General features: G+C 38.8%; 1 protein-coding gene across 1 annotated transcript in view; it reads left to right on the top strand.

Annotated features, from left to right (window-relative positions):
• Positions 1-135,082: 135,082 nt before the first annotated feature.
• Positions 135,083-144,179, top strand: part of NRG1 (neuregulin 1) — a gene marked incomplete at both ends in the record, with an annotated part of 1,029,698 nt that continues 1,020,601 nt past the window's right edge. The window contains one exon of the mRNA XM_079726571.1: positions 135,083-135,791. Coding sequence (XP_079582697.1) covers positions 135,083-135,791 — 709 coding nt within the window. The remainder of the gene's footprint in view (positions 135,792-144,179) is intronic.

The raw sequence follows: 144,179 nt of genomic DNA, 5'->3' as shown, positions 1-144,179 counted from the left end.
TATTGTAGCCTAACTCCTAAGGTGTGGACTTTCTGGAGTCTCTGTGAATGCTCCAGGTGTTCAACAGTATCTTTCACTGTAGATTGTGAGAACTTAAATACCTCCTGTACTACATTAGGGAGTTGTTTAGTTTCCCAGTGCTTGTTGTTTTCCTGGAAGCTGTCCTTTGCCCAGCCTCCTGGGGTCTTCCCCTATGCATCATAGCTTACTATGAAGTCAAGGACTCAAGGAAGCTCCTCTGCAGGGTTCTGCAGCTCCTTCCCTGTGTAATTCCTTCCTCTTCGCGATTTTACACCACAAATATCTGCTGCCCCAATCTCCTTGAACTCTGATCTCTATTTCCTCTGCTCAGAGAGACTATAGGTCTCTGCTTGGCTTTCCTTTCCCTATTCCAGGGTCTAATTAATGTCTCAGTTGGAAAGCTGGAGCAATCGTAGGGCTCACCTTGTTTGTTTCCCTTCCCTCAGAGATCACAGTACTGCGCTGATTGTTTTCTAATGTCTGAAAATAGCTGTTACATATATTTTGTTTAGATTTCTAGATGTTTATGGTGGGAAGCCTAGTCTAATATCAGTAGTTCATCATTCCTGGAAGCAAAAGTCTTTAGTATTTTCAAGGGGTATTTTAAAATTAATTTTTCTACCTAATTTTTTTTTTTTTTTTTTTTTTTTTTTTTTTTTTTTGCATTACGTGGGCTTCTCACTGCTGTGGCCTCTCCCGTTGCGGAGCACAGGCTCTGGACGCGCAGGCCCAGCAGCCATGGCTCACGGGCCTAGCCGCTCCGCGGCATGTGGGATCTTCCCAGACCGGGGCACGAACCCGTGTCCCCTGCATCGGCAGGCGGACTCTCAACCACTGCGCCACCAGGGAAGCCCTCTACCTAATTATTTTAAAATGAGAAGAATGGACCCATTCCTGGTATTTTCTTAGAGTCCAGGTGAGTGGTTTGCTGTGGTATTACTCTTTGTCCTTTTGGAAAATGGTTGAAACTTCTTTTCATGTGTATAGCTAGACAGCAAATTGATTTCACCATTCTTAGTGAAATTCTCAGTGATTACTTGTTTTTCAGCCACTGTTGAACATGGGATATCAGAATCCACAGGGCTTAGATCTTTGGATATTATGCTGTATTTAATCAACATTTTATGAAGGGCATTTACTTGTTTCTATTTTTTTCATTCAAATAATGACTTGCCATGTATATTTTAATATATTATATAAAATATAAAAGTATATATTTACGTATTATATTTATATATTTTAGAGACTCTCCCTAGTTATTTCTTTAGAAAAATTCCTAGGAACAGAAAATCTGGAACCAGTGGCTAGTGTGTTTTAATATTAAGTTGAATATTACAAAGTTGCCCTCCAGAAAATATGTATCAATTTATACTTCCAGCAGGAGTGTATCTTCCTTGATATTTTAGTACAGAATTTGGGAAGCATTGCCATTTAAACTAGAAATTCCTTTCATTAATTTTTAGTACAGATTTTTTTCTGTCTGTAGTCACTTCATTTCTTGGTTGTAGGTTTTTCTCCTTCATCACTTTAAATATGTCCTGCCACTCCCTTCTGGCTTGCAGAGTTTCTGCTGAGAGATCAGCTGTTAACCTTATGGGGATTCCCTTGTGTGTTATTTGTTGTTTTCCCCTTGCTGCTTTTAATATTTTTTCTTTGTATTTAATTTTTGATAGTTTGATTAATATGTGTCTTGGCATGTTTCTCCTTGGACTTATCCTGTATGGGACTTGCTGTGCTTCCTGGACTTGACTGACTATTTCCTTTCCCATATTAGGGAAGTTTTCAACTATAATCTCTTCAGATATTTTCTCAGTCCCTTTCTTTTTCTCTTCTTCTTCTGGGACCCCTATAATTCAAATGTTGGTGCATTTAATGTTGTCCCAGAGGCCTCTGAGACTGTCCTCAATTCTTTTCCTTCTTTTTTCTTTATTCTGCTCTGCAGTAGTTATTTCCACTATTTTATCTTCCAGGTCACTTATCTGTTCTGCCTCAGTTATTCTGCTATTGATCCCTTCTAGAGTATTTTTAATTTCATTTATTGTGTTGTTCATCGTTGCTTGTTTCCTCTTTAGTTCTTCTAGGTCCTTGTTAAATGTTTCTTGCATTTTCTCTATTCTATTTCCAATATTTTGGATCATCTTTACCATCATTATTATGAATTCTTTTTCAGGTAGACTGCCTATTTCCTCTTCATTTGTTAGGTCTGGTGGGTTTTTATCTTGCTCCTTCATCTGCTGTGTGTTTTTCTGTCTTCTCCTTTTGTTTATCTTACTGTGTTTGGGGTCTCCTTTTTGCAGGCTGCAGGTTCGTAGTTCCCGTTGGTGTCTGTCCCCAGTGGCTAAAGTTGGTTCAGTGGGTTGTGTAGGCTTCCTGGTGGAGGGGACTAGTGCCTGTGTTCTGGTGGATGAGGCTGGATCTTGTCTTTCTGGTGGGCAGGTCCACGTCTGGTGGTGTGTTTTGGGGTGTCTGTGGCCTTATTATGATTTTAGGCAGCCTCTCTGCTAATGGGTGGGTTTGTGTTCCTGTCTTGCTAATTGTTTGGCATAGGGTGTCCAGCACTGTAGCTTGCTGGTCGTTGAGTGAAGCTGGGTCTTGGTGTTGAGATGGAGGTCTCTGGGAGATTTTCACCGTTTGATATTACATGGAGCTGGGAGGTCTCTTGTGGACCAGTGTCCTGAAGTCGGCTCTCCCACCTCAGAGGCACAGCATGGCTGGAGCACCAAGAGCCTTTCATCCACACAGCTCAGAATAAAAGGGAGAAAAAGTAGAAAGAAAGAAAGAGGATAAAATAAAATAAAATAAAGATAAAATAAAGTTATTAAAATAAAAAATAATTATTAAGAAAAAAAAATTTTTTTAAGTAAAAAAAAAAAAAAAAAAAGACGGACAGAACCCTAGGACAAATGGTGAAAGCAAAGCTATACAGACAAAATCTCACACAGAAGCACACACATACACACTCACAAAAAGAGGAAAAGGGGAAAAAATAATATATCTTGCTCCCAAAGTCCACTTCCTCAATTTGGGGTGATTCGTTGTCTATTCAGGTATTCCACAGATGCAGGGTACATCAAGTTGATTGTGGAGATTTAATCCGCTGCTCCTGAGGCTGCTGGGAGAGATTCCCCTTTCTCTTCTTTGTTCTCACAGCTCCCGGGGTTCAGCTTTGGATTTGGCCCCGCCTCTGCGTGTAGGTCGCCGGAGGGCGTCTGTTCTTCACTCAGACAGGACGGGGTTAAAGGAGCCGCTGATTCGGGGGCTCTGGCTCACTCAGGCCGCGGGGAGGGAGGGGTACGGATGCGGGGCGAGCCTGCGGCGGCAGAGGCCGGCGTGACGTTGCACCAGCCTGAGGCGCGCCGTGCGTTCTCCCGGGGAAGTTGTCCCTGGATCACGGGACCCTGGCAGTGGCGGGCTGCACAGGCTCCCGGGAGGGCAGGTGTGGAGAGTGACCTGTGCTTGCTCACAGGCTTCTTGGTGGCGGCAGCAGCAGCTCCAGCGTCCCACGCCCGTCTCTGGGGCCCGCGCTTTCAGCCGCGGCTCGCGCCCGTCTCTGGAGCTCCTTTAAGCAGCGCTCTGAATTCCCTCACCTCGCGCACCAGGAAACAAAGAGGGAACAAAAAGTCTCTTGCCTCTTCGGCAGGTCCAGACTTTTTCCCGGGCTCCCTCCCGGCCAGCCGTGGCGCGCTAACCCCTTCAGGCTGTGTTCACGCCGCCAACCCCAGTCCTCTCCCTGCGCTCCGACCGAAGCCCGAGCCTCAGCTCCCAGCCCCGCCCGCCCCGGCGGGCAAGCAGACAAGCCTCTCGGGCTGGTGAGTGCCGGTCGGTACTGATCCGCTGTGCGAGAATCTCTCCGCTTTGCCCTCTGCACCCCTGTGGCTGCACTCTCCTCCGTGGCTCTGAAGCTTCCTCCCTCCACCACCCGCAGTCTCCGCCCGCAAAGGGGCTTCTAGTGTGTGGAAACCTTTCCTCCTTCACGACTCCCTCCCACTGGTGCAGGTCCCGTCCCTATTCTTTTGTCTCTGTTTTTTCTTTTTTTTTTTTTGCCCTACCCAGGTACGTGGGGGAGTTTCTTGCCTTTTGGGATGTCTGAGGTCTTCTGCCAGCGTTCAGTAGGCGTTCTGTAGGAGTTGTTCCATGTGTAGATGTATTTCTGATGTATCTGTGGGGAGGAAGGTAATCTGGAAGGAAGATCCGCCATCTTCCTCAACTCCCACTTCATTTCTTAAGGTGATCTGTCCTTACATTTTTCTTCCCTTGGATAGTATGTATTAGAATTCTGTATTTTTAACATATATTTTGAGTTTTAAAGGGTTAGTCTGTGAACTTGCCATGGGTTTAAGGTTTTTTCCCTGAGATCTTGAGAACTCAGTAAAATTTTCATTTGACAGGGCCTTTAGTGAGTGAGGTAATTACTTAGATATTGTGGGTAAAAATGCTATTAGAAAGTTACAGAAAGGGTTTGGGGCTGGAATCCCTTAATTTGACAATTTACTTTGATCTCATTAACTAGTTTTCTGTTTTCTTCTCATTTTTCTTAAGCCTAGATATCACAGTGACATTTAAACTCATCTTCATAAAGAAAAGCCACTTAATAAGTCCAGTATAGTTTATATTATTATTAAGGGCAATGATGTGGTTTAACTTAAGAGAGTTTCACTGACATTCATTCTGTTTTCACAGACATATTGCCCTATAAGGACTTCTCTTTCATACCTGGAGTGAAGTTGGCTCCATGAAACACAGTTTTAAAAACGAATAACTGTGATCACAGTATTGGTTCCTTACTTATACTAACAATTCCCCCTCCAGACTATTTATGGATTACTTAATATTTTCATCTTCATCTTTAGCTGTTAGTGAAGAACCAACATAAATGAAGGTAACTGCAAAGTTGATATTGATTTTGCCTTTTTCCTTCCCTGTCTTTATAGATTGTTTTCTGCACATTTCTCACATCTCTTCTCCCGATTTATTTGAGGCACTTTTTCTTGCTCTAGGCCTCTCACTGTTTTGAAACATGAAAGGGAAAGTCAGAGACTTTCCTCGGGTGAGTTTTGGATCTAACTGTACATTGACAGTGTTGAGGGGCTCAGTGTGATACCCAGCTTGTGAGTTCTGCTCAGCAATGCCCTTTATTTGTCTGTACTGATAACAACATCTCATCCCTGCTTGAATCTTAGATGATCATTACTGAGTGACTTTAGAGTCATCTTTGGAGTCAGAAAATAACAGAAAGTATCTTTTCTTGGGGCATTTTATTCTATTTCTTGAAAACATTCAGAACACACACACTTTTCTGGGTATAAGATGCCTAGGGATGTAGATCATACTGGGAAAATTGAAATAAATAGTAGAAAGATCCAATCACATTGTCCTTTGCACTATAAAATTATATCTCAGGTTATTTTGTTAAGGTTAAGAAGTAAGCTCATCAAAATGTATTTCTCAGTGTCCCAAAGATGGACTTCTAAAAATTCATATACTGTAATCAGATATCTAGCTTCAGAAGGTGTTGTTTACATCACAGTCAATTCAACTATTACTTATATTGTATGTATTTAATGTTTTTAGGAAAAAAAGTTCTGTAGTAATTTGTCTTGTAAATGATTCAAAACTAGCCAAGTCCTGATATCTTTACAAGATAAGGTCTAAATTAAAAACAAACAAAAACAAGAGGTCTTTGTGTTTGAACTCCCTGCAAGGGAGTATTCCCAGGTGATACTGCCCATTTACTACCATTCCTTATAAAGACTAAAAGTTTTTTCTGCTTATAACTTGCTGTTTATATTTTCATGCCTGCAGAATTAGGGAAGTAGCCCACAACGCTCTCCTCACTTCTGACATACACTGTAAGTTTGGGGGTCCCCAAGACCACTCTCAGGTTGGATAATTTGCTAGAAGGATTCACAGAACTCACTGAAAGCTATTATATTCATGGTTACAGTTTATTACAGCAAAAGGAAACATACTGAAGTCACCCACAGGAAGAGACACATGGGGCAGAACACAGGAGACCTCAAAACACGGAGCTTGCAGTGGTTTTCTCCCAGCAGAGTCAGGGACTGCATTAACTCCACTGGGATGATGAGTAACAATATGCACATATTGGTATTGTTAACTGGGTGTATATTGTCACATGTTGCTCTGTAACATGGAGCCTTGGTGTCCAGGGTTTTTATTGGTGCTTGGTTATGTAGACATGGTTGGCTAACTTCAGTCTCCAGCTCCTTTGGTTGTTGAGCTGATGCCACATGACCCAAAGGCTCTACTGTAAATCTCAGTGCTGGAATATCTGGCCTGGTCCAAGGTCCTCAGGTAAACAAAGATGCTCTTACCAGACAGGACATTCCAAGGGCTTAGAGCTTGCGTTCCAGGAGCCGAGGGCAAAGGCAAGACCTCTCTTTGGGCAAGGTTAAATTCTTTACTATGCGGTATCGAAGTTAGCAGCTGCCTTTTGATGCCTGTGAACGGATAGTAGGGAATGTTTCCCATATATTTTGGGTAGGAGCAGTGATCTGTCATTTCGGGAAGGTCGCAGGGGTGTGGATTTATGTGTAGGTTAGGATGTTGGGACCTGTAGTTAGTTTTGCCGAGACCGCTAACAGGAAGCATTTATCCTTTAGCCAGTATTACGGTGGTTAGCATCAACAGCACACGACATGCATTCTCTAAAAGACAAAAAAAAAAAAACCCCAACTTTCTGAAGGCATTTAAGAGGACAGTAATTCTATGGATGGAGAAGTATATTTGCTTAGGGATTAAGAAAAAAAATCTATGTTGATTTTGTATTTCACTTAAGTTCATTTCCATTTGTCTAAGAAAACACATCCTTTATTCAGTTTAGAATCAACTGTTTGAGTGAGCAGTGAAGGAGAAGATAGACAAGTGTCTATCAGAGAGCTTTTATGGATAGAATTCTACAATAGAGGCTTATTTGTTCCTAGCTGTCTCTTCCAGTTGTGTGAGGATTCTTTATCATCTCTCTCAGAGTTTCCCCCTTATCTCTCCTGTTAGATGAGAAGATGTGCACCCTGCCATCTCCTGCAGTCTTCCCCATCTTGGTTATTCACAGCTCCATCCTTCCAGTTGCTCAGACCAAGAACATTATGGATATCTGTATTATTGCTACATAACAAATTATCACAGACTTAGTGAATGAAAACAAGACCCATCTATTAGCTCACAATTCTGTAGGTCAGAAATCTGGGCATGGTATAACTGGGCTCTCTGCTTAGGGTCTCACAAGGCCAAGACCAAGGTGTCGGCCAGCTGCATTCTTATCCAGAGCTTGGGTTTTCTTCCAAGCTCATCCAGGTCGTTGGCAGAATTTAGTTGCTTGTGGTTGTACAACTGAAGTCACCATTTTCTTGCTGGATGTCTGCCAGTGTTTACTCTTAGGTAATTTCAGTCCTAGCCATGTGATCCTCTCACAACATGGCAGCTTACTTCTCTGAGCTAGCTAGATGATTTTTTCCAGTTTGCTAAGACGGACTTTTATATAACATCACATAATCACTGGAGTGATTATCCCATTACCTTTGTCACTTAATGCAACCTAATCAAAGGAGTGATCCCATTGTATTCGCAACTCCTGCCCACACTCAAGAGGAGGGGATTACACAGGGCACATACACCATGGGTTGGGAATCTGGAAGTCATCTTAGAATTCTGCTTACTACCACATCTTTGGATTGTATTATATTATTTAATAAAATAATCATATACTGCTTTTATAATCTGAAGGAAAACTTTGAGTGAATAAAATTTAGAAAGGAAAATAAAATAAATCAGAGACTTTAAATATCCAAATAAGTGAAAATAATAAGAAAATAAAAGAAAAATAAAAAGTTCAGCACATCCAAAAAGTTAGGAAAGGAGAAAAAGATAAATTAATTACGTAGTTAAAAAATGTAAAATGGTAGAAATAAATCCAAATTTATCAATCATATCACAAATGTTCGTTATTAAACTTGCTATCAGTCAGAAGAACGTCTTAGGTTGGATTAAGAAATACAGTCCAGCTCCATGTGATTGAAAAAGTGCCTCTGAAATATAGTGATACAGAAAGGTTTATCCACTAATTCATTCAACTATTGTTTGTACCAGACAGTTTCTAAAGACTTTCTGTGAGCAAATCAAAGTCCTCACCCTCATGAAGCTCACATTATAGTGTGTGTGTGGGGGGTGTTGACAGTAAATAAATAAGCCATGTAATATGTTGGAAAATGACAAGTGCTACTAAGGATGAAGCAGGATAAAGGGCTATAGAGTAGTTTGGAGGGTGAGAGGGTGCTGATCTTTTAGATGGGCTGCTCAGGGATGTTACCCTGAGAAAAGGAGATCTGAAGGGATTGAGAGGAAGAGCTACACGGGTGTCTGCAAGCAGAGTAAGTGCAATGACCCTGAGGTGGGGTTGTACTTGGTGAGTTTGAGTAGCAGCAAGTTGGCAGATGTGGCTGAAGCAAGAGTGGGCAGAGGAGGAGTTGTGCAGGGAGAGAGTGTCAGGGGACAGATCATGCTGGGTTTTTCAATTAAAAATAAATGGAGGGCTTCCCTGGTGGTGCAGTGGTTAAGAATCCACCTGCCAGTGCAGGGGACCACAGGTTTGAGCCCTGGTCCGGGAAGATCCCGCATGCCGCGGAGCAACTAAGCCTGTGTGCCACAACTACTGCAGCCTGTGCTCTAGAGCCCACGAGCCACAACTACTGAGCCCCTGTGCCACAACTACTGAAGCCCGTGTGCCTAGAGCCTGTGCTCCACAACAAGAGAAGCCAATGCAGTGATAAGCCCATGCACTGCAATGAAGAGTAGCCCCCGCTCTCCGCAAGAGAAAGCCCACGTGCAGCAACAAAGACCCAACACAGCCAAAAAATAAAATAAATAATAAAATAAATTAAAAAAAATAAATGGATAGGGAAAGATATTTATTGAGCACCTATGTTGTACCACACTTGGTGCTTAGTTTTGGAAATACAAAGTGGACAAGGCAGGCATGGGTCTTGCTCCCTTGGATCTTTTGCTGAATCTTCTAATATGAAAGATTGCTCACAGTCACAAAACATAAACAACAGCAACAACTTGCCTTCTTTGGAAATGAGGGGTTTGCCCGAGCTCACATAGTTTCATGAAAACAACTAATTTCATTATTTCCCTTCCCTCCATCTTCTTTAAAAGCTATGATATTCAGTTTGCTCTTTCAAGAGTTAAATGTAGAATATTACATGGCTAGGCAATTTTTGGTCTGTGTTTTGGTGATGAATCATTGACCGTTCGATCAGACAACTTCTGGCTGGGGTTGTGTTAACCAGCGGCAGGTTTGCCAAATAGCACTTTGCGTGACAAACCACATTTTATCTGTAGGCATCTGAGCTTTCCAAATAATCTTTGCAAAGCATTTATTTATATCAAAGTTTCCAAATGTTTGCATCAGTTGTTGAAGTGAAAAGTTTCGGTTCCAGGGCAGTAGAATTGGTTGTTTTCCCTACCCATTTTGTACATATTTCACTCCATTAAGTCTAGGCTTGTGACATTTAGAAAAGGATTTACTTGTCACAATTCAACTGCAGATAGGACACTCCCTTGTGAGTGTTTTTGAAAATGTATGGCAATCCCTTCAATGCTTCATTTGACTGTGTAGAGATTGCCAAAACCCATAGCTCTTGGATTATTGCTGAATGCAGCCAGGAGAACGCCTCCTTTTTATTACTGAGCATTTAAAACTCATGAGAAAAAACAGAAAGCCCTGGGGGGGAGCTTCTATGCAGGTGTGGAGAGAGGGCCCCAGAGAGCTGTAAGATTAGCTCTCCCAATTTTGGGTCAAAACGAGTGACAACTAACAAGACAGAAAGCATATTTATGCTTGCTACCCTAATGTTTGGTCTATCTCGTTAGATATATTGAATCATGTTTGCAAACAGGCGGAGAAAATTCAAGCTGTGTGTGTTTATTTTCTTAGAGGTAGCTTTGTAGCAGGGGATTTTTCTCATTCTTCCTATTAGTAACTGGTAGAGGGAAATGCTGCTTCTCCGATTCTGAAGCTGGTTTTTCGGTTTGTTTGTTTTCGTGTAAAGGGGGTTCAGTTAGGTTAACTCTGCCCCTTACTCCATTCTGTTCTGGTGATACATGGAATAGCATCTGATTAGCAAATTAGATCAATCCTAGTTAGTAATTAGATTAATTCTGTATAGTCTTTTCAGCTTGTTTTCCTCTTGGGAGAGGGGCTGCCCCGGGAGGGCAGATGTTCCCCTCTGCTCTTCCTGTCCACGACGCTGGGCCTGCCCTTTTGTCCACCACTCCCTGGGACCCAGGCAGATGTGTGCCTGATGCTGGGATTCAGTGAACATGTCTTCCTGCCCAGCTGTATCCTTATAAATGTTGATGTTTTAGCCTCCATCTGTAGTCTTTTATTTTTATTTTTCAAATTGTTCAGATCCCTGTTTGGGACGAAGGATGCTATTTATTGGTGCCCCTCAGAGACTTCAACTGCAAATCAAAGAGTGGTCCTTTGAATTAGAATACAGAAATCCAGTTATCCACCATCACTACAGGAGAGAGACCCAAGTTCAAGGCAGTCGCCTAAAATGGCAAATTGCAATAATAGTTTATCCCTTAAAATAATCTCTGCATAAAGAGCCTGGCAATACTAATTTAATCAATAGAAAAGCTGGTCAGCATTAAACCTACAGAAAGAGGTCTGAGCAGAAGAAACCTGTGTGTCAATAATAGGAAACTGTGATCTCCTTCTGAGAAAAAAAGTTGCTAATACATGTCTTCATTTCAAATGAGTTGCTATCACATTGTCCCAGCAGTGAGCAGTTCTATGTAACAACTGCTCACTTAGCTTCACCTTCCAGAACAGCAGTTTCAACCATTAAGCCTTACTCTTAAGCGTTAGTCTGCATGCTGAGTTTTAGCCTGGGTCAGTGCTATAATGGGTAGATGCTGGGACCCATGTGGTGGAGTTCTTATGATATAGGTGTATGTGCATCAGAAACTGTTTTTTCACCAATGTGTAGATGGCATGATGTTACATGTAGAAAATCCTAGGAGAGTCATGAAAACTACAAGTGAGTTCAGCAAGGTCATAGGGTAGAGAATCAATATAAAAAAATCAATTGTATTTTTATACACTTGCAGTGAACAAACTGAAAATGAAATTAAGAAAACAATTCCAATTCACAATAGCACCAAAAATAATAACATACTTAGGGATAAATTTAACAAAAGAAGTGCAGAATGTATACCCTGAAACTATAAATCATTGTTGAAATAAAGAGGGTCTAACTAAATGGAAAAAACATCTTATGTTCATGGATCAGAGGACTTAACATTGGTAAGATGGTAATATTCTCCAGACTGATCTACAGATTCAGCACAATCCCAATCAGAGTCCTAGGTGACTATTTTGTAGTAATTGACAAGCTGATTCCAAACTTCATACGAACTGCAAGGGACTCAGAATAGCTAAAGCAATTCTGAAAAAGAACAAAGTAGGAGGATTCACACCTCCTGATTTCAAAACTTACTACAAAGTGACAGTAATCAAGACATTGTGGTACTGACCTAAGGATACAAATATAGATCACTGGAAGAGAGTTGGTATTGGCACAAGGATAGACTTATAGATCAATGAGTGGAACTGAGAGTTCAGACATAAACCCATACATCTATGGTCATCTGATTTAGGACAAAGGTGCCAAGATGACTTAATGGGGAAAGAATAGTCTTTTCAACAAATGGTGCTGGGGGCAACTGGATAGCCACATGCAAAACAGTGAAGTTGAGCCCTTGCCTCACATCATTTACAGAAATTAATTCTGAAACTATAAGACTCTTAGAAGAGAACATAGGAGTAAATCTTCATTACCTTGGTTTTAGCAAAGGATTCTTAGATATGACCAAAAGCATGAGCAACAAAAGAAAAATTAGATGAATTGAACTGCATCAAAAACGTTTGTGTTTCAAAGGACACCATCAAAGTAAAAAGACAACCCACAGAATGGGAGAAAATATTTGAATGTCATATATCTGATAAGGGGCTTATATCTAGAAATATAAAGAACTTATAACAATAACAAAGAGAAAAATAACCCAGTTTAAAAATGGGCAAAGAATCTGAATAGACATTTCTCCAAAGAAAATATGCAAATGGCGAATAAATACATGAAAAGATGCTCAACATCATCAGTCATCAGGGAAGTCCAAACTAATACCACAATGAGGAACCACTTCATATGCGTTGAGATGGCTAGAATAAAAAAGTTAGATAATAACAAGTGTTGGCACGAATGTGGACAAATTGGAGCCCTTATACATCGCTAGTGGGAGTGTAAAATGGTGTAGCCTCTCTGTAAATAGTATATGGCACTTTCTCAAATGATTAAACATAGAATTACCATATGACCTACCAATTCCACTTCTAGATATATACATAAGAGAAATGAAAACATGTCTACACAAAACTTGTATGTGACTGTTCATCGCAGCATTCTTTCTAATAGCCAATTCCTCAAATAAACCATGGAAAAAACCCAAATGTCTGTCAGTGGATGAATAGGTAAACAAAATGTGGTGTATCCATAAAATGGAATATTATTCAGCCATGAAAAGTCACTGAAGTATTGAAAAATGCTACAACAGGGATGAACTTGGAAGCATTATGTTAAGTGAAAAATCCAGTCACAAAATTCCACATATAATTTGATTCCAGTTATATACAGCATCCAGAAAAGGGAAATGCACAGAGACAGAAGTAGATTAGTGGTTGCTTCAGAAAGAGGGGGATGGAGGGATAGGAGAGCAATAGCTAAAGGTTGTGTAGTTTCTTTTTGAGGGGATGAAAATGTCCTAAAAATTGACTGTGGTGATAGTTGCATGTACCTGTGAGTGTACTAGAAACTATTCAGTTTAACACTTTGAGTGAATTGTATAATATGTGAATTATGTCTTGATAACCTTTTTTTTTAAATAAAAAATGATTAAGACAACTTTGGCTCCAACCAGCAGTGTGAGAATGCTGTTGCTCCACATCTTTGCCATCATTTCATAACATGAGACTTAAATTTTTGCCTTTCTGATGGGTATGAAATATTATTTCTTTTGTACATCTCTGATTATTATTAAGGTCGAGCATCTTTTCATGTTTATATGAGTTTTTCTCTTAGGTTAATTTTCTGTTTGTATCTTTTAATCATTTCTGTTTGTGGGTCTTTTATCTTTTTCTATTTGATTTATTGGAGTGTTGGATAACACAACGTAGGTACTAGGGGTACTCATACCTCCCTGGCTGTCCTTGTTCTAGGCCTTTTTGTGAACAAAACTAGAGTTTATACTGATGCTCCAAATTTAAACTCAGGGCTAGAGTTTTTTTTTAACATAAACATGTTAAACCTACATTTCCAACTCCTTTCCGTCATACACATAGTTGTTTCAGAATAACAATATCATATGTACAGTAGTCCCCCCTTATCCATGGTTTTGCTTTTTGTGGTTTCAACTACCTGAGGTCAACCATGGTCTGAAAATATTAAATGGAAAATTCTAGAAATAAACAATGTGTAAGTTTTAAATTGTGCACGCCGTTCAGAGCATGAGATTTCATGATGAAATCTCACGCTGTCCAGCTTCATCCTGCTCAGGACATGAATCATCTCTTTGTCTAACGTAGCCAGGCCATTAGTCACTTGGTAGTCCTCTTGGTTATCAGACCGTCTGTCACAGTATCATAGTGCTTGTTTTCATGTGATCTGTATTTTACTTAATAATGGCCCCAAAGCACAACACTAGTGATGCTGGCAATTAAGATACGCCAAAGAGCAGCCATACAATGCTTTCTTTTCTTTTTTTTAAAAAATAAATTTATTTGTTTTATTTATTTATTATTTTTGGCTGCATTGGGTCTTCTTTGCTGTGTGCGGGCTTTCTCTAATTGCGGCGAGCGGGGGCTGCTCTTCATTGCGGTGCACGGGCTTCTCACTGTGGTGGCTTCTCTTGTTGCGGAGCACAGGCTCCAGGCACACGGGCTGCAGTAGTTGTGGCTTGCGGGCTCTAGAGTGCAGGCTCAGTAGTTGTGGAGCACAGGCTTAGTTGCTGATGTGGGATCCTCCTGGACCAGGGCTTGAACCTGAGTCCCCTGCATTGGCAGGCGGATTCTTAACCACTGTGCCACCAGGGAAGCCCATAAAATGCTTTCTTTGAGTGAAAAGGTTCTCGACATAATAAGGAAAGAGAAAAAAATCATATGCTGAGGTTGCTAAGATCCATGGTAAGAAAGAATCTTCTATCTGTGAAATTGTGAAGAAGGAAAACGAAATTTGTGCTAGTTTTGCTGTTGCACCTCAAACTGCAAAAGTTATAGTCACAGTGAATAAGTGCTTAGTTGAGATAGAAAAGGCATAAATTTGTACAATAAGATATTTTTTTGAGAGGGAAAGACTACATTCACCTAACTTTTATTCCAGTATATTATTATTGTTCTATTTCATTACTAGTTAATCTTATTGTGCCTAATTTATAAATTGAACTCTATCATAGGTATGTATATGTAGTAAAAAATATAGTATATTTAGGGTTCAGTACTATCCATGGTTTTAAGCAACCACTGGGGATCTTGGAACGTCTCCCATGGATCAGGGGGAATACTGTACTACCAGCGACATGAGAAGTGAAAATTATTTAAGAGCTTTTGTTCTGTACATTAAAAAAAATTATTTTCCTAATTCTAAAGGAAATGCATATTTAATATGGAAGAGTTGTAAAATAGAAAAATCACAAAGAACAGCCCCATACATTATCAACGTGAACATTTTGGAATGTTTGCCATTAAAAAAAAATGATTTACATAGTAAATATTTTAATACTAGGAGCTCTTATCCCAGTATTTTAAGTAATAATATGTTCCTAGCCCATACGAAAGCTCCAACCACTTCCTCAAATATGGCTAAAATATTCTTAAACATCTACAGAGAAATAGACCAGAATTTTAAAGTATTTAAAGCCTCAACTTATTTAATTAACACTTGATAAAATCACAAGCGGGTATGTTTGTATGTTTTATGAAACAAGGCTGAAAAATGTTGGATAGAAATTAAATATTTCTCCTATATTGCAAAGAACGTGTACTATAATGTAAACCAGACAATTAAATACGTTAGTGATACATAGGAATGCAGATAATATTTAGCAAAATGAAATTAACCAACAAGGCAACGTTTTGTAAATTATTTAATTGCCAGTTGAGTAGCTGCCTGAACGAGGTTGAGTGGTGAACAGAGATGGAGGCCATAGTCACTGTTGCTGCTTGTGGGGGTGAAAGGTGGGTTGGTGATGGGTTAAGGGGTGTGTGAGTGAACCAGAGATAAGGTGAGTAACATAGTAAGTATATGAGGTTTGTTCTGTTTTAATTTTTTCGGGCCGTGCGGCATGGCATGTGGAATCTTAGCTCCCGACCAGGGATCGAACCTGCATCCCCTGCATTGGAAGTGCAGAGTCTTAACCACTGGACCACCAGGGAAGTCTCTGTGAGGTTTGTTCTTATCTAAATTCAAGAAACTTAGTGTTCAGTCTTCTCTTGTTGCCCTTTAGACACCAGAAATTGGTCTGTTTTCCACAATTCATTGAAGAAGAATGCTGCAACCTCACTCTTAGATTTGTAGTATCTTTTTTCCAGAGAATTCTGTTCCTTTGATTGAGGCACATATTTACGATTTCTCTCTTGTTTAGTCTATGAAATTAGGGTCAGCCAGATGGTCAGCATGACCGATTTTATTTCTTATACAAGTAGCATTAATGGAAATGAATGCCTGGCCTTGCAGTTTATTCAGTACAGATGTTGGCTTGCCTATAAATCATATTTTATCCATAAACTCCAGTGTATTCTATTTAGAACCACACAGTAAGAAACTAATAAATACAGTTAAACTCTTACTCCGAGGAGGTCTCAGTTTGTAGCTTGATTTTGTATTCTCTCTCTCTCTCCCTCTCTCAATGCTTATAGTAAAGTTATACAAAATAAATGGATACAGATCCAAGCTGTGTGGTTTAATATTCTAATTCCTACTTAACTATTGGATTGGGGTCCTATTGAATTTTGAAGTGTTAGCGGGGAAAGGGTATTGATGTAGCTTGGAATGAAAAAGTGCAGCAAGTTTTCATAGGATGGATTTCTGTCCTTATTTTTACAGAAACATACCCTCAGGAAAAGGGGTTGGGGTCCTTTAGTCTAATCACCATGTCCACATTGTGAGAAAAAAATAGGCTGTTATTTTTAATTTTTTTTCCACAATGATTAGTTTAAGCTCTCATGCTCGGGGCTTCTGAGATCCATTGTCTGTTTCCATGGGAACAGCAGTGGCAGGCAGCCCCTGAGTTGTCAGGCGCTTCTAATAATCTGGGAGAGCTCCTGTCTGAGGCCAAGTGCTTCCCCCAGCATCTTTGGTCATTTAGTCACAAGTGGCTTCTGAGCCTATAGAAACACCTTGAGATACAAGTAGTTGAAATATTTAAGTTATATTAAGATGAGTGTGTGTATATTTACCCATCTGTATAATGCATATGTCATGTATGCAAATGTTAAATATGTGTATGTTAAATATGTACATATTATAATTTATACATTATAATGCATAATGTATAATTTTTTACGGGAGTAAGAAGTGATTTGAAAAAATAAAGTGATTTCAGGAAGGCCATGTAGTGTAAAAGCTCTCCTGCCCTCAAGAAACTTTATTTCAGTAGTCAAGTCCCTTATATTCCATACTCAAAACAAAGATCTTAAAACACTCTAAAGGGAACGTGCCAACCACACGCACTTTGTTCATTCCTCACTTGAGCTTCTGCACTGAATCCTTGCCTCTTTTTCTCGACTGTGAACTTTGAGGTGTAAACAAGAAAGAAATTTAGATATCCCTGTTTTTAAGTCCTTGTGTGTCTCAACACGCAACTCATTATACAATAACAGGCTACTATAAGTATTATGAGATTTCTGTGAAAAAGAATTAGGGGCGAGACCTAATTTATATTGGGGTAGGATTCTTATTACTTTTTTTTTTTTTTTTTCGGTACGCGGGCCTCTCACTGTTGTGGCCTCTCCCGTTGTGGAGCACAGGCTCCGGACGTGCAAGCTCAGCGGCCATGGCTCACGGGCCCAGCCGCTCCGCGGCATGTGGGATCTTCCTGGACCGGGGCACGAACCCACATCTCCTGCATTGACAGGCAGACTCTCAACCACTGCGCCACCAGGGAAGCCCTGGGGTAGGATTCTTAGAAGTTAACTTTCTGTACTCTACATACAAGTACTGAGTCTGAAATATGTGGGGTGGGACAGACGGGAGAGGATGTCACCTGGGTTGGGACCTTTTCCCGACTTCTCTCATCTCTTTCTGCCTTTGCTGTCACTTGTATTGAGCATCTTTATGGTAGTCGGTTAGTGCTCTTTCATCAGTTTTTGTCTTTAATTGCATAATAGATTCCTCTTTGAGGAAAAGGAGGTTAGCCGGGAGGGCTTGGGAGCAGCGATATAGGCGCTTAGCAGTGAAATAACAACCCGGGGACATCTATACATCAAAAGAACAATGCAGACAGCAAGCGTACCTGAGGTCAGGGGTCTGAGGCGGCTAAGGAGGGCTTCATGGGGAGGGAAGGGCTTGAGCTGGGCTGAGAAATTTCTTCTGCACCCAGCCTCATGCTCTGAGGCAGCGGCTTCCAAGTCCAGACCTCTTCTCTCCCACGTGGCAGGGCAAGTGTGGTCTTGGGGGTGGCCTGGCTGCAGGTCACTGACTGAGAGCTCATCTGATGACCCCTGGCAGGTACATGGCGATGTAATACACTCAGTCACATTGCACAGTGGTCAGTCATTGCACGTGCTGCAGGAAAGGATTAGCTCAACCTGGGACATGGCCAGTATCTCTCCCCTTGTCCAGACGGATCAGTGATTTATGCTGGGTGAGTAGAAATTAATTTTGACCTCATTCACTTTATGACTTCTGAAATCATGGCAGTGACAGTAGACTTTTAGTTTAAACGTTTATATTGTCAGGTTTTTTTTATTGTTTTGTTTTCATAAAGCTGCATTTAATGAACAGGCACATTTCAAGTACTAGCATATAGTCATTAGTGAATTATCAATTCTATGTCTCTAAAAGTCAGATTTCTGTTAAAATTAGCTATGTAAGGCACATGACTTATGAATCCACGTGTTCAATGTCACAACTCGGGAAACTGGCATTTCCCCTGTGCTGAGGATCCAAGTCGGGAAGAAGTCTTCCTTTCTGCCTTCTACACATTCATTTATTCAACATCATGTGTCCTAATATATGCCAGGATGCCTGAAGGACCTTGAAGGATCCTGGCATAAAGTACTTCATATGTATATATAATTATTTATATATAACACATTATATATCTATATATTATATATAGTTATATATTATAATATACATATATTATATGGAATGATATATAGATATATATCGCTACTTATCTATTTATCTATATCTGTCTATCTCAATGCACAAAAGAGCAAGAAAGGTGATATTGAGGAAGCCCAGAATTAGAAATTGCAGCCTTTAAGGCTGGCATAAAAGAGTGAAGTAAGATACAGTCTGGAATATGCAAAGTGAGGGCTGCAGTTGTGGAGCGACCCACTTGGTCCTGATGTATTATCCATTTCATACATCACTGGCTTCACTGTGCTAATAATTTACAGAGGATTTTTCATTGATATTCACCAGGGCTGTTAGCTTGTAATTTTCTTTTCTTGTCAGATTTTGTATCAGGTTAAGCTGTTTTCATGGAATGAGTTGGGAAGTGTTTTTGGAAACAGTATGTAGGAATGGTGTTATTTCTTCCTTAAATGTATGACAGAATTTGTCAGTGAAGTCATCTGGTCCTAGGGTTTTCTTTGTGGGAATGTTTTTGATTACTAACTTAGTTTTTTTTAATAGATATTGAACTAATAGATTTCCTATTACTTCTTGGGTAAGTTTTAGTAAATAGTGTTTTTTCAGAGAGTTTGCCCATTTAATCTATGTTGTCAAATTTATTAGCAGGAGGTTGCTCCTAATATTCCCTTATTATGTTTTTAATGTCTAAGATTCGTACTAAAGTCTCTTCTATTCTTCCTAATATTGGTAATATGTATTCTCTCTCTTTTTCCTAAATTGATCTTGCTAGGTAGTTACTTTCATTAATCTTTTCAAAGACGCAACTTTTGGCTTTGTGGTGTGTCTTTTTCTCTGTTGTATGTCTACTTTCGATTTATTGATTTTTGCTTTTATTTGTACTATTTGCTTCCTCTACTTCCTTTAGATTTAATATTGCTATTCCTTAACTAGATTCTTGAGCTAGAAGCTTAGATCCATCATTTACAATATTTTTCCTAAAATATCCATTTAAAGATAAAAATTTTCTCCTAAGCACTGCTATAGCTGCATGGCACCTGCTACTGTTGCTCTTACGTCATTTTCATTCAGTTTAATTCCCATGTGATTAGAAATATATTTTGCATGATTGGTTCTTTGAAATTTGTTGAGACTTACTTTATGATCCAGTATCTATTTTGGTAAATGCTCACATGCATTCGAAAAGTATTCATTCCTTTCTTTTCCAGTTTTATTGAGATGTAACTGACAAACAACATTGTGTAAGTTGGTGTACAACTTGCTGATTTGATACACTTATATATTGCGAAAATGGTGACCACCATAGTGTTGGCTAACACCTCCATCATGTCACATAATTACAACTTCTTTTTTTGTGGTGAGAACATTTAAAATCTAGTCTCATCAAATTTCGTATATATAATGGAGTAGTATTAACAATAATCACCATGCTGTATATTAGAACCTCAGAACTTATTCATCTTAAAAGTGGAAGTTAGCAACCTTTTACTAACCCTTTGATCTCCCCATTTCCATCTACCACCTCCCCACCCCTGCCAGCTCCTGATAACCACCGTTCTACTATCTGTTTCTATGAGTTTGGCTTTTTCAGATTACACAGTTAAGTTAGGTTATACAGTATTTGTCTTTCTTTGTCTAACTTCACTTAGTATAATGCCCTCAAGGTACATCCATGTTATCACAAACCACAGAATTTCCTTCTTTGTCATGGCTGAATGATATTCCATTGTGTATATACCACATTTTCTTTATCCATTCATCTGTCGACAGACACAGATTGTTTCTGTATCTTGGCTATTGTGACTAATGCTGCAGTGAACATGGGAGTAGAGATATATCTTCGAGATCCTGTTTTCATTTCCTTTGGATACATACTCAGATATGGGACTGCCAGATCTTATGGTACTTCTATTTAGAAAAATTTGAGGAACCTCCATACTGTTTCTATAGTGGCTGCCTCAATTTACATTCCCTTCAGTACATTAGAATTTTCTTTTCTTCACATTATTGTCAACACCTGTTGATGACAGTGCTTGATGCCAGCCATTCTAACAGGTGTGAGATAATATCTCATTGTGGTTTTGATTTGCATTTCCCTGATGGTTAGTGATGTTGAGTGCCTTTTCATGTGCCTGTTGGTCATTTGTATGTCTTTTTTGGAAAAATATCTGTTCAGTTCCTCTGACCATTTTTAATTGGATTTTTTTTCTTATTGAGTTATATGAGCTGTTTACATATATTTGAATATTAATTCCTTATCTGAAATATGGTTTACAAGTACTCTCTTTCCATAGGTTGCGTTTACATTTTGTTGACTGCTGCATAAAAGTTTTTTTTTAGTCTTTTTTAAATGTGATATATGTTGTGGTGTAGTATCTGAATTGTCTTCTTATGTTTTTTCTTTTGATCAGTTACACTTTTCTCACTCTTCATGTACATAGCAACTTTTTATATTATGACAGACAATGTGAATAAAAGAACCTTGAATCCTCTAGACGATGCTATTTTCTATTAAAGAAGGTTCTCACTTTTTTTCAGTTTGAAGGGCATGTTACTTCAATCTAGTCATGGAAGATCTGTGTTGGGACTGGGTTAGAGTTTTTCTGAGATCTTGCTTACCTCTGGTTCATCGCTGGGCTAAGTTCTTTGTGGTCTCTGTCTCCTTGGCACTGCTATACTAGAGGATTCGACTCTGACCACTAGAGGTTTAGAACGTAGCTCTTGAGGTTCTTGCCCCGCCTAGCTTCAGAATCTGGTAAGTGTCTTAAGGGCAACAATATAAATCAGAAAATACCCTCTTGTGGTATTTTTTATCCTAAGAACCGTGAAACTGTGGAAGATTTTACTCTGCCTTCCCAGCTTACCCCCCCACCGGTCTCCCATGCTGCCCCAGAACCCAAGAACTAACCCATGGCCAAAACTGATCTTGAATCTAGGGCTTCTCTAGTTTCTAATACAGGTCAGCAGCTGTGACGTTTCTAAATTCACAACTTCTTTCTCTCCTCCCCAGTAGAGTCCCTCTGCAAGGGCCAACTTCAAGCCTCATGCCTATTTCAGAATTGTTCAGTGACCCCAGGAATGAAAATGGCTGGTGATTTTCAACTCTCCTGGGAAAGACTCTTTTGATTCTGAAATTTTAGTTCTTCTAGCCCTCATCGACTCCACAGCTTTCTCATATCTTGAAACACATGATTTTTGTAATTTATGTGTTTTCTTCCCCTAGTTGCCAGGAGGAACATTGACCTGCCACAGTCTACTACATCTTTCCCAGAAGCGAAGTTCATTTTCTGTTAAAGAGAAAAAGAGAAGTGAATTCCGTGATCTATAAACCAGTAAGTTTGTTTTAGATACCAAGCCAAATTCTAGAATTCAATGTTTATAAGGCAAATGGAGAGTTATAAAGGGTCACAGTAAACTAAATCTAATAGAGGATCATTGAGAATATATTATCCTGGATAGAATTAGCTCCAGTTCTTTCTTTCTTTATCTTTTCCTTTCTTTCTATCTATCAAGGTTATAGAAAAAATAGATATAGTCTATCTGAAATTTAAGAAGACATTTGACAAAAATTTTCATATCCTTATCAAGGTGAAGAAATATGAGGTTGGTGCTAATGCATTTAGATGGAGTTTCAGTGGTCAAAGGATCTTAACCTATGACTCTGGAGGACTTTTTGAAGAGATCAGTGTGAGTTTGAAGAAATGTTTCTGTGAGTAAAGCAGAAATCTTGTTATCCAGACCACCTGGTAGATTTTAATCAATGAATTTGATGAAGACAAAGATAGCACACAGGGCATATAAGGTCAGAGTGGATTCCAGTAAACTGAAAGAATCAAGAATTAAAATATCTTCAGCAGGCTGCAACAAATAAAACTTAGTGGGTACAAATGTAATACTCTGCATTTGGATAGAATAAAAACTGTAAAAATGCAAGCTGAGAAAGACATGGCTTAACAGAAATACATATTTAAAAAAACCACTTGGGAATTATTGTTGGCATGAGCTCAGAACAAGTCAACAGTGTGATAGGGCTGCTAAAAAGGTCAGTATGATTTAGAGCAGCATTTAGTAGAGTATAAGATACAGAATGAGGTAGCTGGTGAACCCATTGTACTGAATACACCTTGGACATATGTTGTTGCAATATGCTCTAAGCATCATACTTTCAGGTGGGGTGGACCATATGTGAAGCTCACCTGGAGGATAGTAACCAGAATATAAAGGTGGGGAACAGCACAGGGAACTCGATACTCAATACTCTGTAATGGCCTATATGGGAAAAGAATCTAAAAGAGTGGATACATGTATATATATAACTGATTCACTTTGCCATACACCTGAAACTAATACAACACTGTAAATCAACTATACTCCAATAAAAATTAAAATAAAAAATAAAATAAAGGTAGGGAACATAAAGGCAGAAAGAGTTGAAAGATATAAGAGTGTCTAACTTGGGAAAGAGAAGCTTCTAAGAGATGTGAGAGTTGTCTTCAAATGCATGCAGAATTGCTTTGCCTTTGAGGTTAGAACCAGAACAGAAATAGAGGAAAAAAACTTTCACTTCGAACTTTAAGAAGAACTTGTTCAGAGCAGTAACACAGGTATCTGAATCTTGGATGAGGCCACTTGGTGTCATTGTGAAGATCTAGGATTTCTGAATCAGGAAGAATTTAACACCAGACTCCTGTCATTCATAAGCTCTGTGATTTTACCTAATCTTTCAGACTCTGAGTTTCTTTATTTCTCAAATGGAGACAATAATAGTACAATTTTTATAGTAGTTATAAAGATTAAGGGAAATAATTCAGATAAATCACTTGCCATGGTGTGTGGCACATTTTATATGCCCAATATATGTGAACTATTTTTAAGGTACTGAGATGTGATAAGAAAAGCACCTGCCCCTTACACTGGCCATAGTTTTTCTTTAGTAGGTAGGAAACCAAGCCTCAACTCAGAATTTAGACTTAATGCATGAAACATAGGTGCCAGTGGAGCGCACTTAATCTGATGTTACGATGAGGGGTCTACAGACCGTGAAAGGTAATTCTAGAAGACTCTTCTGGTGTCATTATTACATAGATCTTCTGCTTGGACGAACTCATACTGTGAGTTGAGGAAACATCAGTTTATTTATTCCTCTAGGTGGACAGTTTTTACAAAATGACGCATATGTATACAAACATGCATCCTAGATTTTGAGAGTACACCCAGTTTCAAATCGTTTACTGTGTTTTCACTTAAAGTACATTATTACACATATATGTAAGATGTGGTTGGAAAATACAAGCTGAGTTTATGTATGTCACATAGTTGTACTGAGACAGTCAAAATCATTTTCTTTTAAGAAGCGTGGTTTCAGAAATACTGTGAGGCACCATTTTACACTCATCAACAAAGATTAATATAATACATGGAAAGAATAAAGAGCAGTGGTAAACTGTTGGTGTGAGTGTGAATTAATATAACCATTCCAGATGCCAACTTGGTAATATCTATTAAAATCGTAGATGAACACACTCTTTGACTCCACAAGTCCATTTCTGTGTGTCTACCAGAGAATCTCTTGCACAGGTGCAAAAGGAGAAACATATAGAATGTGCCTCGTAACACTCAGTGTGAATGCTCACCAAGTAGAGAGATAATACATAAGTTATGGTTCAGTCATCTGAATTAATTTTATGCCACAATTAAGATGAATAAACTAAAGGTACATCTGTAATTGTGGACACATTTTAAAAACTTAGTACTGAATGAAAATACTCTTTGTGGAATGATGTATACAGTGCTTCCACTGATATAGAGATTTGACTATAAAACAATAATAAATAATGTCTATGGTTATAAATATGGAGCAAATATATAGAACCATTCATGACTGAGCACTTGTTTGGAGGAAAGTAAGGAGAAGAATGGGGAGTTGTAAATGGGGAGGCTTAATTCTATCTGTAATATTTTATTTTCTAAAAAAGGTAATTCTCTGGGCTTCCCTGGTGGCGCAGTGGTTGAGAGTCCGCCTGCCGATGCAGGGGACACGGGTTCATGCCCCGGTCCGGGAAGATCCCACATGCCGCGGAGCGGCTGGGCCCATGAGCCATGGCCGCTGAGCCTGCGCGTCCGGAGCCTGTGCTCCGCAACGGGAGAGGCCACAACAGTGAGAGGCCCGTGTACCGCAAAAAAAAAAAAAGTAATTCTGAAGCAAATGTGGACTAATGTTAATATTTGATAAAGCAGGATATTAGGTACATAGGATTTCATTATATTATTCTTTTCTTACCTGTGTGTTTAATATATTTCACAATACTTTTTTTCCCCTTTTTTAAGAAAGAAGGGTGCTCTTTTCTATGTGCTTGCTCACTTTTTTCTGGAAATGGATACAGTAAGACCCAGGGGTGGGTCTGAAGAAAGAGGAGAGTTTGCCTCTAGTTTGGCCTATAGCTTAAGAGGCAAAGGGCATTCTCAAAGTCTCCTATTTGGTTCAGCCTGTTCACCGGGTTTGGAGATCATTACAGAAATTGAGGTCAAGGTGCTAACTAGCAGTAAAAAATATTCAAGGATCCCTTATAAGTCTAGTGTGCTTTTAAGTAGTACAGTGAGCTCAGGTATCCAAAGATCCAGAACCCCTGAAACTGTTCCCATCGAGAGATTTAAGTAGAAATAAGTTTCTGTTGGAGACGGGGCGGAGGGGTGTGGAGGGGTGGGTGAGGGCTTAGGAAGAGGAAGGGAAGGGGCAAAGGTCTTAGTGCAGGGGGAGGCGAGCTCTTTGAGGAGAGCCCTGGCCAGTGAGGGTTGGCGTGGAGACCCTGTACACTTGGGGAAAGGATGAAGGTGGCATGAAAGAAGGAATTGCAGATGGAAGGCCTAGAGGCCCAATTTGGCAACTTCATACTTTTTTTTTTTTTTTTGCGGTACGCGGGCCTCTCACTGTCATGGCCTCTCCCGTTGCGGAGCACAGGCTCCGGACGCGCAGGCTCAGTGGCCATGGCTCATGGGCCCAGCCGCTCCGCGGCATGTGGGTTCTTCCTGGACCGGGGCACGAACGCATGTCCCCTGCATCGGCAGGCGGACTCTCAACCACTGCACCACCAGGGAAGCCCAACTTCATACTTTGCCGGCGTATTCTGGTATTAACTCCCCCAGACAATCCAATCACCCAGAGGAGAATGCTTGGAAGTGTGGCTGAATGATTAATGAAGCTCGTGCTACTTTGCTGAGTGGAAGGCTTGTACTTGCCTAAATGTCCAGATGGCAAGTTGTTCTTTCTCTCCAGTGTGCTGCACAACACAGAGGGACTCCTGCTCCGTCCCCTCATGTGGCGGGTGGAGTGACTGGATTCCCAGCATGCCAGAGGCCGAGGTCTCATTAGAATCCTCCTTCTGGCTTTTAGTGAGCAGCCTTCAGCCACTTCTTAGTGTCCTTAGGGAAGAGCGTTCCATATTCCGCAGGACGTAGCTCTCTTTTAGATGCATGAAATGTTTCTGTATTTGAGCAATGAGCAAGTGGCCTTGAGGACTCATGGTAAGTATATCTTGTCGTAGAAAAGGCTCTTCAAAAATGCTATCTAAAAAGGAAACTTGCTGGAGATAGGAGTTTGGGAGTTTAAGGCAGGATTAGGAAACGTTTTAATTTAGATGTTTTTCTGGTTTATATATTGTGTGTATTTTAATGTTTAAGGAGGAGTGGAGGAGATAGTAGAAGGAGAAAATAAAGAGAGCTGCAGAGGTGAGGGAGAGTGAATATGTGCTGTAGGTGATGACAGTGTTGGAGAAGGTTCCTTTGTTCCCCGACGTGGACAGGGTTTATGCTATAAACGATCTCCATCAGGTTATTTCTCTTTCCCTTTAATAAAAATGGAAAGCTTTTGTTGTTTAGCCTCTACTGCCTTCTCCTGGTTGGTCTTGGATTAGCAGCTAAGACATAAAAGTAAACGTCGTATGAATGAATCCACATGTAACACAGACTTTATGTGCTAGATTATGCTGCATGCTCATTGCCCTTGACCACAACGCTGGTAATATATCCAGGTATTGAGGGGCTGGCGTAGAACTGTTATGGTCCTGTTATGTGACCCTTACCACTGTGACCCCATGTATATATTAATAAAACGTCTGAGTAGAACACTTCAGCTCTTCCAAAACTGAGGAAGGCAGTGTGCACACTGAGGTATCTGTAAGGTGCTTACTTCTAAATGACAGAAGTTGTACAAAATATTAAGCTTATGAAGGGACATTTCTTGCACACCTCCAGAGTTGACTTTAATTTTTCTTCTGTGACCTGGCAGGAGTGTAGTGGACAGATTAAAACTATAGTCTCCAGAATCACAGACAAACTTCAGTCCAGAGAAAAGGTAATTGGTCCTTTCTTAGTGAAAAGAATTCTCCTCTTTATTAGACAGATTTTGAGATTCTGAGAATTATACCTGTAAAGTGAAAGAAAAGGAAGAGACTGGGAAATAGGAAGCAGAAATACAAAATTATTGATTTTTGAGTAGGTAAAGCCAAAGCTTTATACACACACACACACACAAATTGTGTGCATGCGCACGCGCGCGCGTGTGTGTAATCTGAAAATTGTACCTGGAAATTGCACAATGTATAGAGAGTCTGTGAGTAACTTCAGGTTGAAAAGGAATGAGAAATGTTGATATAAAAGGAAAATGTTGAAAGTGAGGAGCATGGCTGAGACCCTGTTTCCAGCCTCTGTTAGAGTATCCGTGCATGTGAAAGTGCTGGGAGTGGGGAGACGTTTATGTCTAAATGGTGAAAGCTTGGGAGGTTGAACTGAGTGAAGAATTAAAAACAGGCTATGGCCAACTATACACACTGAGACAGAATTGGAACTAAGTGAAAACAAGGAAAAACAGAAGTAGGAATCAGAAAGCCAGTGTACTGTCATGTTGGGAAAAATCCAGTGGAGAAAGAGGGAAATCATTCTGGGTCAAATCCCAAAGAACCATAAAGTCACATTGAAAGCCAAAAGTGCATACACTGAGCTGAGACAGAATTTACCTTCATAGTTTCTTGTCTTTTCAAATGACTGTTAGTTCCTGGTTCCTCCATGCACAGAGGTTCTACTCCTGGAGAGTCTAAGGCAGCAAGTGGCTTCTAAGGAATATTGTTGGAAGGACATTAGCTATCCTACTTAAGAGAGATTAGTGATGAATATGTGTATATTAGACTGCATTTTGTGTGTGTGTGTGTGTGTGTGTGTGTGTGTGTGTGTGTGTGTATAAAATCATTGGATCACTGTTGTTTGTTTTGGTTCTTCTTAGCTAATTATTTTGTCTTTAAAGTCTCAGAGAAGAACTCCATTCATGTACCTTTAAGCCAGAAATAAAGGTTGACTGAAGTAAACTTGGAGAAAACAATAAAGACATAATCAGATAAGGTCCTCTTGGATCAAACCTCAAACCTGCTGGCCCACCACTCAGATCTTTGCTATTGAATTGATTTAGGATTAGGGACTGTTTCCACCTTGTAAATGATAAGGACAAAAAAATTACAAAGCACTATAAAGTAATCTGATTATCCGTTGTTCTTTAGAATAGAAAGATATGGGAGAGCCTTGTCTGTTTTTTGTTATAACAGAGCCTAAAATTCAATAAATATTAACTGACAATGATAACATGAAAATCTTCTTGACTGCTCCAGAGATGACAAACTAAACCTCATAGCCTCTTCCAGGGACCCAATAAAAGCTCAAATAGCTAATTAGGAAAATGAATGAAAACCAAGCTAAACCACAAGGAGACAATTCAAGGTAACATACATAACCAGGCAGGTGACTTCAGTTCCAGTAGGAATATTTTGATAACTGGGAGCAAGATGAAAATGGAGTATTAGTAATTGTCATTTTCCTTCATAGTTAAGATATTAGAAACCAAAGAGATATTCCATAGCTTGTGAAGACAGAGCCTCTAATTCTAAGAGCCAATTTATTTTATTCTAATTGGAGAGGTTGGCAAGACTTTCGAGATTGTTATTTTAAATGGCTCTTGCTACTAAACTGTGGTTAGGAAATCCTCTCAGCCAAAATGATGCTAAAAGAACATTAAGTTTCTGAGTCACAAAAGCCAGAATGATTCCAATTAGTTCCCTGCAGTTCAGCACAATAGAAGTCCTTGATAACCAATGGGACACTGCTTTAAACTGGAAACAAGACAGGAGATCAGAATCTTGGCTTCTCTCCTCATCTTGGTAATTGACCAAGGAAAGTTTAGGTGAGCTGTTGTGCTGATTCACTTGAAAGATTCCTGTTCTGACGAAAGGGGTTAACAGGCACATTTGGGTCTGGTGGGGCACAGAGCAGTTTATTGTGTCTCTTCAGAGTGAAGTCTTTTAAACACATGGAGCAGGCATGGAAGGCACTGTAGGTCTGACTCCTTCTCAGGCCCTTAGATTCAACTTTCTCTCTTCCCGCTCTGTGTCCCCCTCTCCTTGGACCCCTTTTCTTTCTGTTATTATTATTGTTTTTTTTCTTTCATTTTTACCTTTCAAGTTCATCTACAAAGTTCAGTTTCACCTGATTCCATCTACTCCCCATATTCTGAGCAGGAAATGGCAAGTCAGGCTATGGGAAGGGTCATACCTTAATTGGATTAATTGGCACAAATAAAATACCAACACAATTGGATTTCTGGGAGCTCTGGAGGTTCTTGACAGTCTGTATTCTCAAGGGTTTTCAGCTTTTTCTGTCCCATGTATTATTCCACAAGGCTCATAAATGCTTAATGAGATGCATCACTCAGATGTCAAAGATTATCTGGGTAATAGGCCAATGAATCTTAAATACAAAGTATTGTTTAACAGAAAATTTAACAGGGAAAATGCAAAAAACTTTCTTAGATCTGTGTCATCAGAGCGGAAGAAAGAGAGACCAATGGAATTTCTGACATGCTTTTTGCCTCAACTGTAAAGGCAATATATGTTCATTTTAGGAAATTTGTAAAAGGCAAAGCAGTACAAAAAAGCAAAAAAGAAAACTGTAATCTCACAATCAAGAGACAACTGGTCTTGGTTCTGTGTTGTGTTTCCTCCCAGTCACTTTTACACATTTTCAAATTGTTTGGTATCTTTTGTCAGATAGCAAACATTTCCCCAGCTATTAAATTTCTTAGAAAATTTTATTTTTAGAGGTAATATAATTCCACCATGTGGATGGATCATAATTTACTTAACCATTTTCTTTTCTAAAAATTTAAAAATTTTTTTGAGGAGACCTTCAAGATGGCAGAGTAGTAAGATGTGGAGATCACCTTCCTCCCCACAAATAAATCAGAAATACATCTACATGTGGAACAACTCCTACAGAACACCTACTGAACGCTGGCAGAATACCTCAGACTTCCCAAAAGCCGTGTGGCTGACAGGATCTTGGTGCTTTGGCCGGGTGTCAGGCCTGTGCCTGTGGGAGAGCCGAGTTCAGGACATTGATCCACCAGAGACCTCCTGGCTCCATGTAATATTAAATGGCGAAAGCTCTCCCAGAGATCTCCATCTCAGTGCTAAGACGCAGCTCCACTAAACAACCAGCAAGCTCCAGTGCTGGACACCCCATGCCAAACAACTAGTAAGACAGGAAAACAACCCTACCTATTAGCAGAGAGGCTGCCTAAAATCATAATAATGTCACAGACACCCCAAAACACACCACTGGATGTGGTCCTGCCCACCAGAAAGACAAGATCCAGCCTCATCCAACAGAACACAGGCACCAGTCCCCTCTACCAGGAAGCCTACACAACCCACTGAACCAACTTTAGCCACTGGAGGCACCAAAAACAATGGGAATTACGAACCTGCAGCTTGCGAAAAGGAGACCCCAAAAACAGTAAGTTAAGCAAAATGAGAAGTCAGAGAAACACACAGCAATGAAGGAGCAAGATAAAAACCCACCAAACCTAACAAATGAAAAGGAAATAGGCAGTCTACCTGAAAAGGAACTTGGAGTAATGATAGTAAAGATGATCCAAGATCTTGGAAATAGAATGGAGAAAACACAAGGAACGTTTAAGAAGGACCTAGAAGAACTAAAGAGCAAACAAACAATTATGAACAGCACAATAAATGAAATTAAAAATTCTCTAGAAGGAATCAATAGCAGAATAACTGAGGCAGAAGAATGGATAAGTGACCTGGAAGATAAAATAGTGGAAATAACTACTGTGGAGCAGAATAAAGAAAAAAGAAGGAAAAGAATTGAGGACAGTCTCAGAGACCTCTGGGACAACATTGAATGCACCAACATTCGAATTATAGGGGTCCCAGAAGAAGTAGAGAAAAAGAAAGGGACTGAGAAAATATTTGAAGAGATTATAGTTGAAAACTTCCCTAATATGGGAAAGGAAATAGTCAATCAAGTCCAGGAAGCACAGAGAGTCCCATACAGGATAAATGCAAGGAGAAACACGCCAAGACACATATTAATCAAACTATCAAAAATTAAATACAAAGAAAAAATATTAAAAGCAGCAAGGGGAAAACAACAAATAACATAAAACGGAATCCCCATAAGGTTAACAGCTGATCTCTCAGCAGAAACTCTGCAAGCCAGAAGGAGTGGCAGGACATATTTAAAGTGATGAAAGAGAAAAACCTACAACCAAGCTTACTCTACCCAGCAAGGGTCTCATTCAGATTCAGTGGAGAAATTAATACCTTTACAGACAAGCAGAAGCTAAGAGAATTCAGCACCACCAAACCAGCTTTACAACAAATCCTAAAGGAATTTTTCTAGGCAGGAAACACAAGAGAAGGAAAAGACCTACAATAACAAACCTGAAACAATTAAGAAAATGGTAATAGGAATGTACATATTGATAATTACCTTAAATGTAAATGGATTAAATGCTCCAACCAAAAGACCTAGACTGGCTGAATGGATACAAAAACAAGACCCGTATATATGCTGTCTACAAGACATCCACTTCAGACCTAGGAACACATACAGACTGAAAGTGAGGGGTTGGAAAAAGATATTCCGTGCAAATGGAAAGCAAAAGAAAGCTGGAGTAGCAATTCTCATATCAGACAAAATAAAGACTATTACAAGAGACAAAGAAGGACACTACATAATGATCAAGGGATCAATCCAAGAAGAAGATATAACAATTGTAAATATTTACTCACCCAACATAGGAGCACCTCAATACTTAAGGCAAATGCTAACAGCCATAAAAGGGGAAATCGACAGTAACATAATCATAGTAGGGGACTTTAACACCCCACTTTCACCAATGGACAGATCATCCAAAATGAAAATAAATAAGGAAACACAAGCTTTAAGTGTTACATTAAACAAGATGGACTTAATTGATATTTATAGGACATGCCATCCAAAAACAATAGAATACACTTTCTTTTCAAGTGCTCATGGAACATTCTCCAGGATAGATCATATCCTGGGTCACAAATCAAGCCTTGGTAAGTTTAAGAAAATTGAAATCATATCAAGTATCTTTTCCGACCACAACTCTATGAGACTAGATATCAATTACAGGAAAAAATCTCTAAAAAATACAAACACATGGAGGATAAACAATATGCTACTAAATAACAAAGAGATCACTGAAGAAGTCAAAGGGGAAATCAAAAAATACCTAGAAACAAATGACAATGAAAACAGGATGACGCAAAACCTATGGATGCAGCAAAAGCAGTTCTAAGAGGGACGTTTATAACAATACAATCTTACCTCAAGAAACAGGAAACATCTGAAATAAACAACCTAACCTTACACCTAAAGCAGTTAGAGAAAGAAGAACAAAAAACCCCAAAGTTAGCAGAAGGAAGAAATCATAAAGATCATATCAGAAATAAATGAAAAAGAAATGAAGGAAACAATAGCAAAGATCAATAAAACTAAAAGCTGGTTCTTTGAGAAGATAAATAAAATTGATAAAAGATTAGCCAGACTCATCAAGAAAAAAAGGGAGAAGACTCAAATCAATAGAATTAGAAATGAAAAAGGAGAAGTAACAAGTGACACTGCAGAAATACAAAGGATCATGAGAGATTACTACAAGCAACTATATGGCAATAAAATGGACAACCTGGAAGAAATGGACAAATTCTTAGAAAAGCACAGCCTCCCGAGACTGAACCAGGAAGAAATAGAAAATATAAACAGACCAATCACAAGCACTGAAATTGACACTGTGATTAAAAATCTTGCAAATAACAAAAGCCCAGGACCAGATGGCTTCACAGGTGAATTCTATCAAACATTTAGAGAAGAGCTAACACCTATCCTTCTCAAACTCTTCCAAAATATAACAGAGGGAGGAACACTCCCAAACTCATTCTACGAGGCCACCATCACCCTGCTACCAAAACCAGACAAAGATGTCACAAAGAAAGAAAACTACAGGCCAGTATCTCTGATGAACACAGATGCAAAAATCCTCAACAAAATACCAGCTAACAGAATCCAACAGCACATTAAAAGGATCATACACCATGATCAAGTGGGGTTTATCCCAGGAATGCAAGGATTCTTCAATATACCCAAATCAATGTGATACACCATATTAACAAATTGAAGGAGAAAAACCATATAATCATCTCAATCGATGCAGAGAAAGCTTTTGACAAAATTCAACACCCATTTATGATAAAAACCCTGCAGAAAGTAGGCATAGAGGGAACTTTCCTCAACATAATAAAGGCCATATATGACAAACCCACAGCCAACATCGTCCTCAATGGTGAAAAACTGAAACCATTTCCACTAAGATTAGGAACAAGACAAGGTTGCCCACTCTCACCACTGTTATTCAACATAGTTTTGGAAGTTTTAGCCACAGCAATCAGAGAAGAAAAAGAAATAAAAGGAATACAAATCGGACAAGAAGAAGTAAAGCTGTCACTGTTTGCAGATGACATGATACTATACATAGAGAATCCTAAAGATGCCACCAGAAAACTACTAGAGCTAATCAATGAATTTGGTAAGGTAGCAGGATACAAAATTAATGCACAGAAATCTCTGGCATTCCTATACACTAATGATGAAAAATCTGAAAGTGAAATTAAGAAAACCCTCCCATTTACCACTGCAACAAAGAGAGTAAAATATCTAGGAATAAACCTACCTAAGGAGACAAAAGACCTGTATGCAGAAAATTATAAGACACTGATGAAAGAAATTAAAGATGATACAAATAGATGGAGAGATATACCATGCTTCTGGATTGGAAGAATCAACATTGTGAAAATGACTCTACTACCCAAAGCAATATACAGATTTAATTCAATCTCTATCAAACTACCATTGGCATTTTTCACAGAACTAGAACAAAAAATTTCACAATTTGTGTGGAAATGCAAAAGACCCCAAATAGCCAAAGCAATCTTGAGAACGAAAAACGGAGCTGGAGGAATCAGGCTCTCTGCCTTCAGACTATACTACAAAGCTACAGTAATCAAGACAGTATGGTACTGACACAAAAACAAATATAGATCAATGGAACAGGATAGAAAGCCCAGAGATAAACCCATGCACATGTGGTCACCTTATCTTTGATAAAGGAGGCAAGAATATACAATGGAGAAAAGACAGCCTCTTCAATAAGTGGTGCTGGGAAAACTGGACAGGTACATGTAAAAGTATGAAACTAGAACACTCCCTAACACCATACACAAAAATAAACTGAAAATGGATTAAAGACCTAAATGTAAGGCCAGACACTATCAAACTTTTAGAGGAAAACATAGGCAGAGCACTCTATGACATAAATCAGAGGAAGATCCTTTTTGACCCACCTCCTAGAGAAATGGAGATAAAAACAAAAATAAACAAATGGGACCTAATGAAACTGAAAAGCTTTTGCACAGCAAAGGAAACCATAAATAAGACCAAAAGACAACCCTCAGAATGGGAGAAAATATTTGCAAATGAAGCAACTGACAAAGGATTAATCTCCAAAATTTACAAGCAGCTCATGCAGCTCAATATCAAAAAAACAAACAACCCAATCCAAAAATGGGCAGAAGTCCTAAATAGACATTTCTCCAAAGAAGATATACAGATTGCCAACAAACACATGAAGGAATGCTCAACATCATCAATCATTAGAGAAATGCAAATCAAAACTACAATGAGATATCATCTCACACCAGTCAGAATGGCCATCATCAAAAAATCTACAAAGAATAAATGCTGGAGAGGGTGTGGAGAAAAGGGAACCCTCTTGCACTGTTGGTGGGAATGTAAATTGATACAGCCACTATGGAGAACAGTATGGAGGTTCCTTAAAAAACTAAAAATAAAACTACCATATGACCCAGCAATCCCACTACTGGGCATGTACCCTGAGAAAACCATAATTCAAAAGAGTCATGTACCAAAATGTTCATTGCAGCTCTATTTACAATAGCCAGGACATGGAAGCAACCTAAGTGTCCATCGACAGATGAATGGATAAAGAAGATGTGGCACATATATACAATTGAATATTACTCAGCCATAAAAAGAAATGAAATTGAGTTATTTGTAGTGAGGTGGATGGACTTAGAGTCTGTCATACAGAGTGAAGTAAGTCAGAAAGAGAAAAACAAATACCCTATGCTAACACATATATATGGAATCTAAAAAAAAAAAAGGTTCTGAAGAACCTAGGGGCAGGGCAAGAATAAAGACACAGACATAGAAAATGGACTTGCGGACACAGGGAGGGGGAAGGGTAAGCTGTGACAAAGTGAGAGAGTGGCATGGACATATATACACTACCACATGTAAAGTAGATAGCTAGAGGGAAGCCGCTGCATAGCACAGGGAGATCAGCTCCTTGCTTTGTGACCACCTAGAAGGGTGGGATCGGGAGGGTGGAGGGAGACGCAAGAGGGAGAAGATATGGGGATATATGTATAGCTGATTCACTTTGTTATAAAGCAGAAACTAACACACCATTGTAAAGCAATTATACTCCAATAAAGATGTTAAAAAAAGACATCTTTTGAGTATACTCAAACTTATAATAAATAATTTTATATGTCAAAAAAATTTTTTTTAATTTTTAAAATTTAAAAAAGTTTTTTAAGGTTTTGTGTCTGTGCAGCATGTGGGATCTTAGTTCCCTGACCAGGGATTGAACCCGTGCCCCCTACAGTGGAAGTGCGGAGTCTTAACAACTGGACTGCCAGGGAAGTCCCTTAACCATTTGCTAATTCTGGATATTTCGGTTGTTTTTATTTTTACATTATAAATAATAAATGACAAGTATTTTTAGACATACATTTTGTTATATAATTGAGATTCCTACATGTAAACCTAACTGAATCAAAATCTGCACATTTTACGGCTTTTGATGCATGTTACCAAACTGCCTTTGAGAGAGGTAGGAACAGTTTACCCTCCCAACATCCATATTTGAGGAGATCTGTATAACACCATGGTATTTCACTGGTGTAATAATTTACAATTTTTTTTTTCATGAAGTTGAATGTATGTTTTTTTTCCTATATTTATTGGATGTTTTCGTTTCTTATTTTGTTGAATTGCCTATTCATATTCTTGACTCATTTTTCCATTGGGTTGTCAACTTGTCGTACCTAATTGTGTAAGAGTGTTTTATTCATCAGAGACCATACAGTTGTCTTTAATACGTATTTCCTCAGTTTGTTATACCTTTGTTTACTTTGGATTTTAAAAATTGTTTTAATTGCCTATTGGCAAATGACAATTTATATATGCTTTCAAAGATCTTCTTTACCCCATTATTATCCAGTCATTCAGCTATCATTTAAATTTGTCGTCTCCCTGGAATTTATTTACGTGAAATGAGTGAAGTGGAACTCTTAACTTGATTTTTCAAATGGTTCACCACTTATTATAATATCATTGATTAATATTATTATTCATTCTCTTCCCCACTTTATCATGTCTAAATATTTTTACATATATTCCTTTCTGAACTTTTGATTAAATTTCTTTAATCAAATTTTTTTCTTTAAATTCACCAAAAATCATATTTTTTCACTGAGTATTTTAAAGTCTGTAAGGAAAGATGCCACTTGCCACCCTTTAATTATGTGTATGACAGTGTGTGTATATTTTGGTATAATTTTTCTTCCTGATAAACTTTAGAAGCACTTTATAAAGTTTCCAAACAATGACCACACTCCTCCAGCTTTAAATTGCTTTAAATTTATGCATTAATTTGGGTAGAACTTAGGCCTTTGAAATATTAACTCTTCTCATATGTGCATTAGGTATACTTCCTTATTTATTTGGCTTTATATCCTAATATACAATTTAATAGTTTTTTTCATATAATTCCTTAATGGCATTTAAATTTAATTTCTAAATAGTTTATATAGAGATCTAGAAATGGAACTCCTGTGTCTTCCTTATACAGAAGAAGTTTTTTTTAAACATTTATTTATTTAATTTATTTATTTTTGGCTGTGTTGGGCCTTTGTTGCTGCACATGGGCTTTGTCTAGTAGTGGTGAGCGGGGGCTACTCTTCATTGTGATATGCGGGCTTCTCACTGCGGTGGCTTCTCTTGTTGAGGAGCATGGGCTCCAGGCGCCTGGGCTTCAGTAGTTGTGGCACACGGGCTCAGTAGTTGTGGCTTGCGGGCTGTAGAGCACAGGCTCAGTAGTTGTGGTACACGAGCTTAGTTGCTCCGTGGCATGTGGGATCTTCCCAGACCAGGGCTTGAACCCGTGTCCCCTGCACTGGCAGGCAGATTCTTAACCACTGCACCATCAGGGAAGCCCTTGGATACACTTTTTAAACTCCACTTTTTCCCTTTTAAAATTCTTTTTGAAGAGGTGGATAAGTGGATGAGCATTAGCTCTAAGTTAGATATAGTCCTAATCATCACAATTCTATGGTTATATTTTATAAGGTACATGGTGACTTAGTTTCCTAGGGTTGCTGTAATGAGGTACCATGAACTATGTGGCTTCAAACAACAGAAATTTATTCTCTCACAGTTCTGGAGGCCGGAAGTCTGAAATTGAGGTCTACAGGGCCATGCTCTCTAGGGGAGAATCCTTCTTTGTCTCTTTCTAGCATCTGGTGGTGCCGGCAGTCCTTGGCATTCCTTGGCATGTAGATGCATCATCATTCTCTGCCTCTGTCTTCACATGGCTGTCTTCCCTGTGTCTCTGTGTCCAAATTTCCCTGTTTTTATAAGGACACCAGTCACTGGATTGGGGCTCACCCTAATCCAGTATGATCTCCCACCTAAACTTGATTACATCTTCAAGAATTCTATTTACAAGTAAGGTCACATTCTGAGATGGTGGAGGTTAGGACTTCAACATACATTTTTTGTGGGGTGGGATACAATTCAACCCCATTCATAATAAATGGCAAAAGGGAATGTTTCATTTTTGCATTTGCTCAGAGAAGGCTGAATAAGGCTGTAGTATAGTTACTTAGCAATTTTCTCTAGAAGTCTCCTAAGACTTTGGCATGAATGGGCTTGTTTTACATGTGAGGTAGGCAGCCACATTCCAAGATCATCAAATTCAACACTATAGTTTTGATAGTTGAAGAAATGTGTTAGCCAAGAGTCTTAATAAGTTGCAAAGTTCAAACAGCTGATGATGAAGGGCTGAGCATGTGATCCACTCCTAGCCCAGGGTTCTTCCTTCTGGTGCTGAGCTGGTGAGCACTGAGGGGTACAGTGGATCTGTGGTTACCCAGGGAAGCAGTGACACAGCTCTGCATGCTCGTCATCACACTGTGAATCAGTGAAGCCTCTTAGTTCACCTTGTAGCTGGGCATCTCAAACACTTCTCTGAAAGTGGCGAGGTATAAACAAATCAAAGGAATAAAACAAAAGCGTAAACTGTTATCCCTCTTTTGGGACATTTACATTCAATGAAGCAGCCTGGGCCCCTTCCCAGGCCTTTTGAATCATGATCTCAAAGGCAGAGTCCTGGGGCAATCTGTGTATTACAGAGCACACCAGGGGACTCACATGATAGGGTATGTTTAGGAAACACTGGAATAGAGGAATCCTGACTTTTGAACAGTAGAGAGTAAATATTTAGGGGAGGGATTTTAGGTAAGAATCAAGAGGGGATGGTGGAGGGAGAGAGTGGGGAAAGTGAAAATTACTCAGTGCCCTCCAAGGAACACCGGAGTCAGATGCATGATTCTCTACTTGGTGTTAAGTTTGAGCCCCGGTGTCTGCCTCAGGAGGGATCCAAAAATAGGTTTTCTGGCCTCAGAGTTCAGTACCCTTCTTAGGAGAAGCAGAATAGATTTAGGTTTGCTTATGAAGTGCAGAGACTGGGGCTTCTGGAGATTGCAGGCCCAATTCCATGTTAAGGGAGGTATTGGAGAAAGTTCCAGGCCTGTTCTCTTGCCTCCTTTGTTATGCTGCATGCGGCCAGCAGTTATGTACTCTCTCTCTCTCTTTTTTTAAAAGAGCTGCTTTTTACTTGTTTTGCACCTGAAGTTATAATTTAGTGTCTGTGACAGAACATTTAACTGTGTTTAAATGAAGGTGATAGGAAAGGCAAAGAAATGAGTAGGGAAAAAAATCTGGAGAACAGATGAGAAGATAACAGTGTTTTTGAATCTCTTAAGGTAAACATGGTATTGAAAGATGTTCCAAAATTATTTGCTTGAAAAACCACACTTGCGTCTGAGCAATACTTTTGTGCGATATTTTATTTTATTTTGGCCCCACTGTGTGGCATGCGGGATATTAGTTCCCTGACCAAGGATTGAACCTATGCTCCCTGCAGTGGAAGCATGGAGCCCTAACCACTGGACCACCAGGGAAGTCCCATGATATTTTAAAATTTATTTTTCTTTGAAGGCTGGTTCTCTAGAATTGAATCTGAAGACTGCTTAATACAAAGTGTAACATATTTTCTTTTGCCAGGTTTTATTGTATTCTCTTCTCCATTTAGTTTTTACAGATATAATTTTTATTATTTCTGCGTTCAGGATGGAAATCTCCTGTCAGTTTCTATCTGAATGGGACCCTCTGTAAATGGTGACACCTTTTTCTTTTATTATTTCCTATTTCTTTATATCTGTTGCCCTTCTTCAGTTTCATCCTGTTTAGTAACATTTATGGAGGCTCTCCTATGTGCCAGCACTGGGCTAGGACTGACACACAAGTCTCTGCTAAGGACCACCAAGTTCTTAGCAGGACTTAGCAAGTGAGAAGGATCTAGAAAGGACTCACTTCCATGCATCATAAAAGTGACAGATTATTCACTTTGTCAGGGTGCTCGGGGAGCACAGATAACGTGAGTTGACCACAGTTATGGGGGTCTAGGAATGCTTACTTGGTTCTATAGGTTGACTTATTTTGTCAATTTTGGAAAGTTTTTTTTTGTAATTATCTCTTCAAGTATTTCTTCAGCCTCATTCTCCCTCCCCTCTTTGTGGGTCTCCAATTATACATACGTAAGATATTTGATGCTGTCTTACAAATCTCAGAAGTTCTGCTCTCAACTGCTTCTAGGTTGTCTGAAAATAGTTCATTGATCTGTTTCGATTTAAAAAGGAATTAATGACCCTGCTTCCAATGGTAAATGAGACTCTGATTGTCAGTGGCATTCAATAACAAACAAGTGATTTAAATCATCAGCTGTAGACAACTGTAACCAAGTGCTTATAGAGTCAAGGAATTGGGTGACCAAGTATTTGCTGCTATGGAGCGAGAACTAATAAGTTAGAGAGAGTCAACTGGAAGCCACTAGAACTTCCTCTACCTACCAAAAAATTTTTTAAAAACATCTTGGATTTTAAAGCTCAATAATATCATCACAGACTTGAAAGATTCAGCAGTGGTGATTCCCCATCAACTTGCCTGTTTGGCCTATGCATATGACAATCATGAAGATCAGTGATGGGTTACCCTAAACTTAATCAGGTGGTGACTTCAATTGCAGGTATTCTTTCAGATGTGGTTTTGTTGCTGAAACAAGTCAACACATCTCCAGGCACCTGGTTTACAACTGTTGATCAAGTGAATGCTTTTGCCTATCTACACCTGTTAGTAAAGACCATCAGAAGCATTTGCTATCAGCTGGCAGGGTAAGTGATAAACCTTCACTGCCCTACCTCAGGGCTACTTTCCACCCCTAAGTCATACGTAGTCCTCACTGGTCTTGATCCCTTCTCCCTTCTACAGGATACAATACTGCTCTAGCAGTCTTAGTTCCGGAGGGAGAAATGCTGCTACCAGGAGACATGACAATGGTGTTATTCATTAACAGGCAAAGAATGGGCCACTGCACTGGATGGAATAATTGGTGTTGGTTAACAAGGGAAATATTGGATTGTCACTACACCGTGGAGGTAAGCAGGATTATGTCTGAGATGCAAGCGATCTCTCGGGATGCTTCTTAGTACTCTCAAGGTCTGTGATTAAAGACAATAGAAAACTACAAAAATCCAATACAGGTATTATTACTAAGACCCAGAACCTTCCAGGAATGAAAGTTTGGGGTCACTCCATCAGGCAAGGAACTGCAACTAGCCGAGGTGCTTACTAAGGGCAAAGAGGTTATGGAATGGAGAGTGGAAGAAAGTAATTATAAGTACCAGCTATGGGTAATTGCAGAAATGAGAACTATAATAATTAAATGCATTTCCTCCTCCTTTTGTTATGAATATCAAAAAAGTTTCTTTCTCCTTTTTCCCTTCTCCTGCGTCTAACATAAGATGTGTTAATAACAGTTAACTTATATCTCAGTTTTATGTTACAGAATATCAAAGGGGAAGAGTGATGTGGCATAGGAGAGGAATAGCTCTCCTCCAAAGACAGATAAAAGACTTTGTATCCTCTATTGGAGAGAGAATCAGTATGTCTTTCAGTTATATGAGCTACAGTTGTATTATGTTTTGCATTGTGTTTCTGTTTGCTTTATTTTGAAGTTAAGTATAATTGGAAGAGGTTTACGTGGACAAGGGACAGGTTGTGGTGGATTTGTGTTATGTCAACTGAGCTAAACTGGAAGTACCTTTGCCAGAATTTTCTTGCTTGTCAGTTCTGGACTAGCCTGGACCGTAAGAGACATTTTGCATCAGATTTGGAGAAATAAAAGCAAAGGAGAGCCATCTTTATTTTTTAATGTTAGGACAATCAGTACAAGGTGTGATGGCCTCTCGTGGTTCACATGTGCTGTCAATTACCTTCTGGCTCCACTGGTTAGCGTGTGGCAGTGGCTGGGCCCACAATCACGGTGCCTCTGGCTCCCGCCAGATCCTCCTTTAGCTTTTTGACCAGGTGCGTGTTTAGCTGTACATTGAGGGAGCCCCTGCTTCTCCCGTGGGGCACTCCCATCAGCAAAATAGAAGGTTTTAGCAGGTTCCATGCTATCCTTGTTGATTCCAAGTCAGCCTCATAGATTCCAGTTCGCTGCCCCACTTTTTTTTTTCTTCTTACTGCCTTTACTGCAGACTTCAGACTCCAGTACAAGACATAGCACATCCTTACTGGGAACCAGCTCCCATGATTGCACATCATCAAATCCCTATAATAAATTACACATCTCTGACCAAACCCTGATGATAACGTTGCACTTTGATGTTTTACCCCAAATGTATCTTCATGACAAGAAATTCCTATTTCTTTCACATGTATACAGTTTGTAAACTGATTGCAGACTCTCCAGTATGGAAAATAGTAACTTTGGTGTTCCTGTTGTTTTGTATCCCAGTAATAGCAAGAGGATACAGAGTTTGGGATCATGTGACTACTCTATGGGATATACTTGTAACTGCCAGAGGGACTCATAATAGAGAAATTGGCAGGACCAACAAGACCCAGAGAGTGAAGAGTATAAAAGTAGAGGTTAACATGGAGAACTACTTAGTGTGAAAGGATATGGATGTTTCATTTCATTTTCTCTCCATATTTTGAAAAATCCCTCTTTTGCACCAATTTCTTCTCATTGGACCGTGGCAGGTAGAGGTGGCTGGGACTCTAGCATCATCTGGATAAGTCTCTAATTTTCAGGCGAAGGCACTGAGGCCCAGGTAGTGAAGGGCCTGTGGTCAAACGCCTCATGGTGAGGGGTCCTGCTGGCCCCCTCCAGTGTGCCTCCTAAGCATCCCACTCCATCTCACTCACAGGATGGGAAGCTGCTGAAACAGAAGCATTGGAGGCCCATACTTCATCAAAATGCAATTTGAGTTTGTGGTGAGGTAGATAAGAATAATTCATAGAGAGTCAGTAAAGTTTAAGTAGAGAAAACTGACTCCACTATATGTATCTCCTATACATGTCTATATGTCAGTGAGGTACTTGGTAAAAATTCACCCAAAAGGCATGCCCTCAAAAAGGCTGATGGCTCTTGAGAGAAAAGATAGGAGTGGAGATCATAAGGGAAGGTAGGAAAGCCAATATTTAGGTGAAAAAGTATGAGTATTCTTTTAAGTGTTTTCTTTAAAAGTTTATTAGGTTTCCTGCTCCACATGCTTCCATGCTACTGTTCACTCTAAACTTTATTTTTCCTTGTGTACATTCACGGGAAATGACCTAGATTCATATGCCCTGTAGTATTACTAAGTGTTTGAAAATCAGGTTTTGGGGTCACTTTTATTTCAGCTAATAGTTCACACTTTTGAACTGTGTCTCTTTCAGGTTTTTATTATGATGTTTATTAAGGGCCTTATTTGGTCATATTCATTGTTTGGTTTATGAGCTTTGATTTTAATTCCTATAGAAATGATTACTGTGCAATATTTTCAAATGCTAATTTTATTATGTATCTCTTTGGTAGAAGATTCAAAACATTACTCTAGAAAAACTTGGCAGCAAATTCCTCATTTATTGGCAACCTGAAATGTAAGTTTCTTGGACAGAAATAATACTTCCTTATCTGATCTTAAGTCTTGGCCCTGATTACAAAGTGCTTGTCCAACCAGCTGGGATCTGATCAAGTCTAGGAAAGAGGCCAGTTTACTAATAGAGACTGTAATAATGAATAGGAAAGAAAAAGTAGGCTGCAAAGCAGGGACTCCTAAGAGAACGGCATATGACATATTTATAGTGGTGGAAGGGGGAGAGGAATAGTAGCTCTGGACATATCCCAGAACATTAATTGTAGGTAAGACAATATGTTCCTTGGTAGAGGGAAGTGTGGATGTCATAAACAGCATGTAACTAGCTTGAATTTCATGGAGGGATTTAATGGAAGAATTTAAATAGATGATTAATACATATCAAGTGCAATTTATGTGTCAAACATCGTGCTCCTTATATATTTCACATGGTCATTATCAAAAGGTAATACACTACCAAGGACTGGAAAAAATCAATAGTTGAAGAATAAAATAGTTCAATGAAAAGACTAGAAGGGGCTTCCCTGGTGGCGCAGTGGTTGAGAGTCCACCTGCTGATGCAGGGGACACGGGTTCGTGCCCCGGTCCGGGAGGATCCCATATGCCGCGGAGCGGCTGGGCCCGTGAGCCATGGTCGCTGAGCCTGCGCGTCCGGAGCCTGTGCTCCGCAATGGGAGAGGCCACGACAGTGAGAGGCCCGCGTACCGCAAAAAAAAATAAAAAAAAAGACTAGAAGGATTGAATCAGATGGGGTTTTTAGAGAAGACAAACTTAATGGAATATTTTAAGTAGTAATTTGAAGAAAGAAGATAAAATTATTTTCCAAAAAGAAAATGTTGGGAAATATAGAACAAAATAATTCAAAATCTGAGACGCATAGACTTTGTTTTAGTAAATAGAAGGTAAATAGATACGTATTTGTAGATTATAGGTGGTAGGATGTGGGCTGTGACCGGAGCAGTGATTCTCATGGCCTGCAAAAGGCAGGTGCAGGTACTTCTGAAGGACCTTGAGCAGATGCAGAAATATAAGGTCTTTGTCAAATTTTTCTGATCAAACAATCGTGTATTTATAAATTTACATTATTTCTGTAAAATAACCGAACTCCTTGTGATTTCCTTTTAAGCAAATTATGGAGGGTTGTTAATAGTTGGTACTCATTTAGAAGCTAGCTTATTACTCTAGCTTACTGAGGTCTTTGATTCAGTTTTCAGAGGTTTTATGAGACACAATGTTGAAAGACAACTAGTAGTATACTAGGTACATACTTATTGTTTAAATCTCCATAAAAGTATAAAATCATGACCAAAATGGCAAGGTTGATTTAGCACTAAAAGTAATATATCACTTGAAAATTAAAGAAGAAAAATCATACAACTATCACAGTAGATGGAGAAAAACCTCTCCATCTTTTATTAATGATAAAAACTCTTAGGAAGTTGAGAGTAGAAGGATACTTTCTGAACCCCAAAAAGACTTTTTACTAAAAACCTAAAGTAAATGTTATGCTTACAGACTAAAGAGTGGAAACACTTCTTTTCAGATCAAAACAAGACACAGATACTCACCACATGCATTTTCTCTCTTTCTCTCTGTCTCCCTCTCTTTCCTTTTTCAGTATTGTATGGGAGGTCTCAGACTTTTCAGGAGAACAAGAAAACAAAAATTATTGGAATATGAAAGGAAGACATAATTGTAAATATTTATACATGGTATAATTAACCATGAAGAAAATCCCCAATAAAATACAGAGAAATTATTAGATTAACAAGAAGGTTTAGCAACAATATTGGATATAAGGACAACATATAAACCCAACTGTATATCTATACATAAGGAAAAATAGAAAATATATGAAAAAAGATACCATTTACAAGAGCAATAAAAAAAATTAAGGGCCTAATAATATATCAAGTAAAGATATACAAGACCTCAATGAAGAAAATCTAGAAAACTTAATTAGAAGATTATAGAGTAGACCTAACTAAATGAAGAGATAGATCATGTTTACGGATAGGAGGAGCTAATAACATGAAGGTCTCAATTTTATATATATATAAAATGTATTTCACTGCAATTCCATAACAATCCCAAACAATAATTTTTGTGCAATTTTACAAGCTGGTTCTAAAATGTTTATGGAAGAACAAAGGGCCAAGAATAGTCAAAACACACCTGAAGAAACAAAATCACAGAGCTTATAACATTATAATAATTAAAAATGGGTGTATATGTAGATCAATGGAACAGAACAGAAAGTTTAGAAACTGACCTATTCATTTAGGGAAATGAACCATTTGGGAGGAGTGGCATTGCAGATCAGTGAGATTATTTTATTTTATTTTATTTATTTATTTTTTTTTGCTTTACGCGGGCCCCTCACTGTTGTGGCCTCTCCCGTTGCGGAGCACAGGCTCCGGACGCACAGGCTCAGCGGCCATGGCTCTCGGGCCCAGACGCTCCGCGGCATGTGGGATCTTCCTGGATTGGGGCACGAACCCGTGTCCCCTGCATCGGCAGGCGGACTCTCAACCACTGCGCCACCAGGGAAGCCCAAGAGATTATTTTATTATGTTGCCTTTTATTATGTTGATTACATATATGCAAAATAGATAATTGAATCTCTACCTCATGCCATATATTAAATTCAATTCTAGGCTTAGTTAGAACTTAAATGTGAAAAATAAAACTTTAAAATTTTTAGAGAATAAATATCTAAGAATATTTTACAGGGCAGGAGAGAATTTCTTAAGAAATCACATATACTATATACTCAAAATGAAAAGATTGGTAAATTGGACTCAATAAAATTGAGACCTTAGGTTCATCCAAAGAGACCTTAAATAATGTATAAAACAGCAGCAAACTGGAAGAAGAAATTTGTAACACTTTTCATTAACAAAATAGATTATATAAATAACTGCTACATTTCAGTGGAAAAAGACAAATAAGGGACATGCAGAGGACGTGGCAGAAATAGTAGAATTCTTAAGCTAGGTAATCTTTGGACCATATATACATTCTTTTCCATTCCTTTTAAAAAAACTGCTTTACAGAGATATAATTCACATACCATGCAGTCCACCCATTTAAAGTGTACCACTCAATGGTTTTTAGTTTATTCACAATTGTGTAACCATCACCACAATGTATTTTAGAGCATTTTTAGCACCCCCAAAAGAAACCTGATACTCATTGGCAGCCATTCCTATTTCCAGTGCCCCCAGCCCTGTGCGAACGCTAGTTTACTTTCTGTCTCTCTAGATTTGCCTGTTTGGGACATTTCGTATAAATAGAACCATATAATATGTGGTCTTTGTGTCTGGTTCTTTTCATTTAGTATAATATTTTCAAGTTTCATTCATGTTGTAATATGTATCAGTACATAATTCTTTTTTTTAATTCGAATTTTATTTCATGTATTTTTTAATACAGCAGGTTCTTATTAGTTACCTATTTTGTACATATTAGTGTATACATGTCAATCCCAATCTCCCAATTCATTCCACCACCACCCCACCACCCCTGCATTCCCCCCATGGTGTCCATATGTTTGTTCTCTACATCTTTGTCTCTATTTCTGCCTTGCAAACCAGTTCATCTGTACCATTTTTCTAGATTCCATATATATGCGTTAATATATGATATTTGATTTTTTCTGTCTGACTTACTTCACTCTGTATGACAGTTTCTAGGTCCATCCACATCTCTGCAAATGACCCAATTTTGTTCCTTCTTATGGCTGAGTAATATTCCATTGTATATATGTGCCATATCTTCTTTATCCATTTGTCTGTCAATGGGCATTTAGGTTGCTTCCATGACCTGGCTATTGTAAATAGTGCTGCAGTGAACATTGGGGTGCATGTGTCTTTTTGAATTATGGTTTTCTCTGGGTATGTGCCCAGTAGTGGGATTGCTGGGTCATACGGTAATTCTATTTTTAGTTTTTTAAGGAACCTCCATACTGTTCTCCATAGTGGCTGTATCAATTTACATTCCCACCAACAGTGCAAGAGGGTTCCCTTTTCTCCACACCCTTTCCAGCATTTGTTGTTTGCAGATTTTTTGATGATGGCCATTCTAACAGGTGTGAGGTGATACCTCATTGTAGTTTTGATTTGCATTTCTCTAATAGTTAGTGATGTTGAACAGCTTTTCATGTGCCTTTTGGCCATCTGTATGTCTTCTTTGGAGAAATGTCTATTTAGGACTTCTGCCCATTTTTTGATTGAGTTGTTTGTTTTTTTAATATTGAGCTGCATGAACTGTTTATATATTTTGGAGATTAATCCTTTGTCTGTTGATTCATTTGCAAATATTTTCTCCCATTCTGAGGGTTGTCTTTTTGTCTTGTTTATGAGTTCTTTTGCTGTGTAAAAGCTTTTAAGTTTCATTAGGTCCCATTTATTTATTTTTGTTTTTATTTTCATTACTCTAGGGGGTGGGTCAAAAAAGATCTTGCTGTGATTTATGCCAAAGAGTGTTCTTCCTATGTTTTCCTCTAAGAGTTTTATAGTGTCCGGTCTTTCTTACATTTATGTCTTTAATCCATTTTGAGTTTATTTTTGTGTATGGTGATAGGGAGCATTCTAATTTCATTCTTTTATATGTAGCTATCCAGTTTTCCCAGCACCACTTATTGAAGAGACTGTCTTTTCTCCATTTTATATCCTTGCCTCCTTTGTCACAGGTTAGTTAACCATAGGTTCATGAGTTTATCTCTGGGCTTTCTATCTTGTTCCATTGATCTATATTTCTGTTTTTGTGCCAGTACCATATTGTCTTGATTACTGTAGCTTTGTAATATAGTCTGAAGTCAGGGAGTCTGATTCCTCCAGCTCCGTTTTTTTCCCTCAAGATTGCTTTGGCTATTCAGGGTCTTTGCGTCTCCATATAAATTTTAAGATTTTTGTTCTAGTTCTGTAAAAAATGCCATTGGTAATGTGATAGGGATTGCACTGAATCTGTAGATTGCTTTGGGTAGTATAGTCATTTTCACAATATTGATTCTTCCAATCCAAGAACATGGTATATCTCTTCAACGTTTTGTGTCATCTTTGATTTCTTTCATCAGTGTTTCATAGTTTTCTGAGTACAGGTCTTTTACCTCCTTAGGTAGGTTTATTCCTTGGTATTTTATTCTTTTTGTTGCAATGGTGAATGTGATTGTTTCCTTAATTTCTCTTTCTGATCTTTCATTATTAGTGTATAGGAATGCAGGAGATTTCTGTACATTAATTTTGTATCCTGCAACTTTACTATATTCATTGATTAACTCTAGTAGTTTTCTGGTGGCATCTTTAGGATTCTCTACGTATAGAATCATGTCGTCTGCAAACAGTGACAGTTTTACTTCTTCTTTTCCAATTTTTATTCCTTTTATTTCTTTTTCTTCTCTGATTGGTGTGGCTAGGACTTCCAAAACTATGTTGAATAATAGCGGTGAGAGTGGACATCCTTGTCTTGTTCCTGATCTTAGAGGAAATGCTTTCAGATTTTCACCGTTGAGATGATGTTTGCTGTGGATTTGTCATATATGGGCTTTATTATGTTGAGGTAAGTTCCCTCCATGCCTACTTTCTGGAGAGTTTTTATCATAAATGGGTGTTGAATTTGGTTGAAAGCTCTTTCTGCATCTGTTGAGATGATCATATGGTTTTTATTCTTCAGTTTGTTAATATGGTGTATCATATTGATTGATTTGCATATATTGAAGAATCCTTGCACCCCTGGGATAAATCCCACTTGATCATGGTGTATGATACTTTTAATGTGTTGTTGGATTCTGTTTGCTACTATTTTGTTGAGGATATTTGCATATATATTCATCAGTGATGTTGGTCTGTAATTTTCTTTCTTTGTAGCATCTTTGTCTGGTTTTGGTATCAGGGTGATGGTGGCCTCGTAGAATGAGTTCAGGAGTGTTCCTTCCTCTGCAATTTTTTGGAAGAGTTTGAGAAGGATGGGTGTTAGCTCTTCTCTAAATGTTTGATAGAATTCACCTGTGAAGCCTTCTGGTCCTGGACTTCTGTTTGTTGGAAGATTTTTAATCACAGTTTCAATTTCATTACTTGTGATTGGTTTGTTCATGTTTTCTATTTCTTCCTGGTTCAGTCTTGGAAGGTTATAGTTTTCTAAGAATTTTCCCATTTCTTCCAGGTTTTCCATTTTATTGGCATAGAGTTGCTTGTGGTAGTCTCTTATGATGCTTTGTATTTCTGCAGTGTCCATTATAACTTCTTCTGTTTCATTTCTAATGTTATTGATTTGAGTCCTCTCCCTCTTTTTCTTGATCAGTCTGGCTGAAGGTTTATCAATTTTGGTTATCTTCTCAAAGAACCAGCTTTTAGTTTTATTGATCTTTTCTATTGTTTTCTTTGTTTCTGTTTCATTTATTTCTGCTCTGATCTTGATGATTTCTTTCCTTTTACTGACTTCGGGTTTTCTTTGTTCTTCTTTCTCTAGTTCCTTTAGGTATAAGATTAGATTGTTTACTTGAGATTTTTCTTGTTTCTTGAGGTAGGATTGTATTGCTATAAACTTCCCTCTTAGAACTGCTTTTGCTGTATCCCATAGGTTTTGGATCATTGTGTTTTCATTGTCATTTGTCGCTAGGTATTTTTTTATTTCTTCAGTGATCTCTTGGTTATTTAGTAACGTTTTGTTTAGCCTCCATGTATTTGTGTTTTTTATGTTTCTTTCCCTGTAATTGATTTCTAATCTCATAGCATTGTGGTTGGAAAAGATGCTTGATATGATTTCAGTTTTCTTAAATTTACTGAGGTTTGATTTGTGACCCAAGATGTGATCTATCCTGGAGAATGTTCCGTGTGCACTTGAGAAGAAAGTATAATCTGCTCTTTTCAGGTGGAATGTCCTATAAATATCAGTTAAATCTATCTGGTCTGTTGTGTCATTTAAAGCTTGTGTTTCTTTATTAATTTTCTGTCTGAATGATCTGTCCATTGGTGTAAGTGAGGTGTTAAAGTCCCCCACTATTATTGTGTTACTGTCGATTTCCTCTTTTATAGCTGTTAGCATTTGCCTTATGTATTGCGGTGCTCCTATGTTGGGTGCATATATATTTATAATTGCTATATCTTCTTCTTGGATTGATCCTTTGATCATTATGTAGTGTCCTTCCTTGTCTCTTGTAACATTCATTATTTTAGAGTCTATTTTATCTGATATGAGTATTGCTACTCCAGCTTTCTTTTGATTTCCATTTGCGTGGAATATCTTTTTCCATCCCCTCACTTTCAGTCTGTATGTGTCCCTAGGTCTGAAGTGGGTGTCTTGTAGACAGCATATATACGGGTCTTGTTGTTGAGTCCATTCAGCGAGCCTGTGTCTTTTTTTTTTTTTTTTTTTTTTGCTGTACGCGGGCCTCTCACTGTTGTGGCCTCTCCCATTGAGGAGCACAGGCTCCGGACACGCAGGCTCAGCAGCCATGGCTCACAGGCCTAGCTGCTCCGCGGCATGTGGGATCTTCCCAGACCGGGGCACGAACCCGTGTCCCCTGCATCGGCAGGCGGACTCTCAACCACTGCACCACCAGGGAAGCCCCTAGCCTGTGTCTTTTGAGTGGAGCATTTAATCCATTCACATTTAAGGTAATTATCGATATGTATGTTCCTATTACCATTTTCTTAATTGTTTTAGGTTTGTTTTTGAGGGTCCTTTTCTTCTCTTGTGTTTCCCACTTAAAGAAGTTCCTTTAGCATTTGTTGTAGAGCTTGTTTGGTGGTGCTGAATTCTTAGCTTTTGCTTGTCTGAAAAGCTTTTGATTTCTCCATTGAATCTGAATGAGATCCTTGCTGGGTAGAATAATCTTGGTTGTAGGTTCTTCCCTTTCATCATCTTAAATATATGCCACTCCCTTCTGGCTAGTAGAGTTTCTGCTGAGAAATCAGCTGTTAACCTTATGGGAGTTCTCTTGTATGTTATTCGTCATTTTTCCCTTGTTGTTTTAATCATTTTTCTTTGTCTTTAATATTTGCCAATTTGATTACTGTGTGTCTTGGCGTGTTTCTCCTTGGGTTTATCTTGCCTGGGACTCTCTTCACTTCCTGGACTTGGGTGGCTGTTTCCTTTCCTATGTTAGGGAAGTTTTCGACTATAATCTCTTCAAATATTTTCTCGGGTCCTTTCTCTCTCTCTTCTCCTCTGGGACCCCTATAATGCGAACGTTGTTGCGTTTACTGTTGTCCCAGAGGTCTCTTAGGCTGCCTTCATTCCTTTTCATTCTTTTTTCTTTATTCTGTTCCATGGTAGTGAATTCCCCCATTCTGTTTTCCAGGTCACTTATCCATTCTTCTGTCTCACTTATTCTGCTATTGATTCCTTCTAGTGTATTTTTCATTTCAGTTATTGTATTGTTCATCTCTGTTTGTTTGTTCTTTAATTCTTCTAGGTATTTGTTAAACATTTCTTGCATCTTCTCGATCTTTGCCTCCATCCTTTTTCCAAGGTCCTGGATCATCTTCACTATCATTATTCTGAATATTTTTTCTGGAAAGTTGCCTATCTCCACTTAATTTAATTGGTTTTTTTGGGTTTTATCTTGTTCCTTCATCTGGTACATAGCTCTCTGCCTTTTCATTTTGTATATCTTCCTGTGAATGTGGTTTTTGTTCCACAGGCTGCAGGATTGTAGTTCTTCTTGCTTCTGCTGTCTGCAAGCTTCCTGATGGGAAGGACTGGTGGTGGGTAGAGCTGGGTGTTGCTCTGGTGGGCAAAGTTCAGTAAAACTTTAATCTGCTTGTCTGCTGATGGGTGAGGCTGAGTTCTCTCCCTGTTGGTTGTTTGGCCTGAGGCAACCCAGCACTGGAGTATACAGGCTCTTTGATGGGGCTAATGTCAGACTCTTGGAGGACTCACACCAAGGAGTACTTCCCAGAAATTCTGTTGCCAGTGTCCTTGTCCTCATGGTGAGACAGAGCCACCTGCTGCCTCTGCAGGAGGCCCTCCAACACTAGCAGGTAGGTCTGGTTCAGTCTCCCCTGGGGTCACTGCTCCTTCCCCTGGGTCCTGATGCGCACACCACTTTGTGTGTGCCCTCCAAGAATGGGAGTCTCTGTTTCCCCCAGTCCTGTCAAAGTCCTGCAATGAAATCCCACTAGGCTTCAAAATCTGATTCTCTGGGAATTCCTCCTCCCGTTGTTGGACCCCCAGGTCGGGAAGCCTGACGTGGGGCTCATAACCTTCACTCCACTGGGTGGACTTCTGTGGTATAAGTGTTCTCCAGTTTGTGAGTCACCCACCCAGCAGTTATGGGGTTTGATGTTATTGTGATTGTGCCCCTCCTGCCATCTCATTGCAGCTTCTCCTTTGTGTTTGGATGTGGGGTATCTTTTTTGGTGAGTTCCAGTGTCTTCCTGTCAATGATTATTAGTTTTGATTCTGGTGCTCTCGCAAGAGGGAGTGAGAGCACATCCTTCTACTCCGCCATCTTCTTCCATTCATCACTTGATAGACATTTGATTGTTTCCATTTTTTGGATGTTAATTTGGCTGCTATATACATTGATGTACAAGTTTTGTATGTCACTGTGTGGACATATACTTTCATTTCTGTTTTGTCTATAACTAGGACTAGAATTACTAGAACATTTGGTAACTCTACGTTTATTCTGAGGAACTGCTAGACTATTTTTTTTAAGTGGCTACACCATTTTATATTCCCACCAGCAGGATTTCAATTTCTCCACATCCTCACGGACACTTGTTATTATCTGTCATTTTGATTATGGCCATCCTCGTAGATGTGAAGTGGTATCTCACCGTGGTTTTGATTTGCATTTCTCTGCTTGCTAAGGATGTTGAGCATCTTTTCATGGGTTTATTGTCCATTTGTATATTTTCTTCAGTGAAACATGCATTCTTTTCAAATACAAACTATTTCATAATTATATAAATTTTAAGACAAACAATAAATATGAGGAGAAATATTGAAAAGTTTATGTAGACAGTTCTGTAGATAAACTTTTCTGTAAATGGCAGCAGGGGAAGGAGATAATTCAAAGGAGATGAGAGTTGAAGAAAGACTACAAATATTTTGGTTCAGCATTCTTTTCTTTTTTTTAATGCTACAGTGATAATTGTAGTTTATAGCCACCATCTCAGTGGGCACAGAAAGAGGGAGGCAAAGTGAGGAATAGTAATGGGGAGGATGAAAGTGGGATAAGATTGAGTTTATTGCAGAATGGAGAGTGACTGAATGATAGAGAGTTACCTTGTCTGGCCAAGTGTTAGAAACAGGTTCCTGTAGGTGCAGAAGGAAAGCTCAGAGACCACTGGATAAGCAGACTTAACTCCATTGTGAATCAGAATCTCCACTCACTCTTTGCTTTCCTCTCTATCCAGGGACCTTACTTCTCCACATTCCAAGGAGCTAGCTAAACAGGAGAAAAAGGAAAAACACACCAACTAGTTAAAAAAGTCACACAATTCTCAAAAAGCCCCTCAAGTGTATGTTAATGTAAATACAGTTTGAACTAAACCACTTGCCTGGTTTAAACACACAAAAAGACCTTATTAAAAATGAGTTTTTTAAGAAACCCTTGCATGAATTATTTGAATAACTGAACCAATGAAGGGTGAAATTAAAATAAATGTAATCAAATCAAGGTATGCAGTATAAGTGAAGAAAACTACAGTTCAAATTCTGAGTTTTATAAAAATATTTATATAGACTATATAATTATCAAAGTTACCTCAATTAGACTATTGTTCTTATTCCTTAATGTTTTAGTATATAATGATAAAGAGCAATAAAACAAATAAAACCTCTTTGATTTGGACATAAAGGGGAAATCCAGGCTATGGGAAATACAGTGGGACCTTCAGTGTATGTACAGATGTACATAGGCTGGCATTAAACTATTGCCTTACTTTCAGTCCCACCCTTGTGTCCTCTGTCTGTGATGCCAGGCCCAGGACTCTGTAAATCACATTTCTCTTGTGCCAGCCAACTACCTGTTAAGCTCTCCTAATTAGGAGATGCTAGAGGCAGACTAGAAGGCTGAAGGAGGGAGAAGGAACACAGTTTCTCCTGTCTGCTTCCTGCTCCTTTCAGTGACATCTCAGCATTTATTTTCCATCCCAGCAATGATAGCGTGCTTCAATAGCAACAGTTGGGTCCAGTTTGTAGTTCTGACAATGTTCCTAGAACTAGTTTTACTGTACTTCAATACCAGCACTAGCTGGCAAGCACCCATCCTGAGAGATCTGGGCCCCAGCTCTGAGAAGTCACTCAGCTTCTAAATTATAATAATTCTAACCTTGTGTCTGTTCTCTCTGCCCTAAGGGTGGTAGCTGATTCCTACAGCTTCCTATCCCATGATATTTTAGTATTCCTTTTTGTCTTTTCAGTTCTTCACTATCTGGCTGGTTAACAGTTCTTTATATTAAATATCTCTAAAAATGACTGTTGCGGTTTCTATTCTGTATCTTAAGTGGACCCTCACTAAATGACTCTATAGTCATTCAGGTTCCCAGAGCATAGTGAGATATAGTTTATGTAAAATTATTATATATATGTATATTTTATAATACATTATCATTTTAATATACTTCAGTATTGAGTAAGCTAAGCTACAAATTTTGTTTATATGTTTGTCAGTGAAAATGACCCATAGTTGCCTTTTCTGATACTATCTTTACTGGTTTTGATATTAGTGTTATGTGATCTTTGAGGAATGAGCTAGGAACCATATTATGTACTTTTAAATTAATTAAATTTTATTGACATTACTTTTTTAGAGCAGTTTAAGTTTCATAGCAAAATTGAGGGGAAGGTACAGAGATTTCCTATATACTCCCACGCCCACATATGCATAGATTCCCCCATTATCAACATCCCCACCAGAACTGTACATTTGTTATCATTGATGAACCTACATTGACATATCATAATTACCCAAAGTCCATAGTGTACCTTAGGGTTCCTTCTTGGTGTTGTATATTCCATGGGTTTGGACAAATGTATAATGACATGTATCCATCATTATGGTATCACACAAAGTATTTTTATTGTCCTTAAAATCTTCTATGTTCTGCCTCTTTATTCCTACCCCATGCCTTAACCCCTGGCAACCACTGATTTTTACTGTCTCCATAGTTTTGCCTTTTCGAGAATGTCATTTAGTTGGAATCACACAGTATGTAGCCTTTTCAGATTGGCTTCTTTCACTTATTATATGTTTTGAAATAATTGGTATAAATTGGAATTATTTGTTTCTTGAAAGTTTATGAAATTTATCTGTAAATCCATCTGGATCTTGTACAATTTTTAAGCTAGTTCTTCAGCTGACATTTCAATTTATTCTAAATCTATATTTATTCTCTATTTTTTGTGGAGCCAATTTTGAAAATTTTAATTTTCTTAAAAGTGTCTATTTTCATCTAGATAAGTAATATAGTATTTTTTATAAAAGTTTAAAGTCATTACCTGTATTTCTACTTTTTGTTCACAACATTGTTAATTTATATTTTATCTCTTTTTTGAAATTATACATCCCAAAGTTTTTAAAATGGTTGATCTTTCCAAAAATCACCTTTTGGTTTTATTGCTAAACTTTTCTTATTTTCTAATCTCATTAATCTCTTTTTTAACCTCAATTATTTCTGCCCTAATTTTCTGAGAGTTTTTAAATCTAGTTGAAAGCTTAGTTCAACAATTTTCAGTCTCTCTTTTTTAAAATACTGCTTTGATGTAACACTGTGGGTGTAGCCTCATGTTCTCATTCTCACACTCTTCAATACTCTGTACAGTTTGTAATTTTCATTTTGTTTCCCCCTTGACCTAAGAATAATTTTGAATGTGATTAACAATTACAGTTATTTAATAATTTTTTCAGTGGGAGGGCTGTGCTAACATTTTTTGTTAAGGTTATTAATTTCTTTTTTTTTTTTTAGCATTATCCTTGGTGGTTGCCATGATTTCCACTTTTGAGAATTTGTTGAAATTTCCTTTGTGGCTTAATAATACATGGTAAACTTTGTCAATGTGTGTATGAAAAAAAGTGTATAAACTTTGAATTTCATGTGTAATATTTTATTCATTCTAATTAATTTTGTTTTGACTCCTTGTTTTGTCAGATTTTGAGGCAGCTTTGTTAGCATCTTCCTTTAAGATTTTTAATTGTTCATATCTCTTTGTATTTATACAGTTTTTCGTTATATAAATTTCAAAGCTATTTTATTAACTAGTTATAGATTTATAACTATTGTGGCTTCTTATTGGAGTCCTCCTTTTTTTAAGGAATCATTTAATATTTTCACATTAAATTTTCCTTTGTCTTATATTCTTCTGTAATTTGCCTAATGTGTATTTTTCCACATTGTTATTTTAGATTTTCCTGTGTGCTTTCATTTTAAGGACATTTAAGGATGCCTCTATAGACAGTTTATAAAAAAGGTTTTTTGGGGTTTTTTTTAACCTAATCTGTGAGTTGCTATCTTTTAATAGATGAGTTTAACCCACTGGCATATGTAGTATAACTAACAATTCATTTAACTTTTTCTGGAAATTTTATTTTGTTTTCTATTTACCTCACTTGCTATTTATTTCTCTTTTTACCTCCTTTCCAGCCTTTTGTTACATTGATTTTTTTTTTCTCACTCTGTTTGGAAGATAATTCTGAGTAATTATGTCTATATTTCTGTTGTACAAACATGTATTTAATTACTCAGAGTTGCAATCTTCCCCATTATTTAGACAGGTACCTCTATGCATTTGTCATTTTAATATAGTTTGGAATTTTAGTTTGATAGTTGCTGTGGTTTTATTGTTCTATTAACATGTTGGGACAACTCTAAATGTTCTTTTGTTGTTGTTATTGTTCATCATTACTCTTTGAATTCCACTTTTTCTTCATGTATTTTTAATCTTTCCTTTTCCTTTTCTTTCTTTCCCCTCTCTCCCCATCTCCCACTCTTTGCATCCTCTGGTGATCATTTCAGACAGCATTTGCAAGCAGTAAATAATGTCAATCTTTTTCTCTTCTCCTGTAACTTCTGTAAGTTGGATATCCTGTATTTATTCATCTGGTTAGTTTTTATTTCTGTAGGCAAAATTTCAATCTCCTCAACCTCTTGTTGATTTTATTTTAGGATGAAATATTCTCTTGAATCTTTTTTTAGAATATTATCTATAATGATCATAAGTCCTGGCCTGCTCACACTCTCAATTTTCTTTCTTTGCATGTAAATGTCTTCTCTTTTTTGAATTTTCTATTGCACTTTCATGGTGTTGGCTTTCTTTAAATATTTGATGAGTCTTGCACATCTTTGTAACTGAAATTCTCTCTTAAACTCAGAGAATGCTCTATCTGTTTTTGCAGCCTGCTTGATGGGAGAAGCAGGACCAGTTTTTTTCTTTTAATTAATTTTTTTGTGTGTGTGGTACGCGGGCCTCTCACTGTTGTGGCCTCGCCCGTTGCGGAGCACAGGCTCCGGATGCGCAGGCTCAGCAGCCATGGCTCACGGGCCCAGCCGCTCCGCGGCATATGGGATCCTCCCAGACCGGGGCACGAACCCGTATCCCCTGCATCGGCAGGCGGACTCTCAACCACTGCGCCACCACGGAGGCCCTTTAATTAATTTTTATTGGAGTATAGTTGTCTTACAATGTTGTGTTAGTCCCTTGCTGTACAGCAGAGTGAGGACCAGTTTTTTTTTGGCAAGATATATTTATTTATTTATTTATTTATTTTGTTTTTTGTTTTTTTGGCATTACATTTTTTTTTATTAGTTTCTGCTTTATAACAAAGTGAATCAGTCATACATATACATCTGTTCCCACATCCCTTCCCTCATGCATCTCCCTCCCTCCCACCCTCCCCATCCCACCCCTGAGGATATGGGGAGGGGGAAGGGTAAGCTGTGACAAAGCGAAAGAGAGGCATGGACATATATACACTACCAAACGTAAGGTAGGTAGATGGTGGGAAGCAGCCGCAGAGCACAGGGAGATCAGCTCGGTGCTTTGAGGACCAGTTTTTGAGTGAGATCATAAGTAGATAGAACTCTGTGTCTAGGGCTCACTATTCTACTGGGTGTTGAGAGTTGCCTGGAACAGCATCCTGTCTCTCCACCCACTCTCACTTACCTGAAGGAGGAGTTTCTTGTTTCTCTTGCCTGGCCCTTGGGCAGGTTCAGGAGAGCAGGGCGGAGTGGGAAGATGTGTGTGTTCTGGGCCCTCTCCTGCTCCTACTGTCCGCCATCCTCAGACATGGGGGCAACCGTGCTTCCCCTGCTCTTTGCAGCTTCCCTCTCTTAGTTGCATCTTAGGCTGTGGTCTCCTTCTTCAATCCAGTCCTCTACTTTCTGGAGTCCTATAGTGTCTCCTTTGTTTTCTACTGTTGAGATGAATTCATTTATTTTGTTTCCTGGCTTGTAAAGGGATTTGTGCCAGGAGCGGAGGCAGCGCGCTGCTCCCAGCCCACCATCCTGAGCTCGGATTACCTTCACTCCCTAAGATAGTTTTCCTTAAACAAATATAGCAAAATTCAGTAGCCTCTTTAACATCCTACATGTATTGTTTTGTTTGGGGCTTTGCTTCTGTTTCTAAACCACAACTCACAAAGCATAAGGGTGGTAGCCAGAATTAACATTAATCAGCTAGCAGCTACTTTGGGCTATCGTTTTTAGTTATGTTTAGGCATTCTGTATTTTCATCCTATGTTTTCACATTCTAGAAAAATAAATCTAGGGCTGTATCTGTGTATTTTTAGTCTCAGAGAATATTGAAATGGAGAATAGGTGTTGGACAATTTTCTCATTCATTCGCCAATTGGAATGTTTTCTGTCATTCAACCAAATGAAGATGCAAGACAATAAAAATATTTTTGCAGAGAAGGTAGACATATCCAAGCAGTGTTTTCAAAGTATGAGATGTGATTTGTTTGCATTTTATTGTCTTCTGAATATATCCCTAATTGAAATTGATGAGAGACGTTTACTAATGATCCCAAAGGAACTTTGCTGCTGAGGCTCAAATACAAAGATGCCATGTGATGATTTGGAAGGCTGGTAAAAGAAAGCTGCAATATTGGGTACTTTGTTGGTGTACTTTACAAAACATTCCTGGAATTTAATAGGGGATTCTTATTGTATTCGATGGTCTAGTAAGAAAAATTCACAAAACCTTTTCTGGGCTGATCCTCTGACATATCAACATTTAAATAATCTGTGAAGTGTTGGTGGGTGTGTGATTCTATTCTAGGAAACTTAATAGATTGTTCAGTGGGTGTTTGCCTCCATATATACCCACCTCAGATCCTCACTGTCACATGTGACTTTTTTCTCTTCCAATTTAAAAAATCCTTCAGAGAAAGATATTAGATAATATTCCATGTGACCGGCATTATTTCCATTGCCTCATCTGAATATTTTATGCTATAGGGTAATTTAATTCTTCTATTCTTTCCTTAGTGGCCATAATAATAATTATTACTACTACTTTTTGGGCATTACTTCTCTACTTGTAAATATAGGAATGCACATGAAAGTTATTTATAAACTATAAAGCACTTTTCAAAAATAATAATATTATCTAATGCTAATATTATCATTAGTGTAATATCCTGTTACCAGCATCATTGACTTTAAGGACTTTGGATTAAAAAGTAATGAGAAAGTGTGTGTGTGTGTGTGTGTGTGTGTGTGTGTGTGTGTGTGTGTGTCTTCCTTTCTCTTTTGGTAAGTATATGGTTCTTCTCAGTATCAGGAAATAAAAGACTTCCTGAACTTTCTAGCTGAGCACCAGAAAACTTTTCAGCAAACAAATTGATGGTTTCATATATCAGTTGGCTTGAGGATAAGGTGTGGGCAAGAAATTTAAAGAGAATAATTTATGAGTAAGTTTGGTGACTTTAAGGAAGTAATTAAACTAGAATCAATTATGATAAGCAAACACACTTTTTGAAGGAACTTGGAGCTTCTCAAAGAAAATCAGCAATTTAGCAGAGAGTGGTCTGCATTCTCTTTATGCTATAGTAGCCATGAGTCTAAATCTTTCATGCCTGCTCTTCATTTTCTGTGAAACTGGGATCATACTAGCCCTCCCTTTCTTAAAAACTTGTTATAAAAATACATTATGAATTGTAAAATCACAGGAGGCTACCAGTGACTTCAGTGTTCATCTAACACCGTTATTTTCTCAAAAAGGAAACAGCTTCAAGTGGACAAATGATTTGTCCCAGGTCAAAAAACGAGTTGAGATATAATGAATTGAAGGCTTTTTAAATCGGAAGAGGCTTTTTAGTTATATATTTAAATCTTTTACTAAGTCAGAAGTTCCCTACATGTCTTACAATCATTTTGAGTTCTTTCCATGCTAAGAAAATGACTGCTTTTTTTCAGAGCAGAGTGTTCTATTTTTGGACCACTCTAATTTTAGGCAGTCATTGCTTGTGATGAATTGGACCCTGGGTTCATGTGACTCCTATTTCTTGACTCTGTCACAGGTGGGATTCCCCAGAAAGCAGACTCTAAGATAGAAATGAGCATGCAGGAGGTTTATTAGGGAACGCTTTGGGGTTCAACACTTATGGAAAGGAAGAGAAAGAAACAGGGTTTGTCAGAGAGAGCAGTAACCTGCAATGCAGTTACAATGGGATGTTTTAACTGAGGTTGCAAGGAATTTAGAAGGTGGAATCACTTTCAAGTGGTCTTGAGTTGGAATAAGAAGGCCAGGCCCTTAAACCTCTATGTCTATCAGTTGCTGAATACAGGCAGCCCTGGGAAGGGGCTGTGGCCTTGCTGAAACAGTTTTCTTTTGCTTAGCCAATCCGAAATGGGACTGGCCTCTGAGGACTGTTTACAGTTGGCACTACCAGTGGCTAAAGAGCAGAATTCCTTTATTTCTGAAAGGGAGTATGGGTGGTACTTCATAGCATCCACCACGAATGATAAATTTTAACATTTTCTTATGAACTTCTACTAAAAAAAATCCCTACTGTCTTTGACTGGGATTTTGTTGTATCTGTAGGGAGAATGGATATATTAACAGTCTTGAATCCACATCCAGATATGTTATACCTCTCTATTTATTTAGGTCTTCTTTAATTTCAGTTAGCAGTATTTTGTAGTTTTCAGTGAACAAGCCCTAAACACATTTGAACACATTTGTCCTTAAGTATTTGATGCATTTTTGATGCTCTTTTAAATGGTATACTTAAGTTCTTATTTAGAATATTTATTGCTAGTATATAGAAGTGCAGTTATTGATTTTGTAGATTGGTCTTGTATTCTGACCCTTTGCTAATAAACTCACTAATTAGTCATAGTGGGATTTCTCAGTAAATTCCTTAGAATTTTCTATGTTCATGATCATATTGTCCATGAATACAAAAGTTTTACTTCTTTATTTCCAATCGGTATGCCTTTTTATTTCCCTTTGTTGCCGTATTGCAATGGCTTAGAGCTGCAGTAGATTGAAGTAGAAGTGCTGGGAGCAGACATCCTTCCCTTGTTCCCAATTTGGTTGAACAACATTTAGCCTTTCATTAAGTAAGATGTTAGTAAATTTAGTAGGTGAATGAAAATTCTAGAGTAGCAACATGAAAAATATGCATTAGGAGACAACTGCTTATAGTCACTTTAACTGCGTCAGTACTGGATACAGCAATAGTTGGGACAGGTTGTGAATAATTGCCTCCTTCCTAGCTTTGTTAGAGAGCACATTTCTCATCCTTTAGAAACTTTTCCAAAGTGACAATGGAAAAACCAATTCTTTAGCATATGGAAGAATCATAATGTCCTGCAAAAATAATCATGTAGAGGAAAATTAAGTAACTCTGTCAGATATTCATCACTTATGTTCGCTGATGTTCATGGTGAGAGAAGTTCTTGCTTAGATTAATCTTCAAACAAACTTGCCTGGGATAAATCTTTTTGCCTGGCTTTCTTTGGAGGGGATGTTGACATTTTAACATTAAATTTATAAACACATGTCGTATTTATATAATATCTAAACGCCAGCCACTGCCGCAAGAACAGAGCATGAGCATACTCATGGACTCATTTCTCCACCACTTCCTCCCAACCCAGCCCTTCTTTATATAGGAATTCAGCTTCCTCTTAAAATCTCCCTCAGTGAGTTCTGGAATATTTGAGGATTGTTTCTCAGTTGTGTCTAGGAACAAGCTTGTTCCCATTGTACTATGTCTGCCTTCTCATTTAGATCTCACTTGTTTCTGCTGGTACCGCTTTCCCTGAAAATGTCAATGTTTCTGCTGTGCATACGGTCCGACACTCCTTTAGATGCCTGACTCTGTGAAGGGCTTTGTCATTTTTGCCCTGAAGCATCAGTGGTCATGGTCAGAGTTTCCATAGTCTTTCCTGAAGTCGGCTCCTTTCCCTCCGCAGGGGTCACACCAGGGGGAGAGTGGAAAATTTCTTGCTCTTCTCTCTGCCGTCTTCGCCATTTCTCTCATCTTCTCCAACCAGTCATACCACAAACAAGAAAACAACAACAGCAATAAAGTCAAACATTTTCTTCCTTAGTCAAAACACTAAAACCTTTATGCATATACCTGCAAGGGTCACCTACAAACCAGTGATAAACAAATCTGGCCTCAGTTGGAGACCTGGCTATACAGCAATGCTTCGATTGACCACAGCCAGCCACTTTGGTTTCCATTTGCAAAACAACGCAACAGTCATTTACTGAAGACTCATAGAATCATACAGTGAGGGACATTGAAATGAATATAGATGAAAAGCAAAAATGTAACCTTCTCAATGCCTTGACATTAGAACAGCTTCTACTTCACATAGCCTTTTTGTTTTGTCATTATTTTTTCAAATTAACTAAAATCCAGCTCATTATTTTCCAGGCACAAATATTTGCTCACTATATTTAAACACATAAATATTTGATGCCTGAATTAGCAGTGGACACTTGACAGAAAATGGAGTAGAACTGATTGTGACATTATATGCAAATGAGGAGTGCTGGATCTCTTCACGTGTTGAGATTTCCAGACAGTCAAAAATTACACTCTCTAGGGCTTCCCTGGTGGCGCAGTGGTTGCGAGTCCGCCTGCCGATGCAGGGGAAATGAGTTCGTGCCCCGGTCTGGGAGGATCCCACATGCCGCGGAGCGGCTGGGCCCGTGAGCCATGGCTGCTGAGCCTGCGCGTCCGGAGCCTGTGCTCCGCAACGGGAGAGGCCACAGCAGTGAGAGGCCCGCGTACCGCAAAAAAAAAAAAAAAAAAAAAAAAAAATTACACTCTCTAGGGCTTCCCTGGTGGCGCAGTGGTTGGGAGTCTGCCTGCCGATGCAGGGGACCCGGGTTCGTGCCCCGGTCCGGGAGGATCCCGCATGCCGCAGAGCGGCTGGGCCCGTGAGCCATGGCCGCTGAGCCTGCGCGTCCGGAGCCTGTGCTCCGCAACGGGAGAGGCCGCAACGGTGAGAGGCCCGCGTACTGCAAAAAAAAAAAAAAAAAAAAAAAAAATTACACTCTCTAAAAACCCAGTGCTGTACATTCCAAGGTGTATACAGGACCAAAGGTAGTACTGGATGTTACTAGTTGTAGTCATTTACTTTAATCAGCAATGCCAAGCATGCTATTTAGAGGATGACTGAGGACATTAGCATCTTGTAAATATCAAACATGATCATTCCCTGCATTGCTTCTGAATCCTGTACTCTCAAGCATAGTCAAATCTTTTCCTGTGTCTCATTTGTACTCAGTTGCAAAAACAAAAGCTGGAACGAAGATACCACCTCATTATTTAATCACCATTTCTTAAATAAATACAAGAGTTATTACTCTTATTTATAATAATCAGGAGTATAATAATGCCTCCCTCTAAAGAGAGATTTTCATTCATAAGACAATTTTCTGAAATCCTCTGCTCATTTATCAAACTGGAAGTTTTGATGAATGAATCAGTTAAAAATTTTTAAAAGTTTTCGTTTTCTTCAACTCTGAAAATTTAATGAGCTGATCTGGCTCATAACGTATGTAAACATGAATATATGTATTTCATTCTCCCATAAAATTTTGGCACCAATACAGGTACAAAAGTTTTAATTTACAATTTCTTTGCTGTCTCAATTAGAGGTTTTAACCCTATTCCTTCAAGCTGCCACTGCATGAGTCATCAGGAAATAGAAATCAACATCTTGAAATAACTTGAATTGGGGTTTGGTGAATGGTAGGACGAAGCAGTAGCTCACCAAATGAAAGCTTTTTATTAACTCTGAAGAAAATAAAACCATCATCAGGCTACAAGTCTTTAATGGAGCTTGAGAAGGATAACTTCCCCAGTTTGGTGGTGGATGTTTCCAGGCTGAGAAAAACTGGTTCTGCCCAGATCAGATGGCAGTGACCTGCTCATTTCCTGCATTTGCTATCATGACATTTCAGTCCCAATTTCATATCTGCTGATGGGTTTCATATCCTCCTCCCTCTTCTCTTCCTGTTAATATTGGAGCCATTTTTCAAGGTCTAGTTCAGGTCTTTCCTTGGAAGCCTTTTCTGATCCTCCCAGCTTGATTGACTCTCTTCTTCCTCTTACCTCCTAACAGCATTTCTAATCTGTACTAGCCATCTGACCCTTAATCATATGCTATTTTGTATAGTTCATTGCATTTTCAAAGCTGTTTGTCTGATCTCCGTGGCTAGATTAAAGAGTCTTTTAGCACAAAGCTGTTCGTTTTATGCTTATGTGGCCCAATGGCTGGTACAGGGGGGAACTATTATGTGTCACTGATCTGGAACCATAGGCCGTAATCTTTTTGCTCCAGGAGGCCTGGTTTCATTGGGATATAAGTGCATCTATCAGGTCTATTCTAATTTGTATGATCATAGGTAATGGTCCTGGAGTCAGATAAACCTAAGTTCAAATTCTAGCTTCATCACTTATGAAATGTGAATGTGGGCAAGTTTCTTAATTTCTTTAAGCAACAATTTGCTCATCTGGAAATAAAAGGATTAATACAATTGTTGAGAGGATGGAATTAGATAATGCCCATTAAGCACTTAGCATGGTACCTGGCACATAGTTAGCACTAAGTAATGTAAGTATTATTATCACAAGTGCTATAGGTGTTGAAGCACGGTAGACACTCAGTGGCTCTGGTCAGTGAGGAAGGAGGATTGCCTGGGGTGATCCTTGCCCAGAGTTGTGAAGCTGATCAGCTAGTCACCAAAAATCAGAGTCCAGGGGCTTCCCTGCTAGCGCAGTGGTTGGGAATCCACCTGCCGATGCAGGGGACACGGGTTCGTGCCCTGGTCCAGGAGGATCCCACATGCCGCGGAGCGGCTGGGCCTGTGAGCCATGGCCGCTGAGCCTGCGTGTCCGGAGCCTGTGCTCCGCAACGGGAGAGGCCACAACAGTGAGAGGCTCGCGTACCGCAAAAAAGGAAAAAAAAAAAATCAGAGTCCAACACAGTGGGGAACTCACACTTGGTGTAGGTCAGTGTCAGGAAGGAGGCAGCGTGTCACTGAGACCCATGCCAACAGGAGTTGCTGACAGTAATAATTCTAGAAATTCAGTTTCTGACCAGTACTGGTTTTGGGTGGTCTTTTCAGTTTGGATCAAGACATTGGACAGCAGCTAGAATTTCTGAAAACAGGACCAGTTCTTCTAAAAAGCAGGTCAGGGAAGGGAGAGGTGGACATTCAGGTGCCTAGTCAAGCGAATAAGGGTTTAATGTTTTGTTGGTTTCATGTGAATGCTTTTTCTTCCAGCAGTGACCCAAAGTCCTGCCTCTTCTCGTTTGGAGAGTCATCTATATTCATTGTTACCATTTTCTCATCTCCATTCTCCCACCAACCCAGTGCAAAAGAGTCTCCTTTCCTACAGGACCACCAAAATCTCTCCCATGGAGATCGTTAGTGACCTTCGTATTTCTGGCTCCATGCCCTCATCCTTCATCTCAACAGCACTGAACTCAATTACCTACCTTCTTATTCCTGAATGAGAAGTTTCTCTGCTTTTGGCTGCTGTCAGACCAGTCACACTCTCTTGGTATTCCTGTCTCCTTTTTGGATTCTGCCAGCCAGCTTTTTTCCAGGTTCCTCTTTCTCCCATCATGAAATGTTGGTATTCCTCAAAATTCTTCATCCCTCCTTTCTTGCAGCTCTATACACTCTCCTTCATGGACCTTGCCTACCTTACCAGATGCTGCTCATGAGTTCACCTACCAGCTTTCTGTTGAAGGTTTCTGAAACTCTGGTGTGTATCTAGATCTTTTTCCTGAGCTCTGACCTATACTTCCAGTTTACTACCAGACATCTCAAACAGACTCTTACAACTCTCCAAATTTATTTATTTTTATAAATTTATGTGGGTTTTTGTTTTTGTTTTTTGTTTTTTTTTGGCCACGCCACTCAGCTTGCAGGATCTTAGTTCCCCGACCAGGGATTAAACCCGTGTCCCCTGCAGTGGAAGTGCGGAGTCCTAACCACTGGGCTGCCAGGGAAGTCCCCAGCTCTCCAGATTCACTCTTTCTCCCGTGTTCCTTCTCTCAAGGAGCACCACCACCACCCACTTCAGTTGCTGCTCAAGTGAAACAAATGCACGTCCTCCTTGACATCTCTTTTTCTATATTCAATTAATCACCAAATTCCTACTCAAAGTCCCTGAACCCATGTTCTTCTGGGTGGATATGTCTTGTTTTGCCTGCCATCTGCAAACATATGGACCAGAGTGCTTACTTAAAAGTGTTCTTTTTCTAACTACGTGTTACCACATAGCTTAGTCAGTTTTGCCGCATCCCTTTATGTATGGATTTGGGAAATGTACCCACAAAAAGCTTCAGTCTTTGGAAACTGCATAATCAGAGGTACTATTTTTTCCTACGGGAAACCAAATATATTGTTTGTTAATCATGGTAGGTAAATTCGACCTCATTTGCATTGTAGAAACGAATGTGTGTGCTGATTATAATCCCAGTATCAATGGAGCTTATACCATTAGTATTTGCAGTACTATTACTTGAGATAATGCTGACAGTAAAGTTTTATGTTTGTTAAAATAGTAATTGAACATAATTTAGGAAATCATATAGTGCTACAGTGCTTATAATACTGTGCAGTGGTTATCAATCCCAGGGGAAGATTCTGACCACTTCTGCCCACTGCATCATGGATGGTATCAGAGTTAACAAGGAAAGCGTAACACAGTCAAGCACTGGATGGAACAATGCTTTACTCACAAAGAGAAGAGACAGAGAAAGATCAACTTCAGTAGTAGGCATTCCATTTCCCGTGGCCAGCGGGTCTCTCCTGGAGGCCAGTGCAGGGCATTTCACCTCATGCACCTCTCTCATAGCAGAAGGACCACAGTAGACAGACCTTGGCCCCTCTCCGAGGAGGACAGATGTAACAGTGACGTTGGCAATGTACCATAAGACGCATACACTTTAAGCAGAAACAAAGTACTCATCGAGCCTGCAGGGAGGAAAGATATTCCCACACAAGGGGATGAGCCTGGTACAGGCTGTGTGGGCTCTTTACCTCTGGGTAAGGAAGTGTCCTAGGCCCGAGGCCCATTCTGAGTGGGCATCAAAAGACTGACCACAGGAGACTGCCTTTCCCAACAAAAAACATTCCCTGACCTCACCCCTCCCAAACCCAATTGTTCAAGTCCTAGAGGCAACCACTTTCACTGTTCTAGTTGTTTCTTCTAGTGTTGCTTCTACATTTCTAAGTAAAATGCTTATACTGTGAATTCTTGACTACACTTTATTATTTGTCGACTTCTTGAGAGTTTTGCTTTCTTATATCACTCCTGTCTCCTCTCCATCCTAATACATTTATATCCTAATTTCTATTTAAATTAATGTTTAGGATTTTTATTATCATGGCTTTGGTTATAGCTGAGCCCTGTAGTGTACTATATTACATTTTCTTTTTACTGCCAAATGTTTTTGGTTTCCCTGGAGTTCAAATGTTCTTATTTTTAATGTGTTTTAAATTTCTACCTGCTACTAAATCAGCCACGTGCTTCGCACAAGAACTTTAAACATCTTCCCAATGTGATCAGGTTCATTTTTTTTTTCTTGTAGAATTCCTCCTGGAACCCTCTATCCTACTGTAATCTTAACTGGTTACAATCTAAGCCTGTTTTCCTGGATACTTCTTTTCATTCCTTCTGAGAGTTCTCTCTACCTTTCTCCTTGATTCTTTTTAGGATTACTGGATTTCTTGATTACTGTGTCTTATATTATACCTCATATTGGTGGAGAACATTCCCCAGTAATTTCCTGAGAAAGGAGTCAAGGGAAGTAATATTTGGGAGGAACTTGAAAGCTGAAACTATGTATTTTGTTGTCACATTCAATTAGCAATTTTGCATGACATTGAATTTTGAATAAAAAATCCCTTTCTCACTGAAATTCTAAGGTAATTTTCCATTGTCTAATTTCCAGTGTTGCTATGAGAAATCTAATGATGCTTGGATTACTAATTTTCATATATGATATTGTTTTCTCTGAAGCTTTTGGGATATTCTCTTTCTTCTTGATATTCTGAAATTTCACAGTTAAGTACTGTGGTATGGCTCCAGTTCCTGAATGGCTCCTGAAGTATGAGAGACTTAAACATTTTTTTTTCTATTCAGTGGAGTTTCAGTGAGGGTGGAGAAGAGATAAATCTGTCCTGTAAACAGGGTTCAGTCTTCCCTGTTTAACTAGAAGTCTATACTAAATGGTTTAATCCAAATTACCTCTAAATCTTAATATATTAAATAAAAATTTCTCTTTTGGAATCAGAAATCTTTCATTCTCTATGAATCCTCCAAAATAATTTAGTGATTAAGAAAGTAAATGTATTTCCTTAAGATTTCATAAGCCTTTTGGTTAGGTGTTAAAGTATATATTAAGACTTTTCTTGGATAATTATTTTTAAATTGGTCCATTAGATTTTATTTCACTATTCTGAGTAATTTGGTTTTCTCTTATTAGAAAGTCTTTCGAATTGTAAGATATAAGATATTTTTAAGATGTGACTCCTAGGTCTAACACTAAAAAAAAAAAATCAAAACACATGCTCTTAGTAAATGTTATCAGAATTAGTCAAATACCAGAAATTTATAAGCATTTACTCTGAGCCTAGCAATATGCCTGGTTCCTTGGACTCTAAAATATTGGAAAAATCACTTGATACGAAATCAGTGAACTTGGAATTTAATCCCAATTCTACCACTGGCTATATGACCTTGAAAAAAAGGAAATTTTTTGACCTTAAGTTCTTAGTATGTAAAATTGGGCTTAAACTAGTAGGCCTAACAAGTAATATTCAGTGATTCATTGATAATTATAAATATACAGAAATAGACTATATGTAGGTGTAGATAGAGATATTACAAATGACATGGTCCTTGTTCACAAGGACCTGGAAAACTACAAAGGCAGCATTAATATCAAACAAAAAGAAATAACTCTGTTAGGTTTTCTCCTGTTCTTTAATATCTCTTTTCTTCCAATTTATCCTTTTAAATAATCTTACTAAAGTAAACCTGGGTCATGTCATTTTCTAGCTCAGAAATCTCTCCATGGTCCACAGGATGCAGACCTTCACTCTTTCTTCTAATGTTCAATCTGTGCCCTATGTACCAACATTGCCAATAATTTCAAATTCCTCAAAAACATTGCGCATAGCAAGTGCTTTCTAAATATTCATTTATTTGAACACAATAGTAAACAGACCAAGATGGTATGAATGCATTTTTGTGTTCATAACTGAAACCTTATTCTTCAATTCCACTTTTATCTTCTATGCTGGCAGTAATATTGCTCAGATTTCTAAGAAAACATGTTTTTCTGGTTCAAGAAGATATCATTTTGGTGGGTCAGGGTGTGGAGATCAGTGGGAGGGAAGATTTTACTTGTAAAACCACTACTAAATAGTTGAAATGTGAGCTATCCTACTGCTAAATCCCAAGGCTTTTCCCAATCCTTAGAGGAAAAAAGTTAATGATAGATTTTGTTGAATTTGAAATGTTTCTTTCATATATCTGTCATATCCTTTTGATGCTTACTTGTCTATATGAGGATTAAAGTAAACTGTGATTCTCAATTTATGACAAAATCCACTTTTCATTATTTAAATTCATTACTATTTCATCCTGCTTTCTGTGTGATTACTCTCAGAACATACTATGAGTAGAAGCAAGGGAGACATGGAAGGAAAAGTATCATGGTACCGAAATTGAGAAGAGTTTAAGCAGAGGAGAGAGGGAACAAAACTGAGGAGAAATGGTGGGCAATCCAAGAAGGAAAGGGATGGATGGGAAATAGGGACTTCTGAACTGAAGAAGCAAGTTACCACACAAGGAAATCTGGCTCCAGAGAACAATTTATTTTAATACACTTCCTTTTGCTGTTTCAGTAACTCAGGAATACTTGGCTTTTTACTGTTGCTATGGAGGCAAAATAGGAAATAAAAACTTACTGGTACAAAACAAGATATAACTTATTTAAATGATAGAAAGACTAGAACAATCACATTCATTTTGCTCTTCTTACCATAAGCTCTAATCCTCCATGATACCTCTCTACACACAGAGTATTTATTAAGAAAAAACTTTGGTGATGATATTACTGCGTCACATTGACATTTGAAATTAAATGATCAATGGATAATATAAAGAAGGCCAGCACAGAGTAATTTTGTAATATTTTAAGTCACATTGATGAGACACTTGATAAGAAAATGATTTGCTTTTATTGTGGCATCACTGTTTGTTCTGAGTAAAGCTAGAAAACAAATAACATAATTTGCATAATGAAACCATTGAGAGTAAATCGGGGTCATTCATCAGGGTATCTGTATCGTTTTGACTCACAGTTTAAATTCATCCAAGTTTATTTCTCTCCTTACCCTAAGTAAACAATGCTTTTGATTTATTCTTGCCATTTAGTGTCACATAAAATAAAGTGTTCCTCTAGGAGGAGAAACAGTTTGTCAAGTAGAACTGTATTAAGTGAAACATTCTCTCTGATATGTTTTTAATTTGTTTTATCCCATTTTGCTATTGTAATTTTCCCACCTGCCAGTGGAGATAAGGGACCATTTAATTCTTCTTCCTTTGGCTCACTAAGGCCACATGTTCATTTTGTCAAGGAGGGTCCACCTGTCTCCAGGAAGAAGAATGGAAGTAACTCACAAGGGAAGATCCTGCCCTGGGACTCAGCCAAGAGGTCTGACTATCCAGGAGTCAGTTAACAAACGCTCCTGAACACCTGACTACTAATTATCAAACACTGTTTTAGGATCTGTAAGAAAAGCACAAAACAGTGTTCTTACCTAGGCTGATGAAACCTCGTGCTAATTCAGGCTACTCTGAATAATTTATGTACATTCCAAATGTGTTTACCCTTTCCTTTCTCCTACGGAGGAGTTTTTTTGTTTTTTTGTTTTTTAATTTATTTTAAAAATTGAAGTATAGTTGACTTACAACAGTATATTAGTTTCAGGTGTACAACATAGTGGTTCGACATTTTTATAGATTATCCTCCATATAAATTTATTATAAAATATTGGCTATATTCCCTGCACTGTACATTACATCCTTGTAACTTGTTTATTTTTATACCTACTAGTTTATACCTCTTCATCCCCTACCCATATCATGCCCCTCCCCCAACCCCTCTCTCCACTGGTAACCACTAGTTCTCTGTATCTGTGAGTCTGTTTCTGTTTTGTTATATATATTTGTTTGTTTTATTTTAAATATAGGGTCCATAGGCCCACAGAAGCCCTTGGATAGAATTCAAATGGTCTGTAAAAATTCCATTTTTTAAATTAGTAATCATTAAAATGTAACAGTTCCTTCAATTATATACATAGGCACAAACCACAGTAGTATTAAGAGTGTCTGTGACCTTATCACCAGTAGAGCTTACAGATATTTTCATATCACATTGCAGTTGTTTCAGATCTCTGGAAATGCCATTTATTCTTTATTACTATTTTTAAGTCAGTTATTGGCAGCTAGAGTTCATTATTTAATGCATTAATACAGAAGCTTGTATATCATTAAATTGCAATTTCTTTCTTTTGATGTTTTTATAATTGTATTTTAATTTAATCGTTTTGTAATCCTCTATATTTTCTTTTGTACATTCAAAACATTAGTCTGAGAAGTGGTCCATAGATTTTACCAGCTAGCCAAAGGGTTCAGTGACACTAAAAAGGTAAAGAATCCCTGTCGATGGTTATCAGATTTGGTAATTTCTTTATTTGTTCATAGTTCCAGCAGAAAAAGAAGAGGGGAAAAAATGGAAAGAATTTAAATTTAGAGGCTCAATTTCAAATATTAAGTTTGAAGCAGTTAACTGCATTGACGCTTCTGAGTTTTCCTTTTCTTTTTATACATTCATTACGTTGATAATTGAGAGTTATCTAGTAACTGAAAAACTGTTGTTGCTTACCAACCTTTTCTCTAATCTGTCATCTTGTGACCTTGGGATATTACTTTACATCCCGGCCTTACTTTTCTTCATTTGCAGGCTGGAGGTAATAATACCCAGTTTGTTGTTATTGTTGTGTGTTTATGTGTGAGGGTTATGTTCCTGGCTCATTGTAAGATCTTAAAAAATATTGAATGAATTTAATTAAGTAAGAATATATCTACAGGCAATTTGAAAAGTCTAAAGCATTATACAAATATACAAATGCCATGAATTACAATTATGGATGTTATAGAATGCTAGGTAGTTGACACATTTTTAGAAGAAAACTCTTGTCTGTGAACTAAAAAGTGCTATGTCATTGTTGGGTAAGGCATGAAGCCTCAGTAATGTAAGAAATGGAACCCTATGGCGATGTCTAGTGGGCACATGGTGCTTGGAAATATTATAGCTCTCAATTTTCCAGGAAATGATGTGCTGTTGTCAACTTCCTGTTAAACACAGTTCTCACATGGTTAATAGCAAGTGAATTTCCACAGTTAGGGTGGGTGGTGGGGTGGAGTGGACATTAGCATCTTTTGGTGCACCTGTGATGGTGCCCCCATGAAAATAGTTTCTTCTCAGTAGTTGAAGGAACTGCTTCATTTCCTCTTGCAGAACTGAGAACATGTTATGGCTGGTAGAGTTAAGGAACATAGTGGTCTATCCATCATCTTTGTTCTTGCAGCCATTATATTTTCACTATGACTGAGACACCAAACTTTTCAATAAATAACAAATGTAAACTTTTCTGGCACCTAATATTGTATACCATGGCCAAAATACGTGGAAGAAGTTGAGTGTGAATTGCAAAGAGATGGTTGTAATGCAACACCTCTCCTGCCACTTAAATCAGCATGACAGCCAATATATTTTAAACTTTAGGTGCTGGCGATTAACCCAGCATCCTCCATGTGCAAAGCATTTTATACTGATTTTTATTAGTGACTGCTCCCAGTGTCCCTTGGTGGCGCTGATGTCCCCATTGTGAGCTGTTCCGAGAGCCTTGATTATGAGACACAGCATCTCCAACCTTCCGTCTCTTACTGGGCAAGGTAAGCAGGCTGTGGGAGCAGCATTTAAAGAACAAGAAGGCTTTGAGGCAGACCAGCAAACATTTCTTTCTCCTCAAGAAATTTCATAGCTAGATTCTTACTTCTTTGCTAGCACCTGCAGTGGCATGAATGCTGCCTTTCAACTTGACATTAGTATTCTGAACTGTGTCAAACACCTCAGTAGGAGGAGTAAGTTGTGATGAGCGTCAATAAGCTCCTCAGCCCCACCCTTGCTTCATTAAAAGTCTCTGATCAGTGTCAATCTTTGGTGACATCATTACAGCCTTTGCAATTACAAGCCACTCTTTAAAACAGAAAGGGAGAGAAAGAGAAAGAAAGATGGAGGGGGAGAGGAAACAAAAAAGGAAAGGGAGGAAGGAAGGAAGAAAACCATTCTGGATTCGTTTATTGACTAATGAGATAAGAAGAGGCCAATGCTTTTATCTGAAAACTATCTAAGAACCAGGCATGGAGATTAGGGTAACTAGGGCAACTTTGGTTTTTAGAAAGGTTCATAGCAAGAAGAATGCTCAAAATCATAATATTTTAGTTTAAAGGAGTTGGGCTTTATGCTCTTACTGCTTCAGTGCAATTTAATAGCAGGATTTGAGAAAACAAACCAAAAACCCTCTCTGACATTCACTGAACAATAAAGAAATGACAAACTTTCAGAAGGTAGTAAGCCACAAGGAGCATCTGGGAGACGTTAACATAGGCGGACGCCCACTGTTTCACTCTCCCCTCCACCTCCCCGCCAATGACGTCTCTGTTTCACATAGCCTGGAATCTGCAGACTGTGCCGGTGGATATTTATTTTTAATATGGCTCATTCTGAAATACGTTATTGGTTTAGAGAGGTCAGGATGAGAAGAGGAGATATACTTTTATTATATGATTTAGTAGGTTTTCACTGCAGCTTTGAGACAAGTGAGCAATTTGCCCTTCCTTTGATGGACTCTGTGGGCTGTCAGTCAGGACATGAGTAAAGATCTCCCTTTAGAGAGGCACCACTTTCTGACAGTAACTGTGTCTTGATGGAGAGCACGGCATATGAGTTATGAGTTCTGGCCTCTGAGCTGTGAAAGATGACTCAGAAAATATAGCCTTGGAGAACTAACTGAGGAAGCTCCTCTGGCAGTGCTAAGCCCTGAACAGATTCAGCTCATTTCTATTTTTGGTTCCTCTTCAGAGGTCCAGAAGGGCACAAGCCAGCCAACGCTGTTTCTAATTGCTCCTGTTGCAATGTGTTGACATCTCTTTTCTGCTTCGTGAGAATGTGTGGAGCCAGTTAGATGACAGCAGGGAGAGGAAAGAGAAAGGGGTAGTTTTAAGCAACCTTTACGGTCGTGACCAGAAAGGGGTACAATTTGAATGTCATGGAGCAGGAAAGTGCTAGAGAAACAGTATTAGGGAGAGAAAAGCATTGGGTGAAACCTGAAAACATTTCTGTTTTAGCATAAACACTTTATGAATACTGAATAAGAAAAACAAGATAGAAAGCCCATAGGATGCAACAGAGGCTATAAAGAAAGGGAAACGAGAGGAGAACATTCGAAGTATTTGAAACTAAGCGTTATAATGATTGTATGCCAACACTGAATACTTATTTTGCTCCCCTATCATTTGCTCAAAGTCTCCTAGGGATGGGAGAAAAAAGTACACGCCAAAAAAAGGATAAAAAGGGTCAATAAGGAAGGAAAAAATGGATGAGAAAGAATGAAGTAACAGGACTTAAAAATTATTTTTGGCAAAGACCGTATAAGTGTTTTTCATAAGGGCTTAAAAGTTTTTTTTCCTTGGCAACAAAGTTATTGATAAAATTGAAAATGCCATCTTAAATGCTATGTTACAGAACTAATGAGTGTGGGATTTTTATATTTAGATCCACAGTCTGATAGAGCCATAAAGGACACTAAAGATCATTTAGTCTACCTCTCCTTTTAGAGATGGGACCAGAGGCTTGGAGTGATATTCTCAAGGTCACAAAACCAATGAAACAGCCACTCAGGAACTTAAATTCTGGTTCTTAGTCTAGGACTAAGGACCACAGCCCTTTCTTTTCCTTCTCAGTAATAGTGATGAGGAAAATAATGATCAGATGGTTTACTGACTTGATTGAGCTCAAGGGACACATTAGAAGCAAACATGTGACTAGAACCACTCTTGATCTCTGGTCCAGAGCATGAATTTACTTAATATAACACCATCAGTGTTAAGTTCTCTGGGATGACATGAAGATGGTATTTGTAGACTGATGAATGAGTCTGGAATAAACTACTTCCCATGAATTGCCTAAATGCAGCTCAGGCTAGCGTAAACTAGTTACCCCAGGCTGGCTTCCCTGTTTCCCTTCACGCTATGGAACTAACTGCAGTTGGCATCCATGTTCAAGAGCTGTAGGCATACTAGGGATTGGAATTAATCCATAACCAGTAATTATGTTCTTCTATTTACATATTTAGACACAGTGATCTTGGGCAAGACTTGATATAATTAAGGATATGAGTTTGATATATATTGTTAGACTTAATGTCTTATATTATTCAAAATATGGGAAGATGAATTTAATCAGGAATTTCAAAAGTGAACACCCATCTGAGAGGTCTTCTCTGACTTCCCCATTTAAGTAGCACCTTCCTCATTATTCTATGTCTCCTTACCCTTTTTGTCTTTGTACTCATCACTATGTGATTTATAATGTACAACATTTATTTTGGGGTGGAATGACTGGATCTTCCACCTCTGTTTGGAACGTGAGTTTCAAGGAAGTGGGGAATTGGTCTCTGTTTATTGCAACGCCACTAACACGTAGAAGAGTACTTGACACATGGTAGATGCTCAATAAATGTTGGCTAATGGATGGACCAATGAATATATGAGTCAGACTCTATCTGGTTAATAGATTTCTCTGCTTTTGGAACACATATTTGTTAAGGCCATTAATTAGGTTAAGAATTAATGGTTGCATTTGTTGAATTCAGGGCTAAAATGGCTTAACTTTTCCTCTGTGAGAGTCTCTGAAGTTTTGGTCAGAAAGTTAACTACGGTTAAAACCTCATTAAACACTCTTTAATTTCAGCACCGAGACATTCAGATTTCATCAGTTGTTCTGATTTTGTGGCTCTTGACAGCTACTAATGATGCTACTGTAGCACTGATGAGGATGATGATGATGATGAGGAGGAGGAGGAGGAGGATAGCAGGTGATATTCATTGAGCAGCCTTTGCTAGTCACAGTGCTAAGAGTTTAGCATTCATTAACTTACACGATGCTCACTACGGCTCTGTCAAGAACAGTTTACCATTATTCTGATGAGAAAACTGAGGTGAAGAGAAGTAAATCTCCGAAGCCATACACCCAGCTGGTGGTAGAACCAGCATTTCAACTGGGGTGAGACTTACACCCAAGCCTGTGATCTTAAAGACTATGCGATTCTGAGGCAGTAGTGAAGTGAGAGAATGGAGAGGAAGGAGATGTAATATGAAGGAAAATAAATAGCATGCTCCCCTTTCAAAATTGTGGGTGGGGAAATGGGTGGGAATGTTTGAGGGTAGTTCTGAAACACCATGTACAAACAGGTAACCATAAGGCAGGAAGAAAAATGGCAACGTCAGAACATCATTTGAAGCTTAGTGAAGAGCAGGGGAGGAGATCCAGGGTGTTCAGCGGGACGGGATAGGCTCATAGAGGAGGTTCTAATTCAGCTGAGACTGAGAAGTGGAGGAAGGACATGCCAGAAAGAAGGGACGACAATGCTGACATATTGTCAGAAGTAAGGTCCGTCGAGTAATGTATCTAATCAGTGTAGTAAAAAACTTCTAAGTAGGATATTGCAACATATTCTAAATATATTATATAAGGTTGAAATTTTTTCTAATTTCTCTTTTATTCCATCCACATTTATGGGTTAGCATTTCCCCCATCATTTTTTGAGCAGTTTCTTACTCTCTGGTACAATAAGATATTCCAGGCTCATCTTGTACTTTCTTTCCCCCACCCCTGGAATCAGCCATTTCTCCAAGTAGCCCTAGTTCTTTTATTGGGTAATGGTATCTTGAAACCAAGATTTGGGTGCTAGGTGTGCTCACTGCTACTGGGCTATCATTGCACATACATACATTTTAATATTGCTGTAATGGGACATGTGTCATTGGGCATCGTCCAAGTGGATCTTAAGCGTACATCATTTGGGGAGTAACCACCAGTTACAAAGGGCTAAAATCCAGTTGAAATCCTGATTAAAAAAATTCTTATTAGTTTAGCAAGCAATTACAGCCATAAAAGACTGCATAATCTTTTAAAGTCATCTTGAGAGAAACAATCAGGTCTCATTTCCCAACTAAGGATCACTTGGTTGGTAACTCAGATTCTATAACCTTAGATTTCTGAGACTGTGTTCTTTATCCTGTTGATTTAATAAGAATACTGTAACCTGGGATGGTATCAAAGTTAGTATGTCCATAACATTAGCAATATGTAAGGTTGTCTAGAAATAATAAAAAAGAAATCAAGCACATGTTGTTAATATTTAGAACAATGTTAGGTCTAAGTACATTTTGAAAACATTGTATTTCTGTATTTTTTGTTTACTGATTAAGGTGTTTGAGGTTTCAAAAGAATCAGCCAGTCTAAATTTTAAAGTCTATTTTAAATTGTTTAAGGAGATTTAGTTAAGTTTGTAATAAAGGTTGAAATATTTAAGGAAACTTAATTTATACATCTTATTGGCAATGATTTAATAAATTGAACATTCAAGAAACATAACAAGGAGTGAATATAATGCAAGCACAAAAGACCCTTGCTGTTGAAAAGTTGAGGAATGGATCAGTTGGCCCTGAGGTGGGACCTGGACAGAGCATCACCATATCCACTATGATATTTTGGGTTTCCCTTGTAAGGTCAAATAAAATGTCAGAATATGTAGATTCATAGATTACCAACCTTGAGAGGGACCTTGAATATTACACATTTTATAATTTGGATCCTTAGCACAAACAAATTCAAACACTTGATAAGTGTCACTTCACCATGGTACCAAAAAATTGGCTAAGATAATTCCCTATGTGTCATGCCTCACACTCTATCCTTCCCAACAATTTTATGATGAAGATTGAAGGGATACGTTTTGATACTCCATATCTCACTGCAAATGTGTTACTGAATTCTGTATCAGATACTGCCTGTGACAGGTGCTAGAAGAAGCAATGAATTACAAATAAATGCTGGTTCGGTTGATTCCTTCTGCCATGGTGAAAAAAATGAATGTTTAACGGGTGAAAATAAAGCTATTGCATAGAAGCCAGGGGATACAGGTGGGAACATCACAGTTACTACCCAGGATAGTTGAAATTAAGTATGGCCTAGAGGCAGGGAGTTGAACCAAGTGACCTGGCAAGGTCCCATCAACCCTTTCGCTGTGGAACTGAATTGAGAAAGTATTATTGTTTTTAATTGGTTCCCATTCGACCTTATTAAAAGTTTAAGTGTGTTTTTACTCTAACCTTTTATCCTCTTGACATTTCTTTCCCTGTATTTTATAGGTCCATTTGTCTTCCTTCATCATAATTTTCCCTTTATATTTTACTGTGTTTCCTTCTGGAAAAAAAATGGCCTGTCTCCTTGCCATTTGTTAAAGGTACCAATAGCAAAATATTCTTGAGGATGGAAATTGCCTTTATGGGCTGAGTTGCTGAAAGAATTATATGAGGCAATTACTTCCATCTATGAGACCTGGGCCATGTGTTTTAACAATAATTGCTTGCAAATATGTTTGCCTTTATACTGTAATCTGTTTGAGAGTAATCATATTTCTTTTCATCCTTGTTTCCCCAACAGCCTGACATGGAGTAAGGTCTCAATAAATCTGTTAAATGAATTAATAATTGGTAATGTATTATAATTCAAGTATACATCTCTTTTTCTAGACTGAATTTAAAGATGGGGATCGAATCATATTAATCTTTGGACTGCTAGCTCCTGTATATACTGTTCATGTAGTAGGTACTCAAAATATTGCAGTGAATGAAGGAATGAGAAAAGGAATGAGACAGAATAAGAGGAACTCTGAATCGTTAACTTAAGAGTTGTGGAGAAGCTCCCTCCAAAACTAGCTTTCTTCTATGCCTGTCAAAGGTGTGGGCAATTCCACTGTATGTTTATGCACTGTCTGCTGCTAAGAAAGCCTCTTGATGAAGTAAGTCCAGAATTTAGTAAGAACTCAAGGTCTTTTAGAAGCAATTACTTCTTCACAGGATGAGAGCACCAGCTACCTGAAGGGGAAAGAAATGATTAAGGTGGGCAAGAGACACTGAAGGAGGAATGTCTTGCACTTTGTAATGTTGCCCTAGGTGAGCCTGGCGGTAAAATGCACAGACATTGAGACTGTCTATTCAAGTGTGTAAATATTAAAACCAGAAAGGAAATCCATATGCAGCAGTATTGCTATAGGGTTAAAGAGGAGAGAAAGTGAAACAAGGCAAACATACAAATGAAAAGCTTCATTTATTCATCAAAGAAACAAACAAAAAATATTTTGGGGTGCCTACTGTGTCCTAGGAACTGTTATAGGTACTGTGTATATAGCAATAAGCAGCAACATTTTCACTATGCTGAAGAGTTTACCAGCTTGTAGGGGAGATTGATATTGAATAAATATAACCAAAAAACTATACCTTTACAGTTGAAAGAGTGATATGAAGGAAAAATTCCTGGTGTTGTAATGCATATAACAATGAGATTAACCTAATCTGAAAGGTAAGGAACAACTTTCTTGAGGAGAGGTCCCAGAAGATAACACTTGAGGGAAAAAAGGGCATTAGCAATACAGAGTGGGAAGGAAACATGTTCTAGATAAAAGTGAGAACATGTGAAAAGATCTCAAGGCAGGAAGGACTTGAGCATTCCTGGAGCTAAAAGAAGATTATTGTGGTTAGAGTTTAGTGAGAAATGGGAAGAATGGAGCAAATTAAAGTTGGAAAGGAAAGCAAAGACTTGGGACAAATTGTGCAACACTTGAAGGCCAAGGACTTCGGATTTTATTTTAATAGAGAGACATCAAATAATTTAATCTAATTTATGGGAGAGATGTAACCAAATTATGTTTTTAAAAAAGATGACCAAGGAAGATGGCAAACTAGGAAGCTCCATTTGCCCACAAAAGCATCAAGTAAACAACAACACACTGACCAAAGTAGCTTTGTGGAAACTCTAGAAACCAATTAAGGATCTGCAGCAACTTAATCAATTCCCAACCAGGGAAAAGCCATGCTCAAAATGATAGGAAATTTGGGGGCATGCTTGCTGACCTTTGCCCCACACCCTACTTGGTGTGGCATGGAAGGAAACCAACCAATTCCTGGTTCCTTTTTTAGGCTGGAAAGAAAGTAGGACTTGTTTGGAACATTCTGGCTTTATGGGGGCTGCCCAAGGGACTGGTTTCTGTCTCACCTGACTTGGAGCACTGAGGGGAATGATGGCATAGTCTGGCTATCAGGTTGGAGGTTGCTAAAACAATTGGCAGCCACCATGATGTGAGAGAGCTTCAAGAGGACTTCAGACGCATAGATGACTTGAGGCAAAAGATTACAGGCAATGGAATACAATAGAATACCTAAGGTCCTGAGAAAGAACAGGGATGAGACTCTTAGGGAAATTAAGACATTTAAAAGGAGTCATGAATATGTGGTAACAGGATGAAAGCACACACACTGGCCCAGAGAAGATTAATGCACAGAAAAGGACTGAGAAAATCTTAAATCTTCACACCAGCCTTTTTAGTGAAGGTCTTTCCCCATAAAGAGACAGTCTCCAAAGACTGGGTGGGATGGCTGTCTTTTAAAATGCCCAGTTTTCAACAAAAGGTCATAAGGCATACAAAGAAATAGTGAAACATGGCTCATTCAAAGTGACAAATCTCCAAAAACTGACCCTAAAGAAACACAGGCTTCAGGCTTACTTGACAAAGACATTAAAACAACTGTCTTAAATATGTTCAGTAAAATGAAAGGAGAACACAGATCTAAAAGAAACTAGGAAAATGTTATAAGAACAAAATGAAAGGTACAAATTATAAAAAATAGCCAAACAGAAACTCTTGAGCTGATAAATACAATAATTAAATTGAAAAATTTACTAGAGGTTTTGTACTTGGAACAGGCAGAAGAAAGAATCAGTGAGCTTGAAGACATATCATTTGAAATGATCAAATCTGAGGACCAAAAAGAGAAAAGAATGAGGAAAAGTCAGCAGAGCCTAAGGACTTCTGAGACACCATTATTTGGACCAACATATGCACTATAGGCATCCCAGGAGGAGAACAGGGAAAGAAAGGAGTAAGGGGCAGAAAGCTTATTTGAAGAAATACTTGTGGCTGAAAAATTCCCCAGTTTGAGGAAAGACATGGACATACGATACTATAAGCTCAATGAACTCCAAGTAGACTAAACCCACACTGAGACATAATATAATTAAACTGTGGAAAGTCAAAAACAGAGAATCTTGAAAGCAGTAAGAGAAAAACAACTCATCACATTCAAGGGATCCTCAATAGGATTATCAACATATTTCTCAGCAGAAACCCTGCAGACAAAAAGGCCACAGAATATATATTTAAAATGCTGAAAGAAAAAGCCCATCAACCAAGAGTTCTATAACTGGCAAAACTGTCCTTCAAAAATGAGGGAGAAATTAAGACATTCCCAGATAAACAAAAGCTGAAGGAGTTAATTACCACCAGACTTGTCCTACTAGAAATGCTAAAGGGAATCCTTCAAGTTGAAATGAAAGGATTCTAGAGAGTAACTCAAAACCATATGAAATATAAAGTTCTCCAGTAAAGGTGAATACATGGACAAATATAAAACTTATGATTGTCATTTTGGTTCAAACTCCACATTTATTGCTTTATAGGATTTAAAAGACAAAAACATAAAAATAATTATAAAAATAAGTTAATATAGGGACTTCTCTGGCAGTCCAGTGGTTAAAACTCCATGCTTCCACTGCAGGGGTCATGGGTTCAACCTCTGGTCAGGGAACTAAGATCCCACATGCTGTGTGGTGTGGGCAAAAGAAAAAGTTAATATTTACGCAATATGTAAATGTATAATTTGTGACATCAATAACAAACTGGGGAGAGATGCAAAGTACAAAAGCTGAAATGGATAAATTCCTAGAAATATACAATCTACCATGATTGAATCATGAAGAAATAGAAAACTTGAACAGATCTATAAAGAGTAAGGAGATTGAATTAGTCATCAAAAACCTTCCAGATGGGCCTCCCTGGTGGCGCAGTGGTTGAGAGTCCGCCTGCCGATGCAGGGGATACGGGTTCGTGCCCCGGTCTGGGAGGATCCCATATGCCGCGGAGCGGCTGGGCCCGTGAGCCATGGCCGCTGAGCCTGCGCATCCGGAGCCTGTGCTCCGCAACGGGAGAGACCACAGCAGTGAGAGGCCCGCGTACCGCAAAAAAAAAAAAAAAAAAAAAAAAAAAAAAAAAAAAAAAAAAAAAACCTTCCAGAACCGTATGGCTTCATTGGTAATTCTACCAAACACTTAAAGAACAATTTCTCTAAATTCTTTCTAAATTTTTAAAAATCCCCCTCAAATTCTTCCAGAAAACTGAAGAGGAAGGAACACTTCCAAACTCATTCTATAAGGTCAGCATTACCCTGATACCAAAACCAGACAAAGACTTACAACAAAAGAAAACTACAGACCAATAACCCTGATGAATATTGATGCAAAACTTCTTAACAAAATACAAGCAAACAGCACATTAAAAGGATTATACACCATGACCTAGTGAGATTTATTTCTGGAATGCAAGGATATGTGAAACATATGTTTAACAAACAAAAATCGATTAATGTAATACACCACACTAATAGAATGAAGGAAAAATCCACATAATCATCACAATTGATGCAGAAAAAACATTTGAAGAAATTCAACACACTTCGTATGATAAAAACTCTCAGAAAACTAGGAAAAGAAGAAAAGTATCTCTACATAATAATTAAAATCATACTCAGTGGTGAAAGACTGAAATATTTTCCTATAAGGTTAGGAAAAAACAAGGATGCACACTGTCACCATTGCTATTCAACATCATACAAGAAGTCCTAGCCAGAGCATCAGGAAAAAAAAGAAATAAATAAAAGACATCTAAATTGGAAACAAAAAGTAAAATTATCTCTGTTGGCAGACAATATGATCTTATATGTAGAAAACCCTAAACGTTCCACACAAGAAAACCTTGTTAGAACTAAAACAAATTTAGCAAAATGGCAGGATACAAAATCAATACACAAAGATCAGTTGGGTTTCTATATATTAACAATGAACAATCTGAAAAGGAAATTAAGAAAACAGTTTTATTTAAAATAGCATCACGAAGAATAAAATACTAATTATTCAAGGGCGTGAAAGACTTATACACCCAAAACTATAAGTTTTGTTGAAAAAAAATTAAAGGCACAAATAAATGGAAGGGCATCTGTGTCCATGGATTGAAAGATTCTTATGCTGTTGATACTACCCAAAGCAATCTATAGATTCAATGCAGTCCATATGAAAACCCCAGGGGTGTTTTTGCAGAAATAGAAAAACTCATCCTAAAATTCATGTGGAATATATGGGACCCTGAATGGTCAAAATAATCTTGAAAAAGAACAAAGTATGAGGTCTCACACTTCTTGATTTCAAAACGTATTACAAAGCTACAAGAACCAAAGTAGTGTGGAACTGGACTAAAAATAGACATATAGACCAATGAAATAGAATACAAAACCCAGAAATAATTTCTTAATTATACAGAAATCAAATATTTCAATAATGTTGCCAAGACCATTTAGTGGGAAAAGGACAGTCTTTGCAGCAAAAGTTGTTGTGTAAGACTGGATATGCACATACAAAAGAGTGAAAGTAGACTCTTACCTTAAACCATATATAAAATTAATTACTCTGGGGCTTCCCTGGTGGTGCAGTGGTTGAGAATCCGCCTGCTGATGAAGGGGACACGGGTTCGAGCCCTGGCCCGGGAAGATCCCCCATGCTGCAGAGCAGCTAAGCCCATGTGCCACAACTACTGAGCCTGTGCTATAGAGCCTGCGAGCCACGACTACTGAGCCTTTGTGCCATGACTGCTGAAGCCTGTGCACCTAGAGCCTGTGCTCTGCAACAAGAGGAGCTACCGCAATGAGAGGCCCACACACTGCAACAAAGAGTAGCCCCCCTCACTGCAACTAGAGAAAGCCTGCGTGCAGCAACGAAAACCCAACACAGCCAGAAATAAATAAATTTTAAAAAATCTTTAAAATTCATAACTCAAAATTGATCAAAGACCTAAAAGTAAGAGCTAAAACTATAAAACTTTTAGAAGAAAACAGGGGAAAAGCTTCATGACGTATTTGGCAATGATTTCTTGGCTATGACTCCAATAACATAGATAACAAAAGAAAAAAATAGATAAACTGGATTATGTCAAATGTAAAAATTTCTGTGCATCAAAAGAAACAATAGAGTGAAAAGGCAACCCATAGAATGGGAGAGAATATTTGCAAATCATACATTTGATAAGGGGTTAATATCTAGAATATATAAAGAAGTCCTACAAGTCAACAAGAAAAAAATCAACCTGATTAAGAAATGGCTAAAGGACTTGAATAGACATTTCTCCAAAGAATATATACAAATGGCTAATAAGCACACAAAAAGAGGCTCAAGATAACTAATTATTAGGGAAATGCAAATCAAGACGACAATGAGATACCACCTTGCATCCATTAAGATGGCTACTGTCAACAAAAAGAAAATAACTAGTGTTGGTGAGGATGTGGAGAAATCGGGATGCTTGTGCACAATTGATAGGAGTAGAGAAATAGTGAAGCTGCTATAGAAATTAAAAGTACAGTTTCTGTATGATTCAGCAATTTCATTTCTGGGCATATGTCCAAAAGAATTGAAATGAGGGTCTTGAAGACATATGTGTACACCTATGTTCATAGCTGCATTATTCACAGTAGCCAAAAGGTGGAAGCAACCCAAATGTCCATTGACAGATGAATGGATAAACAAAATTTGGTACTTACATACAATGGAATGTTTTTTCAGCTTTAGAAATGAAGGAAATTCTGACACATGCTACACCATGGATGAACTTTGAGGTCATTATGGTAAGTAAGATAAGCCAGTCACAAAAAGACAAATACTATGTGATTCTACTTATATGAGGTACCTAGAGTAGTCAAATTCATAGAGACAGGAAGTAGAATGGTGGTTACCAGGGGTTGGGGGTGGGAGAGAAAATGGAAGTTACTGTTTTTGGTTACAGAGTTTCAGTTTTACAAGATGAAAAGAGTTCTGGAGATGGATGGTAGTGATGGTTGCACAACAGTGTGAATGATTTTAATACTGCTAAACTATACCCTTAAAACAGTTAAGATGGTAAATTTTATGTGCATTTTACCATAATTTAAACATCATAATAAAAAAAAGATGACCGTTAGCCTCCAGTTCACTTATGTTCCTTCCCTCTCAAAGCAGTTTTATTGAAAAAAAAAGTACAAAAATGATTTAAAATGCCAAGAACTAGGGTGAGGTGTAGGGATACTGGGCCGTGAAATTGATAAATATCTTGCAAAAGTTTCACAGTGTAACTGAATGTTGACCAACAAGTTTGAGGAGAGGAGGGGGATGAGAAAGGGTAGTATCAGGGAGCTAATTCTTCTGTCTTTTATAGAAAGATGTTAACAGATTTTGCTTAAAATTAATAAAATTAAGACTAGTGATATATGTTTGAGATTTATTGAGGTAACAATAAAAGAACTAAAACATACTTGATCAAAAGTGATACTTTCACTAAGTGGGCCTGGAATGGTAGAGCTAGATTGGAAAGCTCTAAATTTTCATATTACACCCTTTATTATTCTTTAAAGGTTTTTATTTCATGTACATACATCATTTTAATTACAATAATTTAAAACTTTATTACAGAATATAGAAAAGTAGCAATACAATCAACACCTCTGTTCCTAATACCTAGATTTATCAAATCTGAATATTTTAACATCTATGCTTCAGATATTTGTTAAGAAACAGTGTTATTACAAATACATTGGAAGCCTCTTCCTACGTCAGAGGAGGTTGGTGTTTATCATCTATATTTTATTCTATGAAGGTAAAACACTAAATAGTATTTTCAAAACATTTAAAAATTTATGTAAATGGCACCATCCTTTCTATATCATTCTGCAATTTTCTTTTCTGCTTTATATTTTTGAGAGGAGGGGTTTTGAGTCCTCGAAGTAAAAATTATGACTTATTGCTATTTATTTATAGAAAATATATAATTATATAACAATATAATGCATAAGAATCCCTGTTGTGTAACTTGCATGAATAACGTTCTATAATCAAAGGCATTATGAACTTTGTATCAAAATGATCATTGAAGTCCTGTTTGGAGCAAAAACTAAGGAAAACATTGACAGAAAGGAGGAACCTCTTTTTTAAATGATGAATATTTTTTTCTATTTTAATTTGGATAAGTTTTTCTGAATTGTATCCAATGTCAATTTTCATAACAATATATGGGTTGCATAACCCATTTGCCAGTGTGCCTTTGCTGAAGAAGTTATTGAAGTTGAATAAAACTGTAAGTTTTTTCTCTGCACAGGAGCAGTTTCTGAACTATTGAGAGAAAATGTTCCCAAGGACCTTAATGATTAGACCCTCATGACCCCACGCAGTATTATAGGTGCTGAGCTTTCATTAGAAATCATATTTGTCCCAGAGTATTCTATGTATCATTTCATCTCTTCTACAGTCTTAGGAAATAGACATTATTTCCGCATTATTCAAATGAGATAATTAGAGCACAGAGGCTTGTGAATCACCCATGGTCACATAGGTACATGGTGTAATTGGGACTTAAAGCCAGGTCTTTGTTTCTCAAGAGACCGTGTTCTTTCTATTCTCTGCCAATGCAGATAAATCTGTGAAAAGATGTAAAAGTATGATTTGGGAAAATGAATTTAGATAATTTTCTTTTCCTAGTTCTCCATCTGATTTTCATGGAGAAAATTTGTTGTTTATGAGGTTTCCACATATTTTTATTGGCCCTGGCTGTGTGATTCTTTTCAAGGCCTAAAAAAGGATCTTTCTTTCCCCAAAACTGATACTGATAACTTCTAGCTGAGATTATCAACTGTGCCAGAATGTCTCCTTCATCTCTTCCCTGTCATACACATGCATGTATATTTTATTTCCATGGCTATTTCCTATCTTCTTCCTTCCCCAGGTTCCTTTTGTAGATCAAATACAGCTCATGGCATTGATAATATCTACTGTACCTTCTTACGATGTAACTGTTTGTACCAAATGAGAAAACAAATGTAAAAAAGGTTTTGCAAACCATGATAAGCTGTACATGTCAAAGAGATCAAGAAATATATATTTCAGTCTGAAGGTTAAGGTCACTCTCATGTAGGTAAGGATTCCCAGCGGTGTCAATGAACAGGAAAAGAGATACATTTTACCCCGGTTTTGTTGATTCCTTGAAAACATGGTCATTATTTTGTTCTTTGTAGGTAAAGGAGAAAGAATGAGAGTATGTACAAATGCTTTCATATGCATATAGAATAGCAGAAATCCAGGGAACTGTTAAAATCATGCATTTTTATTTTAGTAGATAGGTTTTTTCCCCCCTGCAATTTAAAACTGGTGATTTTTATTGTGTGTACATTATAACTCCATAAAGTTGATTTTAGAAAGTTTTAAAGTTAAACTAAAACAAAGAAATGCCACCTTCGTGCAACTCCTTCAGATCTAGGCATTGAGCGGCAGTGGCTGCTAACATTTCCCGAAGAGAGACAATTGAACATTGTGTCTTCTGCTGAAAGAATACACCACTTCCTAGAGTCATATCAAAAGCAGGAAGCTACATCCGATCTAGCTTCTGGATCCAGCATCGAATTTACAGGTAATCCAGCAGCTAGATGATATGTTAAACTACTCCATGAGGATTCAATCTGCAAAATCCATACTCTAAGAGTCTTTATAGGAAAAATAGCATTAATAAGTAAATTTTAAGGACAAAATAAAAGAGATGGGAGGGAAACCTGTAAATTAAGGCACAAATCATATTGAAAAGAGATTATAATCCCTCAGCTTTGTATTCATGTCTTTTGTCACTAAACTTTTCACAGTGCCTTCCCACCCTAGGAGGGGTTACCTACTCCACCCCGTGGCACTGGGCTCTGATATACTCAGTTTTCCCTATTACTAACATCTTCCATTAGTATGATATATTTGTTATAAATAATTAACCAATATTTATACACTATTATTAACTAAACTCTGTAATTTACTTAGATTCCCTTAGTTTTTACCTAACGTCATTTTTTTCTGTTCTTGGATCCCATTCAGGAAAATACATTACGTGTAGTTATGTCTCCTTAGGCCTCTCTTGGCTATGGCAGTTTCTTGACTTTCCTTGTGTTTGATAACTTTGACAGTTTTGAGGAGTATTGGTCAGGTGTTTTGTAGAATGTGCCTCTGTTGGGTTTGTGTGATGTTTTTCTCATGATTAGATTGGGATTATGGGTTTTGGGAGGAAGATCACATATACCAAGGGTATATGCTATCACATGACATCACTATTGATGTTGACTTTGATCACCCAGCTGAGATAGTGTTGGTCAGATTTCTCCACTGTTAAATTCCTCCTCTTCCTTTTCATACTACACTCTTTAGAAAGAGTTACCTTGGAAAGCCAGTATTTGAGGAGTGGAAAGTTATGCCTTTCCTCCTTGAGAATGTCTGTATAAATTATTTGGAATTCATCTGCATGGATTTTTTTCAAATCCATGCATTTCATTCCACTCTTTTCTTGCTTGCATGGTTTCTGATGAGAAGTCTATTGTAATTCTTATTTGTGTTCCCCTATAGGGAAGGTGTTTTTTTCCTCTGAGTTCTTTTTAAGTTTCTTTTTGTCTTTGGTTGTCTGCAGTTTGAATATGATATACCTAGGTGTGGGAGTTTTTCTTGTTTTATTTTGGTATTTATCCTAGTTAGTGTTCTCTGCCCCTCCTGGATCTGTGCTTTGCTTTCTGTGATCAATTTAGTAAAATTCTCTATTATGTAAAACATTTCTTCTTTTCCATTCTCTCTTTCTTGTCCTACTGGTATTTGAATTATGCATATATTACACCTTTTGAAATTGTCCTGGAGTTCTTGGATATTCTGTACTTTTTTTTTCCCCCATTCTTTTTTTCTCTTTGTATTTCAGTTTGGGAAGTTTCTATTGACATATTCTCAAGCTCACAAATTCTCATTCTTTCCTTGGCTATGTTAAGCCTACTGATGAGCTCACCAAAGGCATTCTTTACTACCTTTTTGACTTCCAGCATCTCCTTTTGTGTTTTTTCTTAAAGTTTCCATCTCTTTACATTATATATTTGTTCTTGTATGTTGTCTATTTTTTCCATTAGAGCCCTTAACATAGTAATAATAGCTACTTTAAATTCCTGTCTGATAATTCCTTCTGAGTCTGATTCTGATGACTGCTTTGTCTCTTTAGACCTTTGTTTTTTTATGATTTTTGGCATTCCTCATAAGATTTTGTGGGGAGCTGAACTTGTGTTGGGTACTAGAGACTAATAAATGGACTTTCAGTAAGAAAAGTTATGTAAATCTGGGTTTAATGTTTGCTGTAGCTGTGGTGCCAGAGACTTCAGATCCCTCCATTGTCCTCGTTTTTGTCTCCCCTCTTGACTTTGGGCTTCCTATGTATTCCTCTGTAGTGAAAGTCTGTGGCTTGCAATTCTTTCATCTGTAGCCTATTATTATTATACTGGGGCTCTGGTAGGGTCATGGTAAAAGGTGGGGGAGGGGGAACAGTCTATAATCTTAAGATTAGATCTCAGTCTTTTAGTGGGTCTGTGTCTCTTGGCTGTGACCTTCACAATTGTTTTTCTAGTGGTATAGCTTTTAATTTTTTTCTCCCTGATCCTTACTTCCTTCCTTGTCTGCAATGTTCCCAATCTATTTTTTGAAGCCCTGACCCCTGTTAACTATTTTTTTTTCTCTCTTAGATGAGACAGAAAGCCTGGGAGGGGGGAGCGTCTAGAATTTGAGGAATGACCTTCCTCCATCTGAGATAAGACTCAAAATTGCCTTTTCTGATATAGGCCTTTACTGTGGAGAAGGTGCTGGGATTATTTGCAGTGATCACCCTTGACCCTCTCCCTGCCAAAGCCATGAGGAGATCTCAGCTGTGACTCTGAACATGCCTTCTCTCCAGATTTTCAGGTGTTCATTTACCTGCAACCTCAGTTCTCTTATGGGTCTGAGAAAAGTCGTTGATTCTCAGATTGTTCAACTTTTTCTTATTGTTCGTATAGGAGTGATGCCTTCCAAGTTATTATTATTTTTTAATTTATTTATCTTTGGCTGCGTTGGTTCTTTGTTGCTGTGCATGGGCTTCTCATTGCAGTGGCTTCTCTTGTTGTGGAGCAGGGCTCCAGGCGCGTGGACTTCAGTAGTTCTGGCATGTGGGCTCAGTAGCTGCGGCTTGTGGGCTTCTAGAGCTCAGGCTCAGTAGTTGTGGTGCATGGGCTTAGTTGCTCCACGGCATGTGGGATCTTCCCGGACCAGGGCTCAAACCTGTGTCCCCTGCATTGGCAGGCGGTTTCTTAACCACTGTGCCACCAGGGAAGCCCCCAAGTTCTTTTTATTTCAGGGCTGAACCTGGAAGTTTTTGTAATGTTTTAAAGTGTCCTTCATACAAGTTTGGCCCATGACTTAAGTTTATTCCTGCATATTTATTCATCTTTGTTGGTATTGTAGATAAGATTTTCTCTATCATTACAACTGTTAGCTTATTTGCTTATTTAAATGAAGGCCATTGATTTCTTCATGTTATTTTTATATCTTGTTACTTTACTGAATTCTTTTGTTGGTTAAGTTTCTTTTATCATTCATTCTCTGAGGTTATAATATCTGCAAGTAGAGGTAATTTTACTCCTTCTTTAAACAGTTCTTATACCTCTAATTGATTTCTCTTCTCTAATTGCACTGGCTAATACCTGTAGTACAAAGTTGAATAGTCATGAGGATAGTGGACTCCTTGCCTTGTTTGTGATTTTACTGGAAATGATTCTGATGTTTTCATATATATATATATATATATATATATATATATGTATTTTTTTAGGACATATATATAAAGTATATATACACATTATATATATAGATTATAATACATGTTATCTGTATATAAAATATATAATATATAACATCATATGTAATTATATAATTATCATATGATAAGTATTATGGTTATATACTTATAAAATAATTATATAATTATTATATATAATATATATTATATGTTATATATATATTTTTTATTATGCAAATAAAGTAATTATCAGTTCTTATTTTCTTGAGTGTTTGCACCAGGAATAGTTGTTGAGTTCTGTCAAGGGAATTTTCAATATCTATGGAAATAGTCATATGATTTTTCCTTCAATTTATTAATATGGAGTATGATATTAATGGATTATTTTATATTGAACCAACCTTGCATTTCTAGAATAAATGCTATTGGTTATGTTGTATTTATATCTTATTGTTATATAAGATTCTGTTTACTAGCATTTTATGTAGTATTTTTACATCAGTATAAGTATATAACTCTATAGGTGTTGTTTTTTACTTAAAAAATTCAGATTTAGTTATCAGTGTAATACTTCATTAAAAATTATCTTCATTAAAAATTATCCCTTTGTCTTCAATGTTTTAGAACAATTCATAAAGCATTTGAAATACTGACTCTGAAAGTTTGACAGAATTTTCTTCTGAAATTATCTGGGCAAAGTGGTTTTTTTTTTAAGTGGCATAGTTTCTTTATTTTTATCTTCTGTGAAAAATATTATTTATTGATAATGGAGTCAAACACTGTTAGCCTGTATTACCCCAGGAAATTATACATTTCATGTAGGTCTTCAAAGTTATTTGAATAGAGGTCTGCATAATAATGTCTTAGGATGTTTTAAATTTTTTTTGTTTCAGTGGTTGTTTCCTCTTAGTATTTCTTATTTTTTGTACTTGTGATTTCTCCCATATTTTATTAATTTTTTAATGTAAACCAACAGTAATTTTCTTTGTTAAGTATACTATTTTTCTATTTCCTCCCTCATTAATTTCTACTTTTTATTTTTTTCCTTCTTTGTGCTTTCTTACTACTTTCTTATTCTTTTTATAGGGTTTTGAGCTGGTATTTAATTTATTCATTTTCATTCTTTCATTTTTTTGACTTGCAAAAATGGAGTTCTGTGAATTTTCCTCTAAACATTAATTTCAATATATCTCTCTATTATCACTATTTTTTAGAAATTCTGTCATTTCAATTTGTATTTTCCCTTCACAAGAGTGTTTTTCATACACCTGTTGGCCATTTGTATGTCTTCTTTGGAGAAATTTCTGTTCAGGTCTTTTTAAATTAGATTATTTGTGGCTTTTGTTTTTCATTTTTCATTTTTGCTATTGAGTTGTAGGAGTTCCTTAGGTATGTATTTTGAATATTAACCCTTTATCAAATATATGTATTATAAATATTTTCTCCCATTCTCTAGGTTGTTTTTTCACTTTGTTGATTGCTTTTTTTTTCTGTTCAGAAGCTTTTTACTTTGATTGATCTTATTTTTCTATTTTTGCTTCTGTTGTTTTTGCTTTTGGTGTCATATTAAGAAATCTTTGACAAGGCCAATGTTACGAAGCTTTTTCTCCTTGTTTTTCCTAGGAGATTTACAGGTTAAGGTTTTACATCTTTAATCCATTTTGAGTTGATTATTGTGCATGGTATAAGATTAAGATCCAATTTCATTCTTCTGCATGTTGATATATAGTTTTCCAGACACCATTTATTGTTCAACATCACTAATCATCAGGGAAATGCAAATCAAAACCACAATGAGATATCACCTCACAGCTGTTAGGAAGGTGATTACCAAGAAAACAAAGGACAACAGTGTTGATAGGATGTGGAGAAAAGGGAACTCTTGTACACTGTTGATGGGAATGTAAATTGTTGCAGCCACTTTGGAAAACAATATGGAGGCTTCTCAAAAAATTAAAAATAAAACTATCATATAATCTAGCAATCCCACTGGTACTTGTTTTGAAGTTGCACTTGCATAGCAAGATATGATTTTTCCTTGGATTTGGGTGGGGAGAGAGGGAGTATCAAAAACCTCTGTGAGACACCTCTTGGCTTCCCTACTGATTAAGACTTTAGTTATTCTTTTTTTTTTTTTTTTTTTTTTTGCGGTACGCGGGCCTCTCACTGTTGTGGCCTTTCCCGTTGCGGAGCACAGGCTCCAGATGCGCAGGTTCAGCGGCCATGGCTCACGGGGCCCAGCCGCTCCGCGGCATGTGGGATCTTCCTGGACCGGGGCGTGAACCCGCGTCCCTTGCATTGGCAGGCGGACTCTCAACCACTGCACCACCAGGGAAGCCCCTGACTTTAGTTATTCTTGAAACCTGTTTTAGAATATTTTGGCATTCTTATTTTAATCTTTAGAATGATTGTACAGAATGTAAAAAATCAAAACTTAAAAAAATTCTATTTTAACTAGTTTGCATTCAAGTACTTGAAAAATGGACATTTCGTTACAGATCATGTTAGGTATATCTACCTTACTATATCCATGGCTATATGTTTTCTAATGCATCTACCCTTTCCTAGTAATACAGAATGAGGCTGTGGCTCTTAAGTAGGCAGTTCTGGAAAGAAAAATAAATCTAGATGCTGCTCTTTAGGGATAAACTAATCATCACACCAGCATATCAAAGAAACCCAAATAACCTATGTTTACACCTGTTTTAAATCAACATCTTTCTCCAGTCTGTGGATAGAAATTCAATGTGTAGTCTCTGTGAAGCTAATAAAAGAACAACTCTCCATTTAAAGGGTCTAATGGTCTTAGAGCCCCTTGAGGAATCTAGATTAATGGAGATTACTCAGAGAATTGCAAAACATAGGAAATCCAGCTAGTAAATGTGTAACACTTGGATCCAAAAGGCAAAATGCTATCTCATGAGGCAAAAGCAAACAAAGAGAAATATCCACAGATGTAATAAAATACTGATGACCTAAGTTTTTCCTGTTGTGTTTTTGGCTTCGCAGATACAGTGTGGGTTTATATAGAAGTACATCAATTATATCAGCTTTATTAAAGGGTAGATTATGAAGAAACCAATGTTATTTGTCGCCGTTCAATAGTTTCTATATTCCCTCCTGATCCTGCTACCAGTAATCATCAAAATACTAAGCTGGCTTCCACCTGGGAAAGTCATCCCCAGAGTAGCTGTTTACCTTTTTAGGCTTTAAATCACACATGTTGACCTAAAACTTAGAATTAAAATACTACCAAAACAATTGCTTCAATTTTATAAGGTAAAGCTCAGTTTGCAGTCTCTTAGGCAGGTCAGGATTATTCTTGTAGCCTCCATCTAAAGGAAGTGGAATCCAAGGTGTAGGACAGTAGTGAGATGCCAATGTCACCCAGTAATAAGTGGAGGACTGTGATGAGGACCAGTGATTCCCTGAGGAAATTGAGGCCTCTCTGCCTGAACCAAGCTTGGCCATGCCCAGTGAACTCATTTCTTCTAACTCCACAGATTGGTTTGGGTGTACTCAAGATGAAATTTATCTTTGCAATATTTGTTATTTATTACCAAAATTTGATGAGCAAAGTTATAGTAAATGCAAGATTTTGGAGACAAAAATAATGGGTGATTATTTTGAGTTACTTGACTAAGTTTTAAGATAGGAAAACTAATTAGCATATAATATTGAACTGAGTGCTGTCAATTCAAGCCATTCCTATCTAAAGGCTAATGGGAAACCTTCCCTACTTGGCCATAGCAAACATCTGACACCATTTCTTAGTTGTTACTTAATACTGCCATTCCAGTGAGTCAAGGGACTACTTGTCTTAGATTAGTTCAGATTTTTAAGTTTCATATACCAGCAGAAGTTCACAGAATCTGGAAATTTATGTAGCATTTTTATTGTGCCAAGTAGGGCCTTAAAAGCAATTACCATTTGCAATCACCTTCATTTCAAAAAAGAAAGAGAATTTTAACCGTAAGAAAAAAATGGAAAGACATGCTTTCAGAATCAAGGACAGTCCCTCAAATGGGATAGCATTATAAAAACCTGTGTTTTCCCATCTTGGTTTTGGTTTTCATTTGTTTTTCTTCATTTTGCGAAAGAGCAGTGTCAATTTTGTCATGTGATGGCATTAGCTTGAGGACCAGTGTCTGATGTCTGTGCCTGAGACTTTTTTTTTTTTTTTTTTTTTTTTTGGCGGTACGCGGGCCTCTGACTGTTGTGGCCTCTCCCGTTGCGGAGCACAGGCTCCGGCCATGGCTCACGGGCCCAGCCGCTCCGTGGCATGTGGGACCTTCCCGGACCGGGGCACGAACCCGTGTCCCCTGCATCGGCAGGCGGGCTCTCAACCACTGCGCCACCAGGGAAGCCCTGTGCCTGAGACTTTTAAGCAATGTAACCAGAACATTCTCTCATAGCCTAAGTGAAGTATGATGAGAATCGTGTATATCATTTCATCAAGATAACTTAGAGGGAGCCGAAAGAGCCTCTAATTGGCCAACATCAAAACAGACAGAGAAATAAATATAATTATGGGGAGAAACTGGCAGAGAATAAAATACCAGTGCTTTGTAAAAGCAGTGATGGAGATGAGCAAATTTCAATCTTAAATGAGACATAAAGAGAATAGCAAATCAGCTGAATTGTTTAATTAGAAACAACAATTCTCAATGAGAAGAAAAGGGGTTAACTTTTAAAAGAATGGCTCAATTTATGATAAGCCCTAGAAGCTTTAGACTAAAAACAAATTGTTTTCAAACAGGCATGTGTTTGGAAGGACAGTGTATCTTCATAGTCACCTGTGTGAGCTGTTGGGATCATGAGAGCTTGACTTTCTGCCTTGTTTTAACTGCTCGACACAAGGTTTTGTTGCCAGTTGTGGGAACACTAATATAAAAAGCAGAATTTGTATGTGTCATTGGTACGTATAGATCATAATTGAGGGCGTGAGAAATGTGCAGCTGTTCTTTCAGTGCACCAGAAAAGCAAATCTTTGTGTTATGTTACAAGTCTGTGTGCTTATACCTTCCTAACTTGCTCCTTTCAGAATAATTTCCCCAGAGTCAAATCCCAGCCAAGTGCATGCAGCCTTTACATATCGAGGTGGGCAGAAATGCTACCTCGAGGCTTTTTCTGAAGTTGTAAAAGGTTGACGGGTACTTTATTGTTTGGCTCAAGGATGAAATTGTGGAGGTTTTCATATCAAAACCGCTGCACTTAAATTTTTCATCCAAAACACCTCCCCATTTATTCAGAATCGGGATAATTGGAAAAGTAGTTTCATAAGATTCTGGCTTTTTAAAAGAAAATAAAGTTGTTTAAAAACATGCAAATTATTTTGTTTGTCGTTGACTTTTCTTTCTTTCATAGTGTAGTTGTACATTCGTTCATGCCCTGCTTGGTTGTCTGTGTTTGGTATCTACATTTGTTTTGTTTCAGGTCTAAGATGTTCTTTTACTCCAGTAAAAACATTATTCAGGGGCTTCCCTGGTGGCGCGGTGGTTGGGAGTCCGCCTGCCGATGCAGGGGACACGGGTTCGTGCCCCGGTCTGGGAGGATCCCACATGCCGCGGAGCGGCTGGGCCCGTGAGCCATGGCCGCTGAACCTGCGCGTCCGGAGCCTGTGCTCCGCAGCGGGAGAGGCCACAACAGTGAGAGGCCCCCGTAACGCAAAAAACAAAAACAAAAACAAACATTATTCATTGTACCAGAGATGACACGGGGGGAACTCTCGTTATCTATGCAAGTGGGTGAAAATACAGCAAAACAACATGGATTTTCATGGATAAAATTTACATAGTTGAACACAGTGCATTTTATCACTAAGATGAATATTACCATCTTTTCCTGATTGTTGCCATATAATTCTTATGAGAAACAAAATTAAAATAAATAAAAAAGAAAAATCAATTCTGTCTCTTTCCAAATTGGTAAGTATATATGTCAAGTTCCCTAAGAACTGTTAATGGCTTTTATTAATAATTTTTTATCCCAGATGTAATTACATTAAGTAATTTGGTTTCCCGAGGAGTTTGAATAATTAAAAAGCACCTGCTGATTTTCTCCAGTAGAGTAAAAAAGTATTTTAATAATACACAAACAGCAGAAACTGAAGAAGAAAAGACTTAAGTAAAGGATCAATTAGCTAACCAATTTATTAATTTTCAAATTTCAAGCTTATCTTTGCATTTATACCAAGACTTGCTACCCAATAGTTACAGATGGATGATGTTAGTGAGAAATTAGCTACATTGTTGTGTTTTTTTGTTTACCTTAATGATAATGCTTCCCTTCCCCCTTTGATCTGGCCTGTTCAATATCCATATGGGAGACATGAACTCTAGGTGACTCTCTTGATTACCTGTGGAATTGGAGTGAGGGTAGCATGCTTAAATGATGTCCACAGTTAATCTTGGGACATTTTAGCTTTCATCTCTCCAACCTCCCCATACCTCCAAATTATTTCTGAATCACTGAGATGCAGGAAAATGTGCTGAGTGTGGTTTTTTCCATCTCCTACTTTGGCTGATTACCTTAACAGAAGTCCAGGGAAAATGGAATGGTCATTGTGCAGGCATGAGGGAAGAGACATTGAGTTTAGCTTCTCATCATTAAGTAAGCTTGGCTGAATTTGCGATGCTCTTTTCCTTGCAAAGCAATTTTCTTCAGCCTCAACAAGTTCTAACCTACCTACTGATGAGACTTGTCCTGACCCTTCTGTGTGCCTAAAAGCTGCTCAGAACCTGACTAAGATAAAGGGTCCAGCTGCTGCAGAAGTTCTTCAGATGAAGAGCATTCTACGTGGGGTTAGGGATGGCTGGCTGGCTAAAAAGAAACTCTTTAAAAAAAAAAATCCAATGAATCTCCTGCTATTTTTTTTTAAGTTTGGACTATCCCATAAGTAGCCATTATTTTCATTTATTTTGAAAAACAAGTGGCAGTTCCAAACTAAGAATCCCTCAATTCATTTCTTTGTAAATAATGTATAAATGAATAAATCTATTTATAGTCTCAGTGTTCACCATTAAGAATCATTCTAATTTCTCTGGTTTTAGGGAAAAATAGACTGGCCATCCAACATTTAAGCCTTCAGTTATCTAAACACCAGGAGGTGCTATAAGATAGCATTAAGGAACATGATTCCCCCCACTTCCTAGATTTACAGGTTTGAAATTATAGTTACACAACGTTCATTAACAGAACTCCTTTCTCTGAGAAGGTCCTAAATGGCCAGATTCTAAGGTAACAGACCATCCCCTGGATCTAAAGGACTCTTTCAAGCGAGGACAGTAGCCTTGTCATTAATAAAGATTTGCAGAGATATTTTCTACATGCCTAAAACCAGGAACTCTTTGTGGAAGGATAGTAATTAAAGAGTACTGATACTGTTTTTGTGTGTGTAACACAGTTTAAAATTGCAATCAGAAAACCAGGTGAGACTGCCAAGTGAAATTCTGGAGCTGGTGTGTTACCTCTTGCCTGGTGTATTTACTCTTCCAGCCATATATCAGGTAAGTCTGTGAAGACAGCCTTTTCAGGTACGTAGTTAAAGAGAAATGTATTTGTATTTTTTCTAGTGAACGTATAGCATCATCTCTTTGGGGAAGCTTCTAATGAGCAATTTTTAAGAATTATCAGCCTCATTGAGATATAATTTACTTAAAATGAAACCAGCCAGTTTGAAATGTACAATTTGATGAAATATATATAGTCATATAACCACCACCAAAATCATAATGTAGAACATTTTTTTTGGCCTTTTTTTCCTCTCCCATCTGCTTTTTAAAAAATTGATATACAGTTGATTTATAATATTATATGAGTTTCAGATGTACAACATAGTGGTTCACACAATTTTTTAAAGGTTATACTCCATTTATGGTTATTATATTGGCTATATTCCCCGTAGAACATTTTTATCACCCCCCAAAAAAGTTCCTTCATGCCCCCCCTTTTTTTTTTACAACTTTATTGGAGTATAATTGCTTTACAATGGTGTGTTAGTTTCTGCTTTATAACAAAGTGAATCAGTTATACATATACATATGTTCCCATCACATCACATCCTGGACCCTGGCAATCACTGATCTGTCTTCTATGACTCTACTTTTGCCTTTTCTAGAATTTTATATTAGTCTTTTGTGGCTAACATTTTTTACTTCTCATAATTCTTTTGAGATTCCTCCATGTCACATGTATTAGTAGTTTATTCCTTTTTATTACAGAGTGGTATTCTATTATATGGTTATATCTCAATTTGGTTTATATTCACAACTTGATGAACATTTGGGTTCCTTTCAGTTTGGGGATGTTATGAATAAAGCTGCAACAAAGATTCTTATGCAAGTCTTTGTACGGACATATGCTTTTCCTTTTCTCTTGGGTAAATACTGGGAATGGAATGGCTAGAATGAAAAAAATATATATATATATTATATATATATGACATATATATATTACATATAGAATATGTAACTTTTTAAGAAACTGCTGCAGTATTTTCCAAACTGGTTGTACCACCTTACATTACCACCAATAGGTTATGAAAGTTCCAAATCTTCCATATGTCACTAACACTTGGTATAGTTGGTCTTTTTAATTTTAGTCATTTGTAGTGGTTTTAATTTACATTTAATGAGTAATGATACTGAGTATCTTTATGATTTTACTAGACCTCCAAAACTCTTCTTTTGAAAAGTTTTCATTCAATTATTTTGTCAGTTTTTAATTGGCTTGTGTTTTCTTATCATTGAGCTTGGGGAGCTCTTTATATATAAAGATATAAATCCTTTATGAGATTTATGTTTTATAAATATTTTCTTCCAGTCTGTGGCTTGTCTTTGTGTTCATTTTTTTTTCAGTGAGCAGAAGTTTTTAGTTTAGATGGTCTTCTTTATCAATTCTTTTTCTTTTATGGATCATACTTTTTGTGTTGTTGCTAAGAAATCTTTGCCTGACTTAAGGTCGTGCAGATTTTCTCTGAAGTTTTCTTCTAGAAGTTTTATAGTTTTAGGGTTTACATTAGGCCTATGGTTATTTGTGTTAATTTTGTATATGGTGTGAAGTTAGATCAAAGTATTTTTTGCACATGAATATCCAGTTTTTATAGCATCCTTTGGTAAAAAGACTATCCTTTCCTTGCTACATTGCTTTTGCACCTTTGTCAAAAATCAATTGTGTTTGTGGATTTATTTCTGGACTCTATACTGATCTAATGACCTATTTCTCTATGTTACACCAATACCACAGTCTTGATTCCTGTAGCCAGGACTAGCTACATAATTTGTGGGGTTGAGTATAAAATGAAAATATGGGTCCTTTTGTTCAAAATTAAAAATTTCAAGACAGTGACAGCAGAGCATTACACCAAGTACAGAGCTTTCCTAAAAGTGGGGCCTTTTGTGCAACTATGTGAAACCGGCCCTGATTGTAGCATTTTAATATGTTTTGAAATCAAAATCAGGTAGGGTTAATATGTCAATTTTGTTCTTCATTTTCAAAGTTGTTTTGGATATTCTAGGTTCTTTGTATTTCTATATGCGTTTTAGAGACAGTTTGTCAATTTCTTAGAAAAAACTTGAATTGTTTCTTAGGAGTACAGTGAATGTATAGATCAGTTTGGGGAGGATGTCTTCACATTATTGAGTCTTCACATCAATTTAGGGCTATTCTGGTTATTTATTTTTCTTGAGTGAGTTTTGTATTTGGTGCCTCTCATGGAGTTTGTCCATTTCATCACAATGTCAGACTTCTTGGCATATAGTTATCCATAATATTCCCTTAGTCTTCTTTTACTACATGGAGAATCTCTAGTAAGATCACATCTCTCATCTCTGATATTGGCAGTTAATATTTTCTTCTTTTTTTTTAATCAATTTTATTGATTTTCCTCAAGGATTGTCTTTTAGTTTTATTGATTTTCTTTATTACTTTTATGTCTTTTATTTCACTGATTTCTATTCTTATTTGTATTATTTTTTCTCCTCTATTTGTTTTTCATTTAAATTCCTTTTCTTTTTCCAGTTTCTGAAGGTGGGAACTGAGATTGATTTGGGCCCTTTCTTCTTTTCTAATATAGGTGCTTAGAGCTATAAAGCTATAATTTCCCCCCTAATTATTGCTTTAGTGGCATCCCACAAATTTTGATATGTTGTGTTTGACTTTTATTCAGTTAAAACATTTTCTAATGAAAAAATTCTTCTTTAAGTCATGGGTTATTTAGAAGTATGTTATTTACTCTCCAAATATTTGAGGATTTCCCAAACATCTTTCCATTATTTATTTTTAATTTAATTCTATTTTTGTCAGAGAACATTGTATAATTTGAATCTTTTCAAATTTACTGGGATTTGTTTTATCACCCAGACTTGTTTATTTTGGTAAAATATTCCATGTGCACTTGAGAAAAATGTATATTCCACCTCTGGTGAGTGGAGTGTTTTGTCAATTTCAGTTAGGTCAAGTTGATTGATAATGTTGTTGAAGTCTTTTTTTTTTTTGGCTATTTTTCTATCAATTTAAAAGAGAATGGTATCCAACTATAATTGTGAATTTATTTCTCTTTACAGTTCTTTCAGTTTTTCCTCATGTATTTATAAGCTGTTACGACATGCAAAAACTTTTAGGATTATTATGACTTCCTGCAATATTGAACTCTTTAACATCATGAAATGACCTCTTTATCCTCAGTAATATTCTTTTCTCTAAAATATACTTTGTCTTATTTTCATATAGACACTCCAGTATTTTTTTATTACCATCCTTTTACTTTTAATCTGCTTGTGTCTGTATATTTAAAGTATGTTTCTTGTGGGTAGGATATAGCTGGGTCATCATTTTTAATCCAATTTGACAATCTCTACCTTTTAATTGGGATGTTTAGAGACCTTACATTTAATGTGATTATTGATATTGTTAGGTATTAGTCTTTTTACGTTTGTTTTCTGGTTCTGTCTGTTTTTTATTTCCCTTTTGTACATCTTCTGCCTTTTTCTTGGATTTATTGAACAGTTCTTATGATGTCATTTTGTATTCTTTCTTAGTTTATTAGCTATAACTCTTATGTTTTATTTTTTAATGGCTACTTTAGGGTATATTTTATGCATTTTTAAGTTATCACAGTCTAAGTGATATTATACCATTTAATGTATTGTATAATAGTATTACTTCCATGTCTTCCATTCTTTATATTATTGATGTCATGTATTTTATTATACATGTGTTATAAATACCATAATATATTGTTATTATTTTGGTTTAAATATATTTATCTTTTAAAGAGAGGTAAAGAATAAGAAGAATGTCTCACACACTATATGTTACCATTTCCAGTATTCCTTCCTTTGTGTAGACTCTCATTTCCATCAGGCATTATCTTCCTTCTTCCTGAAGGACTTCCTTTAACACATCTTACACTGTGGATCTCCTGGTGATGCATTCTTTCTGCTTTTGTATGTCTATAAATGTCTTTATTTTTGTCATCGTTATTAAAATGTGGTTTTTCTGGGTATAGATTTCTAAGTTGACAATCTGATTTTTGTCTTTCAGTACTTTACTGGTTACTCCATTGTATGTTCACTTGCATTGTTTACTAAAGGAGATCTGCTGTCAGCATTATTATTGTTCCTAGTAATATAATGTGTTCTTCCTGCTGCTTTAAGATTTTTTTCTTTATCACTGGTTTTGAGGAATTTGATTACAATGTGCTTTTGTGTGTTTTCTTCATGTTTCTTGTACTAATAGTTCATTGAGGCTCTTGAATTTGTAGGATTATGATTTTCATTAACTTCAAAAAATTTTCAGTCATTATTTTTTGTGTCCTGTGCATTCTCTTCACACCTTTAGACAATTCAGTCCTATGCATATTAGCACTTAAGTTGTCTTGCAACTTTTTTTAAAAATTATTTTCTTCTCTGTATTTTCCATTTTGGATAGTTTCTACTGTGATATATTTAAGTTCACTAATTTTTTTTTCTGCAATGTCTAATATGCTATGAATCCCATCTAGTGTTTATTTCATCTTAGACACTGTTTTTCATTTAGAAGTTTGATTTGGGTTATTTTTATATCCTCTTTGTCTCTACTTTTGATACGTGTGAAATATAGTTACAGTACCAATTTTAATATTCTTGTCTGCTAATTCTAACATCTGGGACAGTTCTGGGTTGACTTTGAGTGATTTTCTTATCATCATGATTCATATTTTCCTGATTGTTTGCATAACTAGTAGTCTTTGATTGGATGTTAGACGTTGTAATTTTATCCTGTTGGGTACTGAACATTTTTATATTCTTGTCAGTATCTTGAGCTTTGTTGTGGCCTGGAGTTAAATTACTTGGAAAGAGTCTGATCTTTTTGTAACTTGCTTTGAAGATTTGTAATGCAGGACCAGCATAGCATTTAATCTAGGGCTATTTATTTCTCACCAATGAGGCAAAATCCTTCTGTGAACTCTACCCAGTGCTCCATGAATTAAGAGGTTTTCAAGTGTGGCTGGTGGGCGCGAGCACTAGTGCCAGCACTGTCATGCATGTGGGCCCTATTTTCTCTAATCCATTTGGTTGGCTCTTTTCTCTGGACTCAGCAGTTTCCTTCCAGGTATGCTGATCAGTACTCAGGGGGCACCCTCTGCAGACCTCCTGGCTCTCTCTCTCTGTTCAGCATTTTGTTCTCCAGTACTCTTTCCTGCAAACTCGAGCCATCTTAATATCCTTAGATCCTCAGCTCCATCTCTACACAGGTTGTCAACCAGGCTCTGCTTGTGTTCCTCCTCTCTATTCTGTGGCCTGGAAGTTCCCACAAGGCAATATATCTGGGACAATCAGATGGATTAACTGGTTTGCTTCTTATCTCTCTAAGATCACTGTCTGTCATTGCCTGATGTCTAGTATCTTGAAAACCATTGTTGTATTTTGTCTTTTGTTGTTGTTGTTATTTCAAGTTGGAGATTGAAGGGTAAATCTGGTCCCCTCTTACTAGAAGTAGAAGCAATTCCCTTACTCTTTTCCAATTTTTAGTATTTTTCATTGAGATATAATTGACATGTAACATAATAGTTTCAAGTGTAGAACACAATGATTTGATATTTGTATATATTGCACCCTTTTTAATTTTTTGACTTCATTTCTCAGCCCCTGGCTTTAGTTTAGATAGATGTTTATTTTCTCTCTCACCAGAGGTCAGGTACTCTAGTGTACTTTTTGTTGAACATGAGCAAATAAATAAATAAATAAATAAATAAATAAATAAATAAATAAAGGGTATGATCAAAAGGGGATGATTACAATAAACATGGAAATCTTAAAGCTTTCTATAATCACCTATCAAGTTATCTTGATTTATAATTGTTCCATGTTCATTATCAGCAGCTCTTTTGTAGAGATCTGGATGTTTTTTACTGATCGTTGTTCATGATTTCTAGTGATATGGGAAGAGTTCTTCCTCCTTAGCAGAAGAGAAGGTAGAACGTTTTAAACTTCTGTTTTGAAGTGTCAAGAAAATTTTGTTTACACTGTAAAATCAATGAAAATATTGAAGCTTTTCTTTCTGGAAAATGTTAAATATTTAAATAAGAAAAATTTTAGTTTGTTCCTGTGTAGTTTGATTGGTGATAATTATGAGAATTATATAATTTAAATCTAAACTCTTGATGTTTCTTTCTTTTTTTGGCAATTCTTCCTTATGTTAACTATAAAAACTCTTTTTGAGAATTACTGAATCAATAATTTTCACAAAGTATCCGATTCCTCATTACTCTTAGTTGTCAGTATGAGAAATCCCATTCGATTTATGATGTTACAATATCTGTAACTCTGATGGTTCAGTTCTGACAAATTTTTATTTTCTTTAAAAATATTGGCACGAGGTTAAATTTCAAACAATATAAAATTCTCCCTTTCCGTTTATATATCTATCTAACTTTTGGAAAATTTACAGAAGAGTATTATACCCACTGTTTTGACCTTTCTTTTTTCATAAGCATATCTTGAAGGTATTTCTTTGTTAGCTTTTATATTTCTAACTCTTTTTTAAATTGCTGCAAAACATTATTTTATTTGCATGCATTATAAGTTATATAACCAGTGCTCTATTGAAGTTTTAAATAGAATTCTTTGTTTAACTAAAAGTATTAGTATCAGCTATAATTATTTTATATTTGATATTAAACATCTGTGAACACTTTTGGGTTTGTATTTTATTTACTGAATTTTCTGGAATCTTTGGACCATTCCAGTTGGCACATTTAGATCATAATTCTTGGCTAAGACAAAGTGTGAACGCTTTAAAATGTCCATAAAAGCAGCCTCTGGAGCAGCTTCTCTTGGCAAAGCACAGCGCAGAACCAAGCCAATAGAGGCCATGAGGTGTCAGCATTCTTTCTGTAGGTGTTTCAGAAGAACGCTGTAACTCATATTTGGAATGTGAGAGTTAGTAGTTTGGCAAAAATGAATAACACAAATAGGTCCTAGTTTGATGATCATACATTACAAAAAATTTTGGATTCATATTTGCAAACATTTATGAATTTCAGGATTTTTGAAAATTGATATCTAGCCTGTGAAATGAGGCAAAATATTTTCAAAAGCAAGGTTTAGGATTACTAAGAAATTTCTGATACTATTTTGCAACAAGATTGATGAAAGAAACTTTTTGAAAAAAAAAATATAGAAGAAAGGGAGATCACCTTGAAAATAATACAAATGTGCCACACATTTAATACTTTTTCTCCTAAAAGCTAAAGCTGCTTCCTTAGATATCATCAGGTTATATGTCACTGTAGTCATGGAAGAAAGATTAGGCAAGGAATCACAGACGTCTGTGGGCTCCCCATTTTCCTCCAGGCGGAAAGGAAGGATGACTAATATTTATTGCTCAAATTTCTTAGGTAAGTCACTTGTCATGCATTGTCTACTATAATCTTCAGAACGACCGCGTGAGGGAGGTGTTATTGGACCTGAGATTCAATGTTATTAGGAGTTTGAACAAGGCCATATATATAAGCTATTAAGTGACAAAGTCAGGATTTGAACCCAGATCTACCTTTTGCCAAATCCTGTGCTTATTTCTCCAGAAGGAAGGTTTTTCCCACTATAGGATATTGTGTGCGTATGTGTGTGTGTGTGCATGCGTGCACATGTGCATGTCTGGAGAGTTGCTCCAAGATTCACAAACACCTACATCCTAACATAAAGAAAAACATCCACATAGCCTGCATTTGTTTTGAAGAGGAAAGGAAATACATTTTCATGTGAGCGCGAGCCCACTACTTTGTACTCTCCAAATACTCTATTTGCAAAAATTGATGGGGGTTGGAGGCCTGACTAAGAATTTGACCTTTGACGACTTAGAGACAACCACATTTTAAAAATATGTGCTCTTTGGTTGGTTGTCACTGGAACTGGAAAAAAAGAGAATAAAGTTCTCATGAGAGGAGGGTCTTAGCAGAATGGAAGCAAAGTCTAAGTGAGGTTGGATTTGTTATGAAGAGATTCCTGTGGTCAGGACTGAAGGTGAATTGTTTGGAACAGTAAAGTCTGACATAAAATTTGAAGTTGTTCCCTGTTCTATGTTATAATTATTATTTTTTATCAGTAAATCTTTAGGTAAAATTTTACATGTAATGTCCTTGGGTTGGTTTTAACATGGGTAATGTGGGAAGGGGTGATGTCTCAGGTGGGGTAAAATAGTGAGGAAAGGGGAGGTAGCAACCACAGAAGGTTAGACGGTGAGTAGCATCCCAATTAAGCAGCAGCTGTAATTTAAAGGGGGAGGTAGGAGAGATTTTACTTCTCCTCCAGCTTCTATTCTGCTCTGCCCTGAGAATCCTCAGCAACAGTAGGACATTGGACTTACCGTAGTGGGTGAAATGGGGATTTCACCATTTTCAATCCCCTGAAATGGGGATTGAACCTAAAGGAACCTAAAGCAGATTCTGTGAAGGAGGCTAGAAGATTTAGGGACACTTATTTATTTTTAATTTTTATTTTATATTGGAGTAGAGTTGATTAACAATGTTGTGAGGGCTTCCCTGGTGGCGCAGTGGTTGAGAGTTCGCCTGCCGATGCAGGGGACACGGGTTCGTGACCCGGTCTGGGAGGATCCCACATGCCACGGAGCGGCTGGGCCCGTGAGCCATGGCCACTGAGCTTGCGCATCCGGAGCCTGTGCTCCGCAACGGGAGAGGCCACAACAGTGAGAGGCCCGCGTACCACACAAAAAAACAAAAAACAAAAAACAATGTTGTGTTAGTTTCAGGTGTCCGGGCAAAGTGACTCAGTTATACATATACATGTATCTATTCTTTTTCAAATTCTTTTCCCATTTAGGTTGTTACAGAATATTGAGCAGAGTTCCCTGTGCTCTACAGTAGGTCCTCGTTGGTTATCCATTTTAAGTATAGTAGTGTGTGTATGTCAGTCCCAAACTCCCAATTTGTCCCTCCCCCCAACCAGGGACATTTGATTTAAATGACTTTCATCCTTGTTGGGCTTTCTTGTTTTGCCATTTTGGGCAGTTATAAGATGCCTCACAAAAATATTCCTGAAGTTACTCTCAGTATCTCTGAAGTGATAACTTACTACATTGTCAAGTTGACAACTTGTATCCTTACAGAGAGAGAAACTGCTGCTGGGTTGCTTTCTTGGTTTCCTTTCCTTCGTTTTCTTTCTCTCTTTCTTCTTTTCCTTTTTTATATGTGGGGGGTTATGTGTGTAGATGGGTTAGATTCCTTACACGTAGCAAGTGGCTTTCTCTCCAGGTGTTTAAAGTTCACACTGAACATATTGTAGGTTTTTTAAACAATCTCATGGATATAAGAAGACTGAGAAATTGAGGCACAAGAAGAGTAACGTGTTGTAGCAGAATATGGAGCATATCCACAACAGCATGAGGTAAAATGACCTGTGATATTTTTATAGGTTATAGAAGCTGTCATTGGCATTGCTTCCACATAATTTTTTTCTGAAGTTATTGATGGAAATGGGGAGAACATAACAAGATTAAAGAAAATTTTTATTTTACTCTTAGTTAAATTTGAATAATACAACCCATTTTTTGGGGTTTTAAAAAAAATAAATTTATTTATTTATTTTATTTATTTTTTGCCGCATTGGGTCTTCATTGGTGCGCGCAGGCTTTCTCTAGTTGTGGCGAGCCGGGCTACTCTTCGTTATGGTGTGTGGGCTTCCCATGCGGTGGCTTCTCTTGCTGTGGAGCATGGGCTCTGGAGCGTGGGCCCTAGAGCACGCAGGCTTCAGTAGTTGTGGCTCATGGGCTCTAGAGTGCAGGCTCAGTAGTTGTGGCGTACGGGCTTAGTTGTTCTGCGGCATGTGGGACCTTCCCAGACCAGGGATTGAACCTGTGTCCCCTGCATTGGCAGGCGGATTCTTAACCACTGTGCCACCAGGGAAGTCCCAATACAACCCCATTTTAAGAGAGGTAATTTAAAATGTCCATTTTTTAAATGTAATGCTTCCGTTGTCTATTTCTTTGAGTCTCCTTAAGTCAAGTCCTGGTATTAAAATTTTTTAACTAGATAATTACCTTTCCTTTGTGTGGGAGGATTCTCTCCTCTTCCCAAGAGCAAAGTCATCTTAGCTATTATTTTTCCTTCATAAAGTCTCCTCTAGGACTGTCATTTATGATTCTCAATTTAAGCAACCTTTTCTCAATGTCTGCAACTTAGGTACGTAATACTTTATATTGTTTTTCTGGCTTATTTAAGTAAATTACAGTTGTTCCCTGGTCCACCCATTCATTAAAAACTGATGTGATATACAAAACTATTTGAATATTTAGACTTTTTAATCTTCCTAATGTAAGTCAAATATTTATATATTCTTACATACCTCCATTAAGAGACAGCTGTGTCACGGATAAGAGCATGGACTTTGAGATGAATGCCTGGGTTTGAATCTATCACTTACCTGTGTGAAACTGATCAAGTTCCTTAATCTCTCAGTGTGTGGTAACCTCATCTGAAAAATGGCAATTAAATAGCATGTCCCTTTTCTAGTTCTTGTGAGAATTAAATGAGCTGATACATGTAGAGCAATTAGAATGGTGTATGGGACACCGTTATTATTTAAGTTTGGCAAATAAGTTTTAAAACCAAACTCAAGCAAATTTATCCCATGGTATTTAATATTTTTGACATTAGAAAGGACACTAAGAAGCAATTTAACTTAATAGTTAACAGCAAAATATCATGCTAAAGTCATCTCTATTTAATGCAGTGGTATGTAGATTTAAATCACACTTGATGTTGCTGCATTATCCCAATTGTTGTTGGAAATTGTTTAATTAAAACATTTTTCCTCGGGCAGTATAAAAAGATATGAATAATAAAATACTGAACGTATAAGTATATAGGCATCATTAGCATCTATTTTATTGTTTATAATTTTACTAATTCTAAGCATTTTTTAAAAAACAAATTTCTAAGATAATTAAATATATTTATCCTTATTGCCAATCTTAAGAATTTTCTCTTCAGTTGAATTCATTTTAACAATAAGGAAAACCAATAGGGCACTTTTGCCTATACATGTCATTAACCCATTTTTTTTTTTATATCTGCTTCATCCTGGTGAATTTCTTCCCCATTTTTATTGGACTCAAATCCCTGAATTATAGTCTGTGATTTTTTGGTCATTCTTAATCTCCAAAATGTATTGCATTTTCTACTCCTCTTATCACCCTCCTTGAGGCATCTGTGAGGTGAAAATGGGAGGAAGAGTTACCTCACAAAAATGGAAACTGATTTGAGAAACTTTAAGTAACATGCTAAACCCCTAGGGTTGAGGGTTGAGAAGAAACAGAGAGTAGATTCTGGTTAAAGTTTCACCTGTTCATAGGGTAGCCTTGTTCTCATATATGGAGGACACATTCTAGGGTCATCCCATGATTTCCAACTCTTGATATTCACCAGGTGTACCAACTCTCCTCCCCTTGAGTGTGGGCACAACCCATGACTTGTTTCTAACCAACAGAATATGGCAAAGGTGATGGAATATATGTGATGATGTGCGTGTGCGTTTGCAACACAAAATTGTGATGCCTCTCTTGTGAGGAGACTCGCTCTCCGTCCTGTTCACTTTGAAGGAGCAAACTGCTATGTTGTAAGAAGTCCATATGGCAAGAACCGTCGGCCCCCAGTCTGGCAACCCGCAAGGTACTGAATACCACTAACAGTCGTGTGAGCGAGGAAGTGGATCCTTCTCCATGCAAACTCCAGATGCGGCTACCAGGCTGACTCCTGGCTGTAGCCTTGCAGACTACCCAGCTAAGCTGTGCTCAGACTCCTGACCCACAGAAACTGTGAGATAATAAATGTGTTTTTTTAAGGTACTAAGTTTATGGTAATAGATAAGTAAATGATGAATACCGATTTTGGTACCAGGAATGGGGTGGTGCCACAACAAATACCTAAAAATGTAAGAGTGACTTTGGAACTGAGCAGTGGGTGGAGCCTGGAAAATTTTTGAGGAGCATGGTATAGAAAGTGTCTGAAATCTAGAGGTGTTCAATAAATATTCACAGAAGCAAAGAAGAAAGGAAGAATGATAGGAAGAAAGGAAGGAAGGAAAGATTAAAAGAATAAAGGAAGGAAGGTTGGTTTGTACCTGTGTCAGACTAACTTGGTTTATTATACTAACTTGAGAGATTGGTATATTGGTATTTGGGAGAATACCAACTGGTGAGAACTGGTAGAGCTATTTCCTGAGGTTGGACTTCTATAAGTGATTCTTATCACAGTATTAGAGAACACAGCAGTACTGGGACATCATGGACTTGAAGTCCACGTGCATTTTTTCCTGCTCAATCAAGTGTGTAACTGAAAGTAACCTATGCACTGCCCTTGGGGGCAGTTTTGAAGCCTATCTGTGCATATGTTGTTGGAAACAAAAGTCAGCCAGACCCTTCTACATTTTCAGATGTTCCACGTTATCTTGTTTCCTTTAAACAGCTTTCTTGAGGTGTAATTTATATAGCATAAATTTACTTGTTTAAACTGCATAATTTAATGATTTTTTAGTAAATGTATAGACATAAACAACCATTATTATAATTCCCTTTCAGATTATTTCCAACGCCCTGTAAAGATCCCTTGTGCCCATCTGCACTCAACCCTTGTCATTCTCACCTTCTGCTCCAGACAGCCACTCACTGATCTACTTTCTGTCTCATAGATTTCCCTTTTCTGTGCATTTCTTGTAAGTAGAATCACGTAATATATGGTCTTTTGCACATGGCTTTTTTCACTTAGCATAATATTTTTGAGGCTCATCCACATTGTAGCATATATCAGCACTTCATTCCTCTTTATTGCTGAATAACATGCTCTTGTATGGATAGATCCCATTTTGTTTGACAGTTCACTAGTTGACAGACTGGATTGTTTCTGCTTTCTGTTTAATAAAAATAATGCTGCCATGAGTATTCACATGCAAGTGTTTGTGTGGAAATATATTTTTATTTATCTTGGGTAAATTCCTAGGGGTATAATTTCAGGGTCATAACTTTTGTCATGTTAACTTCAGGACAAGATTTTGAAAAACAAAAATTTTAGGGCCTGACAGTGCTCTTCATAAATAGTATTTATTAAAGCTCTATTTATTTGATTTGTACATTTAAAGAAAAAATTGTGGAGGATGGGTTGCTTATTTTATTTTATATAATAAGGAATATTGCAAATATAAAAGAAAAGCACACCTTTAAATTTAAGGGACATGTATTACCAACTCTCCTCCATTGCTGTATAAAGTACAGCTCTAGGTATTGAACACTTAATGTCTCCCAGCATGATTTACTTACAGGAATACTTGGACCCATGTTAAATGAAACTAAGTCTTTAAAATTAAAGTTTATGGATCTAATGATCATACACCTTAAGGAAGTAAAAATAAGTCATTTTATATGCTTAATTATATAACATCTCTCAAGGGCAGAAACATAAAACTAATCATCGTATATTGATGTACAAATAGACAATTTATAGCAAATAAAATAAGAAACTATGCTCAGGAAAGATCCATTGCTTCTCTTATAATGAACTGCAATTGTCTTAGCATTTTCATTGGCCAGATGAAGAATTCATTGATCTGAATAAGGAGAATCATGAGCATAACTGGGTTTTCAGAAAAATGAAAACAAAAACAAAACCCCCCTACAGGTTTTATCATATTAATAAAGTTCTCTAGAAATTAAGTTCAAAATATCCAGAATGGCTTTCAACTCATATGCTAGGTATATGACACTTCTTATCACTTTAACATTTATTTACTTATTTGTGGAATTCTAGAACAAAATCTTTTAGTGAGGATTAAAAGTGTAGTTTTCAGGATGAATATAAAAAAGAAAGTAGACATGTATTTTTTTAGCTTGCCATCCTCCTAGAGTGGAATAGATTAAAAATGGCACATGATTTAAGAAGGATTGGCATAAATTAAGGAATGACGGGAATTCTTTTTTTTAAAATTTTATTTATTTATTTTAGTTTTGGCTGCATTGGGTCTTCGTTGCTGCGCACGGGCTTTCCCTAGTTGCGGCGAGCGAGGGCTACTCTTGGTTGCGGTGCGCAGGCTTCTCACTGCGGTGGCTTGTCTTGTTGCGGAGCACAGGCTCTAGGCACACGGGCTTTCAGTAGTTGTGGCATGCGGGCTCAGTAGTTGTGGCGCACGGGCTCAGTTGCTCCGTGGCATGCAGGATCTTTCTGGACCAGGGATCAAACCCATGTCCCCTGCATTGGCAGGAGGATTCTTAACCACTGTGCCACCGGGGAAGTCCCAGGAATGACAGATTCTTGATGGGTCCCAGGGAAGGTATACAAGGTTGTTGGTGTCCATTCCTGAATGCTTTCGTTTGGTTATATTGGAGGGCAGCCATATTATCCCTGGAGCCTTCTTCTGGGTCACTGTCAAAGAGAGAACGATGAGCAGCCACAGCTGGGGGTGCAGCTCAGTGCGGTGTTTCTTATGTTCTAAACTTCAGGTGTGAAAGGCTGGGCTATTCACAGACCAGAAGTAAGTAGGTCACAGTTCTCTACAATACCAAGCGTTTAACAAAGTCACCTCATTTTTTTTGATGTCCAGATGTTATATACACATTTTTCAATGGCAGGAAGCTTTAAAAACATTATACGTACACATAATGGATTACATGAATATCTAAATCAGGACACAAAATTGGGGGAATTTATGTCAATTTCTGCCTGGAAAAACTAACTGGCAACACTGGGTAGCTAATGCTTTTTGAGAAATTACCATGTGCTAAGCATTGTTCTACCTGCTTTATATGTATTAATACATTTAATCTTCATAATAATTCTACGAGGTTGGTATAATTATGAACTTCTCCATTTATTAGGTGAGGAAACTGAGGCACAGGAAGTTAGGTTAATGGCTCATTTACCTAATGGCAATGTCACACAGCTAGGAAGTGCTGAAGTCAAGATTTGATTTCAGATACTCTGGCTCCAGAGCCCAAGTTCAGAACCACTATGCCATATCATTCTCTTTAACAATTATGTAGGGACTTCCCTGGCGGTCCAGTGGTTAGGACTCTGCACTTCCACTGCAGGGGGCATGGGTTTGATCCCTGGTCGGGGAGCTAAGATCTCTCATGCTGCACAGCACGGCCGGAAAAAAAATTATTCAGTCATTTATTCATATGAAGTAATATATACCCAGCTGATAATTGGCTTGTTTTCTAAACTATGTACTTCAATAAAATCTTTAAGATTTGCCCATTTTTTATTGAGAATTTGTAATCATTTGAAAAGAAATTTGATGAAGTTTAATACTATTAATAACTATTTGGAGAGGAAACTATTTTGTAACTCTTTTGAAAATAGAAATCATGTTTCTGTTTAATATATCCTCTTAACCAAAAATACTTTCTGTAGTCATGATGGTTATTCTTTCTTTCACTAGTTCTGTCTCAGGGATTGTTGCTGGTGGATGTGCCTGGTTGAGAGTCAAGGACAAGTTTTAAGATGTTCTCCCTCTTAGGAGTCCACACCGCATTTGAATGACTCTATCCCATCAATGCCAAGATTGGATCAAAGAATTATTCATAAGATGTATAGTCAGGAAAATATCTTATTATATTTAGACAGATGGCCTTTTCAGACCTTGCTTTAAATTAAATATTTTGATATGGATGTTTAGGTATTTTAATGCCCAAATTTATTTTGATGAAAGAAGCATTCACTGAATGAAAAAGCATACTGTATGTTTTTCAGATAACCAAGATGAGGTGGAAGGCTAGCAGTTGATACCACAAATGTACGGGACTGTGGCTTAGCTAAATGGAAGGCACTTGGGAGGGGAGTATATAGCAAGCTTTGCTCTCATATGTCCAAGTTAATTTATAAAATAAAATTGCTGGGAGGAGATTTATAAATTATTTCAGTAAACAGATTGTTTTTGAACACCCTCAAGATGGGGAAAAAGCAACTGTTTACCTCCAAATAATTGATATGCTAATTTTAGATAATTCTTTTCTAGGCATTAAACCAAATCTCATGAGAACCACTAGTATGATGGTAGTTCTTTGATTAGTTTGAATCGTCTCAGGCACTTGCAATTTTTTCAAAGATTGTATTTCTCTGAAAATATCCTATAGTTTAACATTTCCACCCTTTCTGGCTATTCTTTCCTTTGTTACTCCAAGAGGCTACTCTCAAGTAGTACCCTAATTTACAGGGTGCATATTTTGTATTCCTATCTGTAATTCTGTGAAAATAAAGCAATTGTTCAATGGGTAGTAATAAGAATGCAAAATTTTTTTCCCCTCGAAGCATTAACATAATTTAATGTACATTCAGTAAAATTAAAGCAGCCAATAAGGAATATACTTCTTATTTACATTTCGAAATGATGGTAACAAAGTGCTTTGTTACCTCTTTTGTAAATGCAAACCCCACATTGATTTAAATGCTTTCAAAATTCTATGGGCAATATAAGCTACTCAATTTTAAGTTTTTATTGCTGAAATCATAGTTCTTTGGTTAGGTGAAAAATAGGACTTGAATATTTGCTTACCCCCCTAAATTCCTGTGTTGAAGCCCTAATACCAACGTAATGGTATTTGGAGATGGAGCCTTTGGGCAGAAGTTAGGTTATGCAGGTCGAGCCCTCATGATGGGATTAACACTTTTTTAGATGGGACACTAAAGAGTTTGCGTTTTCTTTTTCTCTCTCTGTCCACCATGTAAGGGTCCAAGGAGAAGATGGCTGTCTGCAAACCAGGAATCCAACCATGATGGCACCCTGATCTTGGACTTCCAGCCTCCGGAATTGTGAGAAATAAATTTCTATTGTTTAAGCCACCCAGTCTATGGTATTTGTTATAGCAGCCTGAGCAGACTAAGATAATCAATCCATAAAGAAGGAAATATAATAATCTAACTTCTCCTGAACTCTATATAACATTAGCTGTTGACCTATATTAACATGTTGTGAAGATATATAAGCAGAATGTACAGTGCACAAGATATGCTTATACCAAGGTAAAATAGGTAATAATGTTTATCTTAAATTACATAGATTCATTCAGACTCTTGGTTTTATAATTTGGCCTGTTTGTTACTACACCTGTGAACTTCATGTGTATTTCAAGATTTACAACATGTAAATGTAGACAGTTTATAATAGGATACAGCTTAAATTGTGAGAAATACTCAATTATGGTAAAAGAAATACACCAGAAGTAATACTTTGGTTGTCTTTAAATTTTATTGGAATTAGATGTCAAGTAAGATAAGATGGGCCAGAGAGAGCTGCTGGGGTATGGAGTAAATTTTAGGTTCTACTGATCATTTCTTAGAAATCAAAATCAATTTAAGACTTCAGTTTTCAATAGTATTCTTATGTATAAGTAAAACACAGCGATATGTAATATCTGGTACAACAGAGATCCATGGCTTGTAGTCTCCTGAGACATCTGTGTTCATGAAAGAGATGAAGATCACCAGCTCATGAGTTACGTAACCTTGAGACAATTTCCCATGTCTGCTTACAGGTACGAATAAATGTCATAATACAGACCAACTATCATTTGTTATATACAAATATGTGGTTCTTTTTTTTGACATTTTTCTGGATCCACTAACTACAGGTGACGTTTCTGAGAAATGCAGTGTACTGAATTCAATGGAGAAAGTAGAAAAGTCTTATGTCTCCGTTAACTTGTGAGAAGTTTCATCATTCCAGTTCTCTCCAGACAGCCTGATTGTCTTTGTTTTCCCTGAACTCACATGGTCTGTGACAGTCATTTGGCAATTAATTGTGCATGGAGTTAAAATGTAGTCTGTGTATGTTTCAGGACACATGTAGGGCTAAATAGGGAGGTATTGTTGTTCTGGTTTCCTGGGAAACATACTCTGAGATGATGAGATTTATGTGAAGGAAATTTATTTGGGAATGCTTTGGGGAACAGTGGAAGTGAGGGAAGTAGAAAAAGGCAAAGGGAGATTGTACTTCAATGCCGAGGCAGCAGATTCTGCCGGTCCTTCAGGGAGGGGCCCACTTGGGGGAGGCAGCCCTCTGCCTGAGGGAGATTTCCAGGGTGTTCGGAGCCAGCCCACCAGCGGTCAATGCTTCTAACAACTGATGAAACCAGAGCCTCGGTCCTAAAGCAGGGACCTGGGAGGTCACCACAGCATTCCCTGAAGGAGGTAACGGGACGCAAGGTGAACAGCAGAGCATCGAGAGTCAGATGGGCTGGCTTGAAACTGGTTTCTAGTCTATACCGGATATGTCACCTTGGGCAAGGTACTTATTCTGACCCTACTAAGTGGGGGTAAGAACAGTGTAGATATCTCACTGGGTTATTGTGGAAATGGATGAGTAAACACATGTAAAGCATATAGCAGTTCCTGGAATATTGTGAACACTCTGCAATTGGCAGATATTATGATTAGAGGTTGCTATAAAACAATGAAACTATTTTTAAAACTAACTTACCCATATGAACATTTGTTCCTATATAGGTCAGAAGGGGCTAGTAATAAAAAACTCCAGCAACTCTAGTTGCTTAAAATAACAAGGATTTATTTCTTGGCCATGCTACATTACGGGCTGGCTCTAGGACCCAAGCTGACAGAGCAGCCACTAGCTGGGTAATTGCCAGTGGTGCGGCAGAAAACAGAGGTAGCATTTTAAATGCTGACTCTTAAAACTTCCACCTGGGACTTCCCTGGTGGCGCAGTGGTTGAGAATCCACCCGCCAATGCAGGGCACACGGGTTGGAGCCCTGGACCAGGAAGATCCCACATGCCGCAGAGCAAGTAAGCCCGTGTGCCACAACTACTGAGCCTGCACTCTAGAGCCCGCGAGCCACAACTAGTGAGGCTGCGTGCCACAACTGCTGAAGCCCGCGTGCCTAGAGCCTGTGCTCCGCAGAAAGAGAAGCCACTGCAATGAGAAGACTGTGCACCGTGGCGAGGAGTGGCCCCTGCTCGCTGCAACTAGAGAAAGCCTATGCACAGCAATGGAAACCCAACGCAGCCAAATAAATAAATAAATAAATAAATTTATTAAAAAATCCTTCCACTTAGAAGTGATATATGTCAATTCCACTCATATTTCACTGGTCAAAATTTATCATATGAATACATATAACTCTGAGAGGCGGGAAGGGAAGTATAATCTACCCTTTGTCTGGAAGGAGAACCTAAATGACTCCATAACAGCCCTAATGACTACTAACGGTTTAATTTTTAAAATTACCTGGAACGATATACACTCAATAATAAGACAACTTTTCTTTTTTTTTTTTTTTTTTTGCGGCACGTGGGCCTCTCACTGTTGTGGCCTCTCCCGTTGTGGAGCACAGGCTCCGAACGCGCAGGCTCAGCAGCCATGGCTCACGGGCCCAGCCGCTCTGCGGCATGTGGGATCTTCCCAGACCGGGGCACGAACCCGGCAGGCAGACTCTCAACCACTGCACCACCAGGGAAGCCCCAAGACAACCTTTCTTGAACACTTATTATGTGCCAGGCACTGTGATAAACAGCAATACTATGAAATAGACCCCATTAATATTCCAAATATTGTACATTAAAAAAGTACTGAGACTTAGTGTAACCCTATCAATACCATGAATCTACCTAGTGGTAAACGTGGACTCAAACTCAGGCCTGTCTGATTGCAAAGCCCACACTGGTAACTATGACTCTATGTCCTCCCAAGAACTTCAGTGACAGTAGTGTGACTCACAGTATTTTCAAAACACATGCTCTGTTTTTTTTTTTAAAGGAATTTCTGTTGGAATCTATTATTTAGAGTGTCTTAATTTCCAAAATGTTACGAAGTCTCACATGTAGTAGAAGTCTTTTTTCCTGTTCCCACGATGGTACTGGAAGGGTAAGCAAATGAGTCGAGTGTTCCTCTTCCATTGGGTAACTCGGACAGACTGATGGAGACTCTGCCATCTTCCCCACAAGGCATCCAAGGGTATCCTCCCAGCAGGATGCCTGTGGACCAGGCCTGGAAGTGATGCACTTACCTTCTGCTCACATTCCATTGACCAGAAACCCATCACGGGGCTGTTCCTGACCACAAGGAAGGCTGGGAAATGGAGTTAGCTGCGTGCTGAGTCTTGCTCATGATACATGGACTATGCTTTATATTTTCATGGTATTGAAGAGATCTTAAAATGGAGCAAATATATTTAAGGTTAGCAGGGCATAATCTCAAAGCTGCCTCATTGTTTGGTCTGCATTTCTCTCTTTTCAGTACTCCAGAGCAGTGTCTTATTTGGGTGTATCCCACTTTCTTTTAGTGTCCTGCCTTTCTTAACATGTGTTGTAGTTTGCCTTTGTGCTAATGGAAAGGTTATAGTTACACTTAGCTTTCCTTTAATTGCTACGTAAGACTGTGTAATCTATTTATAGTATTAATGCAGGTGGATACAGAGGACACTCGGCTAATAAGTATACACAAGGCTGCAGTCTGACCTGGAGGAGGGTTTCACATGCTCTTGGGCCAGCACTGCATGCTGCAGGAGCCCACCAGACCACCAGATAACTCTGGGGTCTGGTAGGAGGGCAACATCTTCAGTCTGATGCTCTAGATGGTCCCTTACAAACTATGATAAGAATTTTTAAGGGTCATACAGGGCATGTAATAGGGGAGCGAATTGCAGAACTGGGAGAGAATTCTGAAAGCTGTTGCAATGGAGTGTGAGATTTAGCCCTTATTAACTTTTAGGAGCTTACCCCTTTAATCTGGGCAGGTGCTGTTGTATTACCTACTCCCATGATTAATCATAAATAAAGAGGCTTAAGATTGGGTTCTGTATTATCCCATGATTCTAGGATGACCATCATTACTGGGAACATGAGGGGTCCAGTAACACATATAACTTTAAAAACATTTTTAGATGCTCTCACAGATATAATTTTATTTTGATTCTGTCCACTAGGGAGGGTCAGGGTCTATGTTCCTCACATTCAACTTCGTATTTCTAGCCCAGTCCAGGGTTTGTATATTTTTTACGTGGAGCATGTATTTAACAACAGCTCTAAAAGTTAACAAGGCAGGTATCTGCATCATTCTTTGTAGAAGAAAAAATGGGTTCAGCGAGATTATATGACTTCCCTTAGGTCACATAGTTGGTAATAACACATTGAATTTTTTTTAATATACATTTATTTTATTTTTATTTTTAATTTTTTTTGGCTGTGTTGTATGTTCGTGGCTGTGCGTGGCTTTCTCTAGTTGCGGTGCATGGGCTTCTCATCGCGGTGGCTTCTCTTGCTGCGGAGCATGGGCTCTAGGCGCGCGGGCTTCAGTAGTTGTGGCGCACGGGCTCAGTTGCTCTGTGGCATATGGGATCTTCCCGGATGAGGGTTCGAACCTGTGTCCCCTGCATTGGCAGGTGGATTCTTAACCACTGTGCCGCCAGGGAAGCCCAACACATTGGATTTTGAAGCAAGTTCTTCTGATTTATGTTTTGTTATTCTTTCCACCCAACTATGCTGCTTATCACATTTAAAAAAAATGTACTCAGGAGTATCAAATATTCATTCCTTGAGGATAAATTCTGGTTTTGGAAATAGCCAAAAGTAGTCTAGTATTAAATGTGGTGAATAGAGTTGGTTAGACAATGCTATTTTGGATTACGAGGATGAGGTATATCTCATAAAATAACACATTTTTGAGACTTATAAACTGGCACATAATACACATCCCTTAAATATTTGTTAGTTTTGGGAAAAATGCAAACATCTTTTAAAACTCATATCTTGACCATGCAGCCATGCAACTTTTACCTATATTAAGATCAGAACCAGATCCAAGGAAATTGAAAACGGAAACTAGATAAAAGTAAAAAATGCAGAGTTCAAACGATGGCTGTGTTTAAAAACTGAACTTCTGTTCAGTGATTTTTTAATAAAATCTAGTATGTATCACTCAGTTTGTGATTTGGCCTTTGACAGGGGTTATGTATAAAGGTAGTGAGAGAATGAACAGTTACTCTATCCACTGTGTGTTAGGTTATTTACTTCATTTAATCCTCAAATCAGTCTGTGAAACAAATATTTCCATTTTAAAGAAGAGGGAAAGGCTCATGGTTTTCAGTTACTGATCAAACATCACGCAGCCAGTAGGAGGCAGAGCTAGAACTAGAATCCAAGTCCATCTGTTTCAAAGCCAAGGCCTTTCTTCCAAACAATGCTGTTTCTTTTCAAAGGGGTAAGAGAGGATGGAGGTATAGTGGATTGAATGGTGGTCCCCCCAATAATAGAACCTGTGAATGTGGCCTTATTCGGAAAAAGGGTCTTTGCAGATGTAATTAGGAATTTTGAGATGAGACCATCCTGGATTATCTGGAGGGGTCCTGAACCCAACAACAAGTGTCCTTCTACGAGATACATATGGGAGATACTGATGGAGAAGAGAAGGCCATGTGAAAGTAGAGCAGAGATGAGAGCAGTACAGCCATGAGCAATGCTGCCAGCCAGCCACCAGAAGCTGGATGAAGCCAGGAACAGATTGTCCCTAGAGCCTATGGCGGAACACTTTGATTTCAGACTTCTAGCATCCAGAACTATGAGAGAATGAATTTCTGTTGTTTTCAGCCACCAACTTTGTTGTGATTTGTTACAGCAGCCCTAGAAACCACTACAGGAGGTACGGGGAGGAACCTGCAAGGAGGTTGGACACACTGATTCATTTAAGAGCAAAGAAGACAGGCTGCTAATGTTGGAAACAAGTGGGCCTGGGGTTGAATCCCAGCTCCGCTGCTTATCTGCGTGTCCTGTAGAAGTAATATAACATCTCTAAGGTTTGGTTTCCTCAGCTGTAAAATAGAAATTATAATGCATTTCTCATTGGATTTTAAGGATTTAATGGGAGTATATAAAGCACTTAGCATATGTAAGAAATCAATTTACTTCCTTTTGTGGATCAGAAGAATATTTCATAGTGAAATAAAACATTATCCTTAACTTTGATTTTTCGTAAGTGAAACAGACAATGCAATATAGTGTTATAAGGTCCATAATAGAGGTAAATATGAGACACCACAGTGGCACAAAAAAGAGAGTGACTGACTCAGGCTGGTTGAACTGGGGATGCTCTCAAAGGGGAAGACCCTTGAGCTGAGATTAAAAGATGAATAGGCATATACTAGGTAAAAGATGTCCCCCAATCCAGAGACCCCCTATATTACCCTCTCCAAGGAATAAACCTACAGGATTATGTCTGTGGGGAGAGGAAGCAGGCACATAGGATCAAGGAGTCAGAGGGAGGAATCTGCAAAGTTGTTAAAAATTGATCTCCACCAAGGTCCATCATAATATTTCAGAACACTGGGGATAAAGAGAAGATCCCACAAGCCTTTGGCGGGTGCGGGCGGGGAACCAATCTTATAAAAAGGAACAGGAATTGGAATGGCCGCCGATTTCAGAAAAACAATGCTGACAAAGAACAACGGAGCAGTAACTTCTACATTCTAAGGGAAAATCACTTCCAACCTAGAAACCTATGCTCGGCCAAATTGCCAATGAAGTGTAAGGACAGATGAATTGCCAGTGAAGTATAAGGACCTTCTTAAAACATTTACTCCCTTTCTTGGGAGGCTGCTGAAGGATGTATTCCATTAAAACAAAGGTGTGGGGCTTCCCTGGTGGCGCAGTGGTTGAGGGTCCACCTGCTGATGCAGGGGACGCGGGTTCGTGCCCTGGTCCGGGAGGATCCCACATGCCGCGGAGCGGCTGGGCCCGTGAGCCATGGCCGCTAAGCCTGTGTGTCCGGGGCCTGTGCTCTGCAGCGGGAGAGGCCACAGCAGTGAGAGGCCCGCGTACCACAAGGAAAAAAAAAAAAAAAAAAACAGGCGTGGACCAAGAAAAAGAGAGACATTGTATCTAAGAAACAGGAGATTCAACTCAGGAGAGGAGCAAGCTCCATTCATTTGATAGTAAATGGAAATCTCCAGATAGAAACTCTTTATCAGGCAACAAGAGTAACTGGCAGAGGTTAGAACAGGCTGGAATTTTAGGCAGACATTTCTTTAAGAAGGTGAAGCTGATAGAATAGCTAATGTAAATAAATGCAATGGGAGGGCGTTTAGACAGGTAAGGAAGGATTTGAGGTTGACTTAGGGGTAAGTACATAGAAAGTTAAACAAATGGGAAAAACTCCAAATAATTATTTTACCTACCCTACTTCAGGGTAGGTAAAATTTTGAGCAGGGAAGGAATTTCAATCATAGCTTATTACATGGCTTAGTCCTGAATTACATACATAGGTATGATAATATAACCACTGAATATCTAATCAAAATTTTGTTTTAAGAGTACTGGGGCATGGAGAGTGTGCTGCTTTTTGGGAGCTAGAAGGAGAAAAGAAAGCTACATTCCTGTCTTCCATAGTTAATAGATAATGCCTAAAACTGAAAAAAAAAATCTAGCAATAGCCGTTCAAGCATGTTCTTAGGGTAAAAAACAAGAGTCAGCTAAAAGAGCTGAAAATGAGCATTTTGTGGATGGGGAAATGAGGAGTAGGGATATTTTGAGACTTAACAAATCTTATAGAAGTGGTATCATCTTGGACCATATGCATGTATCACTTTGATAAACAAAATTTGTAAAAAAAAAAGTCTTCTGTTCAAGAGTTTCCAACCTCAAGAAATTTCTACTCACTCTGGTGAAAACTTCACAAACCTCTACCATTCCTCCCCGAACTGTCATGAAATCATAGATGCTGAAACTAAGCTCTTTGCTCTTGGATTCCTAGACCGTAGGGCAGTTTTAAGCATGGCTTCCATCTGAAGCCTGCTGGTGAATGGAGGAAAAGTAAGAATATCCAGGTAACATTAGCCTGTAGCAGGCAGGGTTAAGGGTAACTAAATTTTGTCAAGTTGGGGGATAAAGACAATAGGAAGGTGGTTCTACTATCAACTAGCTTGTTACCAGAACTTTAGAATTTGAGGCAGAAATATAACAGAAAATGTTAGGGGAGATGGAAAAAGTAAAGATGTTAAGAACAGATGAGTGTAGAGCAGATTAACTTATCAGATCATGGAGAAGACATGAAGGAAGATCTTATTCTTCATTGGACCAAGAACTGATTTCAAGGGGAAGTTTGCTACTTTATATAAAATAGGGAATTCTGAAGGTAACTTCTATATGACACATGATGGCAATGTTGTTCATTTGAAAAGGTTGAACTTTATAAGGAGCTTTTCCCTCTTTGATCTTTCTGGTATTTGTAAAGAACGCAGGGTGTCTCTAACTTAGCATTTCACGTCCATTGTTTGGAACTCCAGACACGATTTCCTATAGAAACAATGGCAGGTGGTGGGATCCACAGGCCAACCCTCCAGTGACTCATTGGTCTCTGGGTGTCCCAACAGCACTGAACTAAACCAATGTTTCCATGGAAAAATTCAAATATGATTCATATTGAGCTGCAGGAATACTTGTGACCACATTTTTGTAACAGAAATTAAAAAGGAGTGAAGAGTGGGTGGGATCAGGGATAGAGATACTCTGTAAGGGCAGGAGAGTGTCGCTACTGCAGAAGAATAAATTACAGCAGTGGAAATTTACCTCTCTTAATGCCTCTTGACAGAAAAACGATGGTATCTTGAACCCGTTCTGAATCTCATTGATACAGTTCCTAGGTGAAAACAGAATAAAGATATAGTTAGGAGCGTTTCTAGGCAGTAGGAAGTTGAAGAGACGGGAGAATGGAATTTCCAGAAGGAAGAAGAGTTCTATGGTCATATGGCATTTGGCTTCACAATTCTCTCCCGGCCCCGAGCACCTCTCTCTCTCTCTTTCTGTCTCTCCCCCATATATATATCACACGTTAAGCTTGTATAAATCAGAAGCTGCTTATAAATCATTCTGATATCTGGTCAACCTGACAAAAACTCTTATCAATGAATGTTTTGAAATTTCACAATTAAGTAGAGAACAGCAAAGTTTTAGTGGTGAATATATAAACTCTAAATTAAAATGCTTTAATTATGAAGAACTTTTGCCTTGAGGACCAAGGATGAAATCCAAGAATTGTATATTAATTTAACTTAATGAAGAGAAAAGTAACTATGTAAAGAGTTGACCCTTTTCTAAAATTCTAGAACTAACAGTGCACATAACTGAATGTTCATAATAAAGGATGCTCAGTCTATCAAACACAATTTTAATCAATTATTCACTGCATCTGCATTTTTACTATCAAGATAAAATAACTTACTGCTTTAGTATTTTCCCAAATGTTTGTTCTTGGTAGGCTGACATCTGCTGTAGATAAAAGTAGGGCTCACAGACATTTTCATTCCTATTTACCATATGAGTTTTTGGCCCATCTTTCATATTGTATTAATGACCTCGGAACAGAATTGCCCTCCTTCCCTTTTACTTTTCCTTTATAGAACATTTCAGATACTTTCCTTGCTGATTTTGGGATGTTGCCCCAATTCCATGCCTGGCACAAAGGTAATATAAGCCAGGAGATACTTTGTGAACTTACTAACCTGTGACCGGACTTGTCCTGGGATGATCACCCTTTTACTCCTTACCTCATTCCCATGGAGGGAAGCAAGAAATACGCAAAGGTAGAGAGCGGTTGGCTTAACTGGGGAGGACTGTGGCATTTTCCCACTCACTTCAGGTAAAAGAAGGTAACACCTCTTTCAAACCAACTGAGAGGGTGCAGGGAAGCTACAAGGTGATACTGCGGGTCCCTAGAATATGAGGAAATTGGCAGCTCTCTCCTCCGCTACAGACTTGTTGAAACATGGAAGCCCTTATGCCTTCCCTGGGAGAGAGAGATCAAGGTGCTCCTTGATGTATGGAGACTGGGGCCTACTTCTTACCTGGGCAATTTTGAAGGTAGGACAGCAGATGGAGCACCTATAATGACAGAGCAAAATGAGTGGGTAGTAGCCTGCCTTGTCATCGTTTGGCATGGAAAGGATGTTTGAGTTTCCTATGGCTTGAGAGTGCTGTGGAAGGTAGAAGCTATCTTTTTAAAAAATATTTATTTATTTATGTAATTTATTTTGGCTGCGCCGGGTCTTAACTGCAGCACACGGTATTTTTTTTTTTTTTTTTTTTTAGTTGTGGCATGCGGGCTTCTTAGTTGCAGCATGCACGCGGGATCTATTTCCCCAACCAGGGATTGAACGCGGGCTCCCTGCATTGGGAGCGTGGAGTCTTACCCACTGGACCACCAGGGAAGTCCCAGAGCTATCTTTAAAGTACCTCTCCCGAAGGTACCTTGCTGTGGCAAGAGAACACTGTAGTCTTAGATTGGGATGGGAGGAGATATACCATTAGGGATAGGGAGAATTTCAAGAGGTTAAGCCAAAACCTGGATCACCTTTGTCTGGGAACTGTGCAGTGTTGAGTACCTGCAAAACTCCTAAAGAAGCTTCCCGTGAACGTCACAAAAGTGCTAGTTATTTGGATGTCAGCCCAAAAGAGGTCACTGATGGCCAGCCAGTATTAACCAAGGAAGAACTAAAATGCAGAGTAATTTAAGCAAACAAAAAATACGCCTTTCCTTTAATTTGATCTTCCTTAACCCAGACCCTGGAAGAGCCAGAAGTAGAAGGGGGAGGATGGGGAGGAAACAGGAGGGAACAGGCCATTCTCCCCAACACGGCTGCCCAATTGGGGTATTGGAGAGCGGCTTGGGATTGGAGATGAGATTGCACTAGATTTAGACTGGACCAGACCCCTTTAATACCTGCACGGCAGTTACATTAACGTAATGGGGTTGTGTTCTTTGCATACTTGTAAAAATCTGGAAGCTACAGGATCTGTCTGAAACAAGGACCAAGAGATGGAGATCCAACTGAGCGTATTTAAAAGCAGTGACTGGAGAAAAAAGTAACGCCATTTCCCACCAAGTTGAGACTGTTCAACTGATTACATGGGGATAGATTATGCAGTAAGGTTTTTTTGCTGACTGTTAAGGAGGCTCTTTGGGGATGTTATGCCCAGAGTATGAGGTTCAGAAGTCGGTGGATTCTTTCCCCAAAGAATTAATGTTTGGGGCTCAGTCCATTGGGAATGACTTATTATGAATATTAAAATCAGGTTTTTAAAACAAGTCCTTAATACGATCTTCATCTGTTGCTTCATTCATTCAAACATTTATTAATTGCCTTTGTCCTGCACACACACAAAAGTAATTCTAAGGCAGCTGTCACTGTGATCAAGAATAAGAATAAAATCATAGTAATTGATATGCCACTGACTATGTGCTAGGCACTCTTCTAAATGCTTTATGCATGCTAATCTAATCAACTGTATTTCATCCTAAAAGGGAGTTACTATACTAGCTATATTTTATAGGTAGTGAAACTTGAGCCACAAAGAGGTTAATTAACTTGCCTATGGGTATATAGCTAGTAGGGTTGAAGCTGGAATTTGAACTCAGGAAATCTGGCTGTAGAGTTTACATTTAATGCCATATTGTTGCTCATAATATTAGATATTTCCTCTAATACAGAGTTTAATGAGAATATGACTAAGTTTAAAAATAAGATTACAGGGTGAAAGATGAATGTGTCCTGTAAACACTGGAAAAGGCTTCAAAATCATGTTCCAGTGCAACTGGAGATCCCACCATAAACTGTAGACAGATCTTTAGGACTTGCCATGGAAAGACTCGTTAGTCTCATTCCAAAGATTTAGCTGTTTGTAATACCCATTATAATATCTTCTTTGGTCTTATTGCTCAGAGAACATATCCTTTGTAATAAAATATATAGCTTAATGAGTTTCTTTATAGCTTAATGAATTTCTTATTTTTGGAGCAGTCTTCATAATTCCATTTAGACTTTATGACTTAGGAGATATTGCTATCTATCTATATCTGCAGTAAATTTTGTTGGTGGGTCATTGTGGAGTTGTTTTTGAACCCTGAAACAAATCTCTTCTGATCGTTGGAGGAGGTCATCAAGAGGATATGACACAGGTCGTCCTGTGAACTGGACCCGGTCAGTAGGAGGCTCCTTACTCTTGTGCCTGAAATGTACATTTCACCTGCTATTTCCGCACTTGGACCCAGTTCAGGGTCACAGCCTTGGGAGAGTAATGTGAGCCTACCTGGGCTGTACACGTGACTGAACGCTGCTAAAGCCTCTATATAAACTCTTAAGATTCTGGCGGGCGGGTGCAGAGTTAGGCTCATTTTGCGGCGCCCAAGACAAGCCTCGTGTATAAGTTCCTTTGTTTATTAAATCTGACACCCACCAATATGGAGTTATCTTCCTGTTTCTTCAGTCTTTCTTTGCCCTCCTCCTACGGGGGCCAGTTTTGGATTTTTTCTGAACACAGATGTATTCCAGGAAAAGATGATGGAAAAGTCTTTAACTTTTTCATGTTCCAACTGGGGACTATGTCTTATGCCAGAGAAGAGCTTAACTATGGAAAAATGAAACACTCAAGAAAGAGGGACTGCAAATAGCAAGCTGTTGCTTGTTGTTTTTTGGGAATGGTGTTCTCAGGAGAAGCAGCCGGAAGATGGCTCAGTGCTGGCTTAGGGGCCAAGACCTCTTTCCTTTGTAAAAGGAGACCTTTGTGATGGAGAACTGAGCGCTGTGGGTGCTGAGAACTTGGCATTTCTGAAGTGCTACGATTATGTATCCTATCACTTCCAGAAATGGTTTTTGAAAGGCTGCCAGCTTTAGAGAGGCTTATGACAGGGTTTTTAGTTAAACTATTGTGGCTTGTGGGCACGGCACAGAATTGGGAGAGCTGGAGCCTCAGTTCTAAACCTCATACTAAAAATAAAGAGCTTTATGATCCTGGGGAAGGCAGTCAGCTTTTCTGAACCTCTTTATCATTTATAAAATTAAGAACTTCAAACTAGATACCTAGGATTCTTTCCTGGTCTAACATTTGATGTGTTTCTCTCTGAGTCAAAGCATCAACTAATGGAGAAAGTGAGAACTAATGTTCTAACATGGCACCCCAGGTTAGGGGGTGGATAATAAAATATTTATTTATACCACTCTTTCATGAGTAGATACAGTAAAAGCTGATGCAAAACCTACCAGTAGAGCCTCTTCTTTCTTCCTGTTTGGCATATTTGTAAATAGCAACAATAAGTCCCATAAAGTGTTCCTAGAAATAAATAAAATTCATATTCATTACTCCTAAATATCAGTAATGATATCATGGTGAAATTTTCAAATCAATTTTTGAGGGGAAATGAATGACTTATGTGTAATATATTCATTATCTTAAGTAGCATTATTTCTATTGGATGGTTTATGTGCTAATAAGGCAAAAGAAAGAAACTTTTGCTCAATGCAAAGTGATAAAATAAAAATAGTATTTGATCTCAACAACTGCCTTCAGTAATCTGCTAAATGATGATAATGATTCTTTCTTTATATCATAGTATTGTTATATAATATAGTCAATAATAATGTTAATAACATTAATATTCATCATCTCATCGTCCCCAAGGAGGGTACCAGGGAAGTCATATTAACACTGATACCTTTATTTCTAGTTTCTTAGCTGACATGGTGATGATAACAGGCCCCTACCTTGCTATCCACGTTCCCCCTCCAGTGTGCTATGTAATGGCTGGGAATTTCCACCACGGGGCTGCCACACGTGAACTTGGGCTGCTATTCTCCTTCTGTCTTCTTAAGAGGCGCTGCCATGAGAACACAGCTCGGTTACTTCTAAGTGCAGTGACATCCCCACTGCTGTCTTGTTCCCCCTTAGATCCTTCAGGACACATCTGCAGTGGTCCTTCCTCCCAGAAATGGAAAGTGGGCTTCCCCTTCACATAGCCTTTTTACTTTTTCACCTGAGTTTTAAAGCAACATGCGTGGCGTGGTGTCTTTAAGTGTTACACCATTCTTCATCAAAATGGCCACTTCAGCTTTTACCTGTGGTTCTGTCCCTATAAGCATGAGCCTTTGTTTTGAGCTGGAGCCTGGGGAACACGTCCCATAGTGCCCTCTGTTTTCCATCCTCCTCTTTCCTCTGTTTCTTCCCCAGGTTCCTCCTTTCTCCTTCAGAAAACACACTCTCACGCGCGCGCGCACGCACGCACGCACGCACACACACACACACACACACACACACACTCTACCACCACCACCAATAACCCATCAGAAAACATCATTAACTCATACAAACAGATGGGACAGATGATGGGAGAGATAGGATCGCCTGCCCAGACCAGCAATCACAGCTGACTCACTGACTCAACTGAATCACAGTCTAAACAAATAGTGATATAAGACTGGTGCACACCAGAGAATGACCATTTGAATTTTATGACCAGGTCAGAAATAAGTATCTTACAGCCTGTTACAGAAAAGCACTTTTAAACAGTCAGAGTCCTAAGTTTTTCTGGACCTTATGTCTGCTCCAAGACAGGTGGCTAAGCAAGCGAGGATTCTTTGGGAGACTGCAAATTCGGGACACCACGACCAGGAGAACAGTTGTTTCATGATTTATGGCTGAAGGTGTGCCTTCTACGTGCTGTTGGTCAGTGATGATAAAGTAGGTATCAGTGCCTCTGTGGATTTCCTGTTGCCCCCTCAAGAGCCACCATTTAGAAGCATCTAATCAGGTATAAAGTGCTGGGGGTGAGAAAACCTTTTCAGGTTGCCACTGCACTTTGGACTTCCTCTTCAGATTTTCTAAACTAGTAAAAATACTATTTCACATGTACCTGCATAATTTTGTCTGTCTGTTCTTTCCCCACTTGAGCACATAAAATATTCCCAGGTAACAAGATGACAACCTTTCTGATCGCTCATTTTTCTTTTGGTTCCAAATGACCAATGAGACTAATTAAGTCCTCAAGGAAACACTCACCTTTACTGTCAGTAGGTGGTCATCTTAACTAGTCAGGATAAGTAAATAGGGCCAGTCTCTAATAACCAAGGAGGCAATCCATATTTCCTTTTCAAAACTGGGATGGAGAAAATTTGTGATGGAGGGGACACTGAATATTTGAATACAATGCTTAAATATGTTTACACATGTTTATAGTATCATTATGCCATGGATCCTGGAGTTAATAAATCTAAAGTTTTTGGCAGTGGTTCTCAAAGTGTGGTCTCTCCACCAGCAGTGGCATCAGTAGCACCTGGGAACTTATTAGAAATGCATATTCTTAGGCCCTACCCCCAGACCTTCTGCAACAGAAACTTTGGGATGGGACTGGCAATCAGTGCATTTTGATGCACAGGTGAGTCTGATGCAGGGTTTAAGTACCCTGGTTTTAGGATGTTTCCAAGAATGAGCCCTTTTCTTTTTGTCTTTTTAAAACAATGTGGACCAATTAAATTGTCCGTTTTCTGAAGAGCATGTAATCACACTGAACAATTGTTCATACATTTCTCAAGCATATGTTAATCATATTAGAAATGCCCTCCCCCTTTCATTCAAAAGGGAAACATCCTTTTCACGTTTGGGAGCACCTGAACAGGAAGACTCCAATACAAAAACAGAAAGGAAAATACGTGCAAATGGTTCTCGCCTATGCATAGAAAATACCCACAAGAGTTACCCCTTAACACTGCTTAGCTGAGAGAGGAGGAGAAGAGAATGTGGGAGTGAGGTAAGGGCATAAAAAATACAGAGAAAGGGCATTAAAAACATATAGAGCAGCTTATGTTTAATCATAGATAAAATGCTTGGTGAAGTCCTAAGAGGGGTATCTGAGCCTGTAAGCCAGTGCTTTAAATGTTATTCCATCTCTGTGACAGGGTGGGCAGTATTGGGGTAACGTGTGGGAAGCACGTTACCACATCAGTCCTGATTAATCAGCTGACATTTATTGAGTGTTTACTATATCCCCCCCAGTTGGGTTAAAACGGGAATGCTGGAAACACCGTCTCGGCTTTTTAACAAGCTTACTAGTTGAAGAGATGGGAGTCAAACGGAAACACTTGGGCACAATAAAATAACATGGGTGCTTCCCTGGTGGCGCAGTGGTTGAGAGTCCGCCTGCCGATGCAGGGGATACAGGTTCGTGCCCTGGTCTGGGAAGATCCCACATGGCGCGGAGAGCCTGGGCCCGTGAGCCATGGCCACCGAGCCTGCGCGTCCGGAGGCTGTGCTCCGCAACGGGAGAGGCCACAACAGTGAGAGGCCCGCGTACCGCAAAAAACAAAAAAAAAAACATGATCAAAAATGAGGCACAACACAGATTGCAAATGCAGGGGGGCTACAAATTCTGAGGTCACTCTGAGTGTCTAAGAAAGAAGGCTACAGGGGGCAGGTGGACTTCAAAGGATGCTTACTATCTGTAGTGGATTGTAGAAATGGCCTCAGTTCTTCTTCCCGGATCTATGCCCCTTGGCAACGCAAGTTTCCAGCTCCTCACATTGACAGTACTCCTGTAATTCGCCCTGTAACAGAGGCAGTGGTGAGGTGCCAGTTCTGAGCCTAGGCCTCAAGACACCTTGCATGCTTCTGGCCACTCTCTTGGAACCTGTCCAGCCGCCATGAACAAGCCCAGGTTAAGCCTGTTGAAAGGAAAGACACCACATCCATTAAGAGATAAGCTGTCTCAGCTGAGGCTATCTGAGACTAATCAGTGCCCAGCAGCACCATCAGTGAGCCCAGTCAAAATCGCCCATCCACAGAATCCTGGGCTATGTGAATCAATATTGTTTTAGGCCAACAAATTTTGGACTGGTTTGTCACACAGCAGTAGATAGCTGATACGAGGTCTGAAAGGTGGAGAGGAAGGGAGAAAGCATTCTAGGCTGGAGTTGCAACTCCAAACAGGTTGAGAGTCAGAAAGGTGTGAGGTCAGGGCAAAGAAAAGTGAAGACACCAGTAGGATTGGACGTCTGACCACTTTCTTCCAATAAATCAGGGGGAGCATGGGCATTTAAGAGAACATATACTGGAAGTCAGACCTGCACTACTACAATTCTTGAAGCACACCATCAGGCCCTAAGAAATAGGAATTCCCACATGTTGAAACACACAGTGAGCTTCAGTACCCCATCTGTCCAAGATGTACTTTGAGAGAGTAAGGCATTGTTTTCTAGCCAACTATATTTTGCCAAGGGTGAAAAAAGAAAAAGATCTTTGTGGCTTACAATCTGCTCTTACTTTTTATATAGAGAAGTCTAAAGTTTATGTGACTTACTTTCAAGAAACTAATAGAGGCAACTTCACAGGATCCCAGAGTAAAGGATATTATGTAGCTAGAGTGCTTTTAAAATCTTAAATTCTCACAGCGTGGGTCTAGTAGGCCATTGAATAACACACAGCTTCGACTCAATTTTATTAGATCATTGAATATATTTGTCACCATAAAAAGCACAAGAGAAATAGTTTCCTTTAAATGCTAAAAATGTGTTCTTTCTGTTGAGTGGTACTTGCCGGGACAGAACATCTCTGGGAGATGACGGATTCTTGTTTCAAAAGTAGCTTCTTAAATTTGGCGGGACAGCGGGTGGAGGGTTCGGAGGGGGATGGGATGAGTTAGGGTGGGGCGGGTGTGATATTCAGATGGAAAAATATTTAACCTACAGCCCCTCATGCCTGGGATCCTTTGTACCAGCAGGCACGGAGGCGTCCTTCGTTTCATTCAGTTAATTTTTTTTAAAAACGGACTAGTTGACGAAGTGCCAGAAACTTTATACCAAATGGCCTTATTGAGCCACTATTTTATTCAAGCAATGCTCAGATCAGCAGTACCCCACAGGTCAGAAAATCACGGCGAACGGGGCATTTCCACAGCAGAAAAGGCAAGGGTAATGAAGCCTGAAGCGTCCCACGAGGGGAGCCGTGGAAGAGGCAGCAAACCTGAAGAGCTCCCTGTGTGTGCGCGTTAGCAGGGGAGCGGGCGAGATAGAAAGTTGTTCTAATTGCAGCCTGTCTCCTGCGAACGTGTTGCTCCCTTTGGACTCTCCGGTAACCAGTTCACCCAAAACTTTTCTGCCACGAGGCCCCGCGTCTCCCGCGTGCTCCCTTCCTTCCTGAGCCGGCTAACAGGTCCTCGGTCACCGAAGCGTCACCTCTCAGCCCCCGGGAAATCTCCGCAGCCCCCTCGGACTGCAGCCTGGTCGTCGCCCGGCCTCCCAGTGCAGCAGTCGGGGCGACGGAGAGGGAGGCGGCGCGCAGGCCAGGGAAGACCCGGGAGGACCGACTCGCGGGCCGGGCTCGGGAATCAGCATGGGGAAGGGAGGCGCGGGCCGAGCTCGCCCCGCAGGTAAACAGGCCGGCGAGGCGCAGGGCGCTGCCGCCGCGGCCGCCCAGCGATTTCCAGGCACGCAACTCCGCCTCCAGGGCTCTCTCCCTCGCGCGCTCGCCCCGCCGCCCGCTCGCAGCCTCAGCAGCCGCTGCAGCATCACTTCACACAAAGGACTGTTCCCCGCCGAGCAGCACCTCCACGTCCTCCTCCGGTGACGGCAGCCCCGACAGCCGGGCTCGGGCGCGGCGGCGGCGCGGGGAGGACCTGTCACTCCCAGCAACCGCGGCAGCGGCGGCGGCTTTTGTTTTTTGTTTTTCTATTTTGCTTAAAAAAACATTTTTTTTTTTTTTTGCCCTTATACTGCTTGGCCTTTCTGTGGTTCCACCCACCTCTTCTCTCCCTTCCTCCTCCTCCTCCCGTAAACAACTCTCCCACAGCTCCCGCCAATAAATAAATTAGGAGGAGGGTAAGGGGGAGGGGTGCGGGGGGAGGAGGGGAAAGGAAAAGGGAGGCAGCGCGAGAGAGCGAGGCAGTGTCCGAACCGACAGCCAGGAGCCCGCACGCACCTCGCACCATGAGATGGCGACGCGCCCCGCGCCGCTCCGGGAGGACCGGCCCCCGGGCCCCGCGCCCCGGCCCTGCCGCCCGCTCGCCGCCGCCGCTGCTGTTGCTGCTGCTGTGGACCGCGGCCCTGGCGCCGGGGGCGGCCGCCGGCGACGAGGCGGCTCCCGCGGGGGCCTCGGTGTGCTACGCGTCCCCGCCCAGCGTGGGCTCGGTGCAGGAGCTGGCTCAGCGCGCCGCGGTGGTGATCGAGGGAAAGGTGCACACGCCGCGGCGGCAGCAGGGGGCACTCGACAGGAAGGCGGCGGCGGCGGCGGGCGAGGCAGGGGCGTGGGGAGGCGAGCGCCAGCCGTCAGCAGCGGGCCCGGGAGCGCTGCCCGCCGCCAACCGGACCGTGCCCCACTGGCCCACGGGCCCCGCGCCCAGCGCCGCCGAGCCCGGAGACGAGGCGCCCTATCTGGTGAAGGTGCACCAGGTGTGGGCGTTGAAAGCCGGGGGCTTGAAGAAGGACTCGCTGCTCACCGTGCGCCTGGGCGCCTGGGGCCACCCCGCGTTCCCCTCCTGCGGGCGGCTCAAGGAGGACAGCAGGTATATCTTCTTCATGGAGCCCGATGCCAACAGCAGCGGCCGCGCGCCGGCCGCCTTCCGAGCATCCTTCCCCCCTCTCGAGACGGGCCGGAACCTCAAGAAGGAAGTCAGCCGGGTGCTGTGCAAGCGGTGCGGTAAGTTCCTCGCCTCGCGGGGCGCGCTCGGGCGGGGCGGGGAGGGCGCACTCCCGGGGCGCGGCGGGCGCCGGTTTTCGACGGCTTCCGGGCGGACGCGGTCTGAGCGGTGGAGTTTCGGGCTTGGAAGCCTCTGGGCGCTCCTCAGAGGAGGAGGGTTCGCGGATTGGATTCCACAGGCAGCGCCTTCTCCAGTGTCCCGGTTGCGAGGCATTGCCATGGGTGAAAGCCCAAGTTTGGTCCTCGGTTGGGGCCGCCTCAAACTTTTTAATTCCTTGGGGTTTCGTTCGCCAAGTAGAATGGAAATGGGCCGGCTGCTTTCTTGCGCGTGCCTTCTTGAAATCTTTCGTTAGGAGTTGCTGTTAAGGGCAGCCGTGTGGGGCTTTTCCTCTGAAGGAGGAAAGGCGAGTCGGACAGGACTGTCAAGTCTTCCCGTCACTTCGAGTCCGGACTGTGGACTTGGTCAGGGGGTTTTGTCTATGGAGAGTCCACCAAGAAAAGGCCAGAGCACTGCGATTCCCCTTGCGATGTGGCAGAGTTTGGGGCGCACGCATTGTCCGAACAGACAGGTGCAGTCTGCACCTTGTGAAAATGTGTATGTGAGAAGTATAAAGTTGGGTGTTTTCTTTTTGGTGACATCATGTCAAGAATTTTTGTTTTCACAGTATTTTCGTTTGGAGTATGCTTTGGCACGTCAGGGCATCAGACAGATGAGTGTCATTATGGAGCTTCACATGTAGGCCCTTAAGGAGAATTTCGGAAGATAAGTTTAGCAATCGTGTTTGAAAGACCTTTCCCGATTTTACCACTGCAAAGGGTTCTTCCCAGGTCTCCTTAGTATTATCAGGTCTGAGGAATCAGCTGATAATCTGATTACATTTCTGAAGTAGCATTACGTTTATGCCATTCATAAAGTAATTTCTAGGTTCTAAATATTTGTGTAATTTCCTGGTGATCGTGTAATCACTAAAACATAGAGGGGTTTCTTCTCAAACCAAAAATTAACATGATTACACATCACAAATTCTAACATGCATAATAGATTTTCCCCTGGTCTTGTATCCGTCTGATAGATGGTTGGGTTAATTGAATTTTTACAAAACTCAGCACCATGCCATGCTCAGTCCGCCTGTGATGCAGTGTGTCAGCTCTTTTCAATTCGTATCAGGTGATGGCCAGTTATTTAACTTTCTGATTAGCATTTCTGATGCTTGTAGCCTGCGGTTAATTAATGCCTACAGGTTTGGTTTTGATGTCAGGGAAGAGCATTGCTTATCCTCCATTGCCTTATTTTCACAATGCACTTTGTGTGCCAGAGACCTGTTAAGATTGCACCACTCTGTGGCCGGAAGCTGTTCTCAAACAGTGGTGCTGAAGAATAGCTGAGTGACGTTGGGATTCTCCGGGTCTGGCTGATAGATGTCACTATAAAACATGGGAAACTCTCTGCTGGGAGCTGTCTTATTAGGAAACACAAAAGGTGCTCACCATTGAACTGCGTCATATGTTATTCTGTTAGAGAATCTGAAACAAAACATTTTAAGCCACGCTGTCATCCCATTTTCACGTGTTTTATTGTATGCCATTCAGGAAGGATTTTGCTTTTACCCCAAACCATATGAGTTGTGGATCATTTACTGCACATGGTGGAAGTTAATATAAAGGGGATCGTAGTTGGCAGTGATGCCTAGGATGGGGGTGGGGTGTTGCTAGATAAGCCATGGTGTTAGTTATGCCTTCTAACTAGAAAGAGATGTCAGTTTTCAGGGGTAAACTTCTTATAAGGGTCCAGAGGACGCTTGGAAATGGAAAATTCATGTTGTCTGGAGAAATACTGTTTTCGTGCTTCTAAGCCGAGAAAGCTTCACTAAAGGTAGTTTTGCCCTTTTGTTTGCCAGTCAAAGGAAATACATAGTTGTAAGTTGTGGCATGCTAAACAAAGCAGGGTTTTTTTTTTAAATGAACTGGAAATCACCTGCGTGTAATGTAGTAGATTAAGAAATCATGAAGTTACTGCTTCAGGTTTGTGTAAGTATTGTGTATGTTTGGTGATTTTAGGGTTATGTACTTTAAAGTACGATACCGCATGAAACTTTAACAGGTCTAGCTAAAGACTAACTGAAATCGTGCTCAAAGTTTCTCTTGGATTTTTACGAACATAGTAGTTATTGTGACATTGTAGGCTATAAGTAAATAGTATAAGCTATTTTATATAATGGAAACTCAGTAAATCCATACTTGGGATATGGGGTGTAAAAGTGTGTATGTGTGTGAAAACGTGTGAATTCTTCCAGTTGTGTGGTCTGGTTTAACAATGCCATTCAGAACCTACCAGGCAAAGGAACACAAATTGGAAAAAAAAATGTACAGAGAGAATAGGGACTGAATTTGTCGTGGTTGAGCTGCTTCTGTGCGCTTCTGGTCAGGAGATTTCAGGGAGAGTGATGGAGTGGAGGGTTCTTAGCTCCACACGAAGCTGCCCTGGGGGCGCGATGGTTTTCTGCCTGAGCCCTGACGCTAGGCTGGAGAGGGGATATAGCCAAGTCATTTTGTGATATCATACCCAGGGGAACAGTTTCCAGCTCTCCTTTGCTCAGCTGCAGTGTTGTTTCCTACAAGGTGCTTACTAGTGTAGGAACTACACGTGCAACAGATTAGCCTTAGGGTTGAGCTAATGGAAGTCTTCCCTGAATTATTTTTTCTCTCCTCCCCGCCCCCCCCTCCCCATCTAAGAGAAACTCCTGAGTAGAGTCTGTATAAAAAGAAGCTCTTCACTGAACAATGGACTTCTGGAAACAAAAACTGTGTAGTGTATTTTAGACGACAACACGGAATCTCATAGCTTGTTTGCTTTATGTTTGAGGTTTGTGTGAATTACACTTCCTTTACAGTTAAATTCTTCCCAGTCTTTGCTTTCTCTCTTGCTCACTACACAGGCTAAGACATTTCTAGGTTTTATATTTATTGGAATGCAGAATAATTTGCTGTGCAATTAAATTGCCGTTCTTCAAACACGTCATTGCTTGATGTACTACACGTCTAGTTTTCAAAGCATTGCGGTTACACTAGGCTGTAACTGATTCCCAAAAAGGAGTAAAAATACTGATGTTGCATAACATCTATAATTGGTCCATGCAAGATTTGTACATCAGTTGTGTTCTTACAAGCCAATCTAAATATTCAGTATATTATCTCATATCGGAATGTATAATAATGCAAACATGTTTATCAAATATTTATGATCAATGTCTTTCTTTTTCTCATGTCCTCAATAACTATTTAATAAAGTGTGCTGACCTTATGGTGTTATGAAAATGGCAGAAATGCTGCAGGGATTTTCCAGCCAACTATTGAAGAGAATTATTCTTAATAGAAGCTATATTAAGGGTATAGCAATAGGAACAGATACAGCTTGACTGCTTGTCTTTCATAAATACATGTGTAAATGTAATTTCCCAAGTGCTTGTGATGGCTCTCTTTAAACTGTATAAATCTTACTGTCAATTCTGTACTGTATTTAGAACACTTCTTTCTGTTGAGTAGAGAAACCGTGTATGTATTGATATATATTTATGTTAAAAAATGAAACCAAGATGGGTCATTTGGGAAAACAACTCTTTGGAATAAAAATATCTTAAAAGGTGAATTTAAATATCTGAATCAGAGTATATTACAGGCACTAGGGGATCGTTCTCATCAGTTGTGGGAGATCTATAAATCCTCTGGATCTAGGGAAAGTTTTACCATATGTCTTAATGTATTAGGTAAGACCAGGAAGCTTAAACAGCCCTGAGGGTCAAAACAATGGGCTGTGCTTCCGCTGGCCTGTATATTTATAGCAAATGAGAGCAAAAGACGTGATTGGGCGGGTTATTGCCCTTGTCAAATGCAATCTATTCATTGTTCAGGAAATCTCCTTTGCTTCGATGCCCATTTTCTTCCTGTTATTTTTTTCTTAATTATAAACGTAACATCTTTTAAAACCTATTTTTAAATTTCAGTGACAAGTGATGAACTGGCCAGGTGTCCAAAGATCTTGAGACTCTCATCTGCCCTCAGTACTTAGCAATACTTAGGTTTTTTGTTTGGTTGTTTTTGATATGCTCAAATGATGTGGAAAAATTATGTCTGTAGGTAGTTCTGATTGAATGGGTATCTTGATTAGCCTTATAGAAGTGAATGATAATGAAAACAGTATATAATGAGAAACAGTGGTAGGGGTTCATGTATTATTACAGTCATTGAAAGTATATAATGGAAAAAGTTTGTAAAGAAAACAAAAGGTAAAAAAAAAAATTAGGGCTCTTATGGACTCATGCAATTTCTTACCAAAAACAATAGTGTAACAACATGTTTTCGTCAAAGTTTTCATAAGAAAGTGAGAACGAATTTTTAATGTCCTTACTTTTAAATAACAGAAATGGCTATTGTAGACAGTTTTCCATTCATGTATGAATGCTCTAAATTTGTGCATGCACATTTTACTCTGGGCTGTTATGTTCTCATGAAATTTAAGTTAAAATGAAAGTAACATTATGAAAGAATGTATGACCTAGCCACTGTCCCAAATATCAGTCACTTTCTAATACTTGAACAGCTGATTAGTGATACAGCCTGTCACATTTTAAAATCTAAAGTTGAATTATTTGCAGATTTACAGAATTCAGACCTAAGTCTTATTGAGTTAAGTGCTAGTTGAGAGGCTGTATTTCATATTACTGTGTTTTCATATTGTTTAGGGCTGTGATGGGCTTGAGTTAAGCCTGTTTCTGAAGGCTTGTCTCCTGACTCTCCATCTGCAAATGATCCATACAGGTCGAAGAAGATTTAAAAAAAAAAAGAAATTTTGGTGAAGTTGAAAGCTTAAAATGGGTTAACGAATCTCTGCTTGGCATAGATCTGATTGTTAGGAAATAGTCCCCCTCCAGCATAGACTTGCCACCCAGCCATCCTAGAAAGAGACGCCTAAGTGGTAATTGACATTATTTTTTTAGTCTTCCAGAGAACCAGGATATTTTTCCCTTTGGAAAATAGTTTCCTGAGAAACTGTATCCTAACCTTGGTTCTCCCCATTAGGACCTAGCCAAATTTATATCCTGTTTTTTTTTTTATAACTAAAAAAAAACAAAAAGAAAGTTTACTCACAGCTTGGATGGTACAGGGGAGACAAAGCTATCAGTTCCTAACTCAGGCTTCAGCTGTGTCTTCCCTTCATCTCTATTTCCTTTGTGAGGACACTGCAGGGTAAAGCTTTAGGTAAATGATGGGGCCCATGAGTGGATCTGAGTCTTCAAGAGAGCAAAGGATGTATTGATGCTTGCTCATCGTCACACTGACAAGTCTTCTCTTGACACCTTGGAATTCTGCTGTCTGGGTCTAAGTGTGTCAGAATATGGAGGTCCTAGATCACAAGATGTGAATGTTGGGAGTTCCCTGGTTGCCTAGTGGTTAGGATTCTGGGCTTTCAGTGCCATGGCCTGGGTTCAATCCGTGGTCAGGGAACTGAGAATCCTGCAAGCTGCACGGTGCAAAAAAAAAAAAAAAAAGATGTGAATTTACAATAGGTGTCTTTCAGTTCCTGATAGGCTCTTTGTCCCTCCCATGAAGACATAGATGGTAACCTGCATTGCATCTCTATTTCAGGGGCTTCCCCCCTACAAAGCCCAGGGCTCTGGCTTTGGAGATCTGCCCCAGTCAGTGTGCTGGGGACTAGAAGAGCACAGCTCCGAGTGCTGCCTGCTTCTGGAGCTGGGGGCCAGGTTTAGGAGGTCATGCCCGGAACCTAGAGGAAGGAATTACTTCTTTTGCTCTACGGTGCCAGCAAGTGTGAACTGAAGAGAGCCCAGCACAAGGGGACATGCCTGATGTGGGCCCTAGGGTCTTGGTGGTGGGCACACCCATGAGCCTGGGGCATGGAGGGGTCATGATCAGAGAGGTGAAGCCCCCTCTGCTGCATTTGGAAAGTCACAGCAGTAGTACTGTTGTCCCAAATGTTTGTCTCTAGTCTGGGAATTGCTGTTAAGGCAAAGGAAGCTAAAATATTGAGGGGCTTATTAAGACCACCGGGTTATAACTCACTCATTGAGTTTGTATCTTTTTTTCCCTCTGTGATAGGCACATATTGCCTGACCCGTGTGGGTTAATTACATGTTAAATAATCAAATGAATAAATGAATGAGGCATCCCAGATGCTTGTTGGATGGTGTTGTTGGATGGTGGCAATCACTGTTCTAGGCTGAATTTTGGAGAAAACAAACAAAACCTGATTCTTTCTCTTCAGGTCTCTAATTTGGTGAGCTAGCCTCTTTGTAGGAACTAGCATTTAGAACCACACCTTCTCAGGACACCATTTCCTCCTCTGGATCAACCTTTGGGCTTCTGAGAAAGGTTATTTAATTTCCTAAAATTTGTTTCTTCATAACTTATTCCTGGATTTTAATATTCTGTATTCTGTGTACTCTGTAGCCCCAGCTGGGGAACGGAATTCCCTGGGTTGTACAGACTTCCAAGCACAAAAGGGGTTTTTGATTGTCAGTGAATCCCTGCCACTGTTTTGAGCAGACCCATTACCGGATCATCCCCACCAGTTTTGTTTTGGGCGCTAGATCTCAGCTCTCAGAAATTCTGTGTTCTCCCTGTTCTCCCCCTCAGGTGTTTCACCACGTCAGCCCTGTAAGTGCAGTTCTTGTAACAGGGTGGAAAAGACTGCTTGTATCCCTCGGAAGTAATAAGCAAAGATTTTGGATGACTGACTTTTCACTTTTTCTTTCCTTTGTGGTGAACATCCTGTCAGCTCTTGGTTAGAATGTAGGTGGGACGGCGCCTGTCCATTTGGGCTCTGGTGAACAATGAGATCCCTTTCCTCCACTTTCTTGGTCGGCCCTGGAGACACCACGGGCGACGTGTCATCCGTGAAGCAGCAGATGCGGTGGCGGCATTTTCTTCTACCGCAGGGAGCATCCTGGCTGCAATTCAGTGCAGACCTGGAGAGGGGCTTCTGCCTGCTGAGGAGAAGGGTAGCTGTCGTTGTTTCAGGTAAAATTTGTCATTAGACTTTGTCCTCGGGAGGTGACTCTGACAGTGAAGGCGCTTTGGTGGCTGCCTGGATGGAGATGTTCTGCTCAGAGTTCATGGTCATGCCATCAGCACACAAGGACCACAGCTCTGAAATTTCCCCGGCTCTCTATTTCTTTGCAAGTCTGGACCCCTCTGAGGTACTCTCTCCTCAAAGGTCCTCATTCCCATCCACTGAGATGGCTCACATCTTTTCCTCAGAAACCGTGGCAACTTTTCTTTCATTGCAGTGGGAATTTTATTAAAAAGTCAAGCATTTTGGGACCACAGTCTTATTCTGGTGAGTGTGTTTTCCCCCCAAGTTGTAATAACATAAAATTCACCATCTAAGTTATTTCTAAGTTGCAGTTCAGTGGCATTAAGCATTCACATTCACAGGCCACCATCCCCACCATCGATCTCCAAAAGTTTTTCATCTTCCCAAACTGAAACTCCAAACCAATTAAACAATAATTCCCTATTCCCTCTCCTCCAGCCCCTGGCAGCTACCGTTCTAATTTGTCTCCATAATTTGACTATATTTTACCTCATTTTAGTGGAACCACACAGTCTTTGCCTTTTTGTTACTGGCTTATTTCCCTTGGCATAATGAATTTAAGACTCATCTGTGTTGTAGCATGTGTCAGAATTTCATTCCGTTTGAAGGCTGAATAATATTCCATTGCGTGTATGTACCACATTGTTTATCTGTCAGTGGACACTTGGGTTGTTTCTACCTTTTGGCTCTTGTCAGTAATGCTTCTATGAACATGGGTGTACAAATATCTGTTCGAGACCCTGCTTTCAATTCTTCTGGTTACATATCCAGAAGTGGAATTGCTGGATCATATGGTAATTTTATGTGTCATTTTGGGAAGAACTGCCATGGTGTTTTCCACAGCAGCTGTACCATTTTACATTCCCACCAGCAATGCACAAGGGCTCCAATTTCTTCACATTCCCGCCAATGTGGATTAGTTTCTATTGGTTTGAGGATAGGCATCCTGATGGGTGTGAGGTGGTGATGGGCAGTTTTTTTTTTTTTAATTTTTTTTAATTTTTTTTTTATTTTTAATTTTTTTTTTATTAGTTTCTGCTTTATAACAAAGTGAATCAGTCATACATATACATCTGTTCCCACATCCCCTCCCTCATGCATCTCCCTCCCTCCCACCCTCCCCATCCCACCCCTCCAGGCGGTCACAAAGCACCGAGCTGATCTCCCTGTGCTCTGCGGCTGCTTCCCACTATCTATCTACCTTACGTTTGGTAGTGTATATATGTCCATGCCTCTCTTTCCCTTTGTCACAGCTTACCCTTCCCCTTCCCCATATC

This window comes from Hyperoodon ampullatus (genome assembly GCF_949752795.1).
Source record: "Hyperoodon ampullatus genome assembly, chromosome: 20".
NCBI lineage: Eukaryota > Metazoa > Chordata > Mammalia > Artiodactyla > Ziphiidae > Hyperoodon > Hyperoodon ampullatus.
The sequence above is the reverse complement of the archived record's forward strand: the minus strand, read 5'-3'. Positions and strand labels throughout refer to the sequence as shown.